The sequence below is a fragment of the Camelina sativa genome, chromosome 2 (assembly GCF_000633955.1).
Source record: "Camelina sativa cultivar DH55 chromosome 2, Cs, whole genome shotgun sequence".
Classification (NCBI taxonomy): Eukaryota; Viridiplantae; Streptophyta; class Magnoliopsida; order Brassicales; family Brassicaceae; genus Camelina; species Camelina sativa.
The window spans coordinates 18,512,186-18,619,086 of record NC_025686.1 but is presented as its reverse complement, the minus strand read 5'-3'; the positions used below and the strand labels follow the sequence as shown (position 1 = coordinate 18,619,086).

The window sequence follows — 106,901 nt, the reverse complement described above, 5'->3', positions numbered from 1 at the left end:
GACGGGCAGCAGCTCGAGCTGGAGGGTCGAGTCGACGGGTGGTGACTCGAGCTGGAGGGTCGAGTCGACGGGTGGCGACTCGAGCTGGATGTATACGCTTCCACTAAAATGATGATAACTTTTGAAGCACACCTCCGATTTGCTTGAAATAAACGGAATTGGAAAGATGACTCAATTCTCTACAACTTTTATGAAGACGTCGAAAGCTGAATCCCCCGACCGGTGGTTCGAAGGACGACTCGAACGGCGACTCGATCGGCACGACAGCGCGACTCGATCGGCATGACAGCGCGACTCGATCGGATATGTGACGATGGAATGATGGCGTGACCCAAGCGGATGTGTGATGATAGAATGATGGCGCGACTCGAAACAGCCTGACTCCAAAGTCTCCAAAATACCTGAAATACTCCAAAATGCACGATGTATGCGAAGATAATGCAAGAACTACCTAAATATGAAAAGTGTACAAACGAGAGTAGAAATTCATGCAAAACAATTAGTTATCCTAACTAGATGCGTGACAAAAACATGCTTAGTAGAGACAAAATATAGACATATCACTCTCTATTAGTGCCTGAATAATCTCAAGAAGATGGATTTGTATGGGTCTCAAAATTTGAAGGAGCTTCCGGATCTTTCAAGTGCTACAAATTTGGAAAGATTGCGTCTGAGTTATTGCGAGAGTTTCGTAGAGATCCCATTCTCTTTTTCTCATCTTCATAAACTAGAGTGCTTGCAGATGTCTAACTGCAAAAACCTACAAGTCATTCCAGCTGACATGAATTTTGCATCCCTTGATTCGGTCTATATGGGTGAATGCCCAAGATTGAGAAAATTTCCAATTATTTCAACGCACATCACATATCTAGATATCTCTAAAACACGGGGATAGAAGATGTGCCTGCATCAATTGCCTCGTGTTGTTGTCTTGTGCAACTCAACATGCATGCAGCAGAATGAAAAGCTCAAGAGAATAACACATCTCCCCACGAGTTTATATCGTCTAGACCTAAGCTTCTCTGATGTTGAAACGATTCCAGATTGCATCAAAGATCTTCATCACCTGTGTTCACTTAATATAACTGGCTGCACAAGACTTGCATCGTTGCCAGAGCTCCCTGGTTCGATGTGTCATCTATTTGCAGAAGATTGTGAATCACTGGAGACAGTAGTATTTAGCCCTTGCAATCAACGAAGTGCGTTCCTCGATTTCACAACTTGCGTCATATTGGGTGGGGAAGCACTAAGAGCAATTATCCAACAAACGAAACTGACTGGGGAAGCTGTGTTACCAGGAAGAAAAGTGCCAGCATAGTTCGATCACAGAACCAAAGGTAACTCCTTGACCATTCCTCGGGATGCTGCTTCCAATGAATTTGCTGAAGTTATGTTCTGCGTCGTGATTTGCCATAAAAACCAAGAAATCACAATACTTCCTCACTGCCATATTGCATCAACGTCAAGGAACATGGGTTCCTCCTATCCTCAGTTTCCAAATGGGGAAGGGAACATCTATTTATATTTTCTTCTAGTTTGCGAACAAATGTCTCTCAAGCAGGAACAGAGTGTGTGATCGAATTCAGCAACAGATACGACCAAAGCTACGACATTATCGAATGCAGTGTCAAGATCTTGACCCCACAAAAAACCATCGAAAGGAATATCATCATAAACTTAAGGAATTGTCCCCGTTTAATTATTCAAATACATTTTTCTACTGATTGTATCCAACTTGAAAGAGTATTCGAATCTCCCTCTTATCGTGGTGGTATATTCATTATTTTATTAGTCCATAAACTTTTTTACTACTTTTAATCCTTGTTGTCTATGCGAATTAATTATATTTTATTGCTTGAAAGCTAGAGCATGTCGTCTTACTTTCCTGCTTCTAAGTCCCGAACTCCCGATTAGTATTTTTTATTTTTACTATTTTTAATCCTTGTTGTACTAGTAATTATGCCTATGCCAATTTTTTTGCTTCAAGGCAAAAGCACGTCGTCTTAGTTTCCTCCATGCAAGTCCAGAGAATAGTCTTATTAACCTACAACATGACCATGAGGGTTATCAGAGGTCACAGGGTGGCTCAGAGCTTCTAAGGAAGCTTGGAGACGATGATAAATGATCTCGTCGCTGCCTTCAGACAGTGACTTCCAAGGGAAGAAGCTCTACAACTACCAAGGATGTTGGTATCAGTACAAGACTCTCCGGGCCAGTCCTAAATTTACAGAGAAACTTTAAGCCGCTTGACACCGACATTATAGTGGCTTCATATCCCAAAGTCCGGTACTACTTGGCTTAAGGCCCTCACAGTTGCTTTACTTGAGAGGTCAAAAGATGGTCCTCTGAGCCACCCTCTGACCTCTGATAACCCTCATGGTCTTGTACCCTTCTTCGAGTTGAATCTTTATCTCAAAAGCTCAACACCGAACTTGTCCAAGCTCTCATCATCTCCGCTCTGCATCTCTGAGGCTGTTATCAACTCACATGCCGTTACATACTCGGCGACAGCCCCTCAAGGACTCTCCTTGCAAGATCGTGTACGTGTGTAGGAACGTAAAAGATGTATTAGTTTCACGTTGGTATTTTTATTAAGAATCGAAAACAAAGAAGCAGGAAGAAGGCATCCTCGAGTTAACTATTAATTATGGACCTTTTTGGCCTTTTGGGACAATGTTTAGAGCTATCGAAAGATAATCTCTCGCACAAACTCATGTTTCTGGTGAAGATTGAATATAAGCATAGAACAAAGGAACTGGCTTTTGCAATGGGAGCTGTGACCAGAACAAGCGGAAAGAAGCATCCTCGAGTCTATGTTCGATTCATACTGAAGGGGAGTTAACCATTATGGACCTTTTTGGGACAATTTTTTGAGCTATTGGAGAGTCTGGAAGATCCGAAGCATGTTCTTTTCATGACGTACGAGGATCTTAAAGCACAGCCTTGTGGGCAAGTCATGAGACTTGCCGAGTTCTTGGAGTTGTCAAAGAGATCTTGGAGTTGTGCTCTCTGCGCAATCTGAGTAATTTGGACGTCAACAAGACCGGAAGAGCGTGTGACAACTTGGATCCCGAAAAAAGATAAAAAATGAAATGGTAGAGACTGTCGGCACATGTATTGTGCTTGTCTTAACTTACCCACCAATCTAATCACTTATTAACCAATACAATATTATTATTTTTAAAAGGTGCTTGTACTACTTCGACGACATTTTTTAATCTTAAATATGTAACTGCATTATATTTGACAATAATATAATATTTTGATATGGGAATTTAAAAGTTTACGTGAAAGTATTGAAATCTGATTATAAAATCTTATAAAATTTGAAAATAGCACCATAATTTGAAAATCTTATATGTCGTGATGTTATCCACCATAATGCATGATTGACATTTGTATCGAGATGCAGAATTCTTCCACTACGGTGCACTCCTTATATGTGAAATTCAAGATCATGATGAGGAATTTAAAAACCGTAAAAGCGTGGGTGGGACAACTTGGATCACAATGTATATTTCGTTGATAATTGGAAGAATTGTTTTACTGCTAATGTCACGAAAAAAAATTTGACATGATAATCCACGAACAAAATTTCAAGGTTCGGGCTTGCAATTTGAGTTATATATTTAAGTTGTGCGCTTGATTAAAAAAAAAAAACAAATATTTAAGGTGTGCTTTCTTTCTTTGATGCATCCGAATAAAATAGGAGAAATTACTTTCCTGTTACGTATGTTCCATTGAGGTATATATGCATATTTTTCACCATATAATGTCTTTCAAGTGGATATGTTTTTAGAGAATAATATTCTTTGTTAAATGTTGATGAAGATGTCTTCAAGATCATACAATGTTGAAGCTAAGCTAACTCAAGAATCAAGATCATCCGTCATTGAGAACAGAGCAAACGAAGTCCATAATTGAAAAGAGACAATAAAGATGTCATTAGGCCAAACTTGAATTTATTTGTTGTTATTGTAGATAACAAAACGTAGATTAACACCATTACATGTGAAGGCTATCTTTATTGGCTGGTTAGAATAAAGAAACTCTTCTTGAATATTGGAACTAAAAGCTATGATTGTCCTAATTTAATTATGCATTCTGATAGAAAAGACCATAGCTACTTTATTACTTATGTGTAGGAGCAGCTGCTTCGATGCGAGAGCAACTATCTTTGAGAAGAGGAGGGAAAAAGGGATTTAGCAGAAACATATGTGGCCAACACTTTGAATCTACGTCCGAAAACGCTTTGCAACACATATGTCCAACATTTCCGTACCTTCCTGTGAATACTGATTTGAATATCTCAGCCACACAACCTTCGACACTAGAGAGTGATGACCAGCATTTTTGTGATATCATCCGGAGAACCAGGTAAAGACAATCCAGGAATAAGAGAGAGTTTAGATGTTGCAAGTGCGGGAGCAACTCAATTGATGCGAGAGCAACCATCCTTGAGAAGAGGAGGGAAGAAAGGATTCAATGGAAACATTTTTGGCCAACACTTTGCATCGATTTCGGTAAACGCTTTGCAGCATGTTTGTCCAACATTTTCAAACTTACCGGTTAAAGTAGATTTTAAAATTTTGATTTTGCAACCTTCAATGTTAAGGAGTGATGACCAGCATTTGGCGAGATCAACTGGTGAGCCAGGAGGCGAAAAGCCAGAAATGGTAGGGATTTGATCAGTTAGCCCTGGCTTCACTAAAGTAGTGGCACACAAAGTTACAGTTAGAAGAATCGTGGAGAGAAGAGTTTTCATCTTACCTTGCATGATTTTTTTTTTTTTCCTTTTTTGTGGAGAATGATTTGCTTGATTGAGATGGTTTGGTGATCGGAAGACACAAACAATTTATAGAGTAACTCAAGCTAAACTTATACGGTAAATTTATTACGAGAGAGTTAAATTTTCATATTCGTTGACTCGTTTGTTATATATAACAAACTTTAAATTAAAACGTGGAAGTGGAACTGTTTACACTTTCGCAAACTGATATCAGTAACTCAAGTGTAGGTTTTTAAACGATTAATCCAAATAAATTTCTATTTGGATACTGAATCAGTTAATTTATTCATTGACTTAAATCTGTTGCATTTTTTCTTTTTGCTAACAGCAAAGTAAAGTGGACTTATTTGTTTCATCATAGATAGAATAAGCCAAGATACAACTACCAGATAAAAGTCTCAATTCTACCCATACAAAAACTAGATAAAAAGCATTCATATACCAACCATTTTAAACTTATCATGGAAGTGTTAAACCTAACAAATAAAATAACTCAAGTGTTAGTATATAATCCATTCTTTCTATTTTTTCTTTAGTGTGGTTTATATATAACTAGAAAAGGACCGATGTGCAGGTTTATAGTTTTGTAAATAAAATTAAATTTAATAAAAATATATTAAAATTTATTGAACATTATTTATAATTTTTTTGGCTATAATACACTGATTTATATCCATATAATAATCTTTTATGTATGTTACCACTAAAAGTGTATTTTTTACACCTAGGTATATTGTATGTTACAAATTTATTATTTACCATCACCTATAAAATGTCTATATGAACAAAATAAGTCAACTATTATATGTCTCTTTACTTTCACTTTTGCATAGTTTCTTTAATCCCTAAAATTGTTTGCTCAAAAAAATTTTGAATAAAAAATAATATATACCACAATAGTGTATGACTAACCATGGAGAGAACTTCGGTTCTGCCCTCTTCGCTTATGGAGAACCTTGTGTCCAACCTCCTCTACCATGGAGAGAACCTTCGCTCCGCCTTCCTCCCTTGGGGAGATAACCTTGCGTCCAACCTCCCCCACTTTCCTCTCTTGGGGAGATAACCTTGCGTCCAACCCCCTCCACCATAGAGAGAACCTTGACTCTGCCCTCCTCCTGTGTGGAGAGAACATGTTCACGTCTTTTAGCTATCTCAAAGTGGCTTGCTCCATCAACCAATGAACTAAAGACCCTTTTCCAACATCACAAAATCTTTTGATAGTAACTAATGTCAAATTTTCCAATATATTTCATGGAGGTTTTTTTGACACACCATAATGTAGCCTCTGTCTCCAAGCTCCTATGGATCTATCAACAACGATTTATATTTTTCCAATCTATCTATGTTGGTTGTACGCTTGTGTTTGATTAGCATATTTTATCCAACCATTAGGTTGATAACTTTCTCCTCTTTATCTCCTTTTGAGATTGAACGAATGGTAACAATTATGTTTGCATTAAAAAAGGTCTATGATCAACTAATCAAGGTTGAGAAATTTGAAAAAAAATAATTTGACATAATTAATGAAATAATAGAAAATTATAAGCACGGTAATATATGAAATTGAAATAATTCAAAGATGAAAATATAAATTAAATAAAAAAACTAAAACTACTTTAATAAATTTAAAAATACAGTATTAGTAAAAGAAGATGCATATATTAATCTTCCATTTTTTTTTGGTCAACATATTAATCTTACCTATTCCAAACAGAAAAAGTAGAAGTAGGAGTATATTTTAGTTTAAAAAATAAGGAAAATTTGTCTTCCCATTAAAAATGTTTGACCAATAGAAAAAAGTTGAAAGCAATATTTTTGAATAAATTATTTTGCTAGATGAATAATATGAAACGATCTATGTTTATATAGAAGTGAGTATTTACATTTTTTAGAATTAATAATTTTCTGTATATTTTCCTTAATCCTTTTTCTATTTTATGAGAAAATTTATTCCAATGATCCTATTGTTTTTTAAAAAATTTATTGTTTCCCACTTTCTTGTAAGACGTACTATCGTTCGGTGATAAGAACACTTTCTGTTTAGTTGATCTAGTGTTATATAACGTCTGTTGTTATCTTGCATTTGTGTATTCATCTTTTTTTTTTTTTAATGCTACCTATCTTTCAAATTAATAGAAATAATAATAATACCGTGAGAAATTTGTTAATCCCAAAAACCTTAGTTATTATGCATAAGAAACTTTGTTAACACTTCAAAGTCAAAGATTGCGTAGTATGCATTATGAAATTGAGAAAACAAAACAAAATTCAAATAAACGACGATGAAAACACATGGTAATATCTAGGAATCTTTTTCTATAGTTGTTTTGATTAGACAACAAATAAATTGCCTTTGAGACTTGTTCAAGAACGATGATGTGTCAAACAAAAGCTTAATAAAAAACAAAGAAAAAAAATTTACCAAGAAAACAAAGCTAGTCGAAATTATTTTGTTCGGTGAAAAATATGTCATCATCTATTTGCTTATATAGAGGGGTGTATTTACAATCCTTTTCCTTTTAGAATTAATATAATAAGATTACAATTATCTTATGCATCGTTTTACCAAGCTTGAAAATTGTGATTTTTGATCGTTAAAATTGACACTTGTCACAATCTGATGAGTTTCTAACTTTCATATGTGATTTTTGATCGTTAAAATTGACACGTGTTACAATGTGATGAGTTATTAACTTGGATATTTAATCATTAAAACTGATATGTGTCACAATCTGGTAAATTTTTAAGTTTGATCTCTGATCGTTAAAACTAACACATGTGACGATTTGGTGAGTTACTAACTTTGGGAACCGAACTTTATTATATAATAAGATAAAATCATTAATGATGGACTTTATTTTAAATGAATAGGCCTAGGTTTTTTGGGACAAACTAGCCCGTTATTTTTTGTTTCTTATTAGTGTTTGGATCCCACATCGAGAAGCTGATGAAGAAACTGAGTTATTTATATATGGTCACAAAGCAACAATGGACACGATCTTGCTTGAACAAGATCTATCCTATAGGACACGATCTTGCTTGAACAAGATCTATCCTATAAGACGTACCTCTGTTTCCATGATATTCCTAAGGAGGCCGGCCCTAAACCCTGGTTAATGAATCACGACCATGCGGCCCGAGCGTGATTGACGGCCACGATCTGTCTTCCGACGCATCTAATGCTGTAGAGGATCGTTACTCGGCTCGGTTCTACCTTGCCGGGGTGGTCTGACATGTTTCTTTTTTTTCTCTTTATAGCCCGAACTTAATTTAATTTTTGCTTCTACATAAAGACTAGAGTGTGATTTGTGAACTTTTGTATTTAAAACCTTGTAGATCATAAAAACCTAGAATTAACACTATAAAATCAACCATTATTCAAAACGCAATCAAGTGTTAACGGAATAAAGAGCTACACTTTTTACAAGAGCTAACAGTATAATCCAGACAACTCTGTACAAGTCCTTTTATATTTTTTGTTTTACTCGATTCTCCCATTTACATCTACATCAATCTTCTTTCCACCCATTGAACCAACGTCAACAAGTAGGTCCTCTGTGTTAAGCTGACATCTCGTACTCCCACTTTGATTATTGTTCATGGAAATGTCAGACTCATGATCTGGTTGTGTTTTTGCAGCCATGGCCATAATTTCTCTAATTATCAGCTGACTTTCCACATCCACCAAGTTATTTTGAGTTTCTTGATCGTGAAGCAACTTCAACTTCTTCACGAATTCAGTTGCTTCGAGCTCTCTCTGTTGTTTCATTTTCCTCTTCCTCACCAGCCTCTCAACAAATCTTTGATCTTTGGCCAACTTTGCAAAGAAGCTTAGCATATGTCTTTGTTCTGTTTCGACTCCGTGTATCTTCTCTTGCACAGTGACCATTTGATCTTGAGACTCTTCCTGTTGTTGTTTCAACTTCAACACCTCCAATCTTATTGGACAGTTCTGATCCTCCTTCAGTGACTCAGCCTCTGTCTCTGTCTTCTTCAACCCCGTGGTGCTCGCTTCCTTGTTACAATTACTTTTGCTTCTCCTCCTTTTGATGTTCTTAAGCAAATGTTTCTTACCTCCTTGAAACCCTTCGTTAGCAAACTCCCACCTATCTGAATCTACCTTCTTAAACCCCTACAAAACCCTAACTTTAATTTACAAAGCTTGCGACACAAGAAACATAGCTAAAAAGTAAAAACCAAGAAAAACTCGTTTTATCCTTACGTAGGTGTTGAGCTGGCGGACGAAACTTGAGAAGTTCTTGTGCTTGAAGTATCTGGGAAGGAGATTCTCAGAGAACTCGTAAGAATCCCAGATGATGAAGCTTTTACGGGTCGGGTTCCATGATACAACCGGGTCTGTTACTTTGTCATCGACGATCTCAAACGTCTTTCTCAGAAACGGCGTTATTAGACCTATCTCGTGCAATTTTGGAAAACTAACTGACAACGACGAGTCGGTTAAGTTAACGGCCTCAGCCTCTTCTTTGGTTGGTGAAACGACGTCGGCAGACGAGCCTCCTCCGCTTCCGGTCTGGCCACCTTTAACGGTGACGGTCTCCGTTGCCGTCTCTTGACCAAGCGAAGCCGAAGATTCAATATCACCGACGTTTGGAATCGCCGTCATAGCTTCCCAACGCCGTTACTATCTTCGTCTCCTTTTGGAAACTTCTTTGCTGTTTATGGAAATATATAAATAGTGTTTACTTTACGGTCTATCAAAAACGTTACAGAAATTTATATTTTTACACCCACTTTTTTGAATTCAACAAATTAACACTCATATTATAATCCCATCTCTAACCGTTGGATCTTCGTGGTTGGTCAAGATGAATCGGTGGTCTAAAAGTGATTATGGGAAAAAGAACCGACCGCATACAATTGAATTCGATTTCATGCATGAATGACAATTGTTGCGTACTAGAAGCACACATCAGTTAAATATGCTACATTACCACTATAGAAACAAATAAAAGGAAAATAAAAATAAAATAAAAAAGAGTTCAAAGCCAATTTATTAAAACTAGAGTATTATATAGAGCTGTGATCGTATTTATGATAAAATTCATATTGTTGTGAACTATATTATAAACTTGGAGGTAACAAGTACTTTATTATAAGAAAAATCAAAGGAAAAGAGATTTAGAAGATGAGTTTATAGATTTGAGGGAGAAAAACTAGAGAGAAGTTAGAGAAAAAGTTAGAGAGATGGTAAGACTTCGTATTGCCCATTTTTCTTTTTTACATAACTTCTATTTATAAAAGAAGGAGACAAAGACAAGCATAAAGAAGTTGATGACAAATGGTAAGTTAAGTAAACAAGTGTCACATGCATGAGAAGAGACACTTATTGTGATGGTTTGCATGAAGAGGAACACTTGTGGTGATGTATACTCAGGCTAATTTTATAACACATATACTATTATAGATGAAGATGATGATAATACATATATAAATTTGGAATAACCGATATTTTTATGATGAATATAATAAAAAAAAGAAGTTTGTACTGTAATCTTTGTGTTATACGCACTAGAAAAATATCAAGGTTAACCTGTTAAAGGAATAAAGCATTAATGTCGATGAAGAAATCTACAACCTGTTATAGCGGCTGCATTGGTTGTGGCCTCAACTGAGCGTTGAGTGAAGGCGATGGGGTGATGAAAAATGAATTAGAAAAAATGGAAGATCCCGGGAGGTGAAACTCGACTATCTATAGCAATAAGGAAACATGAAGCAGACTCTTGACCACCATTGAACCAGTCGAATACCACCTTCTTGGATCTCCCTAACTTTTTCTTCATATACCACGAATTTGCAAGAATCAACATAATATATCAATAATGGAATGTAGTTAAGGTATGGCCTAGACCTCGGCTAGCTAACTTTTGGATTCCTAGCTTCCATTGCACTTACTGTTTTCTTGTTTTAAGAGTGATTGTTTGATTGTGATGGTTTGGTTATCAAAAGAAACAAACAAATTTATAGAGTAACTCAAGTTAAAGGTATACTAACTCATTATTATTTATTACAAGAGTTACATTTTAAGATTTGTCCTCTACGTAAACTTTTAAAATTACAAAAGACATGGAACGGTTTACATATAGAATTGACTATGTTGATTGTTAACATTGTAGTTATTTAAGGTGTATTCAAGGACTAAATGCTGTAACGTTTATGGGTCTGATTGGTTTCACTCAAACGCTGTGGTTGGAAACAAACCGCTCGAGTAGCTACCAATCACAATATCAATTGAAGCAAACGGTTCATAATAGTGGTTGGGTTTGGTGATTAGAATGAGCGTTTAAAATAGTTTTTGAGTGGTTGGAAGAGTGATTGGAAACTCTCCTCTACATGGAACGTTTGTTTTGGGTGGCTGTACAGCAACCTCTTTTGAAATATTTTATTCTTTGTATTTTGATTATTATATCATTAAATATTTAATTTGTCTATAAAATTCAAATTTAAGTGTGAGTTACAATAGATTTAACTGTAAATTTTTCAAACATAAATACAAATACTTGTAATTTTTACTATTTTTAACATTATAGCTACTTGAATAGTTGTATTTTTATTTTACAAAACACACATTTTAATTTAATCATATACTACATAACAAAAATTCAGTCTCAGTATGCTATGCATTCATAATTTATACTTAAAAATTATGTATATGATTTTCATATTGTAACTATATATTTTTAAGTTTCATTATAATTTATTGGTTATTAATTTTTCATGTTATAAAATATTTTATCTTTCATATTTTTCTTATTTAATTAAATTATTTTTTACTTTTTTATAATTTAATATAATTCGTACTATTCAACCGCTATAATGTTACCAATAAAGCTAAATATTCAACCGCTCTCTTTCACCACACCATCTTTTCTATCCACTATTTTAACCGCCTCTTTTACAACCGTTCATAAATTTTCAACCGCCTCGTTTAAACGTGGTCACCAGTCAGACCCTATATATCACAACAGCAAAGTTAATATATATACTCCATTGACTTCAGCAGTTTAGTTAAATTTAATTAAAAAAAATCCCCATTTGACTCGTATATATAACCAATTTAAAAGCTGCAATGTTGTGTATTAAATAAATTGTGTTTGAGCTTTTAAACCATAATGTGAAACGTTTTAAAAGCATTGATTTCATTATATCAGATGATTATTGCTTTGGTAATTAAGACCCTTCTGGTACAATCATCAATAATTAGAAAGGAAAAACCATCTAAAACCAATAGTACTAGTTAGTAGTAGGAGCAGGATTCCAAACAGCCGAATGAACAAGAGAATTGAAAATTTAGTATCTCTTTGATGAGTTTTATGAAAATGTAGCTCTATGACTTTTGGCAAAGATGCAAGTTTCACATTTCAATGTTTCAATAGACACAATCAATATATGTATCAGATACTGATAGCGATAGGGAAGAAAGTCTTTAAAAACATCCCAAAGCCTAACCTACGATGCAAAAACCAAATTTGTTTTTCTGTACATGGTCCTTCTGCAAAATTTGGCACCACTCGTATGAACATAGTCTAGATAAAACGTTATACATATTGAGTTGGTTTATTTTGTGCTAGTTAAATTTTATTGTAAATACTTTTGATCTATCGGAGCTTTCTCTCAATGCAGATAAGGAATAATTTTTTTTTCCATTTTACACAGATTTGGCATATACAGAAATAATACAGCGAGATGTATATAAAGTAGATTGGTCGAAACTCAAAATATATGAGAATTTAAATGGATATTAAAATTTTCATGTTGCATAATTTCCATAAAGCTTTTTTCTCAAGTTACAAAATGGAAATTATCTAGATCAATAATTTTTATGTACTCTGTTTTACAAAATGAAAAATTTATAAATCAAAAATTGGCACAAAATTTTCTTCCATTTCCATATTAAAGAAATACAAGAGTTCGGCACGTTCACTTGCCGTTCACAATATGTATAACGTTTTGTAAACCTTCCAAACCCCATAATCATATAATAGAAATCACGTAAAACCAGACCACATATGGTTCACTTGCCGTTCACGTGTCCACACATACACACATATACATCTTTATAAATTATGTGATATCGGATTATTATCAAGTTTCAGAACCGCAAAGGCCACCAAGATCTGCCTCATCTCTCATCTTCAGCTCCCGAGCAACTTGACTTCTCGAGGACGTGGTGGCAGATACTATACTTGAGCTAAGTAAGAGAGAAGAAGAAGGTGAGATGTGAAACGTGGCAGAGGGCATCTTTCGGGGAAGCTGAGGCAATGGTGACTCAAAGTTCAGTACTTGGATCGCTTGTTTTATAGAAGGCCTTGTTGTAAGCTTGCAATAACTTGAGGATAAAGCCAAGTATATTTAGGAGAATCTAAATATACAAAAGATAAGGATTAGTATGTTTTAGGAGGATCTAAAATATAATTGTAGACTTATCCTATTGTGTTTTGGTTTTGGTGTTTTACCCTCTATATAAGGAGGTGCTAGTTTGTAGCATAACTTATGAGTTTTTGAGGCTTAAGGTTTTGAGTAAGTTTCCTTAAGATTAATAAGAGAGCAATTCTTATTAGATACTTGTGTTCTGTTCTTTGAGTTCTGTTTTGATTCTACACGTGGTATCAGAGCTAAACAATGGCAGGAGAAGACGTGAAATCATTGACAGAAGGTGGTGAAGACAAAGTGTTGGTAACAAGAAAGGATGACAATCTTGGTTCGTCTGAAGGAGGAGGATCTTCATCAATCAAGTGTCCCATGCTGACTTCAAGCAATTACACCGTATGGGCCATGAAGATGAAGATCTGTCTCAGGGTTCACAAAGCTTGGGAAGTAATTGAGAAGGGAAACATTGATGAAGCTAAGAATGACCTGGCGATCGCTCTCATCGTCCAATCTATTCCCGACTCTCTTACTCTTCAAATTGGAGCTCAAGAAACAGCAAAGGAGATGTGGGAAGCTATACGAGCGAGACATGTAGGAGCTGATATGGTAAAAGAGGCGAGACTGCAGACTCTAATGGCAGAATTTGATCGCCTAAAGATGAAAGACACGGAGAAGATTGATGATTTCGCTGAAAAACTCTCTGCAATTTCGACGAAATCAGCTGCTTTAGGCAAGGAGTTTGCAGAACCTGTAATTTTTAAGAAGTTTATGTCAAGTCTTCCTCGAAAGAAGTTCATTCAAATTGTTGCTTCTCTTGAGCAAGTACTTGACTTGAACAAAACAAGCTTCGAAAACATTGTAGGACGCCTAAAAGCATATGAAGAAAGAATCGGAGAAGAAGAGGCGGATCAAGATGATGACCAAGGTAGCTCATGTTTGCTAATGCAAACTCTTTTGGAGGATACAGAGGAAGAGGACGAGGAGGTCGTTCTTCCAGAGGTAGAGGCCGTGGCAGGTTCGGATTTCAACAGAAGGACAAGGAACCTGATCTGTCTCATATTACTTGTTTCAGATGTGATAAACAAGGCCATTACGCCTCTGATTGCCCTGACAGATTACTCAAGCTACAAGAGATAGTCGAAAAGAAAGATGAAGATACTCATACGACTGATGAGTTAATGATGAATGAAGTAGTCTATCTCCAGGAAGATAAGGTGAAACCGAGTAATTTTGAGGTTGGTGTGGATACCGACAACATATGGTATCTTGACAATGGAGCAAGCAACCATATGAGTGGAAATAGAAGCTTCTTCTATGAACTAAGTGAGGATGTTTCGGGAAAGGTTCGTTTTGGAGATGATTCTCGGGTTGACATAAAGGGAAAAGGATCTATAAGGTTCTTGCTTGAGAATGGTGAGAAGAAAGCTCTACACAACATCTACTACATACCAGACTTGAAGAGCAACATAGTGAGTCTAGGACAAGCTACTGAGGCAGGTTGTGAGGTACGAGTGCTAGAAGACAAGTTGATGTTGTATGATCGAGCAGGAAGGCTGATTGTGAGAACATCAAGGTCGAAAAATAGACTTTACAAGGTGGTAATGGAAGTCGAGAGGGTCGAATGTCTTCACTTGGTCTCTACAAGCTCACCTTCGAGTACTTGGCATGCACGACTGGGTCACGTCAACACAGACACAATGAGGTTAATGATAAGCAAAGATTTGGTCACAGGCATACCAAATATCAAAGTCGAAAGACAAACCTGCATGTCTTGCTTGCTCGGTAAACAAACAAGGGATCCGTTCCCAAAGGCAACCGTGTTTAGAGCCAAACAGGCATTGGAGCTCATACACGGTGATCTCTGTGGACCAATCACACCGTCAACAATGGCTCAGAAAAGGTATATCTTCGTGATCATAGATGATTTTTCATGCTATATGTGGACAGTTCTGTTTTAATTGGAAGAGCATATGAAAAAAAAAACTTTTTTAATTTTATCATCCAATCAACATTTATTAGGAGATGGAAGAAAATGGAAGAAAATTTTGTGCCAATTATTGATTTATAATTTTCCATTTTGTAAAACAGAGATAAAAAGTTTACATGTGTTATAACAAGTGTCCCTCCTCATTCAATCCATCACAACAATAGTCTCCCTAAATAAAATGCATGTAACACTTGTTCAGCACTTGTTAACAACCTCTTTATACTTGTCTTTGTCTCCTTCCACTATAAATAGAAGATATGTACAAGAGAAGCATATAGTGATAAATCATACTATTTCTCTAAGTTTCTCTCTAGTCTTATATAATAAAGTAATATTCTCTTTTGACAAGCTCTAAAAAGTTGTTATTTGGCATTCTCTTCTTGCAACATGTATTATTTCCTCTTTAATATTTTTAGTGTATTTTTTCAATTAACTTTATGTGACATACATTATCTTATTTATATTTATATTTAAGACAAAATATAATTTGATATTTTACATTATAAAATGTTTAATTTTTTTTTTTAATTTGTGTAGTATATTGTCCAAAATATGAATTTTCTTTTTCTATAAGAAGTTGCCATTTGACATGCTCTTCTTGCAACATGTGTCATTTTCTCTTTAATATTTTTAGTATATTTTTTCAATTAACTTTATATGCCATATATTATTTTATTTATATTTGTATTTACAACAAAATATAATTTGATATTATACATTACAAGATGTTCAACTTATTCTTTAATTTGTGTAGCATATTGTCTAAAATAATAATTTTCTCTTTTATTTTTTTTCCTTTATTTCTTTATTATAATAGATATATAATATGTTTTGCTTGAAATTCCTATCAGATATTATTAGTTACATTAACAATTTATATTTGAAAAAAAAATGTAAGTATTTATGAACCTTCTCACATATTTTATTAAATTTCATATTCTATCGCATATTTTGTAACTCTCGTATTAATTTGATTACTTTGAAATTCCCATCATATATTTATAGTTATATTAACTAAAAAATTATACTTAATGTAACTAATAAATGTATTTTTGGTGAACCTTCTCAGATATTTTACTAAATTTCAGATTCTATCACATATGTTGTAACTCTCATATTAATAATCATATACATCTTTAAGGTACTAAATTTCATTTTATTGAAATTATTTACTTATGTTATATGTTGACACTTTTGTATCTTCCATAGTATTATTAATATTGTAATAAATGACAAACAAAAATTAGAAACATAATAAATATTAAAATATATTAATATGTATTTATTACATTTTATAACTCTCATATAGCTTATGTAACTCCTTACAAATATAAATTGATATAAGAATCAGTGCATTAACTACCCAATTAAATAATGAATCTATATAGGCTTCTAACTCCAATTTTTAAGGCACACATCTCAATAACCCTCATATCTCAAACCTCACATAATTTTGTAAATTCTATGGTTCTTTTTATTCAACTAACATTTTCTTAGTGTATTTCATTATTTTTTTTAAATAAAGTAACATTTTCTTAATCTCATACTTTAAAAAACTGACAAGAGGCACTCATTCCTCTCAAATTTTATACATAAAAAAAATATCCAAAAAAAATATCTTGATATTTTAATAATGTTCTTTTTGAAATATCTTGACATTTTAGTAAGGTTTTCTTTTGACAAACTCTAAGAAGTTGTCATTTGGCACTCTTTATTGCAACCAGAACCGGCGCTAGAGATTTGGTGGCCACAAGCCAAAAAACAATTGTTGAAACTGAAAAAGTCTTTAGAGGAATCGAACCCATAACCTCAAGGCAAACATACACTTACCAGTAAAACTAAAGACACTTCTTAAATAATTCCGGCCGTTTAACATTATATAGAGCTGAGCGGCCGCAAGCTGGTGCTTGGCTTGCTTGTAGTCATGGCCGGCTCTGATTGCAACATGTGTGATTTTCTCTTTAATATTTTTAGTGTATTTTTTTAATTAACTTTATATGATATATATTATCTTATTTATATTTATATTTTATAATTTAATATTATATGTAAAGTGATTTTAATGTAGTGGCAGGAGGTAAGTCTATTTGTAGAAGGCATTATCACACCAGGGATCGAGTCCCGCTTCCTACAAATGTAAGAATTTGGCTAATGGGCCGGCCAGTTATAGTCTAATGGTTGACAAAATCTTTTTTAATATTATACGTTATAAGATGTTCAATTTATTTTTTTAATTTGTGTAGTCGTATAATCCAAAATAATATAATGATTTTCTCTTTTATTTTATTCCTATATTTCTTTATTATAATAAATATATAATTTATTGTATATGTATTAATTCTTCAAAATATAACTCCGTTGATGCATGTTACGATACCATCACGTGTTGCACAGTTGCACGTACACGGGAGGTTACACTTGCTCGGTCATTTGGTTCCCCAAATAGCGACACACTATTCACCACGAGCCACACTCACCAATCCATTTAACGGGTTTCTGCCTTTTTATACTTCCAAAAGACACATCTCAGAAATCAAACAAAAGAAGAAAAAAGACTATCAAACAATATTTCCGGTAATTAAAGAATAGTACAAGACAGAACCCAAAGAAGAATATGGGTGATTTTGGATCAAATGGTTCGTCAAGCATGAGCATTGTGATGTATCCATGGCTAGCCTTTGGTCATATGACTCCTTTTCTCCACCTCTCCAACAAGCTCGCAGAGAAAGGTCACAAGATTGTTTTCTTGCTTCCGAAGAAAGCACTAACCCAGCTCGAACCTCTTAATCTGTACCCGAATCTCATCACTTTCCACACCATCTCCATCCCTCAGGTCAAAGGGCTCCCTCCCGGTGCAGAAACCAACTCCGACGTCCCCTACTTCTTGACTTATTTGCTTACAGTTGCAATGAACCAAACCCGGCCAGAGGTCGAGACCATTTTCCATACAATCAAGCCTGACTTGGTTTTCTTCGATACTGCCCATTGGGTGCAAAACCGTTTGCTTCAACATTGTGAGTGCTGCGGCAATCGCGCTGTCTCTTGTCCCTGCCGCTGAGCGTGAAGTCATTGACGGGAAGGAACTGTCAGGGGGCGAGTTAGCTAAGATACCTCTAGGTTACCCATCTTCGAAAGTCGTCTTGCGTCCGCATGAAGCAAAATCCCTAAAATTCATGTGGAGGAAGCGTGAGAGGACTGCTTGTTTCTTTGACGTGAAAGTTACCACGATGAGAAACTGCGACGCGATAGCTATAAGGACTTGTCGTGAGACGGAAGGCAAATTCTGCGATTACATCAGTAGCCAATACAGCAAACCGGTTTACCTGGCCGGACCGGTACTCCCTCTGGATCCAAACCTAATCAGCCCTCTCTAGAGTCTCGGTGGGCAGAGTGGCTAGCGAAATTCAAAACCGGTTCGGTTGTGTTCTGCGCTTTCGGTAGCCAACCCGTTGTAGACAAGAACTCTGTTTAGGGCTAGAATCAACCGGTTTACCGTTTCTGATTGCAATTAAGCCTCCTACGGGTGTATCAACCGTTGAGGAAGCGTTACCGGAAGGATTCGAGGAGAGGGTTCAAGGACGTGGGACGTGGCATTGTGTTCGGAGGTTGGATTCAGCAACCGTTGGTGTTCGACCATCCTTCAGTGGGATGTTTTGTTAGCCACTGCGGGTTTGGGTCGATGTGGGAGTCTTTGATGAGTGATTGTCAGATTGTTTTGGTTCCGCAGCACGGAGAACAGATATTGAACGCGAGGCTGATGACGGAGGAGATGGAGGTGGCGGTTGAGGTGGAGAGGGAAGAGAATGGGTGGTTCTCGCGGGGGAGCTTGGAGAATGCTGTGAAGAGTGTGATGGAGGAAGGTAGTGAGGTCGGTGAGAAAGTGAGAAAGAATCATGACAAGTGGAGATGTGTTTTGGCTGAGTCTGGTTTTGCTGATGGTTATATCGATAAGTTTGAACAGAGTTTGATTGAACTTGTGAAGTCATGAATTGATTTCATTATTTGTATGTTTTGTGAAACGTAAAAAAAAATGAAAAAAAATGGATTTGGTTTGGGTTTGATTGAACTTGTGTCGTTCTATCATTAATAACCCTAATCTGTATGCTTTTCACACAACACATGGTAATTATAGAATTTATAAATATGATAGAGGTCAGCTTTAACTATCTTGAGTGTCACATCTTTGCAATTTTCATAAGATTAGGGAATATATTTAGTTTCCGGAAGCTAAATAATGGTATTTTAATTTATTTGCTGGTAACCTTTTTTTAACTATAACATATATTAGGGAATAATTTCCGTAAATTAAATACGAAAAGGAAACTATATATAGATTATAAACAACTTAAATAGATTATTAATCAAACCTAAAGATAAACATATTCGTAACAAACTTGAATCATTCAATTCATACCAGTACTCTCCTAATTCCTAAACTTCAGATCATCTCTCATCTGTAACAAAATCCTCATAACCAGAAGCACAAGAACCACAAGAACAAGATAAGAAGAAAAAACTAAGGAACGTCAACATAAATGGGGTCAAAGTTTCATGCTTTTATGCTCCCATGGTTCGGGTTTGGTCACATGACTGCATTTTTCCATCTGGCTAACAAATTAGCTGAGACACGGCACAAAATCCCTTTCTTGCTCCCCAAGAAAGCTCTAAAGCAGCTTGAACCTCTCAATCTCAGACTGCATTGTCTTTCACACTCTTACCATCCCATCCGTAGATGGCCTCCCTGCTGGCGCTTAGAAAACCTGGGATATACCGATCTCTTCAGGGAGTTTTCTCGCATCGGCTATGGATCGGACACGGAATCAGGTCGAAGAAGCGGTTTCTATAGGTAAACCGGATCTTCTTCGATTTTGCTCACTGGATTCGGGAAATAGCTAGAGAGTGTGAGCTTTATAACGATGTCCGCAGCATGTGTAGCTATCTCGTTTGTCCCTGGTCGTAGTCCAGATGATTTGGCTGTTCCTCTCGCATCCATTTGGAGGGTCAAATGGAAAGAGTCTCTGGTTAGTACTGGGCTAATGAATGGTTATGTTCAATGGCGAACCTAGGAAATTTTTACTGGGGTCAAAAACATAACTAAATTTTTCTTTTAACATAAATATAAAAAATGAATACGAGATATTACTTTATCAAACAAAATGAACCAGAGATTCCAAAAAAAAGGAGAATATTACACGTGAATAGCGAATCCATAGCGAAGAAACAAGCTTCCAGCTCCACAAATAGTATATAACCCATCAACGAAATCAGTAGCGGATTCAGGAATATCCTCAGCTCTCCACCCAGGCCCGGCTCATACCCATGGCGAGAGGGGCGGTGGCCATGGGACAATTTTTTTTTTTCAAAAAACCTTAAGCAAATGGGGTCCAAAAAAATGGAAAAAAAAAAAAATTTATGTTGTTAAGAGTCTAAATAAAATTATAGGCCTAAGGACCAAAAAATTGTTGAGACGGGGCTGTCTCCACCTAAGCTGAGTAGGATTCGTACGACTGTTCGATGAATCAAACTCACTCACAAGCTTCTTATGAGCGGGTACACGTGGCTTGAACGGTTCATGTGTAACCGATGGCTTGATCCGATACAACCAGCTGAATAAATATGGAAAAAGATCAGAACTTTAACGAAAATTTATCAAAAATTACAAAATAAAAAACACCGGAGATACGAAAGAGTAAACGAGCCAACCTTCGTTGATTCATTTATATACCGCAAAATTGGGTTGTTTGGACTTTGAACCACAAAATTAACAACAATATCATTGCAAAAACTGGGAATTTTGCCAATGTCCATTTGTGACATAACGAATTATATTCAACCAAATGAGTAATATGATTTGCTAATAATTTTTAAAAGTGAGTATAACTATCTAGATCCTGTATTTGTAGCTACGTAGAAATAAAAGCCACAGGTACTTGTATTTACATGTGTTAATTTTCATAGACCAGAAATGCAGATAATTTCACAGGCTCCTCCTCTTTATGGTAAAAAAAGTAACACAACCCATCTTCCTCTTTGTGGTCCTAACCAATTAATCTTCCTCTTTACAGACTCTTTATTGACAAAATTTGCAATGTAAAAGGGAATTATTTTGCAATGAGAATGTAGACTCTGCAACAAAATTTGCAATGTAATTATCTGACGAGTAGGTAGATTCTACAAAAAATTTGCAACGTAATTATCTGACGAGTAGGTATAGACTCTTTATGATAGGACATTAGTAGATCTAATCTTGCGGAAGCAACATTTTTATTTTATTTTTTGCTCTGTATTATTAATTTTAGCTTCCCACAACAATAAACGCATTTTCTTATATAACTTAACTTGAAAATTTATGCATATGGCACTTTCCACCAAATGAGCAATATGATTAGCTAATAATTTTTAAAAGTGAATATAACTCTCCATATCCTGTATTTGTAGCTACGTAGAAAAAAAACCACAGGTGATTGTATTTACATGTGTTAATTTTCATAGACCAGAAATACAAATAATTTCACAGGCTTCTCCTCTTTGTGGTGAAAAAAGTAACTCAAACCATCATCCTCTTTGTGGTTCCAAAAGTAACTCAACCAATTAATCTTCCTCTTTACAGACTCTTTATTGACAAAATTTGCAATGTAAAAGGGAATTATTTTGTAATGAGAAGGTAGACTTTGCAACAAAATTTGCAATGTAATTATCTGACGAGTAGGTATAGACTCTTTATGATAGGACATTAGTAGATCTAATTTTCCGCGTTTGCGTGATTACGCGGAAGCAACCTTTTTATTTTATTTTTGCTCTGTATTATTAATTTTAGCTTCCCACAAAAATAAACGCATTTTCTTATATAACTTAACTTGAAAAATTATGCGTATGGCACTTTCAACCAAATGAGCAATATGATTAGCTAATAATTTTTAAAAGTGAGTATAACTCTCCAGATCTTGTATTTGTAACTACGTAGAAATAAAAACCACATGTACTTGTATTTACATGTGTTAATTTTCATAGACCAGAAATACAAATAATTTCATAGGCTTCTCCTCTTTGTGGTGAAAAAAGTAACTCAAGCTATCATCCTCTTTGTGGTCCCAAAAATAACTCAACCAATTAATTTTCCTCTTTATTGACAAAATATGCAATGTAAAAGGGAATTATTTTGCAATGAGAAGGTAGACTCTGCAACAAAATTTGCAATATAATTATCTCACGAATAGGTAGACTCTACAACAAAATTTGCAATATAATTATCTGACAAGTAGGTATAGACTCTTTATGATAGGACATTAGTATATCTAATCTTCCATGTTTCCGTGATTACGCGGAAGCAACCTTTTTATTTTATTTTGCTCTGTATTAATTTTAGCTTCCCACAAAAAACAAAAGCATCTTATTATATAAACCTTAGTTTTCAAAGTTATTAATTCATATAATCGCGACATGTATCAAAGTATATCCATAATATTTTGATATCTGTGAAAAGAATTTTTATTTAATAATTATAGGAAAATTAAAAAATTCTAAAAGTAAATGGATTACTATTAATATTTTTGAAAAGTATATAAAACCAAAAGTAATCTATTATATCACTAATTTTAAAAGAAAATTATATATTAAATTACTAATTTCAGTAGGAAAATATATGCAATTAATAAAGAAAATATTTGAAATTTAATTGCATAAATTATTTCTTATAATCATATAGTAAAAAGAAATTTATACAGAAAAGTGATTAAAGTATAAAATGTTTAATGTGTTAAAATTAGTGATTAACATAATATAAGGAAATAAGATAATCAAAATAAAAAATTCATGTAATATTCTTAAGTTTCAATTGGTGAATAATTTGATAGCGTATTCAATATTATGTTATTTTATAAACCTTGGTTTTCAAAGTTAGTAACTCATGTGATCGCGACACGTATCAATTTTTAACAATTAAAGATTTTGTCATGTGTTATACAAAAATTTTGTTTTAACATATTTATAAATTATTAAAAATTAAAAATTTAAACAATTTAATAAACATAAAAAGATAGTTCATATATGTATAAAAAATAATACTAATTCTAATTTTAAATTACTAATTCTATAAAAAAAAGAATTAAGAAAATTATACAATTAATTACTATAATTAAATAAATTATACTGTCAATTATTAACTATTTAGTTGATGGATATAGATATGGGTATTCCTTTTCAGGTAGCCTATTCGAATGGAAACTGCTAAGAGATCAATTGTTCAGCGTTAGATCAATTTGTTCAATAAAAAGAATGGAAACTACTAAGAAGATATACCCTCATTGTTTTTGTTGAACAATTGATCTAACGCTGTCACCTGCCAAATCAAACTAGCGGATGTATATCTTCAAACATGCTTAAATATATACTTTCGAGGAAATTGATCTTTTAAAAGCACACTCCGATTTGACATTTTTCAGTGTCTACTCTTTTGTCGCTTTGCAATTGTTAGAGCAATTACATCGGTTATACAACCATCTGAGTGACAAAAGAATTAAATTTAATGATTTATTTTTTTATTGTTTACTCAGTTTATGACAGTTGTAGATTCAGTATTTTAATAACTCTCGCAGAGACATTTATTTTTCATCTCTTCACCTTTTTCTCATTTTTTTATTTTTTTTTTTCTTCACATTCTCCATCGAGTATGTGCGATGGGAATGTCCTTATATTATATAACAAAACTTGAAAGTATCTAATTTTACTTACCTTGGACATCTGATTTCCATCTATCCCAGCATATCTCTCATGGCTACGCATCTGATGCTGTAGAGGATCGTTACTCGGCTCGGTTCTACCTTGCCGGGGTGGTCACACGGTGGTCTGACAGGTTCCCTTTTTTCCTCTTTATTGTGTTGCCCGAACTTAATTTACTTTTGCTTCTACTACATAAAGACTAGAGTGTGATATGTGAACTTTTCTATTCAAAACCTTGTAGATCATAATAACCTATAAATAAAAGAACCAGCCTACCATGTAAAAAGTTGTAAACTAAAAGGCTATACACACTATAAAATCAACCATTATTCAAAACGCAGTCAAGTGTTAGCGGAATAAAGAGCTACACTTTTTACAAGAGCTAACAGTATAATCCAGACAACTCTGTACAAGTTCTTTTATATTTTTTTTTTTTTGTTTTACTCGATTCTCCAATTTACATCTACATCAATCTTCTTTTCACCCATTGAACCAACGTCAACAAGTATGTCCTCTGTATTAAGCTGGCATCTCGTACTCCCACTTTGATTATTGTTCATGGAAATGTCAGACTCATGATCTGGTTGTGTTGTTGCAGCCATGGCCATAAATTCTCTAATTATCAGCTGACTTTCCACATCCACCAAGTTTTTTTGAGTTTCTTGATCGTGAAGCAACTTCAACTTCTTCACGAATTCAGTTGCTTCGAGCTCTCTCTGTTGTTTCATTTTCCTCTTCCTCACCAGCCTTTCAACAAATCTTTGATCTTTGGCCAACTTTGCAAAGAAGCTTAGCATATGTCTTTGTTCTGTTTCGACTCCGTGTATCTTCTCTTGCACAGTGACCATTTGATCTTGAGACTCTTCCTGTTGTTGTTTCAACTTCAACACCTCCAATCTTATTGGACAGTTCTGATCCTCCTTCAGTAACTCAGCCTCTGTCTCTGTCTTCTTCAACCCCGTGGTGCTCGCTTCCTTGTTACAATTACTTTTGCTTCTCCTCCTCTTGATGTTCTTCAGCAAATGTTTCTTACCTCCTTGAAAACCTTCGTTAGCAAACTCCCACCTATCTGAATCTACCTTCTTAAACCCCTACAAAACCCTAGCTTTAAGTTACAAAGCTTGCGACACAAGAAACATAGCTAAAAAGTAAAAACCAATAAAAACTCGTTTTATCCTTACGTAGGTGTTGAGCTGACGGACGAAACTTGAGAAGTTCTTGTGTTTGAAGTATTTGGGAAGGAGATTCTCAGAGAACTCGTAAGAATCCCAGATGATGAAGCTTTTACGGGTCGGGTTCCATGATACAACCGGGTCTGTTACTTTGTCATCGACGATCTCAAACGTCTTTCTCAGAAACGGCGTTATTACACCTATCTCGTGCAATTTTGAAAAACTAACTGACGACGAGGAGTCGGTTAAGTTAACGGCATCAGCCTCTTCTTTGGTTGGTGAAACGACGTCGTCGTCAGACGAGCCTCCTCCGCTTCCGATCTCGCCACCTTTAACGGTGACAGTCTCCATTGCCGTCTCTTGACCAAGCGAAGCCGAAGATTCAATCGCCGACGTTTGGAATCGCCGTCACAGCTTCCCAACGCCGTTACTATCTTCGTCTCCTTTTGGAAACTTCTTTGCTGTTTATGGAAATATATAAATAGTGTTTACTTTACGGTCTATCAAAAAAGTTAACAAAAAAATATATTTTTACACTCACTTTTCTGAATTCAACAAATCAACACCCATATTATAGTCCCATCTCTAACCGTTGGATCTTCGTGGTTGGTGAAGATGAATCGGTGGTCTAAGTATGGGAAAAAGAACCGACCGTATACAATTGAATTCGATTTCATGCATGAATGACAATTGTTGCGGACTAGAAGCACACAGCAGTTAAATATGCTACTTTACTACTATAGAAACAAATGAAAGAAAATAAAATAAAAGAGAGTTAAAAGCCAGTTTATTAAAGCTAGAGTATTATATAGAGCTGTGATCGTACTTTGATGATAAAGTTCATATACTATTGTAGATGAAGATGATGACAAATTGACAATACATATATAAAATTAGAATAACCGATATTTTTGTGATGGAAATATAATTAAAAAAAAAGTTTGTATTGTAACCTCTGTATTATACGCACTAGAAAAATATCAACGTTAATCTGTTAAAAGAATAAAGCATTAATGTCGATGAAGAAATCTACAACCTGTTATAGCGTCTGCATTGGTTGTGGCCTCAACTGAGCGTTGAGTAAAGGCGATGGAGTGATGAAAAATTAATTAAGAAGAATGGAAGATCCCGGGAGGTGAAACTCGACTATCTATAGCAATAAGAAAACATGAAGCAGAGTCTTGACCACCATTGAACCAGTCGAATACCACCTTCCTGGATCTCCCTAACTTTTTCTTCATATACCACGATTTTGCAAGAATCAACACAATATACCAAGAATGGAATGTAGTTAAGGTATGGCCTGAATCTAGGCTAGCTAACCTTTGGATTCCTTGCTTTCATTCCACTTACTGTTTTCTTGTTTTAAGAGTGGATTGTTTGATTGTGATGGTTTGGTTATCAAAAGAAACAAACAAATTTATAGAGTAACTCAAGTTAAATGTATACTAACTCATTATTATTTATTACAAGAGTTACACTAAGATTTGTCCGCTATGTCAACTTTTGAAATTACAAAAGACATGGAACGGTTTATATATAGAATTTTACTATATTGACTGTTAACATTGTAGTTATTTAAGGTGTGTATTCAAGGACTATGTAACGTTTATATATCACAACAGCAAAGTTTATATATATACTCCATTGACTTCAGCATTTTAGGTAAATTTCATTAAAAAAAAACCCATTTGACTGGTATATATAACCAATTTAAAAGCTGGAATGTTGTGTATTAAATTGTGTTTGAGCTTTTGAACCATAGTGTGAAACGTTTTAAAAGCACTGATTTAATAATATCAGATGATTATTGTTTCGGTAATTAAGACTCTTTTGGTACAATCTATATTATGAAAGTTGGCCAACTCTCTCCATTCTTTTGCCACATCAGTAATTGAGAGAGTGCCATATGTCCATCCTTCTTTATGTTAGTTGTTGACTGATCCTCTTCGTCTTCCCTTGTTTGATTTTCGTAGTAACTGCTACTTCAACCTTTTCCGTCTTTCCTTGCTTTAATTTTGGTAGTAACTGCTCTTTTATAATATCTCTCACATCCTGCAGTTTTTTTTATAGTGAACGAAGATGTGGAAAATGAAAGTCAACTATAGAGAAATGAGAATTTGAAGATCCACGCATGAACGAATTTATATTGATTGTAACTGGTTCTTTTTTGTAGCTTACCTATACTATGTTAATGCATTAGTAATGGTTTATTTCTTTTGCTCAAAATAGATTGTAAGTTAGTTTCTTCATCATGAGAATTGCATGCTATGTTTTGCTTACTGTTTTCTTTAATTATTTCTATATTTCTGGCTTTGGTAAGGTGTAGCAGGTTCGAAAAAAACTAATCTTTACATGGCAGGAGTCGTGAATATATAAAGAAATATGTTTAATTAGTTCTTCTAATTATAGTTTGTAAGTAATTATATACATTCTCATTCGATAACAAACAAGAAAAATCAAAATTACTCTATCTGCAAACGGTGTTGTTTTCCTTCTCTGCAAACCTTTTTTCTGTGACTCTATCTGCTCAACTATACATATGATTGTAAGTTCATTCTCACTATAGTGAACCTTAAGAATTTTGTCTTTGAGTGGTGTTGTTTCTAAATTTTTGTTTTATGTATTTAGGACCGGTATGTGTTTTGTTAAATGTAATCTTACTATAGTATAAGAAGAAACTGGTCATTTTGTGTTTTGATTCTTAATAAGTAGAATAGATTATGAGACTTGGGAATTGGTCAAGTTTACTACAGTTTTTTTCCTGACTGCTACAATGCCAGAGAAAAAGAAAATTCAGTCATGTGTGGTGGCTAATCCAAATTTCAGTCACATGATATGATATTAATCACCATGGTTTGTGCTTTCGTTTTTGACTACTCAATATACGAAATAATATTGACAGTGAAAATGTAATTGTTCGTATCATCAAAAGATAACCAGCGTAATGCGCGGGTACTTATCTAGTCATCAATAATTAGAAAGGAAAAACCATCTAAAACCAATAGTACTAGTTAGTAGTAGGAGCAGGACCCCAAACAGCCGAATGAACAAGAGAATTGAAAATATAGTATTTCTTTGATGGGTTTTGTGAAAATGTAGCTCTATGACTTTTAGCAAAGATTCATGTTTCACATTTCAATGTTTCGATAGATACAAGCAATATATGTATCAGATACTGATAGGGAAGAAAGTCTTTAAAAATATCCAAAAGCCTAACCTACACGATGCAAAAACCAAATTTGTCCTTCTGCAAAATTTGGCACCACTCGTATGATCTAGATAAAACGTTAATACATATATTGAGTTGGTTTATTTTGTGCTAGTTAAATTTTATGGTAAATACTTTTGACCTATCGGAGCTTTCTCTCAATGCAGATAAGGAATAATTAATTTTTTTCCATTTTACACAGATTTGGCATATACAGAAATAATACAGCGAGATGTATATAAAGTAGAATGGTCGAAACTCAAAATATATGAGAATTTAAATGGAAATTAAAATTTTCATGTTGCATAATTTCCATAAAGCTTTCTTCTCAAGTTACAAAATGGAAATTATCTAGATCAATAATTTGCATGTAAACTTTTTATCTCTGTTTTACAAAAATGGGAAATTTATAAATCAATAATTGGCACAAAATTTTCTTCCATTTCCATATTAAAGAAATACAAGAGTTCGGCTTCACTTGCCGTTCACAATATGTATAACGTTTTGTAAACCTTCCAAACCCCATAATCATATAATAGAAATCATGTAAAACCAGACCACATGGTTCACTTGCCGTTCACATGTCCACACATACACACATATACAACTATATAAATGATGTGATATCGGATTACAATCAAGTTTCAGAACCGCAAAGGCCACCAAGATCTGCCTCATCTCTCATCTTCAGCTCCCGAGCAACTTGACTTCTCGAGGACGTGGTGGCAGATACTATACTTGAGCTAAGTAAGAGAGAAGAAGAAGGTGAGATGTGAAACGTGGCAGAGGGCATCTTTCGGGGAAGCTGAGGCAATGGTGACTCCAAGTTCAGTACTTGGATCGCTTGTTTTATAGAAGGCCTCGAGTTTCTATCAGGATGGCCACACCATAACCCCACGACCAACAAACATTCGGTTTGTTCCTTATCGAAATCCTCACCAAGTTTCTTATCAATGGCTGACACAAGTTCTTGTCTTCCATATAAATCCCACACTCTCTCCACAAGACTCATCTCACTCTCAGTGCTTTCTTGTGAATGATCAACAGACTTTCTCCCCGTGAGAATCTCTAGTATACCAATGCCAAAGCTATATATATCAGATTCCTTGCTCGCCCTTCCATCCATCACGTATTCTGGAGCCATGTACCCAAATGTTCCTGCTAGCCCTGTTGTATGGGAGCCTAGTTCATGGTCCATCAATCGAGCCAGCCCAAAGTCACCTAATTTTACATTGAAATTAATGTCCAACATGATATTGCTTGCCTTGATGTCCCTATGCAATACACACCTGTCTCCCTCCTCGTGAAGATAAAGAAGCGCAGAGGCTAGACCGAGAGCTATCTTGTATCTTATGTCCCAGGAGAGATGGGGTCTTTTCCCAAAGAGGTGGGTGTCCAAGCTACCATTTGGCATGAACTCATATATCAGCAAATACTCATCTTTTTCATTACACCAACCGATGAGTTGCACCAGGTTCCGATGTCGCAGTTTGCTAATGATCTTAACTTCAGTTACAAACTCTTTTTTCCCCTGCTTGGAGCCACCAGACAATTTCTTCACTGCAACCATCATATCTAATTCGTTCAAGTACCCTCTATAAACTGCTCCAAAGCCTCCTTCACCCAGCTTTCTCTGGGCTGAGAACCTGTTGGTTGCTAAAACAAGATCCTTAAAAACAAACCTCCGTGGTCCTGCATCTCGTTCAAGGTCTTCGTTTAACAATACCAAGTCTTTTACCTCTTTTGCTTTTCTCTTTCTTTGCTTCTGCAACCAAACCACAAGAACAATGACCAAAGAGGTCAAGACAACAAATCCAGAAACCGAAACGCCAGCTATCAGTCCTTTCTTGATAGAGGCTTTCTCAATATCCAAACTTGAGCTAAACTCCCATGATAAAAGTCTATGTCCCTCTGTGTTTGCTCCAGTAGCCGCTGAGAAACCAACCATAACATGTGGTGGCAAAACCTTTGCAAGATCAATGATGTAAGAAATGCCAACACTCTCCCGAGGATCAGAGGTTAATTCATAAGCCCAAGACACACTCAAGTTCTTAGTAACAGAGTCATAAGAGATCTTTGCATGACCAATATCTTGGCTGTGTGAGCTTACATTCCAAGATGTGTAGTTAGACGAAACAAGCGAGTTATTATTGATCCCCACATGAGATCCAACAGTGGTAGGATCCCATTCCTGATTACTGAACGAGTCAAATTCGATATGAACCAGCGGAAACGGAGATGTATAATCATTGATTCGAGTAAAAAGACCTAAGAAACCACCAGCTGAGTTTACACGGAGTTGAGTTCCCACGGGAGCAAGAAAGAAGCAGATCCCATGACCATAACTCGTAAGGTTACGGGTATCAATCCTAAAAGAGAAACTAGTATTAAAATCTGTAGTAGTACCAGTTCTAGGATTCCATAAAGGCACCTTCTCAGCATAAGTAACCCAACCAACACGAGCTATATATTCCACGTCGTTGAAATTTACAGCCCCATCGGGCATTGCATCTCCATGGTATACCACATTCTCAGGATCACCTGGACGAAAACTAGTGAACTTAAAGTAAAGTGAATCAACAACGAAAGGGAGACTCATGACACATGAAAAAAACATGATTGAGTTGGCCATTTAAGGAGAAAGAAAGAAGATTTCTACAAAACAACAAAGAGCAAAACTGACTTGATCAACATATAAATCAATTCAAGAATTTGATACACAACAAGTCGTCAATAGAAAATTAAAACCCTTTATTGAAGCTACGAAGTAAACAAAGAAATAGTCCTATATACCATTTCAAGACACCAAGTCTGCTTTAAAACAAGAAAGCTTCTTTTTTTTATATACCTTTCAGAGGAAAATGCTAAAGAAAAGGTCATATGCGACGAGATCAACTTACATTTTATACGTTTTATTACTTGACCAGTGCTCCAACAAAACTACTCATAGCCATAGAAACATAATTAACAACAATTAAAACGTCTAAGAACCATTATTTAGCAAGTCTTGTAAAAACTAAAAAAAAAAAGTCAGTCATGGATTCAACGAAGACATTTTCATTACCTTGATTACGAAATATCACCCACGAATAGATAAATGGGATTCAACGAGCAATTAATCCCCATCTTAACTATAATGTTTATTATTTTATTTTTAATAAGATGTTAAAAAAATGTTTCCTGTGAAAGAGAATTTTGTTTGCAAATATATACCTAAATACCTCATTAGTTTTTGGTAGTTGTACGTATAAGCTTGGTAGAGTTTCTTTTTTTTTTGTTTTGGTCGCGACCTTGCTTGAATAGGATATACAGAATAAGATCGTGCTCTTTTATCATTGGTCGCCAAGGCAACATAGCCGTAATATATATAGAGTTTTAAAATTATAGATTAAAGTTGTGAGATTAAGCCAGAAAACTTAAATTTGTTATTATTATAGAAAATAAAACTAACAACCAACAAGGCAACATTTGGAATAGGGAAAATTTATGAATTTTGGAAATATCTTATATAATATAAAGTTCTCTTTTGACAAGCTCTAAAAAGTTGTCCATGCAAACAAACTACACTCGAATCATTATTTGCAATACATTGTACTGAAAATTGAGAACAATGAATTCCTGTTCAAATTGATCCCAGTAGAGCTTCAGAAAACGGCCTTCTCCGAGATCTAACGAATGCTTCATATCACTCCAACCAGACCCGAAATAATATCTAGGGTTATCAATCTCTGTGACTTTTAGAGTAACCGTGTACAATTTGTATTTCATTAGGTCATGGACTTTCACTTGAACACCGCTTTGCAAATCTTCAGCTGTAATATTTTTTTCCACTAGAACACCGTTATGCAAAACATTTTTTTTCATCCTCGTGAGGACAGACTTCACTTCTGCTTTCGGTAATACCACATTACCAACAGCATCGGTCTTTGATAACTTCTTTGTTATGATCATAGCCGGATCTAATGGATCTCTGCTGTAATTCATCTTGATAAAAATTTTATAATAAGTAGAAGAATAGCTTGTATATTTTTGTGTTTTCGATGCAATATATATAACAAGAGAAACCACTCCTAAACTCTCTTCCTTAAAATGCCTTAATTGAATACCCCACTCCTAAATTCCTTAATTGAATAACCCACTCCTAAAAGCTCTTGTATTTCTCTAATATGAAAATGGAAGAAATTTTTGTGCCAATTATTGATTTATAAATTTTCCATTTTGTAAAACAGAGATAAAAAGTTTACATTTGTTATAAAATTAGTGTGAGTATCCATCACAACAAGTGTCCCTCCTCTTTCAATCCATTACAACAATAGTCCCCCTAAATGAAATGCATGTAACACTTGTTCACCACTTATTACCAATCTCTCTATACTTATCTTTGTCTCCTCCCACTATAAATAGGAGTTATGTACAAGAGAAGCATATAGTGATAAATCTTACTATTTCTCTAAGTTTCTCTCTAGTCTTATATAATAAAGTAATGTTATCTTTTGACAAGCTCTAAGAAGTTGCCATTTGGCATTCTCTTCTTGCAACATGTGTTATTTTCTCTTTAATATTTTTAGTGTATTTTTTCAATTAACTTTATATGACATACATTATCTTATTTATATTTATATTTAAGACAAAATATATTTTGATATTATACATTATAAGATGTTTAATTTATTTTTTTAATTTGTGTAGTATATTTTCCAAAATAATGAATTTTCTTTTTTTCTTAGAAGTTGCCATTTCACACTCTCTTCTTGTAACATGTGTCATTTTCTCTTTGATATTTTTAGTATATTTTTTTCGGTTAACTTTATATGAAATATATTATTTTATTTATATTTGTATTTACAACAAAATATAATTTGATATTATACATTACAAGATGTTCAACTTATTCTTTAATTTGTGTAGCATATTATCTAAAATAATAATTTTCTCTTTTATTTCCTTTTCCTTTATTTCTTTATTATAATAGATATATAATATGTTTTGCTTGAAATTTCTATCAGATATTATTAGTTACATTAACAATTTATATTTAAAAAAAATAATAATAAATGTAAGTATTTATGAACCTTCGCACATATTTTATTAAATTTCATATTCTATCACATATTTTGTAACTCTCGTGTTAATTTGATTACTTTGAAATTCCTATCATATATTTATAGTTATATTAACTAAAAAAAATTATACTTAATGCAACTAATAAATGTATTTTTGGTGAACCTTCTCACATATTTTACTAAATTTCAAATTCTATCACATATATTGTAACTCTCATATTAATAATCATATACATCTTTAAGGTACTAAATTTCAATTTATTGAAATTATTTACTTATGTTATATGTTGACACTTTTGTATCTTCCATAGTACTATTAATATTGTAATAAATGACAAATAACAATTAGAAACATAATAAATATGAAAATATATTAATATGTATTTATTACATTTTATAACTCTCATATAGCTTATGTAACTCCTTACAAATATAAATTGATATAAGGATTAGTGCATTAACTACCCAATTAAATAATGAATTTATAATAGGCTTCTAACTCCAATTTTCCTTATAAGAAGAAAAATACACATCTCAATAACCCTCATATCTCAAACCTCACATAAATTTGTAAATTCTATAATTCTATATTTTCTTAGTGTATTTCATTATTTTTATATAATAAAGTAAAGTTTTCTTAGTCTCATACTTTTAAGAACTGACAAGAGACACTCATTCCTCTCAAATTATATACATAAAAAAATATCCAAAAAAATATCTTGACATTTTAGCAATATCCTTTCTGAAATATCTTGAGATTTTAGTAATGTCCTTTTTGACATATCTTGATATTTTAGTAAGGTTTGTTTGACAAGCTCTAAAAGGTTGTCATTTGGCACTCTTTTTTTGCAACATGTGTCATTTTTTCTTAAATATTTTAGTGTATTTTTTCAATTAACTTTATATGATATACATGATCTTATTTATATTTAAAGACAAACTATAATTTAATATTATACATTATAAGATGTTCAATTTATTCTTTAATTTGTGTAGCATATTGTCCAAAATAATGATTTTCTCTTTTATTTTTTCTATATTTCTTTATTATAATAGATATATAATTTATTGTATATGTATTAATTATTTAAAATATAATTCCCACAATGTTTGCCAGAAAAAAAAAAAACTTATTAATGTAAAAAAGAGGACAATACTATTGGGTCCACCCCTAGGGGTGAACCTCTTTATTCATCCCCTTATAGAATAAGGAAACAAAATTGGTATACATCATTGTAAAATAAAAAAACCTAAACCGCTCTTTTATAAACTAAACCGATATATAATTTTGTTCTAATTGTAAAATCTAAACCTTAACCACTTCATTTGTAAACCCAAACCGACATATAATTTTGTTCTAATCGTAAAATCTAAACCATAATCATCTTATTTGTAAACTCAAACCGACAAATAATTTTGTTCCAATTGTAAAATCTAAATACTAACCACTTCATTTGTAAACCCCAAACCGACATATAATTTTGTTTTAATTATAAAATCTAAACCCTAATTCTCATTTACAAACTCAAACCGATATATAACCTCGTTTAATTGTAAAATCTAAACCAAGCCAATATTTAACTTTCTTTAAATAAAAGTATATAGAATTTGTTTCCTTAATTTGTTTTGCTTTTTAATTTAATTTTGATTTACTTTTAAAAAGAAATATAGATAGAATATTCTGATTGTTGAGAAGGGAAGGGTGAATAAAAAAAGTTCACCTCTAGAGGTGAACCTAAGTAATTTTCAAAAAAAAAAAAAAAAATAGATAGATAGATAAAAGAGGAGGAAGCTATTGGTGTCTTCTTCCAATGAATGAAAGGTCCTTTATATAGAAGTACAAAGAGAGGGTTTTGCTTGATGACAAAGTAAACCTAGTTTACAAGTAATTCTAGAAACTTTTAGAAGATAGGCCTTATAATGGACATCCATCTATTATTCATAACACTCCCCTTTGGATGTCCATTATAATAATGTAACTCAGAATGCGCCGGAAATGCTGCCTCATTAAAAACCTTACCAGGAAAACCCAATGGGAAAAAACCATGGTTAAGGGAAAAAGAGTGCAGAGCGCAACTACTCCTCTTGATGAGTACACATGTTGAGATTTTTGAGACGACGTAATCCGAGATGATAAACCAACTTCATGAAAGTAGCAGTAGTTAGCGCCTTGGTAAATAAGTCCGCCAAATTTTCACTCGAATGAATCTCTAAAACACGTACATCTCCATTTTTCTGCAGGTCGTGTGTATAGAAGAACTTTGGTAGAATATGCTTTGTTCTATCGCCTTTGATGTATCCATCATTAAGTTGTGTGATGCATGCAGCATTGTCTTCATCCATAATTGTCGGAGCATCTTTTCCTGCACATATACCACAATCTTCTCGTATATGATGAATTATGGATCTTAACCATACACACTCGCGACTAGCTTCATGAATGGCTAAAATTTCTGTGTGATTAGAAGAAGTGGTTGTTATAGTTTCCTTCATAGAACGCCAATGGCAGTACCTCCGCATGTGAATACGTATCAAGTTTGCGATCTATCAGTATGGGGATCAGATAAGTATCCTGCATCTGCAAAACTAATTAAATCTTTCTTGAATAAATTGCAAACAAATAAACTCATGTCTTTCGTAACGAAGTATATGTTTAATCACATTCCAGTGCCTTCGAATTGAGCATGAGCTAAACCTTGCTAATAAATTCACCGCAAATGATATATCAGGTCTTGTATGACTAGCAAGATACATTAATGCCCCTGTTTCACTTAAGAATGGTACTTCAGGACCAAGAACTTCTTCATCATTTTCCCGAGGGCGGAATTGATCTTTTTCACATCAAGTGTTCTTACAACCATTAGACTACTTAAGGGGTGTGCTCCATCCATATAGAACCTTTTAAGCACATTTTCCGTGTATGTCTCTTGATGCACCAAAATACCATTTTTAGGTGTTCAATTTGTAGTCCCAAACAAAAAAAAAATTCCCGAGATCTTTCATCTCGAATTCTCTCTTCAAATATTCGACTGTGAAAGAAATCTCTACAAGAGTTCCCATGATATTTAAATCATCGACATACACTGCGACTATAACATATCCTTTCTTAAATATTATAACATATCCTTTCTTAAATCTCTTTATAAATATGCATGGACTAACAGGGTCATTCTTGTAGCCTACTTTTAGTAAGTACTCACTAAGGCGATTATACCACATATGCCCTGAATGTTTTAATCCATAAAGAGATCAATTTAATTTTATGCATTATTAATCTCGAGAATCAGGTTTCACTGCTTCAGGCAGTTAAAATCCTTCTCGAGCTTTCATATAAATATCATTTTTCCAATGATCCATATAAATAGGTTGTGACTACATCCATTAATCGTAAATCAAGTCCTTCTTTTATTGCCAGACTAATAAGGAACCTTAAAGTAGTTTCATCTACCACATGAGAGTATGTCTCTTCATAATCAATTCCAGGTCTTTGTGAAAAATCTTGTGCAACTAAACATGCTTTATACCTCACAATTTTACCAATTTCATTCTTCTTTCGTACAATAACTCATTTATGTCCCACTGATTTTACACCTTTAGGTATACAGACTACTGGTCCACAAACTTCTCTCTTTGCAAGAGATTTTAATTCTGCATCTATTGCTTCATTCCATTTTGGCCAATCACTTCTTTGTGTACACTCTTCAATAGATGTTGGTTCATGATCCTCATCCATAACATCAACTTCTACATTGTATGCAAACATATCATCGACGTCGATTTGCTTTCAGTTCCATTTTATTCCAGACAAGACATAATTAATTGAGATCTCTTCATTATCGGGTACATGAATTTCTTTTTTTTTGTCATATCTAAGGTCTCTTCTAGAGATTTTTCTTTCATAATTATTTCCTCTGTTTCACCATTACTAATTTCTGCTCCTTTTCTTTTTCGATGATTTTTATCTTTGGAACCAACGGGTCTACCACGTTTAAAACGTGTCTTAGACTTATTAGCAGTTTGATTTTGTCCTTCTGTGATATATATTCATATTGGAGCATTTACAGCTGGCATATATGATTTGATTACACTTTTTTGGTCAGTAAACGTGTCTGGCAATTGATTTGCTAAACTCTGTAAATGAATTATCTTTTGGACTTCTAATTCACACTCTTTAGTCTGAGGATCAAGATAAGCCTTTGACAATTGATTCCAATTTATATCTTTTTCCAGCTGTTTATTTTCTCCCCCCTAATTTTGGGAAAATAGACTCATTAAAATGACAGTTCTGCGAATCGAGCCTTGAATAAATCCCATGTGGATGGCTCAAGATACTTTATTATTGATGAAAAATCAAATCCAACATATATTTCCAACCTCTTTTGAGGTCCCATCTTAGTTCGCTGTGGTGGAGCAATTAGAACATATACAACACATCCAAAAATTTTAAGGTGGGAAATATTTGGTTCTTGACCCAGAACTAATTGTGATGGGGAGAACTTATGATGACTTGTTGGTCTGATGCGAATCAGTTCTGCCACATGTAATATAGCATGTCCCCAAGCAGATATAGGGAGTTTTTATTTCATTAGTAATGGTCTAGCAATCAGCTGAAGACGCTTGATTAGTGATTCTGCTAAGGCATTCTATGTGTGAACATGTGGTACAGGATGTTCAACACTTATCCCAATAGACATTCAATAGTCATTAAAAGCTTGAGATGTGAATTCACCAGCATTATCAAGACGGATTGTCTTCAAAGGAAAATTTGGAAAGTGTGCTCGTAGTCTAACCAACTGGGCACGTAATCTTGCAAATGCTAGGTTTCAAGTTGATAACAAGGATACATGTGACCATCGACTAGATGCGTCAATTAAGACCATAAAGTACCTAAAGGTTCCACATGATGGGTAAATCGACCCACATATATCTCCTTGTATGCGTTCCGAAAAATTAATATGTTCTAAATTTATGTTTGCTGGCGAAGGTCGTATAATCAACTTGCCTTTTGAACAAGCAACACATGAAAAATCATTAGGAAGAATCTTTGGGTTCTTCAATGAATGACCACATGAATTCGTTATTATCTTTTGCATCATTGTTGTGCTGGGGTGACCTAACCGGTCATGCCAAACTTTTAAATTTTCTATGGACTTCTGGTTTACTATAGCTTTTGCTTCAATTATATTTATTGTAGTATAGTAAAGCCCTATGGAAAATGCAGGCAGTCTTTCGACAGTATTTTTAGAGCCTTGGGTATTATTTGTGATTTGATGGTATTCAACGCTACCTTTGCTCATTGTCTCAATATGGTATCCATTTCTGCGGATATCTTTAAAACTTAATAAGTTTCTTTGAGACTTAGGGGAGTATAATGCATCAACAATTTCTAATTGTGTTCCCATAGGCAATGATATATTAGCTCTTCCAGAGCCTTCAATTATCTTTGCACTATCAGTTACGGTACTTACACTTGCTTCTTTCATTGTTAAAGAAGAGAAATAACTCCTATTTTAAAAATGGTATGACTAGTTGCACTGTCGGCCTAGCATAAATCTCCACCATTCATTGTTCTTCAAATAAATAAACAAAAATAAATTAATCTCATATAGGTAGTACTTAATTAAATATAAATAGAAATTCATAAATAAATAAATATCTTAATAAATCAACTTTAACCATGTCTCAAAATACATAAACGCATAGAATATAAAAATAGAATAAAAATAAATCTAAAATCCAAATAACTAAAAGTCAAAGACAATAAAATAAGAGACAAGGTTAAATAAATCTAGCTCAGTTTTTCTCTTCTTCAGGAGGAAAGAAATCGAGAATGTCTAGGTGAGTGAAATCACCAAAGTCAAAATCATCTTCTCCATCTTCAAACACCATATTGTTTCCACTTTCTTTCCCTTTTCCTTCATTGATTGTTGGTAGAGCTCAACAAGATGTTTTGGGGTACAACACATACGAGACCAATGGTCTTTTCCTCCACAACGGTAACATATATTTGGCTATGTTGATTTCTCTTGTTTGTTACCACATTTGTTTTCCCACTTCTGGTGAAAGTGGTTCTTAAACTGAACCCCACGGCCACGGCCTCGACTGTATCCACGTCCACGACCACGACCACGACCACTACCACGGCCACAATCTTGACCATTATTATTGATCTTATCATAGGATGTCACATTTGATTCAGAGAATGGAGCAGAACCAGATGGGCGTAGTCCTTGATTTTTCAACAACAGCTCGTTTTGTTTCTCAGCCACAAGGAGACAAGAAATGAGTTGGGAATACTTCACGAATCCCTTCTCACGGTCCTGTAAGAATCCCTTCTCACGTTCTTGTGTCTGCAGGACAATGTCATTAGCATGAAAAGTGGAGAATGTTTTCTCCAACTTGTCTGCATCTGTGACTTTCTCTCCACATAATTCCAATTTGGAAGTTATTTTGAACAAAGCTGAGTTGTTCTCACTTACAGACTTGAAGTCTTGTAATCTCAGGTGATTCCAATCATAGCGAGCCTTAGGTAAAATCATAGTCTTTTGATGATCATACCTTTCCTTTAGATCATTCCAAAGGATTTGTTGGTCTTTCACGCTCAAGTATTCATTCTTGAGATCCTCATGGAGGTGATGACGAAGGAAAATCATAGCTTTGGACTTGTCTTTACATTGAGTTTGATTTCTTTCTTTGATGGTGTCAAGGAGATCCTTTGAATCTAGATGAATTTCAGCATCTAGTGCCCATGCCAAGTAGTGTCTCCACTGATGTCAAGAGCTTCAAATTCAAGGCTCGTAAGTTTTGACATGACTTTTAGCTTTAAATAACATGTTGATAACGTGTTATAGATAGATAAAAGAGGAGGAAGCTAATGGTGTCTTATTCCAATGAATCAAAGATCCTTTATATAGGAGTACAAAGAGAGGGTTTTGCTTGATGACAAAGTAAATCTAGTTTACAAGTAATTCTAGAAATTTCTACAAGAGAGGCCTTTTAATGGGCATCCGTCTATTATTCATAACACACTCATCATTTTAATACACTTTGATGTATTAATTGCAATATAATTTATGTTTTATTGGTGAAATAACACGACCTGTTTTTTTTTTTGTATCAATCAAGCATCCCATACTACTTAATTAAACCAACTACATAAACATTACTAACCAACCATAATACCAATAATAAACCAATATCCAATAACATGCACAACGGAAACATAACTCATAACCAACTCCGATAAAATATCAACACGATATCATTCCTAACCATTCTATCCAACAACCTAGCATACTTCTATATAAGGTTCCAACAATATATAAACATAACAACAACACAATAACCGAGACCCTAGATCATCCTCCTCCTCATCGCCATGATTCCACGTCACATACCTGCACACCACAAATAAGAATTGAGATGCATGAGTATTATTACAAATATTTAGTGAGGCGATCCTCCAATCGACTAGGCTATACACACAAGCGAGAAGACAAACACAACCAATGCATAAAAACAAGCAAACGAGACAATTTTGAACATATGCATAACTTTGCGACCTTGCCTCGACCAATGGACTCTTTGCGTTGACCGATGCAACATCTTTGCATCGAGTGACGCACCCCTTGTGTCGACCGATGCAACCTCCAAATCTCTAGCTGCATCAACCGATGCACTCCTCGTATCGATCGATGCAACCTTGCGTCTCCTCCAATTTCCTAACTGCATCGATCGACGCTTTCTTTACATCGATCGACGTAGTCGCGCAGAGCTTCGCCGAACACGATCTCCTCCGACTCCTCTCGGCTCCATGACACCGGATCCGACCTCAACAGGCCACAACCTCCACGAAAACCACGCACAAACAGGCAAACAAGCAATCAAACACCAAAAACACACACAAAACACACATCCAATCGCTTAGATAAGCCATGGTCAAGCACTCACCTTGATTTAGAAAGAAAATAACAAAGAACATCAAGATCCAAACGTCACTCCACGTTCAGATCTCCCTTCTGGCGCTCTGAACACATCAAAACAAGCCTAGAAACCTTCAGAAAAACGTCCAGGAAATCTCAAGAATCTTTCAGGGACTTTCTCCTTTTCTCTCATATTCTCTCTGGAACGATAAGGAGGCTAAACAAACCCCCAAAGTTGACATTCTCCTTAAATACCACGATTTAGGGCTTTCCCAAATCCCAAACTGTTTCAAACTGGCGATTTAAACTGAACCAACCGAACCAGAAATTGTTGGTCTCGACCAACACACCTATGGTGTTAATCGACATCCACCCCACAACTGTCTATTTGGTTTGCGGGCATTACAATTGGACAGCATATTTTGTAAGTAAATATATTACTTATGAGGTATCATTTATCAATATTGTATATAATTACTATAACACTATAATTTTCAATATTTTCAGTAATTCAAAAATAAAATATTTGTTTTATAATTTTAAAAATAAAGACAATTTTATTCTTATATAATTTCAAGATATGAAACAATAATTCTATTTTGTTTCTCATTAATAATAATAATGATCACAATTTATTTCATATTAATTCTTTAAAATGTAACTCCCATGATGTTTGAAAAAAAAATTAAAAAAACTTTCAACATATTAATATACTTTAATGTATTAATTCCATACAATTTCTACTTTACAAAAAATGAGAAAAAAAAACAAAAAAAAAATGTATGACATATTTATTCTTTGAAATGTAACCATAACTAGCTCCCATGATGTTTGACCAAAAATAAAAACTGAAAACCTCTCATGACACTAATGATATATTGTTGATACCACAAATTTCTCTACAAATAGGAAGACAAATTCTTCATCAAACATCATATTCTACCTCTCACATAAATTTTAAAATTTTGTAATATCAATTTTTATTTAACTAAAATATCTTAATTTTTTTTTCTTTTATGTGACTTTTGTAGGTTTTGAAATGAATAAGTAAAGTCAAAGTTTTAGAGCATATGTGAAAAGACTAGATGAATAAGGTTTAAGGTACATGACATGACACATTCTCACTTTTAGAAGAGACACAAGGTATTTTGTATCTTCTTTACGTTTTAAAATTAGTAAATGTGTGCAAAAGTAAATGTTGTTTAGAATGCTTATTTTGTGTATCAATACTGTACTTTGTTTCTTTTGATATACTTGATAAATTTTAATATAAAAATTTAATTATAGATGATAATTCATAAAATTGTTTCTTTTGTTTACAGTTAATATATTTTATTCATAATATTAATGTTAATTATTATTGAATGTATTTTAAAATAACTAAACATATTTTATTACGTTCATTTTAACCATGCATCACGTGAAACTTTTTCTAATAAACTATATAATGAGCTTAATTTTTTTTTTATTGCGAATGATGGTCCCATAGCTACTTCACTTGTGTGTAGGAGCAGCTGCTTCGATGTGAGAGCAACTATCTTTGAGAAGAGGAGGGAAGAACGGATTTAGCGGAAACATATGTGGCCAACACTTTGAATCTACGTCCGAAAATGCTTTGCAACACATATGTCCAACACTACCAAACTTTCCTGTGAATACTGATTTGAATATCTCAGCTACACAACCTTCGACACTAGAGAGTGATGACCAGCATTTTGTGATATCAACCGGAGGACCAGGAAGAGAAAATCCAGGAACAATTGAGAGTTTATTAGATGTTGCAAGTGTTGGAGCAGCTGCATTGATGCGAGAGCAACCATCTTTAAGAAGAGGAGGGAAGAAAGGATTCAATGGAAACATTTTGGGCCAACACTTTGCATCGATTTCGGTAAACACCTTGCAGCATATCCGTCCAACATTTTCAAATTTACTAGTTAAAGCCGATTTGAAGATTTCGATTTCGCAACCTTGAATGCTAAGGATCGACGACCAACATTTTGTGAGATCAATTGGAGAGCCGGGAGAAGAAGATCCAGGAATAATAGGGAGTTGAGCAAGGCCCGGCCTCACTAAAATAGTGACACACAAAGTCACTACAAGAATCGTGGAGAGAAGAGCTTTGATCTTACCTTCCATGGTAACTATTGTGATATTTTATGTTTATGTTTTTAATAAAAAAAAAGAGTCGATTGTTTAATTGGGATGGTTTGAGTATCATTACAAACAAACTATTTTATATGGAAAGAAAACGTTAAATTTATTCCAAGAGTTACACTCTTAGAATTAATTGTCCGTTTAAAACACCTGAAGTGTTATACTTTGCAAATGTAACTCAAGTTCTGACGTTGACTGTGGGATTAGTAAAGGAAACGAATTTAAATATGATCTATCAATAATTGGTGGCCGATTCATGCAGGCCCATGACTGACCACATGATGTCCGGTTTTGTCTATTACTCTTTTTGTTGATGCATGTTACGATACCATCACGTGTTGCACAGTTGCACTTACACGGGAGGTTACACTTGCCCGGTCATTTGGTTCCCCAAATAGCGACACACTATTCACCACGAGCCACACTCACCAATCCGTTTAGCGGGTTTGTGCCTTTTTATACTTTGAAAAGACAAATCTCAGAAATCAAACAAAAGAAGGAAAAAGTATATAAAACAATATTTCCGGTAATTGAAGGTACAAGACAGAACCCAAAGAAGAACATGGGTGATTTTGGATCAAATGGTTCGTCAAGAATGAGCATTGATGTATCCATGGCTAGCCTTTGGTCACATGACTCCTTTTCTCCACCTCTCCAACAAACTCGCAGAGAAAGGTCACAAGATTGTTTTCTTGCTTCCCAAGAAAGCACTAACCCAGCTCGAACCTCTTAATCTGTACCCGAATCTCATCACTTTCCACACCATCTCCATTCCTCAGGTCAAAGGGCTCCCTCCCGGTGCCGAAACCAACTCCGACGTCCCCTACTTCTTGACTTATTTGCTTAGAGTTGCAATGAACCAAACCCGGCCAGAGGTCGAGACCATTTTCCATACAATCAAGCCTGACTTGGTTTTCTTCGATACTGCCGATTGGATACCGGAAGTTGCTAAATCAGTGGGTGCTAAAACCGTTTGCTTCAACATTGTGAGTGCTGCGGCAATCGCGTTGTCTCTTGTCCCTGCCGCTGAGCGTGAAGTCATTGACGGGAAGGAACTGTCAGGGGAGGAGTTAGCTAAGACACCTCTAGGTTACCCATCTTCGAAAGTCGTCTTGCGTGCGCATGAAGCAAAAGCCTTAAACTTTATGTGGAGGAAGCGTGAGGGGACTGCTTGTTTCTTTGACGTGAAAGTTACCACGATGAGAAACTGCGACGCGATAGCTATAAGGACTTGTCGTGAGACAGAAGGCAAATTCTGCGATTACATCAGTAGCCAATACAGCAAACCGGTTTACCTGACCGGACCAGTACTCCCTGGATCCAAACCTAATCAGCCCTCTCTAGAGTCTCGGTGGGCAGAGTGGCTAGCCAAATTCAAACCCGGTTCGGTTGTGTTCTGCGCTTTCGGTAGCCAACCCGTTGTAGACAAGGTGGATCAGTTTCAAGAACTCTGTTTAGGGCTAGAATCAACCGGTTTACCGTTTCTGGTTGCAATTAAGCCTCCTTCGGGTGTATCAACCGTCGAGGAAGCGTTACCGGAAGGATTCGAGGAGAGGGTTCAAGGGCGTGGCATTGTGTTCGGAGGTTGGATTCAGCAACCGTTGGTGTTAGACCATCCTTCTGTGGGATGTTTTGTTAGCCACTGCGGGTTTGGTTTGATGTGGGAGTCTTTGATGAGTGATTGTCAGATTGTTTTGGTTCCGCAGCACGGAGAACAGATATTGAACGCAAGGCTGATGACGGAGGAGATGGAGATGGCGGTTGAGGTGGAGAGGGAAGAGAATGGGTGGTTCTCGCGGGGGAGCTTGGAGAATGCTGTGAAGAGTGTGATGGAGGAAGGTAGTGAGGTCGGTGAGAAAGTGAGGAAGAATCATGACAAGTGGAGATGTGTTTTGGCTGAGTCTGGTTTTGCTGATGGTTATATCGATAAGTTTGAACAGAGTTTGATTGAACTTGTGAAGAAGTCATGAATTCACTTCATTATTGTCCAAGTGTTATAAATTTTAAGACATTATGAAGTCACGTTTAATGTTGTAATCATATTACATTATTGTCCAAGTGTTATACATATGATTACAGCACACCAACATAATTAAGCCAACTTCATAACGTCATGGATATTTTTGCAATCATATTTAACGTTGTGTTTGTGGACACAGTTGCAAAATTATCCATAAACTTTTTGAAAAAAAAGCGATAGAAAGTTGGGTTTTAGTGATATTTGAAAGTTGGATATTGCCTACTCCTAATGTTTAAAATATGAAAATCAAAAGGCAAACTAGAGTTAGCAAGGGAGATTCATTGCTACGGGAGTATCCACTATCCATATAGATCTACCAAAATGTCAAGAATCTTACGTGAGACAAAATTAACATATTCTGAAGAAGGCGAAGATTTTGGAATCTGAAGTTGTAGGCACATGTTAACCACCACGGTGGCTTAATCGTAACTTGTGTATCATTATTTTACTGTTTTTTTGTTTCACATGTTAACCACCACGGTGCATTAATGCATATCTAAATCCGCCCATGTGTTCTTGTTCTTTTATGATATACTAATAAACCCAAAAGTCAGTAATCTTACATGAATCGTTGGCTGACCATCGGCGGATTACCATTAAATGTTAATAATCTATGCCGAAAGTCCAATAGACTAATGGGAGGAAGAAAAGAAAACCAAACAAATATGTATAAAAACATGTAGTAGAATAATCTTATACTAAATAAAAGTAGAAGCTATAAGCTCCTAAAGCTATTCACCTAGGATTTAAAACAACTAATCGGAATTCAATATATCACTAGTTAATATTTTTTAAATTTTCAGAATTTCTATATTAAGATATTTTTTAAACGACAAATTAGGATTTGACATGTCATTCATTACCATTTTTTAAATTTCCAGAATTTTTCAGAAAAAGTAAAATTTTAAATTTATGAAAATAATAAAAAATTATATACAATATTCCACATCGGGTAGAAAAGTTTTAGATGATGGTTCGGAACCAATATAGCTTGATTTATCATGCTTCCAAGTTTAAAAGTTTTATTCGGTTTGATCCGGTTTTTAGTTGATCAAACTAAAACTTTAAAAACTTTCAAAAAAGTATTATAATATTTTAAATTTTTAAAAGTTTAAATATTATAAATATTAAAACTTTTAAAAGTTCTTAGCTTTTAAAAAGTTTTTAAATATTATAATTTTTAAATTTTAAATGTTTAAAGTATTATAATTATTGAATTTTTTAAAAGGTTCAAATATTATAAATATTTAAACTTTATAGAATTTTTAAAAATATTATAAATATCCCCATAGAAAGTTTAAAATATTATAAATATTTAAACTCTATCAAAAGTTTAAGTATCATTAATATTTAACTCTAAAAATATTTAAACTACTCTAAATTTTTAAACTCTATTAGAAATAAAAATTTAAGTATTATTAAATATTATATATTTGATTTTTTAATAACTTAAAAATATCTTATTTATCTCTCTTTGTGTTTTACATCTCTTATGTTGTAAAACATGTTTTTGTGTATGACTTTATAGGTGATTTGATATTGTTTCAGTAATTTTTTTATTTTTGGATCTAAGGAAGAAGGATTGACCATGTATGACCTTGATTTGATGTTGTATGAGTTAATTTTTGAGGTTTGAAGAAAAAGTATCGATGACAAACACATTTTTATTAGCTATACATATGTTCATATTACTTTCTCTACAAGTAATTTGCAATTTTGTAGTATCAAAGATTTTGGTTCGAGAAATTTCAATACATGTGGATTTAAAACCGAGTAAGTATACGGGTGAAAATATCAATAATTGAGTACATGTAGTAACTATGGTGATCCATGAAATTTACGAGAAAAGAGGCAATGATTTTGGTCTTGGAGTTTGATGGATTAACAAGTTACGTGGTATTCTAAAAAAAAAGATTTTAAATGTTCTACTGTGAGGAAGCTGACGAAAAATATGAAGAAGAAGAGTATAACGACGAACCGGACGGTAAAAGTAATAATGATAATTATCATGAAATTTGACGATGAAAATGAAGAGAAAAAATACGAAGAGTAAGAAAATAGTGGAAAAAAAAAACGCAAAGACATAAATGGTGGCTGTCAATTAAATATGAGAAAACGAGATTAATTCATTATTCTAAAAATGTTTCGTTTGTCTGGTGGTCAAAGAAATGATTTAGTATATTCAAGATCACCAGTTCGAATGTTTGATCTGCCTCACTTAGATGTCCAGTTAAATTCATGATTATTTTGATCAGATTTGATTTTTTTAGCACAACTAATTTTTATATTTTTAAAAAATTGTATATCTGAAATAAAAGTTTTGACTTAATAGTAATTTAAAGTTTTCTAAAAGATAATTTTTCATAACTGTCATCAATAGTATATAATTTTCACCAAATTATATCAAATAAACCCACGCTAAAGTTGGTTCAAAATCTAGTTACTTTTAAAAGGTTTAACCAATCATAAATAAAACTACACTAGGTAAACAACCCGCACATAGTGCGGATGAATCAATTCAAATAAAATTATTTTGAGTAAAATTATTATTTGAGATCTAAGATTCGTTTGTATAAAACAAAATCTGTAGCTAATTTTTTATTATTATTCAAATTTATGACTATTTTGTGTAAAAATACATTTCACCCGTGAAATATTTGAATGTAGAAAAAATTTTAACGTGGTGGAAAAATATGTATGACTTTATTTTAATAGAATATGAATAATTATCAGTTAAAAAAAATTGTTTTTTTCTAAAGAATAGTAATATAGATTTAAATCAAATGGCTACAAATAGTTTTAATTTATTTAATGAATTTTGATTTAAATATATAGTGGCATAGATGTAATTAGTATAATTAATGAGGGTTATTGACTAAAATATGCTTCGAGCTCTCTGGCGACACACATCATCATTCTTAAAAAAAATGTTTCTCTATTAATATATAAGAAATAATATAAAATATAAAATTAATCTAAAAATTATATAGAAACTTAAAAACATCTAACTTTTTTTTTGTCAACTAAAAACATCTTACCTGTGAAACGAAAATAGTATATCTATATATATAAAGTTACATTTTCTCACTCTTGGTGCTGCCACGTCAGCTGCCACGTCAGCCACTTCTTCTATAATTTTGTGGGCCTTACAGATTTTAATAAGCCCTTTAAACAATCATACAAATGAAAAACTGATCAACTAAATTTCATCCAAAATCTGTAGGTCCAACACTATTTCATTCAATGTCTCTAGACTCATCACTATTTTTAAATCCTATGAATTCAATTTTTTTATTTTAAAATAAATTTTAATATTCATTTAGTGCATATTTATGTTAATTATAATTAATCAAAAGTTTAAATAAAAAATAATTATGTAAAATAAATTAAATGTTAAAATAAGAAAACAATACTATAATTTTTTATTAGTGGTAATAATATAGTTAAAATTTTCTATTAAACTAATCATAATTTAAAATTTCAAATATCAAAACAAGGCAACCCAAGCAACACTTTCAAAGAATCAAGGAAACACAACTAGCTAGAAATCAATTAAAATTATTTGGCAGCACTTCACAAATCCATCACCAAAGACAAAGACGCAAAAAGATGAACACACATTTAATAAACTAAAAAGATTCAAATATATGAATGCCACAATCAGATAACCGTAACACAAAATTCTATGAAAAAGCAACCGAGAAAACAAAAAAACAACCCGGACTTTATAAAATTACAGCAAGATAAGCAAGAAAATTATTTTTTTCCAAAACACAACTCACACCGAATCGAAAAAATCACTCACAGGACAAACGGGGAAAAAATTACAACCAAGAACACAAAACAACTCACAACTTAATTAGAAAACCTAAAGAAGCTAACATATTTTCATATAAACAAATTTGCAACCTAATTGACATTCACCTTTAACAAAATCAACAGGGGATAACCAAATATCCCCAACAGGTGCGAAGCGAGCAAAGAATAAACCAAATACGCAAACCCCAAAAAAAAATCAAGGGAAAACGATTATGACAGGAATGACTGAAAAAATGATTACGAGCATCAAAGACATAAGTTCAATCCTCAAACAGACCTCTAGATCGGAAAATTGCTCTTCTCCTATCCGTTCACAAGTACATCGGATTTTGAAAAAGAACAAATCAATTTTAACTCAATAACATACAAATAATGGCCTAATAAACCCACAAATTATAAGCCTTACAGAGAAATTGGGCCTGAATGAAACAAACAAAAATAGTCTAGAAAAGATGAATGTAAGTTATTGATTTTATTTATTTTTCTTAATAAAATCCACAATCTATTTCACTCCAAACACTAAACATTGACAAAAAAAATTACTCCAACAGTTTACAAAATACATATGAAAATATTAAATAACAATTCAACCACAAAATGGAAAATAATAATAAATTAATGACAACTAACAACTACAACAAAACAACAACTTCAACTAAACAATGTTAACTTCTAATAATATTTTTTTTTTTAAGTATTATAAACACACAAGATGATCTCAATTTTTCTTTTAAAAACAGCAAACTAAATTATACTTATTGCAAAACATATTTTTATTAAAATATCTAACAAAACAACATAAGCAAGCAAAATTAAATACAAAAATAAACGTAAAGATGAATTTACAAAAACAAAAAAAATATACACAACAAAATTTAGAATACACTTTAGTCTAACTACCGCGCAGCGCGGATCGATTGCTAGTTTTTTTATATAAAACAGATTTGAAGAAGGCGACGGCGACACATAACCACGTTGTCTTTGATTAAATGACTGGAACGTTGTATTATTATTTATTATTTTTATTAGTTGGCTTAGTTATGTTGTTTTTATTTCATTAGCTGGCAGTGTGAGCCGATCGATATGATAACCATTAAACGAGTTCTAAAGAAATCAAGTATACATGAAGAAGAGGAGCTCTCAGAAAAATATTGAAACTCAACTTCTGCTTTCTTTCTTTCCTTTGATTTTTTTTTTTTGTTTTTTCCTTTTGTGAAAAATGTATCCTATGGATTTCGAAATAGTCACCTCTCCGTTTCATGATCATCCTTTATCATGTAGTGCTTCTGGTTTTGCCAATCTTCGGTGCCTCTTTTCTTGCCTCCCTTTATCGCGAAGAGGTTACATCAACTATCATTGCACGTCCACGGAGTGCGGCTTGATGATGCACAAGGAATGCGTCGACCGCTTTCTCAATCAGCCATTTATGTGTAATCACATTCTTAAGATCTTCTCTAGTACTGCTATCCCACCGCTTGACAGTAGTGTAGCTAACGACCGTTGCCATTTTTGTCGATATATGCTTCCGAGTATGTTTGCTCGTTGCACGATATGCAACATTAGCATGGATATAAGTTGTATGGTAAAACCACCACCACTCACAATTTATGTACCAAAGCACCACAAGCATAGGCTCACCCTCTTGTTAAGGCTAGTCACCTTTACTTGTAATGCATGTGGTGTGGAAGACGACCGCAATCCTTATGTATGTCTTGAATGCAATCTGATGGTCTACAAAGATTGTATTGAGAGTCTACCGCGAGTCATAAGCATAAATCGTCATAACCATCGCATCTCTCATACTTTTCATCTTGGTCAAGGAGAAGGAGATAAAGAGTGTGGCGTTTGTCGGAAAAAGATTAATTGGGTCTACGGAGGTTATGAATGCTCTCGTTGTCCTAGTTATGTCGTCCATTCAAAATGTGCAACAAGAAAAGAAGTGTGGGATGAGTTAGAACTCGAAGATGTGCCTGAAGAAGTAGAAGATATCGAAGATCCATTCAATGTAATTAATGAAAAGGGAGATATCGTTCATTTTAGTCATGAAGAACATGTTCTCATCAGGTTGGATGAGAATTATGTTACAGATAATGTTTACATGCGTTGTCGGTGTTGCATTCTTGCCATCAACGGTGATCCATGCTACAAATGCGTGGAATGTGATTTCATCCTTCACGAAACGTGTGCTAATCTTCCTCGAAAGAAGCGACATTTATTGCACAACCATAAACTCTCTCTAGAACTTTCACCGCCACGGATTGATAGAGACGTGGATGATCTTACGTGTCGATCTTGTAAAACCTTAACTGATGGTTTCATGTACGAGTGTCATCATGCAGGTTGCAAACGTCATGTTAGGTATGATGTTCGGTGTAGTTCTGTATCGGAACCGTTTCAACATGATCTGCACGAACATCCCTTATATTTTACCTTGCAAAGTTCGAGACGATGTCAGGCTTGTGACACAGATATAGAAGATAATCCCTTGAATTGTACGGTCTGTGATGAGTACTCATTATGCATGAGATGCGCTACTTTACCAAGAAAGGTAAAACACAGGTGTGACGATCATTTTCTGTCACTATGTCAAGGTTCTTCTGTAAACGATTCCGGTGACTTGTGGTGTGATATTTGTGAGACAAAGACAGATCCGCGTGTGTGTTACTATACTTGTGTTGAGTGTGGACTCAGTCTCCATATTGATTGTGTACTTGGAGATTTATATTATATGAAGCTAGGACACACATTCCCTACTGTTGAAATACTTCCCAACAATGGTGCTACTCGACCTCTTTGCATCAGTTGTGAATTTCGTTGCAAGTTTCCCTTCTTCCTGAGGGTTACAAAAGAAGAATATTCTGTATACTTGTGTTCAATAAAATGCCCAAGTACGCACTAGTTTCTTATTCAAATTCATGTTTTACATTCTCTGTCTAAATTGTAAAACAGTGTGCTTTAAAAGTCTTTCAACATAACTTTCTGTTAAGAATGACAGTATATTTGCATGGTATTTTTTTTAGTGGAGAATATAATGGGGTTTTTAAGAATATTATTAGACGCCGATACTTATTGATTTTCCATGACTGACTTAATTAAAACACATACTGATTAGGAATAAATCTCTTAATCCTACTATATTAATTGAGAAGTACAATTATGAAACTAACCTTAAAATGTGTAAAACAATTATATTCAATTGCCCTTAGAAAATTTTAATTAAGATTAACTAAATAAATATAATTAATTAAAAATAAAAAATGCCGACATATAAAAAATTAAAAAATTTAGAAAAGTAAAAAAAATCTATTCAAATCAAAACTAATTTACACTTAAAAATTTTTAAAAATAAAAATTAACAGCTAAGATTTTTTTAAAATACAGATAATTATTAGTTTTAAAAAAATTATTTTCTCCCTCTAATAAAATTATGGACGAAAATTACTAAATACCTTTTTAAAAAATATAAACCAATCAGAATTTCAAAAACTACGATTTTATATCCAAGTAGACAATCAAATTATTTTTAATAACTAGATTTCGAAGATTTTATTAAGATTTCAAATTATGATTTTCCTATCATCTTTTTTTATTTTATTTACAAATTGGTTAGAATTTTCATATAATGCTTATGATTAATAAATATGCAGATTTTTTTCTGCATGTGTTGTGATTTGAATTTTTAAAAACGAAGATATATTACTCTTTTTAATGTAATAGATATATTACTTAATCTATGGAAAAAGAATGTTTGTTTTAATTTCCATATTGGCGGATTGGTAAAACTAAATTTATATAGTTGATAAATTAATAAATTTTATTTGCTCACAATTATAATATTAAAATTACTACTTCATATTTACAAAATATTGATGCATATATAACAAACAAACAATATAAAACTATAATATACATCAAAAAATAAAATACTATAATACTCATAATTAGTATTTAAAAAGACATATAAAAATTTATAGAACAATTAAAAATAAATATTATCTCAAACAAAATAATATTTTAAAAATATATAACAATAATTTTTATTATTATATTATAATTTTTAAAAAATGTTGATCCGTGCTTAAAGCACAGGATATCTTCTAGTTAATATGTAAACGATTGGACGCAACCTCAGATTGCGCATTTGTCATCCTTAGAGTTAGAGTTAATGATGGGATCGGAGCTGAATGTGGTCTTTCTAACAACCTCAGATTGCGCATTTGTCATCTTTAAAAATATATAACAATAATTTTTATTATTATATTATAATTTTTAAAAAATGTTGATCCGTGCTTAAAGCACAGGATATCTTCTAGTTAATATGTAAACGATTGGACGCAACCTCAGATTGCGCATTTGTCATCCTTAGAGTTAGAATCCTTAGAGTTAGAGTTAACGATGGGATCGGAGCTGAATGTGGTCTTTCTACAAGTAAAGATATACTCCAGATTCACATATCTGATTAGCTCTTACAAATAACATATGCAATCATAATTGAATGTCATGCATGATCTTTACAATTTCCCGTAAGTTGGGGAATAGATTCCGGAAGCTAAATAATATAGTATTTTTTACATTTGCCGTTAAATTGTATGATTATACCATAGATGAGGGAGTAATTTCCGAAATTAATTAACAAAAACTCCATACAGATTATAAAAATCTTAAATACAGTAGATATTAATTAAAAACTAAAGATTTATTCGTAACTAAAGATATTAATCATTCAATTCATACCAGTACTCTCCTAAACTTCAGGTCTTCTCTGTAACTGAATTCTCTCACAAAACAGAAACATAAGAACCTTAAGAACAATATTAAAAGAAAACAAAAAATTAAGTAACATAAACTGAAATGATGTCAAAGTTTCATGCTTTTATGTTCCCTTGGTTCGGTTTCGGTCACATGACTGCATTTTTGCATCTGGCTAACAAATTAGCTGAGAAAGGGCACAAGATCACTTTCTTGCTTCCCAAGAAAGCGCTGAAGCAACTTGAACCTCTCAATCTCTTCCCAGACTACATATTCTTTCACACTCTTACCATCCCATCCGTAGATGGCCTCCCTGCTGGCGCCGAGACAACCTCGGATATACAGATATCTTCAGGGAGTTTTCTCGCCTCGGCTATGGATCGGACACGCAATCAGGTCCAAGAAGCGGTTTCTATAGGTAAACCGGATCTTATTTTCTTCGATTTTGCTCACTGGATTCCGGAAATAGCTGGAGAGTATGGAGCCAGGAGTGTGAACTTTATAACCATATCTGCAGCATGTGTAGCTATCTCGTTTGTCCCTGGTCGTAGTCCAGATGATTTGGCTGTTCCTCCACCTGGATATCCTTCGTCTAAGGTTTTGCTTCGGGGACAAGAAACGAACTGCTTCTCCTTCCTCTCACATCCGTTTGGAGATAATACTACGTTTTACGAACGGATCATGATAGGACTTACAAACTGCGATGTCATTTCTATAAGGACTTGCCAAGAGATGGAAGGAAAATTCTGCGATTTCATCGAAAGCCAATTTCAAAGAGAGGTTCTCTTGACAGGTCCAATGCTTCCTGAGCCGGACAATAGTAAACCACTTGAAGATCAATGGATGCAGTGGTTGAGCCGGTTTGAACCAGGATCAGTTGTATATTGTGCATTGGGCAGCCAAATCATTCTTGAAAAGGATCAATTCCAAGAACTCTGTTTAGGAATGGAGCTGACTGGTTTACCATTTCTTGTAGCGGTAAAGCCACCAAAAGGCTCCTCGACAATCCAAGAAGCCTTACCAAACGGGTTCGAAGAGAGGGTTAAGGGGCGTGGAGTGGTTTGGGGAAGATGGGTACAGCAACCATTGATATTGGCTCATCCATCAATAGGCTGCTTTGTGAGTCATTGCGGTTTTGGTTCAATGTGGGAGGGTCTAGTGAATGACTGTCAAATAGTGTTTATTCCACATTTGGGTGAACAAATATTTAACACTAGATTGATGAGCGAGGAACTCGAGGTCTCGGTAGAGGTGGAAAGAGAGGATACAGGATGGTTTTCAAAGGAGAGCTTGAGCGGTTCGATTAGGTCTGTGATGGATAAAGACAGTGAGCTAGGGAACCTAGTGAGGAGAAACCACGCCAAATGGAAAGACTCTCTGGTTAGTACTGGACTAATGAATGGTTATGTCAATAAGTTTATAGAAGCATTACAGAAACTAGTCTAGAAGAGAAAGAACATGAATAAAACACTTTTTAAAGAAACTTGGTTTGCCAAAATGACGTTATATGCATGGACTTTCGAAGCTCTAATCTCTCAAATTTCAGTTTCTATGCTAATTCTACACTCTGTATATTCCGCACACGTAAACCAAATATGTATAATTTTATATGGTCGTTTCTCACATGCATTGTCATGTATAATTCACATCGTCGTTTCTCACTTGCATTGTTGATATTGGTTCGTCTAAACCCACGTAACACGCTAATACCTAATACTAAAGCATGTGCTTGTACCCCGGAAACGTATATGTATTTTATCTTTGATCCACTAAAAATCGGTCTTAATATTGTTTTGGGCTTCTGGCCCCAATATATTGTGGAACGGCTCTGATCATAGTACATATATCAAAGCATAGATGAAGAGATATTTCACTAATGACTAAACATACAAATCTTTCGATGGAATTAGTCCTACCATGAATCAAACTTAACGAAACATTTAATTAAATTTATCTCTACACACTGCGAACAAGGAAGGAGACATTTGATAAAGCTAGAAGTCAGTGAGGCAGAATCTATATTATTAAAAGGGAAGCATTTTTAATAAGTAATATAGACTAAAAAATTATTATATGAAATGCCAAACATATATTAAATGGATTACGGTTAGCCAAAAAATCAGAGCCAAACAGGTATTAATTGATATTTTAGTGTAGATGAACTTAAAGAGAACAAATAAAAATTGTAGCCAAACAATATGATTGCACGATATTAAAGTGTATATTTCCTAAAGTTAAACAAATCTTCCCACAAATCTACCCACGTATTTAGCATGTCAACCTTTAATGTAACATATAACAATTCAAATTATATTGTTACGATTAGGAGATTACAATATTATAATATCTTTCCTTTAAAAAATTATTCCTTTAATAAAATATCATCTTTGACAATTTACACATAAATTTCGGATAATTACCATATTCTAAACGATTTCGAAATATTCTTATATATAAAATTTTAGCAACTTACCAATTATAATTATAGACGATATGATTAAATCTTAAATACTAGAAAATAATTTTTTAAACATGCCCTACAACTATAAATACAGTAGACGTAATGAAGGTGTAACTCATCTCGAATACTGCAAACCATCTAAAATTACAAATTTTTCCAAAAAAAAAAAAAAAAAAATGGCTGCAAACAATGATTTGGAATATACAAGTGAAGATTGTACCCAGTTTGAGGCAATATACAACTTTCTTAGAAGAAACCTTGAAGATGATACTCGATGATGATGATGTGAGAATACATCATTTATGTGTAAGAAAACTAAGTTAAAAAAAACAGCATAATAGATGAAACAAATTTTATTTTAAATGTTTTTTGTTTTAATCTTCTATATGTCTGTTCACAACTTCTCAATTTTAGGATGGAGTGAAGAAAAAAATGTCAAAGAATTAGAGAGATTTGTGATTAAACTCGATTGGAAAATAATTGAGAAGAATTATGTTTCTGATTTGCAAGTTTCTCTTTGATTACAGATTTAAGAGGCAATGGCAGATGCATGCTATCATGATCATAGTTGGAACTTGGAAGCTATTTTCAATCAATTCTCTATGTTGAAAAGGATACCATCTACAGTGTACATATAACTATAAGGTTCACAAGGTTTACATGTAGGAGTTATATTTTCAAAAATTACTTTGTCTAAGTTTATTTAGTATTAATTCAAATCTATTCTGATTAGTTTTCAAATGAGAAGTTACGAGGATTAAATTACTAACCTCTTATTTCTATGGAATGGCAGGTGCTTGCATATGCTTCTCTTGCCTAGATCCATATTGCTTAGCTTTTTGTCTAACTTATTAACATGACAAAAAAGAAACTGATTTTGTCTTTCTTTCCAATGTAAGAGAGTATATTTGACGGCAAAAAAAAAGTGTATTAGAAAGGTCATTCAAATCATCTATTATCAGAATAGTTTTAACAAAATCGAGCATCACTTTAATATTATGCCTAGAACCCATAATCGGATTTGCAAGAAAAAGTTTATATTTAATTTTAATCATTTACTAGACTTGGTATTCTAGATCAATAATCGTAGAAAATAAGAGTTGTGATGGTGACAATGATATTCTGCGAAAACAATAAAAATCAAGATGTTGAAGTCACTGAGTCATTCAGTTTCTCATAGTTATAGTTTGAGAACAATTTACAGAAAAATTTTTTTTTTCTTTTTTTTTGTTGGACAAACAATTTACAGAAAACTAAACAATTAAAAACACACTTCGATTCAAAACTTTAATAACATACACAAAACAAGAGAATAATAAAATTGTAAGAACCTGATCAACGTTGATGACTGATGAGCCTTGCTTTGACTGATAGAGGAAGGATGAAGAACCGCATGCGTCTTCACCAATTGCTTTCAGAGAAACTTTCTCTTTCTAATTTTTGGTTCTCGACATTGACGGAAAAAAAAAAGTAAAGTTCTTGACAGAATTTTTTTCCTTGGGCCGTTTAAAACCCAACAGTAATTTCAGTAATATAAATTACTGAAATGTTTAGAAGAATTGTTCTTAAGAAAAAAAACTCTAAATTATGCTTTTTTTCTTTTTCCAAACTCATTTTTATATTACCTATTTGGCACAAAATTAATTCAAAGCATGCATACTTACATCACTAATTAAGGTTGGACAACTAAAATTCGAAATAAAATTTTGGGAGAAAGAAAACAGGACGAGATTTATTTAATTTTCCAGTGAACCCGCAGCTTTTCAGGTTACTTGCGAGCTTACAATGATAAACCAAATAAGTAAATATAATCTATAAATTTTCAGGTATATATTATCTAATCTATAGTATTAAAATCTTATAATAATTTGTAATAGATATGAAATAATTTGTACCAAATGCCCAACTGATATACGTTCGGGTTATAAATGTTATACCAAATCTTTTAGTTATTTTTTAATCTGTTGGAATAAAATATAATATTTTAAATCAGTAAATTATTATTTAAACTATAGTTATGAATGAGAAAACATGATATATATGGGATGAGACGAATCTGAGATCTCGAAATAGACATACCACCTTTCTCTTTTTTTTTTGTCTTTACTTATAACAAAAACGAATTTAATTATTCTGTTTGTATAAACTGAACTAAAAACAAATCTATTACTAAACAGGTACAAGTTTGGATTATGAATGTTGATTCCTAAAAAATATGTTTACAAGTATTACCTCACATGTATATAATATAATGCATACAGGATAATAAACTTAGTTTTTGAAATCAATTCCGCACGTACATACGGATTCGAATCTAGAAGATTTACAACAACCATTAGCTTTGCCAAACGTAATTGTAATATGTATGAAGGACTAAGAAAAACTTTATGTTAAAATTGATCCGAAAATTTATCCCCGGAAGCTATTTTACAACTATGCATACTATTTTTTATTATTTTACAATTATGCATAATATTTGTAATACAATATTTTTACAAAAAAACTCTCAACAAACCCACAAAACAAATTTGTAATTAACAACAACATAACAAATTCTTTTAGAAATAAAAAAAACTTATGAAAATATCCCCGCACGTATGTGCGGGTCCGTATCTAGTGAGATTTTAATAAACTTTGACAACGAATAGACTAAATTATTCTCTAAATTAGACGGGAAAAAATGCCTATTACCATCTCACGGCCGACAAAAAAATAATGGATATTTCTATAAACTGTTATACAGTTTTGTCATATATTATTGCTGTTATTAGTTGTGGCCACGGGAGCTCTACTGTCTATTGAGGCACGTGTCATATTATTGCCTTTGACACTGAAACGTTGAAAAACATACAACGCAACTTCTGACACTCGGAACTACCTTTCATTTTCTCATAAATATTGGTGTTCAGTCTTTAGCCGGCCTCACATATTATATCCCGATAACTAGTAAAGGGACCAACGCTTCATCGCACTAAAATTCAAAGACAATTGAAAAAAAAAAAAAAAAAAAAAAAAAAAAAAATCTTGATCAGACTTTTTTTGATATATATATAGGAGTTATCTCAATCGCATAAACTATATAGCAAGAAAAGAAACAGAAAAACAAAAAAAAAAAGTATATCATTTGAAAGTTCAAACGCAACAAAAATTATTCTGGCTCTTTTTGAAATCTTTCTTTTTTGTTTGTTTTTCGGTGTTCTGCTTGTTTCGAAAATTTAGGAAAGAAAAATGGGTGAAAAGTTTCACGCTTTTATGTTCCCGTGGTTCGCTTTTGGTCATATGATTCCGTTCTTGCATCTAGCCAACAAGTTAGCACAGAATGGTCATAAAGTCACTTTCTTGCTGCCTAAGAAAGCTCAAAAACAATTGGAACATCACAATCTGTTCCCAGACAGCATCGTCTTTCACACTCTTACTATTCCTCATGTTGATGGCCTCCCTGCTGGCGCCGAGACCGCGTCGGATGTCCCACTCTCACTGGAGAAGTTTCTGACCGCAGCCATAAATCTCACACGCGATCAGGCCGAAGCAGCCGTTCGTGCTTTGAGACCAGACCTGATATTTTTCGATTTTTCTCATTGGGTTCCGGAAATGGCGAAAGAACATGGAGTCAAGAGTGTGATGTACTTTGTGGCAGGGGCTGTCTCCATGGCTCATTCACTTGTCCCCGGTGGTGAATTTGGAGTACCTCCACCGGGTTATCCTTCATCGAAAGTGTTGTTCCGTGAGCAAGATGCTCATGCCTTATTGTCCTTTTCCATATACTATGAGAGCCTGTATCACCGGTTAACCACAGGTCTTATGAATTGTGATTTCATCTCACTTAGGACTTGCAAAGAAGTTGAAGGTAAATTCTGTGACTATATTGAGAGTCAATACCAGAGAAAGGTTCTTTTGACAGGTCCAATGCATCCAGAGCCAGACAACAGTAAAACACTTGAAGCTAGATGGAGTCACTGGCTGAGTCGGTTCGAACCGGGATCGGTAATATATTGTGCATTGGGAAGTCAAATCAGTCTTGAGAAGGATCAATTCCAAGAACTCTGTTTAGGAATGGAGCTCACTGGTTTACCATTTCTTGTAGCGGTCAGGCCACCAAAAGGTGCAAAGACAATACAAGAAGCGTTACCGGAAGGGTTCGAGGAAAGAGTGAAGAATCGTGGAGTAGTCTGGGGAGAATGGGTACAGCAACCATTGATATTGGCTCATCCATCAATAGGCTGCTTTGTGAGTCATTGTGGTTTAGGGTCAATGTGGGAGGCTCTAGTGAGTGATTGCCAAATAGTCTTGCTTCCATATTTGTCTGATCAAGTTCTCAACACGAGATTGATGTCTGAGGAACTCGAGGTTTCGGTGGAAGTGCAAAGAGAAAAAACAGGATGGTTCTCCAAGGAGAGCTTAAGTGTTGCAATCACCTCGGTCATGGACAAAGATAGTGAGGTGGGGAATCGAGTGAGGAGGAACCACGCCAGAATAAAGGAGATTTTGGTTAGTCCTGGATTACTAATCGGTTACATTGATGAATTTATCGAAACTTTGCAGAATCTAGTCAACGATCCAAATCTCGAATGAACTAATTTCATCATAAAGCAAGTACGTAGCAGGTGTCACAAATAAGGAAATAAGAAACGACGCCATGATGTCGTTGTTAGTGTTTTGTCTTTTTTCTCAAAGTTGTAATAATAGATGATCATTTACCACACAAAAAAAAGTTGTAATATATAAAAGATTTTTCTTTAGTCAAAGTTTGTCTTTTTCTATAGAAAAAGCAAGAATGCGAGTTTACTTTCATGACCAAGATATGCTAGTGCCAAAACATAATTTCTAGTAACAATCCTCTAGTAAATCTTGGAACAAGTTTTTAAAATGAAAAAAATGGATAAGTCTCTATAAATAAACTAAACAGCTTATTTCTATTTTTCCAGTACAAAAGTTCAAACATTATGAACTTATGATACAAGTGCAACTATGGTCCTGTTTGTTTGACCATTTGTGTGATTCATTCAAATGATCCATTCAAAAGCTTCACCCAAATGAGTCATTTGAATGTCAAATGACTCAACAAACAAAAATAAAAAAGGTTCATTTGAATGATGCATTTTAATGGAGATATGTTTGTTTGCTTCATTTACATTCTCATCTAAATGGATTTGATTAGAATAATGACTAAAATACCCATGTTTTGATCTAACAATTTTTTAATCTTAATTTTAACCATATTAATTTTAAATATTGATCTAAAGTATATATTCATATATTTTCATTCAAAACCAAACAAAAATATGATTTTACGTTTTTGGCGGGAAAAGTGATTTTGTGTATTGTTTTTTTTGCGGAAAAAGTGAATTTACGTTATTGCCGGGAAAATGTGAATTTACGTTTTTGGCGGGAAAATGTGATTTTGTGTGTTTGGCGGGAAATTGTGAATTTACGTTTTTGGCGGGAAAAGGTGAATTTACGGTTTTGCCGGGAAAATGTGATTTTACGTTTTTGGCGGGAAAATATGATTTTGCGTCTTTGGCGGGAAATTGTGAATTTACGTTTTTGGCGGGAAAATATGATTTTGCGTTTTTGGCGGGAAATTGTGAATTTACGTTTTTGGCGGGAAAATGAGATTTTACGTTTTTTGGCCGGAAAATGTGATTTTATGTTTTTGACGGGAAAATGTGATATTGTAGGTTTAGCGGAAAAATTAGTTTATGCATTTTTGGCGGGAAAATGTGATTTCAGGTTTTTTGGTGGGAAAATATGATTTTATGTTTTTGGCGGGAAAATGTGATTTTACGTTTTTGGCGAGAAAATGTGATTTTGTGTTTTTTTTTGCGGAAAAGTGAAATTTTTTTTGTTGGCAAATTTTTTTGACTTTATGATTTTGGTGGAAAAACGTGATTTTAGTTTCAGCGGGAAATTTATCATGTGTTTTTGACATTTTGTAAGAATTGTAAAAATATTATTTATAATTTTGTAGATAAATAGATTTTTCGTATAATAAGGATACATTTGTAATTTGTTATTTTTGGATGAAGCATCTCCATCCAAATGGTTCAACTAGAATCATTCAAATGAGTTTCAAATTTTTGCCTAAAATTTTAAAACTCATTCAAATGATCCATGTGAATGATTTTGGATAATGTTATTTTCTTGACACAAACGAACAACATTTGGATGGACCATTAAGATGGTCCATCCAAATGAACAAACGAACAGGGCTTATGTCGATTGTCAATTCCATTTGAACCCCAGTGTCAGAGTGTGTGATATATATCATTCACTAGAAAACCTACTCACTCTCGACAAGGATCAACTTTAAGAACTCTGTATAGGGACGGAGCTTACAGGTTTAACCTCTGTTGTACGATTGTATCGGTAATTACTTAAGGGTTGAAAGAGCAGGTAAAGGTGGATTAGGTCTGCTTTGTGAACCATTGATATGTGCTCATCCATCAATAGGCCTGCTTTGTTAATCGTAGTCATGAACATGTTCAACAGTTATACCAATATGGTGATAAATTGAATTTTAAAATCTTGAACGAAAGTTATCAACTTTCTCATGAACAAGATTGAGAGAGATAAAACAGAATCTCGGAAAAGATAATGTCTTCGTTAAGTGAGATATAAATTTAGATTAAATACAAGTGAAACTAAACCACTATGCTAACCAAACTATACAAGAGATTAAACCAATATAAACCGACTATATACTCTACACTACAAAAAAATATATACATTGATAGCACCTCGTAATAGCACGATTTTTAAAATTGCTATCGAAGTTGAGTTTATAATTTGGTTACCATATGATAGCATTGTATAAACGCTATAATAGCTTTTTTTAAAAACGGGAACTAAAATCACTTATTCCACCAAACACTTAGTAAATTTTGCCAAAAAATAAAAAAACTAAACACTTTATCGCACTCTCTCTCCTTCACTTTACCCCTTTTCTCTTTTGGTTGCTGAAACCCTAAAATCTCGAGAGGCAATTCCGTTATTAAACTCGCCGTTGCCGCCCTCTGAAGCACCGCCGGACTTAATCTCGGTTGAAGGTTGGTATGTTCGAGTCTCTCTCCTGCACTTCACCCAGTTACCCGTAAATCTCTTACACAAACCAATTGGTTCGCCAATCGCCGTCGCCGTCACCGCCCTCTGAAGTACCGCCGGAGTTAAGTTCTGGATTTGAGCTCCACTCGAAGGTTATTTTCTTCCTCATATGATTGTTTTATATAAGTTTTGACTTTTGGACATGCAATAGATTTGTTCAACTGATTCAGAGCACATTATNATGAGGCTTATAAGTGGCGGTCAGATTGGTATCATCATGGAGAGTTAAATTCTGGGANATGCAATAGATTTGTTCAACTGATTCAGAGCACATTATTATCCGATTAGTTATGAAATTGATTCACAGTTATGAAATTGGAACAATGCACAGTTATTTTTCGACATGCAATAGATTTGTTCAATTGTATTAGAGCTCATTAGTATCCGATTAGTTATGTATCCAATTAGTCTCTTCGATTTTGTTTAAGTATCCGATTTTGTTATANGAGTTTCTTGCAAAGCTTGCAGATGTTGTAACACCCTTATATCCAAGTTATGTAAATCATAGTAAACTCTTGGCAATTGTGTCCCTATTCAGACTTAAGACACAAAATGGCTGGTCTGACAAGAGTTTCAATGATCTTCTGGAGACATTGCCGAAAATGTTACCAGAGGACAATGTGATACACACATCACTATATGAGGTGAAGAAATTTCTTAAGTCATTTGATATGGGCTACCAGAAGATTCATGCATGTGTTAATGATTGCTGCTTATTCAGAAAGAAGTACAAGAAGCTCGATAATTCTCCTAAATGCAAGGCTTCTAGATGGAAGACGAACATGGTTACTGGTGAAGTAAAGAAAGGTGTTCCACAGAAAGTGTTACGCTACTTTCCCATAGTCCCACGGCTAAAGATAATGTTTAGGTCCAAAGAGATGGCTAAATACTTAAGGTGGCATCAAACTAACAAGAGCAATGATGGTAAACTCCGCCACCCTGTGGATTCAGTAACATGGGATCAGATGAATGCCAAATATCCTTCCTTTGTAGCTGAAGAAAGGAATGTGTGGCTTGGTCTTTCCACAGATGGATTTAATCCATTCAACATGAAGAACAACAACTACAGTTGCTGGCCTGTTTTGCTAGTAAACTACAATTTGCCACCTGACTTATGCATGAAGAAGGAGAACATCATGCTTACATTGTTGGTACCTGGACCACAACAGCCTAGTAATAGCATTGATGTATACTTAGAGCCGCTCATAGAGGATCTTAACCATGTCTGGAACAATGGAGAGACAACATATGATGCATTCAGTAAATCAACTTTTAATCTGAAAGCAATGCTGCTTTGGACGATTAGTGACTTTCCGGCTTATGAGAATCTTGCAGGCTGCAAAGTAAAGGGTTAGATGGCCTGTCCATTATGTCGAAAAAATACAAACAGTTTGTGGTTGAAGTTCAGCTGAAAACATGTCTATATGTGCCATCGAAAGAGACTGCCACCAAAGCATAGTTTCAGATTAAAGAAGTTGTGGTTTGATGGAAAAACTGAACATGGGAGAAAAGGAAGGATATTGTCTGGGCAAGAAATTTCTCAAAACCTGAAAATTTTCAAAAATGACTTCGGAAATTGGAAACGATCTGCGCGCAAGAGGAAAAAGACTGAGTGTACTAGTATGGAGTCTGATAAAGAGGAGTTATCAAGTAAGTCAGAAGAGGATGAAGAAAATGATGTAAATGTAGATGAGGGAGAGTTATCAAGATGGAAGAAAATGTCTATATTTTTCAAGTTACCGTATTGGGAGGTATAATTTTATTTTCAAATTTTATAGTTATTTTTCATTAAACTTTGTGTAACCTTATAGTTATTTATTGTATTTGTTCTGTGTATTTCTTAGGATCTTCCTCTGAGGCATAACTTAGATGTAATGCATGTAGAAAGGAATGTGGCTGCAAGTATTCTCTCTACTTTGTTACATTGTGGGAAATCAAAGGATGGTCTAAATACCCGTAAAGATTTGGAGTATCTTGGTATTAGGAAGGATTTGCACCCTAGGACTCAAGGGAAAAGAACATATCTACCTGCAGCTCCTTGGTCTTTATCGAAGAAAGAGAAAAAAATATTATGTACTCGTCTTGTTGATTTCAAAGGACCATATGGCTACTGTTCAAACATAGCGAGAGGCATATCTTTAGACGACTGCAAAGTAACATGTCTAAAATCACACGACTATCACGTGTTAATGCAGCAACTCCTTCCGATTGCACTTAAAGGTTTGTTGCCAAAAGGTCCTAGGCTAGCAATTGCACGCTTATGTGCATTCTACAACCACTTGTGTCAGCGAGTAATTGATAGAGAGAAGATTTTGGTAATGGAAGCTGAGATTGTTGAAACGATAAGCATGTTTGAAAGTTTTTTTCCGCCAAGTTTCTTCGATATCATGGTGCACTTGACGGTTCATCTAGGAAGGGAAGCTCGGTTAGGTGGACCAGTCCATTTTAGATGGACGTACCCTTTTGAGAGGTATAAATTGTCCCTTTTTTGCTATTGTTAATATTTTCATTTTGTTCATTTCTAACCTATAAGTCTTCAAACATTTCACAGGTACATGAAAGTTCTCAAAGACTTTGTGAGAAATCCTGCGAGACCAGAGGGGTGTATTGCTGAGTGTTATCTAGCCGAAGAATGCATTCAGTTTTGTAGTGAATTCTTAAAAAAGTCTACAAACGTACTGGAAAAGTTAGATAGAAACACTGACTATGATAATAGTTCTATTCTAGAGGGTCGTCCTATATCCGCTGGAACTTCCATAACTCTTTCATAAATGGATAAGAAAATAGCTCATCTTGCTGCAAGGGTAAGTGATTAATAATCCATTATATTGATTTCTTTATAACTATACACTCTGATTTTGTTTTTAATAATCTAAGTTTGCGTAGAGTGTGAACAAAAAATCACAACCAAAGTGTATTTTGATTGACTGGGCTGGTGATGCTGCGAATGTTGCTGAGGGACGTATTATATCGACAGATCCAGATGATGTTTTGAATGGGATTCGATTAGGTCCTTTAGATTATAAAGTATTGGTTGACACTGCCACTGTACCCGAAGCATTCCTTTGGAGACCTGCTACTGAAATGTTCACGATTGAAGAATTTGTTGGGCACATGATTGCATGGCCTGCCACGAAGTGTGTTAGTCTAGAACAGGGGGACCACGAAGAAGATATGGCACCACTTGTAAAGTTTCTATCTTGTTTATTAATTAATAAGTTTGTACAGATTATAGATCATCTAGAATACTTAAGTGATTTATTAATGTTTTTTACAGGGCACAAGAACCAATTCTACAAACAAATACAAACTACTTGATATGTCTGACGATGATGTAGTTGTTGTTGAAGGCCGTTGGAACACACAAGATAAAAAAGCTTTGGTGAATGGACTTCCACTCGGACCAAAGGGTGTAAAAGTTTTTGTTGATGTGGTACACGAGCCCAACACATTTATTTGGAGGCCTACAAAAGATGTGATATACATAGAGGACTGTTTACTATCTTTTGTAGCATGGCCTGTCACCAAAGTTGTCTTTGAAAACAACCTAGATGCAACAGGTCAGTTATCTCCTACTCAAAATTCTGCATCTAAATCGCATAAGACACAAACCTCAGCATCATGCGAGAAATCTCCAAGAACAGTTCCAAAATCTAATGCAATGGAAACTCAAACAGTTGCACAGTCACCTCTTCGAAGATCTCCGGTAACTTATATTTATATGTTCAGGACCGGTCCTAAGATTACCTAGGCCTAAAGCATTTATTATACAAGGTATTTTATAAAATATATTAACAAAAACTGCTGTTTCGAGGCATCGGACCCACGACCTGGGGTATATTTTCGTACAACAGAACCAACTTAGCTAGGAACTTGTTTCATTAATCAACCCAAATTTTTTATATATATTATGCGGCCTAAAGCACATGCTTTGGCTGCTTTAGGGGTGGGCCGGGCCTGTATATGTTCTTAGAAGTTAATTATGGTTATGTCTCATTCTTGTAGTAATTGGTTGATATTGTCAAATTGTCAGCGAAAAATTGGAGCTATCAAGGAAAATCAGAAGTATAAGTTAAAGGATATTAGCGGAAGGAAGCGGGTTGTTTCTGAAGGACGGGTGCATTCAACTGATCCAGAGCAAAAGGTACATTGTTTTCGCTTGGGTCCTAACGTTGTGCGAGTTTGGATAGATATAGTCAAGGTAGATGACGCAGCGGTTTGGAGGCCATCAGATGAGATTGAGTATATGAGAGATGCACTTGGTTCATCTATTGCATGGCCAATTGATCAGTTGGTCATCTATTGACTGTTGTAAACTGATGCTTGTGCTTTTGGTAAGTATTATTTACTGTGATGCTTGTGCTTTTAGTATTTCATGTGCAAAACTGATATAAGACAATGTCCATTATTGCAGGGGATGAAGCAACTTTGGTCCAGCTAGTTTAAGACTAGTCTTATGTATTTTGGATTTGGAATGTTTTATGTTTTGCATTTTGGATTTGGAATTGTGATTCGGAATGTTTTGGAATTGTGTTTGAGATGTTATTCATAATGATTTTGAGATGTTATATAAATGGTTTCTTTCTCTGAAATTACAGATTATATATATTACATATGATAGCAGGTTCTATTTTTAAAGATAGCACTAAGTCATCTATATAATAGCAAGAGAAAAATCTTATATGCAACTATAATAGCAAAAAAAAAAAGACGTTATAATATACATCATAGCGAATAAATTTAGTTATGTAATAAGGTAATACAACACGAAAAAGAGTTATGAAAACATAAATTACGGCAAAAAATATTTGCTATTGTACAGTGATATATCATAGCACCCAATTTGAGTTGTTAGAAAAAATTGAAAATTTTCATAAATTGTTATGAAAAAATAAATAACAGCATTCAAATATTGCTACGAAAAAACTAAATTAAAACATTTAACTAACGCTATCGTATATGAACTTATTATAACTTAGAAAAATAACTCTATCGTAGATGGGATATCTACCATAGCTGCCGATATCATAGTATTTATGAAATCGCTATCTATTACATATGATAGCATATTTTCCGAACTAACAATGTACGTCTTTCTTGTAGTGCTAATAAAAGTTGAATCTAGTGAATGACAGCTAAATAGTGTTTATTCCACATTTGGGTGAAAAAATATTTAACACTAGATTGATGAGCAAGGAACTCGAGGTCTCGGTGGAGGTGAAAAGAGAGGAAACAGGGGATTGTTTTCGAAGGAGAGTTTGAGCGGTTCGATTAGGTCTGTGATAGATAAAGACAGTGAGCTTGGCAACCTAGTGAAGAGAAACCAAGCCAAACGGAAAGAGTCTCTAGTTAGTATTGGGCTAATGAATGGTTATGTCAATAAGTCTTGAAGAGAAAGAACATGAATAAAACACTTTTTAAAGAAACTTGGTTTGCATGGACATTTGAAGCTCTACTCTCTCAATCTCAAATTTCAGTTTCTAAGCTAATTAATTCTACACTCTATATATTTCCGCATACCTAAACCAAATATGTATAATTTCACATGGTCGTTTCTCACTTGCATGGTTATGTATTTCTCACTGGCATTGTTGATATTGGTTATGTATTTCCGCATATCTAAACCCACGTAATACACTAATACCGAAGCATGTGCTTGCGGCCGGGAAACGTATATGTATTTTATCAGCCCTTTAACTACTGTAAATGTCAACAAAAATGTTCCTGACATATCGTGGTCGACCCTTTACACCACCAGTTATATCAAAAAATAAATTCTTTGGTCCACTAAAAGTTGGTCTTAATATTGTTTTGGGCTTCTGGCCCCAATATATATATTGTGGAACGGCTCTGATCACAGAACACATATCAAAGCATAGATTGATGATAACGAAATGTGCTTCTTTGTATAACAGATAGAACCTCCAACTATATGTTTCACTAATGAGTAAACATATAAATCTTTCCACGGAATTAGTTCCACCATTAATCAAACTTAACGAAACAATTGTTAAATTTATCTCTACACACTGCGCACAAGGAAGGATACATTCGATAAAGCTAGAAGTCAGTTATGTAAGTAACTAAACTACGAGGAGATTTTAATAAACCTTGACAATGACTTTTTAGTAAAATGCTAAATGTAGACGGGAAAAATGCATATTTCCATCTCACGGCCGACAAAAAAGAAATAGATATTTCTTTAAACTGTTATACAATTTTCTCATATATTATTGCTGTTATTAGTTGTGGCCACGGGGAGCTCTATTGTCTATTGAGGCACGTTTCACATATTATTGCCTTTGACACTGAAACGTTGAAAAAGATACAACGCTACTTCTGACACTCGGAGCTACCTTTCATTTAATTTTCTCATAAATTTATTGGTGTTTTCTCTTTAGCCTCACACTAAAATTGAAAAAAAAAAAAAAAAAAATTTCATTATTGTATCTCTCTCTTTGAAGGCTTAAAATTTTTTGGTTTTCCAATTATCACATTTCGATAACTCGGAAGAGGAAAGGTAGAAAAGAAATAGAAATGGAGCCAAAGTTTCATGCTTTCATGTTCCCTTGGTTCGCATTTGGTCATATGATTCCCTTTCTGCATCTTGCTAACAAACTAGCTGAGAAAGGTCATAGGATTACATTCTTGCTGCCCAAGAAAGCTCAGAAGCAACTTGAACATCTCAATCTGTTCCCAGACAACATCGTCTTTCACCCTCTTACTGTCTCTCCTGTCGATGGTCTCCCTGTTGGTGCTGAGACAACCTCGGATATCCAGACCTCGTTATCAAGTTCATTGGCCTCGGCTATGGATCGGACACGTGATCAGGTCGAAGATGCAGTTCGTGTTGGGAAACCGGATATGATATTTTTCGATTTTGCTCAGTGGGTTACTGAAATTGCTAAAAATAATGGAGCAAAGAGTGTGTATTTCATAGCATTTTCTGCGGCATCTGCATCTACCTTACTTGTCCCTGGTCTTCGACCAGATAACTTAGATGTTCTTCCACCAGGATATCCTTCTTCGAAGGTGTTGCTTCGCGGTCAAGAAACTAATGCCATGTCATTCCTCTTTTATCCGTTTGGAGAGGGACATACGATTTACGCACGTAACACAGAGGGACTTACAAACTGCGATGTCATTTTGATAAGGACATGCCTAGAAGTAGAAGAGAAATTTTGCGATTTATTGGGGAGCCAATTTCAGAGAAAAGTTCTTTTGACAGGTCCAATCCTCCCTGAACCGGACAAGATCATAGCACTAGAAGATCGATGGATCTTTGGCTGAACAGGTTTGAACCTGGCTCAGTGGTGTTTTGTGCTCTAGGAAGCCAAATCATTTTGGAGAAGGATCAATTTCAAGAACTCTGCTTAGGAATGGAGCTGACAGGTTTACCATTTCTTGTAGCGGTAAAGCCACCAAGAGGATCATCGACAATCCAAGAAGGGCTACCAGAAGGGTTTGAGGAGCGGGTGAAGGGGCGTGGAGTGGTATGGGGAGGATGGGTGCAGCAACCGTTGATATTAGCTCACCCATCGGTAGGCTGCTTTGTGAACCATTGCGGGTTTGGATCAATGTGGGAGTCTCTGGTGAGTGATTGCCAAATAGTATTGCTTCCATATTTGCCTGATCAAATCCTCAACACAAGATTGTTGACTGAGGAACTAGAGCTCTCAGTGGAAGTGGAAAGAAAGGCAGGATTGTTCACAAAAGAAAGCTTGAGCGTTGCGGTCAGATCAGTGATGGACAAAGACAGCAAGCTCGGGAACCGGGTGAGGAAGAACCACGCAAAGTGGAAGGAGACTTTGCTTCGTCATGGACTAATGAGTGGTTATGTCAATAAGTTAGTAGAAGCACTGGAGAAACTAGTCCAAAATATAAATCTTGAATGAAAAACTTTGTAACCAAATAAAAAAAGAGTAGCTATGATCAGTAAGACCGTAAGAACGTAGACCACCAAGTACTTTAATTTGTTCGTTTCTGTCTATGTTCTGCTTAAGTTTCACTTACTATATCAAATATAACTTGATTTTGAACTCATCTTGATACGTTATAATTATTTAATAATAAAGAGATGAAAATTAAGTAGATAGCCTTACGCCCTTACCCTTACAAATAAGAAAAATACTAAACAAACCTTGGGGAGTAATGTTGAGTTTTTGCATAGCCGTACTTAGCTTTGATGGCATCAAAACTTTTTAAACCCTTAAACTCAAATCTTTAAACTCTAATTCGAATACCTAAATTTTCAAACTTCAGAAACTAAACTTTAAACCCAAGCATAGTGTATATTTCTTTTTTTAGAAGCTTTATTTTCTCTTATTTACTTCAAACCTTGTCCAAAACAAAATTCTGGACCAAAAAAAAAAAAGAAGCTAGATAACTATTAGTTTTGCCAATTTTCTCTTGAGATAATGTTAAGATTTACGAAACGGCAATTTTTGTCCTAGTCAACTTTGCCTGCGTATTAAAAATAGTGAAAAGTCAAGAATTCAAGATTGTCTTCGTTTACTATAAAAGTTACTTTGTTTCTCTCCTAAAAGATCATCAAACAAAAAATCCTCCGAAAAATGGAGAAGCCAAAACCCAAAACTGTCCAAGAGGTGGTTGCAGCCGGCGAAAGACTACCGGAAAGATATCTCTACACACCCACCGGCGATGGCGAACGGGATCAACCTTTCAACGGTTCGTCGCAGGAGATGGAAATCACGACCATCGATCTTAGTCTTCTCCTCTCTTCTTATGATGTCGGTCGAGAAGAGTTGAGTAAACTTCACTCGGCGCTAGCTACATGGGGCGTTGTTCAGGTTTTAGTTTTAAACTTCTAACGCTCTTATAGGCCATGATCAGAGCCATCTAATTCTGTAAATGTTTCTAGTGTAATCATGAAAAATTTGATATCTTGTTGAAGCAGGTGATGAATCATGGAATCACAGAAGCGTTACTCGACAAGATTTATGAGCTAACGAAGCAGTTCTTTGCGCTTCCGACAGAAGAAAAACAGAAGTACGCGAGAGAGATTGGTAGTTTTCAAGGATATGGAAACGACATGATACTGTCGGATGATCAAGTTCTTGATTGGGTCGACCGCTTGTACCTCATTACTTACCCTGAAGATCAACGACAGCTTAAGTTCTGGCCTAAAATCCCAATCGGATTCAGGTAAAAATCCATAGGACCAGGGCCGGTCTAGAAGACAAGCGGGTTAAGCATCAGTTGAAGTGTTGAACGACACTAATTTTTTAAAAAAAAGTTTAGAGCCACTTGAGTTATCTTTATTTTATAATAATAAGAATTTGGTGTTTTGAAGATATTTTAATACTGTTTTAAACATTTTAGGAATCAAATAGGAGGACAAAATGTTCTTAAACCGGGTTACCATTTTTATTGGACCGGCCTTGCATAGGACCATAGCTTTCATGCTTTCCTTTAGATTTTGGTGATTTTGACTAGCGTTTCTTCAGGGAAACTTTACAAGAATACACAATGAAGCAACAGCTAGTGGTTGAGCAGTTCTTCAAGGCATTGGCTAGATCTTTGGAGTTGGAAGATAATTGCTTTCTAGAGATGCATGGAGAAAATGCTACTATGGAGACGAGATTCAACGTGTATCCTCCATGTCTGAGGCCGGACAAGGTTCTTGGGCTTAAACCGCATTCTGATGGCTCAGCCTTTACTCTTCTCCTACCCGACAAAAATGTCGAAGGACTTCAGTTCCTCAAAGATGGGAAGTGGTATAAAGCTTCAATACTCCCTCATACAATTATGATCAATGTAGGGGATACTATGGAGGTAATCAAGTAATCAATCAATTAATCATGATTCACTTTTATATGCAAGTATGAAAAGAATAAGAATATATTTAAAAATGCATCTATGATAGTTGAAGATTGTTCGGTGTGTTTGAAAGAATCTCTCATGCATTTTCAGATAATGAGCAATGGAATATACAAGAGCCCGGTTCATAGAGTAGTGCTTAACGGGGAAAAGGAAAGGATATCTGTGGCAACGTTTTGCAATGCTGATGAGGACAAAGAGATTCAACCTGTATATGGGCTAGTGTCTGAGGCAAGACCAAGGTTGTACAAAGCGGTTAAGAAGTCTGAGAAGACCTTCTTCGATTACTATCAACAAGGTCGTAGACCGATCGAAGATGCATTGATCTGAAAAACATTCAGTCTTCTTTTAGCATCAACAAATGCATATGTTTCTTTAGCTACTTGACCTTTGTAAACAAGAATGTTTTCTTTTTTTTGTTGGAACGTGAGATTGCAATAATATCATTAGAGTTTGGAGTTCATCTTCCCAAAACAAATTAAGCCTAAAGATTTTCTAACTTGATATTTTGGGTCTATCGAAAGTGTTGTTATATATACCGTGCTTATAAAGATGATGAATCTACTAGTGACGAAGGTAGTACTCCTGAACAGAAGTCATCAGATCCAAAGAGAATTGGGAAAGATGGAGTGATAAAGATTAAAGAACAACATGACCTTGACTCTAGGGGATTTTTTGGTCTTTGTTTCATGAAGTTCTTTTTAGGCGCTCGAGCTCAAATTAACATATATTTGGGCTTTTACGGACTCGAATCAAAGAGGGCCAAGCTAACCTGGTGCAGACTAATACTCGTAGTCATCAATTACTTTTCGACTTCTTGACATGCAACATTGTATTCTCTCAAGAGGCATTACATGATTTACTTTAAAATAATGTTTAGATATAAACAATAATACAATAATGTTTAGATATACACAATATCTAGATCATACTTTTCTAATAAAGGCAAAGTATATTTTAACACATGTAACAACTAGGGGCACTACTTCACACCAACTAAGCCACCAACCCGCAGTAATAAAAAAACCTAAAACACCATTCACGCTATCACAAGCACATTCTCCAAGCTAAAATATTCGGGTTATCTCAATCGCAGAAATTTTTGAGAAAGAAAACAAGAATAAACAAAGTTGCTTAATTATCATCTGAAACGCTACAAAATTTTCTTCTTTTGGCTCTCTTTGAAATCTTTATTTATTTTTGTCTTCTACTTGTTTCGACAATTTAGGAAAGCAAAATGGGCAAAAAGTTTCACGCTGTTATGTTTCCATGGTTCGCTTTTGGTCATATGACTCCGTACTTGCATCTAGCCAACAAGTTAGCTGAAAATGGTCATAGGGTTACTTTCTTGCTACCTAAGAAAGCTCAGAAACAGTTGGAACATCAAAATATGTTTCCAGACAGCATCGTCTTTCACCCTCTTACTATTCCTCATGTTGATGGCCTTCCTGCTGGCGCCGAGACAGCCTCCGATATCCCCATCTCGTTGGGGAAGTTTCTGACCGCAGCCATGGATCTCACACGCGATCAAGTCGAAGCTGCTGTACGTGATTTGAGACCTGACCTGATCTTTTTCGATTATGCTTATTGGGTTGCGGAAATGGCTAAAGAACATAGAGTCAAGAGTGTGATGTACTTTGTGATATCGGCTAACTCCATAGCTCATGAACATGTCCCAGGTGGTAAATTAGGAGTACCTCCACCTGGTTATCCTTCGTCAAAAGTGTTGTACCGTGAGCACGATGCTCACGCCTTGTTGTCTTATTCCATCTACTACGAGAGGATGTATCACCGGATAACCACAGGTCTTATGAATTGTGATTTCATCTCAATTAGGACTTGCAAAGAAGTTGAAGGTAAATTCTGTGACTATATCGAGAGTCAATACCAGAGGAAGGTTTTCTTGACAGGTCCAATGCTTCCAGATCCAGACAACAGTAAAGAACTTGAAGATAGATGGAGTCATTGGCTGAGTCGGTTCGAAACGGGCTCGGTAATATATTGTGCATTGGGAAGTCAAATATATCTTGAGAAGAATCAGTTCCAAGAACTCTGTTTAGGAATGGAGCTCACTGGTTTACCGTTTCTTGTAGCGGTAAAACCACCAAAAGGCGTAGAGACAATCCAAGAAGCGTTGCCAGAAGGGTTTGAGGAGAGAGTGAAGAACCGTGGAGTGGTTTGGGGAGAATGGGTGCAACAACCATTGATATTGGCTCATCCGTCAGTAGGTTGCTTTGTGAACCATTGTGGGTTTGGATCAATGTGGGAGTCTCTAGTGAGTGATTGCCAAATAGTCTTGCTTCCATATTTGTGTGATCAAGTTCTCAACACGAGATTGATGACTGAGGAACTAGAGGTTTCGGTGGAAGTGCAAAGAGAAGAAACAGGATGGTTCGCGAAGGAGAGCTTAAGTGTCGCGATCACCTCGGTGATGGACAAAGATAGCGAGGTAGGGAATCGAGTGAGGAGGAACCATGCCAAAAAGAAGGAGATTTTGGTTAGTCCTGGATTATTAACTGGTTACACTGATAAGTTTGTTGAAACTTTGCAGAATCTAGCCAACGATCCAAATCTAGAATGAAATAATTCCATTATAAAGAAAGTACGTAACAGCTGTCACAAATAAGGAAATTAGACCATGAAGTCGTGTTGTTAGTGTTTTGTCTCTTTCTCAAAGTTTGTAATAGATTTGTCTTTGTTCACCGTTTGTATTTTTCTATAGAAAAAGCAAGAATGTGATTTCATGAACGAGATATGTTATAGTCTCTATAGTTATTTTACTTTAGTGCCAAGAAATTATTTCTAGTATTAGTAATTTCTAATAATAATGCTCTTGTAAATTTGGAACAAGTTTTTATAACCAAAAAAAAGGAAAAAAAAAAAAATAGAGTCTCTATAAATAAACTAAACCACTTATCTCATACCAAATTAAAGGAGCATCTGCTTAGTCCTGAATTATTGACCTGTGAAGTTTGTAAAATCCAGTACATGATACAAAATCTTGAATGAAAAGACTTGATGTGATCAGTAAGGTAATATGAAACTAGACCAAGTAGTTGTTTAACATTGCAGTTCTTGATTACAATTCTCTTTTATATTCTTATAACCATAACAAGAAATGAAGAAAAATCAACTATTTGTATTAGTGAATGTCTCAATGACTTCAATTACAGATTGCAATTCTATATTCAGACCGCATGAAAGCGAACAAAGGAAAAAAAAAAAAAAACAGAAACAAGACTATATATTGGAATCTTGTCTGTGTTGAAACAGAATCAAACCCATGAGGTTGATGAAGATCCATGTCCATTGCTAACAAAACAAGCGTAAAGCTCGTCGAAGACCACCACTTCATCATCATGACGTTCTTCACAAGAACCTAGATTAGAATTACACACAGGAGAATCATGATTTGTGAACAGAGCAAGCTGGTTCCTCGATCTTTTCAGCTCATCTTGGAGAAACTGCACTTGATGCTCTAACTTTGCCTTGTCGGAGAGAGCTGCTTCGAGCTTGGACTGAAGAGCGCAGTGTTGGAGCTCGAGAGACTGAGTCTTGGACCTGGCTCGTTTGTTTTGGAACCAAACTGCGACTTGTCTCTGAGGTAGACCTAGCTTGTTCGACAGTTGAATCTTGAGATCTGGCTCGAGTTTCTTGTTCACAGTGAAGCACTTCTCCAGTTGTCTTAGTTGCTCTTGCGTTAGCCTCTTTTTCTTGTTTCTACTTTGACTCTGAGAATTCTCCATCTTTCTTTATTCTTTGTTGTGCTATGTCCAACGTTGTGGCTACGCATGCATATATATACACACACTCACACATACAGCCACATATGTAAACATTGAAGCGTCCGATGTAAAGATACAAAATTACTAAGATTAGATTGTTGGGTTATAAAGCTTGACATAAACTATAGTATGTATATTAACTTAGCTAGTAGAGATTTTAATCTTAGTTTGACAGCTAAGTTACAAAGACATAACTTATGTTGTCAAAGTTACTATTGCATTGATAGAAAAGAAATTCATGTTAATATGAGAAATCGCTACATGCATTGCATATTTAGAACAAAATTATAGTCACTAGTAAACAAATATTTTTACAAAATGGATAGAAAGAATAAGTATTAACACAAGTCACAACTCACAAGTTGACAAGATATAGTAGTGATATAGGAGTCGGTTTATGTAGAAGGGGGTCATTTGGGAATCAAAGCTATGGGGTACAAAGGCCCATTTCACTGTTCCTTAAGGACCCACTGTACTATTCAAAATAATGAATTGGGACTATGAGAAAATAACTATCCAGATTAATTAATTAAAATGAGTTAGCTGATTAACAAGTGTTCTTCTCAAATACATGCATGTATTCACGTGGGCTGGTCGTATCGTACCTACTTAAATTTAATAGCATTATCATCTAAACAAAATGTTTATTAAATAAAAAGTACGAACACTTTTTTGTTCTCTTTGGGACAATGCATCTTGTTTTAGAGTTCTTTCTTAGCATATCAGAATCGTTAAGCACTTTATACCCTTTCTGAAATATGCCCTGTTTTGTTAATTTGTATCGTAGACAACGATTTTACGAATTATGACCAAATATGTTGGGATCGTTAAGCACTTTATACCCTTTCTGAAATATGCCCTGTTTTGTTAATTTGTATCGTAGACAACGATTTTACGAATTATGACCAAATATGTTGGGCCTTGTCTGATTCTTTAACTATTCCAATAACAAAGTAACGTAAAAGTATAGAGGACAACAAATCACTCAAACCGCTTGGAAACACGCCAAGCAAACGCTTTTATTCAAACTTATAAAAACTTTCTTTACAAGTTATGAATCTAAACCTACTCTCTTGTCTATCTATCACAACACCCTGTGTAGATCTAAAAGAGTAAAATGAACACACTCACCTTCAAAGCCTTTTTTCGATTGCTTGAAGGTTTACAAAACTCACAAACTTTTCCCCACGAGTGCTAACTTTTTTTGCGGCTAGCCCTCGTCCTTTTATACCTTACACAAATGATTTTTAACCTAGATCTTTGTGAATCCCTAACTAAAAGGAAATATTCCTTATCCTAAGAAATATCCTCCCTTAATCTCTCGATCAAATATACTCTCAATATCCTCGTGTATATTTTGATCTTCTTCTTCCTTCCTTCTCACGTTCTCTGTCACGACATCCCATAAACTTCCTCCACGTCAGCTCATCTGCCACGTCAGCATATCAGCACTCTGAGACACTTCGCAAGCTCCTGTCACCTTCAGAGCTCTGATGCACTTTCAATCTCCCCCTTTTTGACTGAATCTTGCCACACAAGCAACCGCAGCATCAACCCTGAAAAAACACAGACAACACAGCCAAGACAAGACACAACCGTACTAACAAAAATAAAATTCCAGCAATCAACACAAGACGGTTAACCGATAAGGACTTGTTAAAATAAATTGTTCAAAAACCGAAACATAACTAATAAAAACAAGTCTCAAGTTTTAACGGGGGAGAAACACATTTAAAATCAACAAAAACTGTGAGCAACAAAAACAACTGCTCCCCCATAGCTTAATCTCCCCCTCAGGCCTCTGAATCAGACTCATCTCCCCCTGCTTGTTTGGCACAGTTTAGTCACAAAAATACCAAGAAACTAAACCAGAAATTTGAGCGAACATCAAAGTGAGAAACTACTTACCAGCTTCCAAGGCATCTTGCAGGATCTTGATTGCCAACCGGATGGCTTTGCGTTCTGCAGAGGACCCTTTTGGAGAAACAGGTTCAACAGGGACGGATGCTGTCTTCTTCCCCTTTGCCTTCTTTGCATCTTTTGATGACAAACTAGGGACAGGTCTCTGAGCAGTCAGCAACTGATAGATGAGACTGGGAAACGGCAACCGGAAGCCAGACTGAGCTTGCAACCCCAGTTGAATGATCTGGTCGTAGATCATCCGTCCAGAATCGAATGAAATCCCATGCATGATCATGTAGATCACCAGAGCGCTATTCGTCGAGATGTACCCCGTATTCACCGTGGGAGACCAGTTGCTACAGCAGATCCGATGCAGATCCTTGATCACTGGGTTCTTGATTGCAGTGGACACCAGCTGCTTGCAGGATTTGACCTTTCCATCCGAGAGAAACAGAGCCAGATCCTCCTCTAGAATTGCAGCCGTCTGCAGTCGCTGTTCACGCACATCCACAGACCTCAGACCAAACAGGGCATTGATACGGCTGGGAGAGAACTCATAGACACAATCTCAGATAAGCACGTCGACAGACTCCCCTCAATCTTAACCGTTGGGATATTTGCCCAGAATTCATAGACCACCTCCGAGTCATACGAGCCAATTTGAGTAACAGTTTTAAGCAGCCCCGCCTTATCTATGAACTCCCTGGTCTTGTTTGCACCATCTAGTGGATAACAGACCTCTGGAGTGAGCGTTCGAGAAGCAAAGAACCCGTACCGTCGTACTGCTTCTGAGGAGATGAACCGTTTGGCATCGAAGTCCTTTGACGAAGCTCCTCGAGATGCTGTGGACGTACCCTTATCTCTGTGGAGAGATGGTCGCTTGGAGTCACGACTGTCGAGATCAACAGGCGATTGTCTTTTGCGTAGACGCGACGAGACTCCCTGAGATGGCAAGACAGGTACAGGCACATCACCGGTAAGATCTACCACCAGAAATCGAGAAGTCACCTCTCTCGGTGGAGAAGACGAGGAGTCGCAGGTCTTTTGATTCCCGTGAGAAGGCGAGGGAATCTGATCCACCCGAGTCGGAGATGCAGTGACAGACTCATCGCGAGGCTGGTAAACCACCATGGCAGTTGCGGGATCGATTGGAACTTGTGGAGTTGGCGGAGGTAACGAAGACGGTGGTGTGTGGAGCTCCTCATCTGAGCTGGAGTCATAGTGGAAACCACTAAAGATGGATTTCATGATGATTAGAGAGTTGATTGACAAGAGAAGAGAAAGATTTGAGCAGAAGTTTAATCGACACAGGATTGAAATCGCAGAGGTGATGAGGAAAACGCCAAAACCCTAGCCGCTCCTTTTTATACACATCCGTGAGTCTCAATGGACTGCCCAAACTCGGCCCAAAGCATTAAAGACTTCCTGAAACCACTCAATTAAACATCAGTGTACACCGCATCTATTTCCTCATTTGACAGCATTCAATCGTTAATTCAGTCAATCACAATTAATATCAGTGCATTAATAAATCTCATTCTTTCTCTTTTACAATCCAATGTAACAGATTCATGAATCAAACACAAATATACACACAGCCACTAATGATAGATTCTGGGGGACCCAGATCGAGAATTAAACACACATGAGCATCAATATTTATTATTTTTTTTTTTTTTTTAAATTAAACAGTGCAGAAATCAGAACACTAACCATACCTTTGTCGTATCAGCCACTTGTTCAGAACCTTCACTAGAAACTATCACAACCTCTTGAATTTTCTAAGATCAGCGGACTGTTGCATGTGGGTAGTCTTTCACACTGGCATGCCTTTAGCCTTCAGTCCATCCCAACATGTTAAGGCAGCTGGAGTTCATCTCTTTGAAGAGCACACAAATTTTTTTTTTTTTTTTTTATTTTATTTCTCCAAACAGCCTTATGATGACTGCTTCAGCATCTTGAGCTTCAGTGACATCATTTGATTGTGTCAGCCACTGATTCTAACCTCATCATTCCTTAGGTTATTAAACCTTAGAATGAATGTGCATGTCTCTTCACAGCTCTTTGACCTCCTTAAATCATGACAACGTTTAACAGGATGGACAGACGGGCATGACAGGCAGCTATTTCCCACACTCTCTCAGATGTTGATCTTCTATATATTCCAAGATTTCTATGATCTGTTCTAGCTCCAGTTCATGCCTTAGACCAACACAACTCAAAGACATAGTTAGAGTTCACAAACACCAATATACTTCCTCAGATTTATGAATCTATATAAGTCCAAAGGCTTAGTAAACAAATCAGCCAGCTGAAAATCAGTGCTCACATGGTCTATCTCAATCAGTTTCGCCTCAACAAGTTCACGAACAAAGTGGTGTCTAATATCTATGTGTTTTGTTCTAGAATGCTGGACAGGATTCTTAGAGATATTTATTGCACTCAAATTATCACAATGAATTAACAGAGTATCAGAATCCATACCATAGTCGGAGGACATTTGACGCATCCACATAAGCTGTGTACAACAGCTGCCCAAGGCAATGTATTCAGCCTCAGCGGTTGATAGTGAGACACTGTTATGCTTCTTGCTGTGTCATGAAATTAGGTTGTTGCCCATAAAGAAGCATCCCCCACTTGTACTTCGACGATCATCCACAGAACCTGCCCAATCAGTATCGCAGTATCCGCTCAAACTGGTGTTGGTATCCTTGGTGAACGAAATACCAAAGTTCACTATCCCCTTGACGTATTTGATGATCTTCTTGACTGCCAGTAAGTGGGACACCTTGGGCTTGGCCTGGTACCGTGCGCATATCCCCACTGACAGACAAATGTCAGGCCTACTCGCTGTCAATTAGAGCAAACTTCCAATCATACCTCTATATAGTCGTTCATCCACATCCTCTCCTTCCTCATCTTTTGAAAGCTTGTCATTGACTCCCATAGGTACCTTAGCTTCTTTACTCTTTCCCAAACCAAACCGCTGTACCAATTCTTTGGCATAGGTGCTTTGAGATACAAAGATCCCATCAGCTGATTATTCTACTTGCAAACCCAGAAATTATTTCAGCTCTCCCACCATACTCATCTCAAACTCCAATGTTTGAGATGAGTATACCGAACATGAACCTGATGCTCTCACAAACCTTTGCACCAGCGATTGACAGGTAGAACCAAAAATGATGTCGTCCACATAGATCTGAACAAACATCAATGCATTGTTGCTGTTGAGAACAAACAGTGTCTTGTCTACACTTCCACGAACATATCCTTGATCCAGAAGAAACGTAGTTAACCTCTCATACCATGCTCTCAGAGCCTGCTTGAGACCATATAGCGCTTTCTTCAGACGGTACACATGCTCAGGATGTTGTGGATTCTCAAAGCCTTTTGGTTGTTCTACAAACACTTCTTCTTGTAAAATCCCATTCAGGAATGAACTTTTAACATCCATCTGATGTAATGTTAACTTGAGAGCACATGACATACCGAACATGAACCTGATGGATTCTAGCCTTGCTACTGGAGCAAAGGTCTCATCAAAGTCAACTCCTTCGACTTGAGAGTAACCTTGAGCCACAAGCCTCGCTTTGTTTCTCACAATGCATCCACTGGCATCACTCTTGTTCTTGAAGATCCACTTCGTTCCCACTACATTGACATTAGCCGGCCGTTTAGTGAGTTCCCACACATTGCTGCGCTCAAATTGTTCTAGCTCATCTTGCATTGCAGCAACCGAGAACTCATCCCGAATAGCCTCTTTGTGATTCTTTGGTTCCATAGTGGAAACAAAACAGGCAAATTGAGCGATCTCAGAGTCCTGAGAGACAGTGTCTGGGACTACAGACTTCTGTTTCTTTCCAGCCAGTTGAGCAAAGTCAATCTGTTTGCCCCTGGTAACTCTACCCCCTGAATCGCATCGATAACATCGCCTGAGGAGTGATTCGATGAACTTGAGAAGATGGAGGAAGCTCGTCTGTTGACAGTCCAGCGTGGGCATGATCACTAAGACTCCCAGAGGCTTGCTCAGACTTCTCATCATCAGTTACCAGATCCTTGTCAGAGAGAACAGGCACCATATCAACTCGTTGAAACGAGGTATCATCAAAAACAACATTTACCGTTTCCTGAACTGATCTTGTGCGTTTGTTGTACACACGGAAGGCAGTGTTGTGTCCTGAGTAACCAAGAAAGATCCCTTCACTACTCTTTGAGTCAAATTTACCCAACTAATCCTTGTCATTCAGGATGTAGCATAGACAGCCAAACTCATGAAAGTAGCTTACAGTTGGAGACTTTCCTTTCCATAACTCATAGGGAGTCTTGCTGGTCCCTGGTCGGACATACACACGGTTGATAATGTAACAAGCAGTGTTGACAGCTTCATCCCAAAACCGATGTGGCACTTGATTCCCATGCATCATAGCTCGCGCCATCTCTTGCAGTGTTCTGTTCTTTCGTTCGACAACACCATTCTGCTCTAGGGTTCTTGGAGCAGAGTACTGATGAACAATGCCCTGATGCCCGCAGAATTGATCAAACTTGTCATTCTGAAACTCTCCTCCATGATCACTCCTAATAGCTTGGATGGAACATTTTTCACTTTTAATCTGCAGGGCAAGAATGTGAAAGCATTCAAGGGCATCAGCTTTTTCACGAAGAAATCGCACCCAGATGTAGCGAGTGAAATCGTCCACCATGACAAAGATGAACCGTCGCCCAGAGATGCTCTGAACTTGAAATGGACCCATCATATCCATATGTACCAACTGGAGTGCATGACTAGTGCGAATATCTGTCACTAGCCCATGAGACGTCTTGACTTGCTTGCCTTTGTTGCAAGGACCACATATGAAATGTGGATCACCTTTCAGCTTAGCCATTCCACGCACAACCTCTTGATTAGCCAATTTGGAACTGATAACACTGGGCTTTGTAGTGAGTTAGATGTCCATAGTACCAACATCCTCTCCTTCTACTATGCTGAACAGATCTTTGAGCCATCTGCCGAAACCCACTCGAGGCATATGGCGGCCTAGTATTTACCTCAGGAAACACCACCATCCTTGGGTTTCTTGAATTCTGCTTCACAGGAACCTGATCATACATTCTAGTAGTTCGAGGGAACTTCCTCTCCTTCAGCTCGGGCTCAGCCTCCACTTCTTTGACAAATTGAGTGGTTGGGTTGGTGTTTGTTCCTTGATAACCCAGACCCCATTTCAGATTACTGGCTCTTCCAGTGCTAAGCAGTGTATCCAGATCTTTGGTTCCTTTATTCAGCATTCTGATAATCTTCAGCTGTTCTTCTAATTGTTTTTCAAGTCGTAGAGTCTTTGCCTGTTCTTCACTTAACTCTTTAGAGATCATTGCAACATGAAGCTGTAATGTATCTCTCTCAGAAGTTAACTATGTGTTGTCTTGAGTCTTCTGTACCACCGTTTTGATGAGAAGCTCTATCTGATCTTCTACTGACAAATCAGCCTCTTCTCCATCTGAATCAGAATTCACTTTCCCATCTACGTCCTTGGTTTCCAGCACCACATCATCTTCTTCATCTTCCTCAATGACACCCAGCAATGCAAGGAAGCTGTTAAGAACCTCTCCTTTGCTGACTTCTTCATCTGAGTCACTTTCGCTCCAAGTGATGTAGGACTTCTGCTTGTTTTCTCGTAAAGGACAATCAAACTTAGTGTGATCGTAGCCCTTACACCCATAGCACTACAAAGAATTCTTTCGTTTGTTGTTTGGACACTCAGACTTGTAATGCCCAAAACCCTCACATTCAGCACACTGTCGTTCTTGCTTGTCACTCTTCCTGATCTCCTTATCAGTATCAGATTTTAAGAGCGATGATGTTCCCTTCCGTGACCTCCTTCCATCTTGCGAAAGTACTTCTTAACCAACAAACCCACATTTTCTTCATCTGCAACCTCCTGAGACTCAGCAAGCTTCTGGTCTTCTATGGCTTTAAGGGCAAAAGATTTCTCATTCACTTTTTCTTTCTTCTTCAGCTGTATCTCAAATGCCTGCATCATCTCAACCACTTGATTGTACTTGAGCTCATCAGAATCCAGTGAAACATCTATAGCAGACCTGTGTGATTGAAACTTATCTAGCAGACTCCTGAGGAATTTCTTCACCAGCTTCTTATCCTTATAGCGTTTACCCAAAACTACAGCTTCTTGTGCAATACCACTCAGACGACTGCTGTAATCAGCAACTGACTCAGTTTCAGTCATGTGCAAATTCTCAAAATCTGAAGCAAGATTTTCCAGCCTTGTACATTTGACCCTACTTGTGCCTTCAAACGTGACTACCAGAATGTCCCATGCTTCCTTGGCAGCTTCACATCCTTGAACTTGATTGAAAATATCCCTAGGCAGCGACTTGAAGATAACTGACAGAGCCTGTGAGTTATGTTTGGACTCCGCTTTTTCTTCGGCTGTCCATTTCTTCCTGTGCTTAGGCACCATTTCTCCCTTCTCATTCTTTCCGTCAGATGTGACCAACCATCTTCCACCGCAAACCAAGCTTCCATGTCGATGCTTGAGATGGCCTGCTTGATTGACACTTTCCAAAAACCAAAGCACTCAGGATCGAGTTTCAATGGTGATTGAACTGCAACAAAATCCAGTGATTTCTCCATACCCTTGCCGCAAGATATCACCTGTTGAAAAAGGATATCAGAACTTTTTATCAGGTTCTTGCTCTGATACCAATTGTAAAGGTATAGAGGACAGCAAATCACTCAAACCGCTTGGAAACGCGCCAAGCAAATGCTTTTATTCAAACTTATAAAAACTCCCTTTTACAAGTTATGAATCTAAGCCTACTCTCTTGTCTATCTATCACAACATCCTGTGTAGATCTAAAAGAGTAATGAACAGACTCACCTTCAAAGCCTTTTTTCGATTGCTTGAAGGTTTACAAAACTCACAAACTTTTCCCCACGAGTGCTAACTTTTTTTGCGGCTAGCCCTCAGTCCTTTTATACCTTACACAAATGATCTCTAACCTAGATCTTTGTAAATCTCTAACTAAAAGGAAATATTCCTTATCCTAAGAAATATCCTCCCTTAATCTCTCGATCAAATATACTCTCAATATCCTCGTGTATATCTTGATCTTCTTCTTCCTTCCTTCTCACGTTCCCTGTCACGACATCCCATAAACTTCCTCCACGTCAGCTCATCTGCCACGTCAGCATATCAGCACTCTGAGATACTTCGCAAGCTCCTGTCACCTTCAAAGCTCTGATGCACTTTCAAGTAACGCTTTGATGCCCCTTTGATATGTGTTAATAGACTTGAGCATATTGAGGAACAGATATTGGACATATTGTACGAAACTACTATATAGTTTTGATAAATTATTTATTTTCAACAAGTATGTATATATATTTTAAAACTAAGAGTTGATTTTATTACAGTAAAGCTAATTTTATATCAAAATCTATAAATAAATAGAACACTATACTGTGTGTATCTGTGTGTTTTAAAGCACACTTTAATCTTGCATATAGTTCAACTATGAGGTTGGATCTTGAGCCTTGGCATGTCTGAGATAGAAACATTTGATCCTTTTGAAAGCTTCTTCGATCGAAGTTGCATCGGCCGCAAACGTTATCCTCAGCCAGTTCTTCAGCCCCACGGCAGTCCCTGTTCACACACAAGTAAATATATCAAAAAACAAAAAGGACTACTCTTAAACTTTGCAATAAGAGACAAATAATATCTTTACCAGGAAGAAGGATGACTGATTCTTCTCTAGCTAACTTGAAACAGAAGTCGATATCGTCGCTTACATCTTCGAGTAACGAGAGATTCAACTTAACCTGAACCAAGTACACAAATCAAATATTTAAAAGACCATAGATGTGTAACAACAATTTGTGAACATTTTTTTGTCACAGTTTTTGTATATAGATTGCTCACCATCATTGCCATGGATCCTTCTGGTCGATGCGAGGAATCAATGCAAGGAATCTCCTTGATCCAGTCGCAACAAATATCCGAAGAGTTCTTCAACGAGTTCAATGTTTTCTTGAAGAATGTTTCATCCGTCTGTTCTAAAATCGTGGGAACCGCAGCCTGATGCACAACACAATCAAGAACGAAATTAATTACTCAAGATCAGCAACAATAGGGATTGCCTTGGAAATCTAAGAAATATTTCTATGTACCTGAATAAATGTAGCTGGTCCACCAAGAATGTCAAAGTATTTCTTAAACCGCTCGATGATCTGATCCAAAATGAACAATATTTTCAGTAAGTAAACAACTTATTTTGCACTCTCTGCATCATCAATTTTTTTAAAAGATTGACGCCATCTATTACTAACCTTAGGGTCCTTAAAGGAGCCAGAAGGATCAGTGGTCACAAACCACCCGAGCCTCCAACCAGGAACTATCCATCTCTTTGATAAAGAGCCAAGAGTAAGTACTGGAACAGTAGATCCAAACACACCCATTGGCACAAACGGTTTGCTCCCAAAAGCAAGATGACCATAAACTTCATCAGCAATCACAAGAAACCCTAGTCTTTTCGCTGTTTCCGCAATCTACAACACAAAAATAAAATAAACACACAAGTTCGTAAACATCAAATCTCAAACAAGAAACAACAACAATGGTTACAGTAAATCTCAAGCTAACCTTCATCAAATGGTGGTAACTATAGACATTCCCACAAGGGTTACCAGGGTTTATAACAACCAAAGCAACCGTGTTTTCGTCTGCAAGAGACTCAACAGCGTCAAGATCAATCTCCCATCCGTTTTCTGGAAGAAGATCTACATAGCGAACCTCAAGGTGTCTAAACTTAGCACAGAGCTCATAGATTGGGAAACCAGGTCTTGGTAGCAAAATATTGGCCCTAGGACGAGCCAACATTGCCAATGCTACATCGATCGCTTGTGTGCAACCCGATGTAATGAACACATCGTCCTGTGACAGTTTGTATGGAAGATCACGTGATAGATACTCTGCTATTGCTCTGTTTTATTACAACAACAACAAAAAATTAAAAATGTTTTAAAACCCAACCGAAGTACCGAACCAATAATATAAAGCAACTTTAAATAATAATAAAAAATAGAAAATTAGTGTAGCAACTATTTTCTAGTAAATTTCATTATTAATTTGATTATTCAGAAACAAAAAAAAAAAATCGATTATTAATTTGATTTGTCATATATTTCATATTATTTTGATTTTTCATAAACAAGAAAAAAAAGCAAAAGTTGGTATTTCTACAAAAACTGTAAGAAATTATCAAATAAAATGAAATAAATACAAAAAGAAATTGTAAATTCATCACATCAGCCAAAATCAAGATTCGGTTCAATTTCTGGTTCAATTAATTATTCGGTTTACAGTTAAACGAACCGAAATTGACATCCCTACCTACTACCCTAATAACATCAGCACCACAAGTATAGGGAAAGACAAAAACAGAGAGAGAGAGATGTTGAAAAGACAAAACTAACCTTCGGGATTGGGGAAGACCGACGGTGGGAGCATAACCATGGAACTTGTTGGAGAGAAGAGAATCAGAAACAGCTTGAAGAGAGACTTGCGTTGTACGAAAACACGAGTACAGAGTTGGGTCTCCCATTCCAAGTGATATAACTTTCTTTCCTTCTTCTTCTGAGATGCTTTCCATTAGCAAACTTAGAATCCCTTTGATTGTGATTGTGCTCGTCGTCGTCGTTGCTCCTCCATTCTCCATCTCTTCTTTGTTCACCCAATTTGGATTATTTGTTCTTTATTTGAGTGTTTCGGTGCAACTCGTAAGAAGAAGAAGAAGAAGAAGAAGAAGAAGAAGAAGAAGGAGGTTTTGATTTGGTGTGTGTGTTTGAGAGTGAGAGATTTTGCCAGATTGGAGAAGAAAGAAAAATAAGAAAAAAAAATATGTGGTTTATCTTTTACAACCAGTTATTTTGTCTCCTTCATATAAAACCATTATCATATAGGACTTGGAGATGGTTGAAATTAGGATTTAACCCAAAGTCTTTGTTTTCATTATCGAATCGCACTTAAAATATTCTGTAAATAATATCCCAATTGAATTAGGATAGGGCTGTAATATTGGTTTAATTATCCAGTTGCACCAAATATTTTTTAAAATTTCTCAAGTACTGTAGTACTTTCTAGTTACCCGGTTAATACAAAAACGATACACATATTAATTACAATATGCGATTTAATATTCAAAAAGAAAAAAAAAATTTCTTACTGACGATGTCATGTTTTAACTGATTAATTACATAATTGACTGAAGAGTTTTTAGAGAAAAAAAAACTAAAGGTGGCTAGTAGCTATGTTAGTAATGCGATCCATGGTTTAACTGATTAACAAGTAATGACGGTGATTTTTGAATTTACCCTGTTGTTATGTTTGAATTTACCTGTTATTAATTACTTTGGTAATAGCTATGTTTGAATTTACCTGTTGTTAATTTCTTTGGTAAATTCAAAAAAAAAAAAAGAGAGGGTAGAACGAGAACTCGAGAAGGTAGTAATGAAGGTGATTTTTTTTTTTTTTAATTTATCTTCCACCTAAATCAGAAATGATAAGCACACACGCTTAATTCGTAACTTCTGTGAGGTTTCTCTTTCGGGTTTCAGATAAATATGCAACAAACAATAACAAACAATATAAATATGCAACAACCAAAATTGTTCATTGTTTCTTGTATATATCAGGCTAATGTTATTCTGAATAACCTACCAAACAAACGACACAAATATCCCATGTTCCTTTTCAAAAAGAAAAAAAAAAAACAAATATCCCATGTTCGAATAACAAAAAAAAAAGAATACATTAAACATGGTCTAATCACCGATTCGAAAAGATTATGGACTTCGGCCTAGAATATTACGGTAATCTAAGANTACAACCAGTTATTTTGTCTCCTTCATATAAAACCATTATCATATAGGACTTGGAGATGGTTGAAATTAGGATTTAACCCAAAGTCTTTGTTTTCATTATCGAATCGCACTTAAAATATTCTGTAAATAATATCCCAATTGAATTAGGATAGGGCTGTAATATTGGTTTAATTATCCAGTTGCACCAAATATTTTTTAAAATTTCTCAAGTACTGTAGTACTTTCTAGTTACCCGGTTAATACAAAAACGATACACATATTAATTACAATATGCGATTTAATATTCAAAAAGAAAAAAAAAATTTCTTACTGACGATGTCATGTTTTAACTGATTAATTACATAATTGACTGAAGAGTTTTTAGAGAAAAAAAAACTAAAGGTGGCTAGTAGCTATGTTAGTAATGCGATCCATGGTTTAACTGATTAACAAGTAATGACGGTGATTTTTGAATTTACCCTGTTGTTATGTTTGAATTTACCTGTTATTAATTACTTTGGTAATAGCTATGTTTGAATTTACCTGTTGTTAATTTCTTTGGTAAATTCAAAAAAAAAAAAAGAGAGGGTAGAACGAGAACTCGAGAAGGTAGTAATGAAGGTGATTTTTTTTTTTTTTAATTTATCTTCCACCTAAATCAGAAATGATAAGCACACACGCTTAATTCGTAACTTCTGTGAGGTTTCTCTTTCGGGTTTCAGATAAATATGCAACAAACAATAACAAACAATATAAATATGCAACAACCAAAATTGTTCATTGTTTCTTGTATATATCAGGCTAATGTTATTCTGAATAACCTACCAAACAAACGACACAAATATCCCATGTTCCTTTTCAAAAAGAAAAAAAAAAAACAAATATCCCATGTTCGAATAACAAAAAAAAAAGAATACATTAAACATGGTCTAATCACCGATTCGAAAAGATTATGGACTTCGGCCTAGAATATTACGGTAATCTAAGAAAAAATATCCCTCTGGCCATTGAGGATCATTTCAAACCAAAAACCTTAAAAGAGAAACGGACCACACCGGACTTTATGGTTGGTAAGATATTATACGATTATTTGAGTTTATTATTGTGGCTTTGACGAACGGAGCGATGAAATGGCCACGTCTGATACGACAAGGCATAAGATAATACCAAAACATATTTTGTGAAGATGAGATTGAATTACCCCATACGTTTCTTCCAAATCTTTACGTGTCGTGCTTTTGGTACGCAAGCTTCCATTTGTCCTCTCTTCTTCCCTCTCCTAAACAGCTAAACTAACTAAACGAAAACAACTTTATGACAAACAAAAAAAACATAGTCCAAAACTACACCTAAAAGAAGAAAACATATGGGTAATATACAAAAATGACAAGAGTAAGAACTCAGTAGATGCTGCTTATACATACATACACGTACAGGAGTTATTCGACAACTAATCAGGTATTTATATTTTAGGGGTAGCAGTAGTGTACTAACTTATATTATATATACATCCAAGTTTTAGCTTTGGCTAAAGTTGGCCTCATAGGTCTTAAATTTTGGCCATCCTTTTAAATTTGTCATAAGCAAGTTTACAACCCTAGATGACTGATCATTTTTTGAGTTTTTAGGTGGTGATAGCGTAAATACCATTGTACCTGTAAGTTTGCCATTGTAAAGATTTTGCAAGAAAAAAAAAACAAAGGGTGATTTTGCAATAACATTTCCTCTTTTTCTCTCTCCTCTTTTTCATTGAATATATATAAACATATCTCTAACTGGACACTCAAACCAGTCAATGGGCTACTGAGTCTGATGATAGGGATAATATGGCCTTTAAAGCCCATTATGTATAAAACCATAGTCATTAAACCATTTCGGTACGTAATATAGAGAAGCTAGATCATTGAGTTTTTTTTTTGGTTTACTGGTTTTTTTCATTGTTAAAACTTTGAAAGAGTTTTTAAACTACCACCTAACGATAAAATGTTACTATCAAAAAAAAAAAAAAACACAAGCGGTTTTGTGATTCTGCAAATTAACGATATTGCTCAACATATTTTTCTAAAATAGATAAACAAACCAGTTTTTTATAATAGAAATGCATGCAATCTTTTAATCATATAAATAAACCAAACGAAAGAAGCACGAACTCAATCAGAGTAACTTCGATCCTGCTACATTACTTCTTGAGATAAAGAGACTTGCAATTCAAGAAAATAAAAGTTAAAGAAAACAAAAGAAAATAATTATACTTACGTAAAACAAATTTATCTTATACAGGTTAAAATGCATATATGGGGTTGTACTATGGTCTTGAAGAGTGAAGACGCGTTGCATCAAGTTGCAAAACAAAAGAAAAGGAAAAAAAAAATAAGAGAGACGTTGCATCAACAGCTAGGTTTTAGGTGTAAGGCTATCAAAGGGGACCAAGAAAAAAAACACACCGAAGAAGTGTATAGTAAGAAACTAGAGGGTAAAAAGAAGTGAAAATTCCAAATATCTCTATACTTTTTGTTTACAAAATAATAAATAAACATGTAAATTTATGGATTTAATTGCGAAATGATAATGAACTTGGGAAATATTTAGGTAAAGAACTAAAAGTAGGCATGTAATTGTTCTTAATATAAACGAAAAGCCTCTCTCACCATTATGATATCATATAAAACTAGCATACGATTTTATCATTCATTTGGCACATTTTTGTGTGTGTTATGTGATAAACCGTGCTATCATTTTTGCGCATGTGAAATGATGTGATTTTTTATATAAAATATTGTGGCGTTTCTTCAAATAATAGTTTATGCCGTAGGATTAAAACAGTAACATCATATATATTCGGAAAACAGCAAGCAAGAGAATGGGAAAAGGGCACTTTATAAACGAATTATTCTCTTCTTTTTTCTTTACTTCTTTTTTTGTTTGTGCCTAAAACTCTAAAAGGCTTGTAAACGTACTATTTCAATGTGATGATTTTTGACCGAACTATATATGATCATGCCAAAAGCTACATAATCTACATATATAGTTGTTTCGTGAGATGACATGAATAAAAATGATTTTGGTTGATCTTTGCATTGATCTAAACGACGTGAATCAATATATTAGTGCGTATAACTCCGCGGCCACATAAAACATCAATTAATGAGTATATTTCTCTACATCGTTGTGTATTTTAACGAGTTTAACAAAGGTCGCTCTATTGGTATAGAAGAAAAAATGTTGTTTGGCGGAGTAAAAGTTAGAAAGAAAAAAAACATAGATTATGGATTATTTGATGAGTTGAGATACTATGTAGTAGGAAAGGGCCGGGAGCCATGATTTCAGTACAAGTGAAGGTGCAAAGTTGTACTGACGATTTTCTCCCCAAATTAACAAAAGAATATATGAACATGCAAAGTAAACGTACGAGTTTAAGTTGTAGACGCGAAAATTAGGCAATATAACAAATTTACGGTATTTGTGAACGTTAGATTGAGTAATATGTGTACTTCTCTATTGAAAAAAAAAACAAAAAAAAAGTGTAATTGAAATAAATTGACCAAATTAAACTAAAAATTAAAGATTTGATGCATGCACTACACACTTTGATGATACTAATCCGAATGAAATTAGGTCTGACAAAGATTTAATTTGTAAATATAAAGGTTAAAGAAGTTATAAATTCATTTGTAATTTGGAGTGGTTCATCAACTGTAACTCGTTAACCAATATAAATACTAACGCATAGATTATGCGGCATACTAGTGTATGTTTACAAATGCTGAATACTTGTTTAGGAGATCAAATTATCTTGCAATGAATACTAAATTGAGACCATCCTTTAGTTACTACTGTGCCATCAGATTTATTTGTTAAAGACGTTCAATTTAACTAGTTGATGCCTGGTACCATTGCCTTCAATCTATTAGAAAATAATATCATATACTAATATTAAATGACATATCATTTATAATTACAGGAAACTGAGTTCGTGTAGCTAGTGATGTAGTTCTATCTCACCTGCTACTTTCCTCACCTACTCTTCGACTGCTTCAAGCTTGACCATCGAGAAAACAGATAATTTGATTATTTTGTTCAGGGAAGACTATCTGAAGTAAGATCCTCTTTCGAAACATTTTTTTTTTTTACAATATGTATTATTATTTTTTAACATGTTGACCTGACGACAACAAATGTTAAAACATAGATTGGGCTATTAGTTTACTCAATTGAGTAGGTCACAAGTGAACTATTTGTTAATACTGTGTTAACCCCCCTGCATTTATTTTGCTATCATTATTTATTATCGGCCTTTGTGTTCATTTGCTTTTGCAGTTATTAACATTTAACATTATCACCATACCCTTAGTGTCACCTCTTTAAAAATCAATAACAGTTTGGTAATAAATGATAGACACAACAAATTTCATGGTAACCAGATCTTTTTCTGTGGAGAAAACCAAATCCATTTTGGTGTTTTGAACACTCGAAAGCAACAAGTGACACCCATTAATCTCAAATTTGGCGCACGATGCATATTTACAACGTCATATATTCAACTTACAATTTGTATACTGTTATTGCTTCTGCTCGTAGGTTTGTAATATTCTATTTCTCCAAATATATATCTGTAGCAATTTACTTACAATAATCTTTAGACAGGAATGGATCTTTTTAATTAGATTTAGTTACTGTCATTTGCTGATATGTCTAAACCACTGGTCTAAACAGACATATAGACCTAGATAGTAATAAATATTAGCAAACAGTAGTGGCAGGTGTAATAGTCTTAGTAGCATGTATCTGATAATCATTTAAATGTACGATTATTACTTTTACACACTTCACAAACTTCTTTTTTTTCTTAAATTAGTTTACACATGATAAACTCTGCGCCCTACTATATGCTGTTTAAATTGCATTTTAGTGTTACTTTTTTGAGTGTGTTTTTCTTTCACTCAAATTAAAGTTCAAATCAAGATTTGAAATTTTTTAGTTTCTTAAATGTCTGATTTATAACAATTAATATTGAAACAATGTATGGGATATAGTATAGTGAAATATTGCGATAAGAAATTTTATGACGATATAAAACCTATCTGTATGATTAGTAACCGTAAAAGAAGATGGTACAATAGTTAACAAAAGTTTACAAATAACTTCTATGAGTAACGTTATAATAATTTGAATAGTAGATTTTCCTTAATCCAAATTACAGTTACCAGAAAAATATACTTAGACATAGAAATATAGTAAACTAACCTTATTTTCTTTTCTAAACGGCTAATGTACCTTCTATATCTATTTGGTTCTATCACTGCTTACAACCTTTCTTTTGTGTTGACGATTGTTTAAATGCACCCGATAAACAGAGAGTAATAAACCTGGATAGTTTACCGCAATGGTAACAAGTTATAACTTATATAACCTTATTAATGTACTAGTATATGTTTACAGCAGAACTTTAATTTAATCACACACTATATTTAATATGCTAACATCCTGGTTAACGACTAGACCTGTCAAGTAGGCCTAAGCCTAACACTTGAAGTTAGATATGTAAGGTAACAGTTGAAGTTCTACTTAAAATAAAAACTTTGTTTAAATTACAGAAATAAAAATGTTTCACAGTAACAGAACTAGAATTTAATAATAGTACATGATATTTACTTGTATTCATGTCTTTTTTGGTAGATTTGTAATAATCAAGAAAATAGGATATTAACAAATAGTAACACAACTTGTTATTTGACGAGCAACTTGCCAGAAAACATAATTTTTGAGATCATCAAGAAAACTGAAAAACCAAGCCGCATCAATATCTTCTCTGGTATATCTTGTAACTTTGTTGATTCAATTATTGTTCAATCTCTCGTTGCGTGAAAAATAATGACAAACAAAATGATTTTTGGAATTCTATTTTATTTGCTGAAGCAATGAAAAGTAATTAAAAATCATCTCAAGGGGTAAAAAAAATGTAAAACCTAAACAAAATTAAAAAGAAAAAAGGAGAGGAGAAGGTGGTGGCGTGTAGTAACGAAGTCTCTGTCAATTTTTTTGATAAATTAATCATGTACTGTGCTGACACTCCAAGATTTGAAACAGCCTTATCGATATAATATCTATTTTTTATTAAAAAAGAAATTGGAACTCTTCACTTTCCAAATAACTAGTGTATATGTCTAATAATGTCTCCTTTACTATATTATTACTATTGTTTCGATTAGTCATTGTATGTACAATAAATAATAATGTACCCCCCAAACACATAATACAAAAAAAAAAAAAATCAAGTGTGTAGAGACATAAAAGAAAGAAGAGTAATTGTAAAATTAAAAGATACAATCTGAATCCTCTCTTTTATTTTCATCTCTGACAGAGAATACCACTGCACTTTTTCTCATGCACGCACGCATACTCAGATAGAAACAAGAGCCCATTCCTCGTTTCTTTAATTATTTATTTTTTAAAAAATATAGAACTTCATGATTAAGTTTGTATATTACCTTCAATAAAAAGAACTCTCGAGTTTATAAAAAAAAATATCGGTAAACTCAAAATATGATGTAATAATCTGCTTTGGCTTTGCTCTCTTTACTACAAGACAAGGCAGAGAAAACCACAGATTTCTATGAAAGAGTAGACGTACCTGTCTTTATTATTATTTCTACGACTTTTTTTTATCTTTCAGATTTATTTACTTCACTACCAAAACCAAAAAAAAAAACCTTCCCTCTATTTCGCCGTTTTTGATTTACCAAATCCCAATGTATAAAAGAGAAATAAAGAAAACTAATTAAACAAAATAAAACGAGATATCCATTCACATTATAACCACGTCCCTTACTCAAGAACCATCCATTTATCCTCTTATGTAAAAACATTTGAGTCTCCCTTAGGGTTTCTCTCTCTCTCTCAAACAAAAGCTTTAGATCTTTTCTCTCAATGGACATTCCTTCCTACCACTACGACCACGGCGGAGACAGCCAATATCTTCCGCCGGGTTTCAGGTTTCATCCCACGGACGAAGAGCTCATCACTCATTACCTCCTCCGCAAGGTCCTCGACAGTTGCTTCTCAAGCCGTGCCATCGCTGAAGTTGACCTCAACAAGTGCGAGCCTTGGCAACTTCCCGGTAAGAAAGCACAAAAACAAACTTAACTAACTTTCTTTTAGTTTTCTTGATTAATTAAGGTTCTTGAAGTATTTACTTACTCTCAATGTTTTTTAGGGAGAGCTAAGATGGGAGAGAAAGAATGGTACTTCTTTAGCCTCCGTGACCGGAAGTATCCGACGGGACTGAGAACGAACAGAGCTACTGAGGCTGGTTACTGGAAAGCTACCGGAAAAGACAGAGAGATTTACAGTTCCAAGACTTGTGCACTTGTTGGGATGAAGAAGACTCTTGTCTTCTACAAAGGAAGAGCTCCTAAAGGAGAGAAGAGTAATTGGGTTATGCATGAGTATCGTCTTGAAGGCAAATTCTCTTACCATTTCATCTCAAGAAGCTCCAAGGTACTTCAATTAAACCCGTTATTTCTTTATTCTTGTTAGATAAAATAAAAGTAAACCCCTAATTTCTTTGATTAATTTATATAAAAATTTTAATATGTTTTTTTTTACCTTTCAAGAGTGTGACATAGTCGGTGACGTTGATTTTTTTTTTTTCTGTCTTGCATTTAATATTGATGGCTGAAAACTGAAAAGGCATGGCTATTTACTATGGTTATAGTGAGAGCATCATAGATCATAAAATAGAAAAGATCTGCTGTTTTTATGATGTGTTGGGATTTCAATCATAATGGTGTTTTCCCTAAAGCAAGAAAATATTAGATTGTTCTGATAAAATAAAATATTAATAGAAACCTACTTTTGGAAAGCTCAATGCAAAACCCAGAACCAATGCATATATCTTCAGGATTCTTCTGACCATTTAATTAATTTTACTTAACCAGTAGTTAATTCAACATTCTTCTCTCTTGCAAGCTTTTTTACTCCATGCGGTTTTTTAAAGCTTCACTCTCTTTTATTTCCAAGATCTAATATTGACTTTTTCATGAACATGTTATATAAATATTTTGACTTTCTCAGGATGAGTGGGTGATCTCTAGGGTTTTCCAGAAGACCGGTTTAGCCAGTACCGGACCCGGAGGAGGAGGAGGAGCACCGAGTGTTAGCGTAAGCAGCGGTGGAGGTGCGGCTAAAAAGACGAAAGTGTCCTCAACGATTTCAAGAAACTACCAAGAACAACCAAGTTCTCCTTCCTCGGTCTCACTCCCTCCTCTCCTAGATCCCACCGCAACTCTCGGCTACACCGATAGCAGCTGCTCCTACGACAGCCGTAGCACCAACACAACCGTCACAGCCAGTGCAATAACCGAGCACGTGTCCTGTTTCTCCACTGCCACTACTACTACTACTAAGGCCTTGGGCGTAGATGTTAACTCGTTCAACCATCTTCCACCGCCGCCAGGGTTTGACTTTGACCCTTTTCCTCGTTTTGTCTCTAGAAACGTCTCGGCTCTATCTAACTTTAGGTCCTCGTTCCAAGAAAACTTCAATCACTTTCCTTACTTTGGATCGTCTTCTGCATCGACCATGACCTCCTCCGGTAACCTGCCTTATTCCCATGGCGGAGGTGGCCTCTCCGGGATGAATTACTGGCTACCGACGAATGCGGAAGAGAATGACACTAAGGCCGGTCTGCTTCATGCTGGACTTGACTGTATTTGGAACTGCTGATCACCAAAGAGGCGTTATTAACTAATAATTGTGTTCCCGTAGGGTTTATAATTTATCTCTAGGATGATTATGGTATTATGAAATATGTATCAAGGAGCTTAATGTTGCACCTAGCTTGATGTTCCGTTTTGATTATGTAGGTTTAAGTGTAGCGCCGGTTGTGCGGAAGGAAGATGTTTTATGGACTATGTGTAACGTGCATATGTTATAAGCTATGCTCGTTTTTGTAATGTTTGACATTATGTTAATTTCATGGCTTTTACATATACGATATTTCTCATGATATTTGATAGTGGATACGTTGTGTCCGTGGTTATTACTATCAATTATATATTACCCGACAATATGATTTGATCGGTCGCTTCTACATACGTTAGTTTTCTTCATCAATTGATATGCTCAAATGTAAAACACGCATCTAGTTTTTGTTTATATCCTCATAGCTAATGTTGACTTATAAGTTATAACTGCCAAATATTACTTCTCTCGGTTGACTATCACTTACAAAGTTTCCAAGTTTTATAAACTGAAGTACTTTTGCTTGAGTGGATTATTAGTCTATAAATCTAATCTGAAAATCAGTTTCAATGACAGGTGTATCTTCGTGCTGCAATCGTATTCAGCTGACGTACGTATCTAAACAAAACTACAGTTTGCGTTTGGCTTAATTGATTAAAATACTTTGGTAATTACTGCCAATAGACAATTTTCGATCACCTTCATGCGTTGTTGAACTAAAAAAACATTATATAACGACAAAGAAGTAATTACATTGAGATTAAGGATTTTAAAACGGGGATGATGATGATGATGACTATATATGATGCGCATGCTGACGAACGGACCACTCCCAAATTCAGATCTCGTACAACAGTCCACCTCACTTTCAGAAGGAGGGCTTTCAGATTTCTATTTTTAGTAAGAGACATAATTAATAACACCTCTGTTTATTACTACCATTATATATATGCGTTTTCATTTCACATGTGTATAGTATATATATATACATAATAGTATATTATATGTATGTGTTTAACACCACCATCATTACCATCATCAATTATTGCTATCGTTGCATCAGCAAACCTATACTACCTAGCCTTAAGACAAAATGCACAGACTCACATATACGTCTCGCTAAATGGCAAATTTTCATGATGTGTTAGCCAAAGGAATATATGTACAAACATATGTATGCTTATCATTTTGGGATTTCATTGGTTACATTTGCAAAAACAAATTAATTTGTTTAATACGTAGATCAGTCAATTTTTTTTGCTCCAAACAAGAAAAAAACGTAAGGCATATATGACTTTGGCTGGAAAACATTGACCAACATACTGTAAGAAAAAAATCAGCTAATTTACACAAAAATATTAGCTGAGTGATCTGATGATGGAACTGACTAATTTTTATCTATCGTGTATAAAAAGAGCAAAAAAAAACGTTTTCACTTTTAAACCAAAAATTAAACAGTACTTAGAATTTTACTTTGCTTTTTTTTTTTTTCGAAAAAGACGTCTGATTTTTTACGTCATTACGCCCACACCGATTACGCACAACCATTGAGTTATCATGTGATTAAAACAGCTGAAACCTTTTGTAAAGAAAGAGAAAAAAAATTATGCCAACTAACTCTAAAATTCTGTCAAATAAATCAATTACAATCACAATATATGTGCCAACGAAAATTTTGTAATATTAAAGTAACATGATTTGGCGGACATCCACTAGATAACTTAATTATGACCACCATTTTTTATATGCACACATTCAAATGAATATAAAAAAAAATTCATGAGTACATATATCTATTTGCACTGATTAAAGAAGAATTTGCAATGTGCAATGTGTTATATATATGGTATCTGCAAATTTGCAGAAATGCTGCTTTAGCTACATAAAGAGGTAAAAATAAGGGTTGTTTTCTTTGTCGGACTAAAACTAATTTCAAGTATTTGTAATCTTCCCCAGCAAGAATATTCTCTAAATTTCTATTTATATCAAGCAATTATTACAAGAACCCTAAGCATTCATACACAAAGTACATGGCAATATGCATGTTTCGCAGCAAATGACAAAACCTGAAGAGTGAAAAATATATACTATTTAAAAAAACATCATCGAACTCCGACGATGGTGATGATGGTCGTGGTCCCAACTATATTGGAAGCTCCAGATTACGCCAATTGATGGATTCACAACCGTTGATAGACTTGGCCGGCGAAGTAACGGCACGTGATACGAGCATGCATGCAATGTGGTTATACGTACTAATGAGTGGAGAGAGTGGGCTTTAGACCTTCGGTGCATAGAAATGGTAATCCACGCGTCGTACGGGGTTGGAACTTTGTCTTGGACGATATATCATTCATGTATTTAACGTTTCTTGGTAAAAAACAGAAGAAACGATAGAAAATTTTAATTTTGGAAAAGAGTAAAATGAAAATTGAAATTAAATTGGGGAGAGGGAAAGAGGAAAAAGCTAGGGCTTGGACGTTTTCAGGAAGAAAGACAGCTGTGTGTGAGTGAGCATAGGGATGTGAGTCGTTTTGATGAATTGAATGTGTGTATCACTTATGGATTAGCTAATGGCATATTATATAGTAGCCTATTGTATTAGATAAAAGTTACTAGACGTCAAGAAAAAGAAAACGATAAGGTTTACACAACCCAACATGATCAGTTTCTTTAAATTTTTATGGTAAGAGATGATTCTTACGGTATACAAATATCATTCACTTCATTCTTGTTTACAAAATTATACATCAACTAGATACGGACCTGCACGTACGTGCGGGGATATTTTCATAAGTTTTTTTTTATTTCTAAAAGAATTTATTATATTGTTGTTAATTACAAATTTGTTTTGTGGGTTTGTTGAGAGTTTTTTTTGTAAAAATATTGTATTACAAATATTATGCATAGTTGTAAAATAAAAAAAAAATAGTATGCATAGTTGTAAAATAGCTTCCGGGGATAAATTTTTGGATCAATTTTAACATAAAGTTTTTCTTAGTCCTTCATACATATTACAATTACGTTTGGCAAAGCTAATGGTTGTTGTAAGTCTTCTAGATTCGGACCCGCACGTACGTGCAGAATTGATTTCAAAAACTAAGTTTACTATTCTGTATGCATTATATTATATACATGTGAGGTAATACTTGTAAACATATTTTTTAGGAATCAACATTCATAATCCAAACTTATACCTGTTTAGTAATAGATTTGTTTTTAGTTCAGTTTATACAAACATAATAATTAAATTCGTTTTTGTTATAAGTAAACGACAAAAAAAAAGAGAAAGGTGGTATGTCTATTTCGAGATCTCAGATTCGTCTCATCCCATATATATCATGTTTTCTCATTCATAACTATAGTTTAAATAATAATTTACTGATTTAAAATATTATATTTTATTCCAACAGATTAAAAAATAACTAAAAGATTTGGTATAACATTTATAACCCGAACGTATATCAGTTGGGCATTTGGTACAAATTATTTCATATCTATTACAAATTATTATAAGATTTTAATACTATAGATTAGATAATATATACCTGAAAATTTATAGATTATATTTACTTATTTGGTTTATCATTGTAAGCTCGCAAGTAACCTGAAAAGCTGCGGGTTCACTGGAAAATTAAATAAATCTCGTCCTGTTTTCTTTCTCCCAAAATTTTATTTCGAATTTTAGTTGTCCAACCTTAATTAGTGATGTAAGTATGCATGCTTTGAATTAATTTTGTGCCAAATAGGTAATATAAAAATGAGTTTGGAAAAAGAAAAAAAGCATAATTTAGAGTTTTTTTTTTAAAGAACAATTCTTCTAAACATTTCAGTAATTTATATTACTGAAATTACTGTTGGGTTTTAAACGGCCCAAGGAAAAAAAATTTTGTCAAGAACTTTACTTTTTTTTTTCCGTCAAAGACGCATGCGGTTCTTCATCCTTCCTCTATCAGTCAAAGCAAGGCTCATCAGTCATCAACGTTAATCAGGTTCTTACAATTTTATTATTCTCTTGTTTTGTGTATGTTATTAAAGTTTTGAATCGAAGTGTGTTTTTAATTGTTTAGTTTTCTGTAAATTGTTTGTCCAACAAAAAAAAAGAAAAAAAAAAGTTTTCTGTAAATTGTTCTCAAACTATAACTATGAGAAACTGAATGACTCAGTGACTTCAACATCTTAATTTTTATTGTTTTCGCAGAATATCATTGTCACCATCACAACTCTTATTTTCTACGATTATTGATCTAGAATACCAAGTCTAGTAAATGATTAAAATTAAATATAAACTTTTTCTTGCAAATCCGATTATGGGTTCTAGGCATAATATTAAAGTGATGCTCGATTTTGTTAAAACTATTCTGATAATAGATGATTTGAATGACCTTTCTAATACACTTTTTTTTTGCCGTCAAATATACTCTCTTACATTGGAAAGAAAGACAAAATCAGTTTCTTTTTTGTCATGTTAATAAGTTAGACAAAAAGCTAAGCAATATGGATCTAGGCAAGAGAAGCATATGCAAGCACCTGCCATTCCATAGAAATAAGAGGTTAGTAATTTAATCCTCGTAACTTCTCATTTGAAAACTAATCAGAATAGATTTGAATTAATACTAAATAAACTTAGACAAAGTAATTTTTGAAAATATAACTCCTACATGTAAACCTTGTGAACCTTATAGTTATATGTACACTGTAGATGGTATCCTTTTCAACATAGAGAATTGATTGAAAATAGCTTCCAAGTTCCAACTATGATCATGATAGCATGCATCTGCCATTGCCTCTTAAATCTGTAATCAAAGAGAAACTTGCAAATCAGAAACATAATTCTTCTCAATTATTTTCCAATCGAGTTTAATCACAAATCTCTCTAATTCTTTGACATTTTTTTCTTCACTCCATCCTAAAATTGAGAAGTTGTGAACAGACATATAGAAGATTAAAACAAAAAACATTTAAAATAAAATTTGTTTCATCTATTATGCTGTTTTTTTTAACTTAGTTTTCTTACACATAAATGATGTATTCTCACATCATCATCATCGAGTATCATCTTCAAGGTTTCTTCTAAGAAAGTTGTATATTGCCTCAAACTGGGTACAATCTTCACTTGTATATTCCAAATCATTGTTTGCAGCCATTTTTTTTGTTTTTTTTTGGAAAAAATTTGTAATTTTAGATGGTTTGCAGTATTCGAGATGAGTTACACCTTCATTACGTCTACTGTATTTATAGTTGTAGGGCATGTTTAAAAAATTATTTTCTAGTATTTAAGATTTAATCATATCGTCTATAATTATAATTGGTAAGTTGCTAAAATTTTATATATAAGAATATTTCGAAATCGTTTAGAATATGGTAATTATCCGAAATTTATGTGTAAATTGTCAAAGATGATATTTTATTAAAGGAATAATTTTTTAAAGGAAAGATATTATAATATTGTAATCTCCTAATCGTAACAATATAATTTGAATTGTTATATGTTACATTAAAGGTTGACATGCTAAATACGTGGGTAGATTTGTGGGAAGATTTGTTTAACTTTAGGAAATATACACTTTAATATCGTGCAATCATATTGTTTGGCTACAATTTTTATTTGTTCTCTTTAAGTTCATCTACACTAAAATATCAATTAATACCTGTTTGGCTCTGATTTTTTGGCTAACCGTAATCCATTTAATATATGTTTGGCATTTCATGTAATAATTTTTTAGTCTATGTTACTTATTAAAAATGCTTCCCTTTTAATAATATAGATAACAAGAAAAGTCTTTGTTGACTTTTTCTTGGGAGACCAGAGTTTTGAGATGGGCCCAAAAAAGGCCCAATGGGTCACTTATGTGGCCTTTTATTAGATTTGTAAATGACTGAGCAAAAAAGGAAAGAAACAGAGAGGAGAGAGAGAGAGAGAGAGAGAGGAAGAGAAGGAAATGGGAAGGATATTCACGGTGGAGCTTGAGGGAAGATCTTACAGATGCAGGTTCTGCAGAACCCATCTCGCTCTTCCTGATGATCTTGTTTCTCGGGTACTTACTTCTACTCTTTAAAAAAAAAACTTGATATAATATTCTCATCTTTCTTCACAATTCTAAATTCATTCTCTCTTGAGTTTGGTTTGTTAGTTCCATTCATATTTTGTAGTGGTTAGCTCCTCGAGTTGTTTTGTTTGGAGAACACTCTATAGGTTGCTTCGTTTAGCAAATTTTCTCCTCATTTCTTCTCAATTATATGAAAATTGAAAATTATGCTGCTGATGTCGAGGCTGCAGGGTAAGTTTTGGGGAATTGATAGCTTTAGTAAAAATTCTCAAGTTTAGTGCTTTACTTATGGGTTTAAGGTATAGAGATTAGAGAATTATGTACCTGATTAAAGGGTTTAAGAGAAACTTATATTTTAAGCTGGATTTATTTATACTCAAAGAGTTACTTCTGCTTTAACTCTTGTGTTATCAGATGAAGGCTTATCAATGAGGAATATAAGAAATTGAGGGGTAGTTTTAGCTTATGGTAACAATGTTTTGTTCTTAATCATTCCATTAAGAGTGTAAACTTTATTCTGACTGATCTTTTTTTCGCAGTCGTTCCATTGCCGCAGAGGAAAAGCTTACCTCTTTAATCGTTCGTAAGTATAAACCTTATAGGCTTGTTCTGTTTCATCAATGTTAAGCTGTAGACAATTTCTCCTTTTCTATATAAAAATGTAGACTCTACTTTTGTATTCAGTTGCTATAAGTTTATATATATATATATATATTATTGGCTAAAAGTGTATGCATTTCAAAAACATATATGCCCTTATAGATGAAACTGCCTTTTAGCTTCTAAATCTTTTGAATCTTGTGCTGACTACTCAAAAACTAGTCTTTGTTTCGGTCTATCTGCATCAATACCCTTTTCTTATCTCTCTAACTCAAAAGTTATTACAATGGGGTTGGATATATGTAGAGCTGATTCCAGTGTTAAAATTTATAGGGTGAACATAAGTATGGGTCCTCTAGAGGAAAGGATGATGCTTTCGGGTATGCACACAGTAGCTGATATTTTCTGCTGTTGTTGTGGACAGAACGTTGGCTGGAAATACGTAAACTCTCACTTAACCCTGTCTCTCTCCCTGCAGTCTCACTTCCTTGTTTCTTGGAAGGGCGTTCTCATCTCTCATTGTTGCTTTCTTGTCTATAGGAATCAGCGCATGAGAAAGCTCAGAAGTATAAAGAAGGGAAATTTGTTCTGGAAAGGTAACTTGTTAACTTCTATAAGTTCTCTGGTCTACGGTTTTGAGCCATAAACTCGGGTTTATTGCAATCCTTTTTACAGAGGAAGGATCGTCGATGAAATCGATTTATCAACTGAGGTTTATATCGATACTCACGGTAGCACAAGCGACACCGAAGATTCTTGAAATGTTACCTTTTAGATTCTTACCTTGGTGGAATAATGTTTGGTCAAGATCAGAGTTTGTTAGTGTATATTTTATGTACCATGATGTTCATAGAATGTGTATGGAACTTGTTGTGTTGTTGTTTAGTCTCTCGGAGACCCTCTTGAGTTTGAATAAATTGTTCTGATTCAGTTCAACAAATAAATAAAAATTGTATTTGTTCAACAATTGTAACGTGTACATGTGCTAACCAAAAACCAAACTATAGATCACTGATCGATCATCTATTGAATCTGGTTCAAATTGTAGGTTGTCAGAATTGTATCTAGAAACTTACTTAACAGTTAACATTCAGATTCCAGACTATTGATTAGTGGGTTGTAAACTTGTAATTGATTTAAATAAATTACAGTTACTTTTGAAATTAAAGATGTGGATTTTAAAGTAGATAAAAGATTTTGGCCATGATTGGTAACAGACTTTTAAGACTTTAAAATTATTTAAAGCATTGACAGTCATATTTTTGCCACTCAGACTTTTATTGCTTTTAATTTTTTAAAAGTTTTGAAAGTCACTTATATTTTTTCCTACCTTGTTTTCTCAAAAATTTTAAAGCGTCAAAATCATGCTTTAAAACTAAATAAATTTAAAAACATCCTTTTTTTCTCCCTCATTATATTTAAAAGCTTTCCAAAAGTTTATGTATATTTTTTACATATTATATTTTTTACAAATTAATTATTCTCATTTTTTTCTCTTTCTTTTAAGATCCATTTCAATAATAATTTTTATTTTCATCATCATCATCATTAC

General features: G+C 34.6%; 16 protein-coding genes and 4 pseudogenes across 17 annotated transcripts; 11 read left to right on the top strand and 9 right to left on the bottom strand.

Annotated features, from left to right (window-relative positions):
* LOC104753887 overlaps nt 1-1,576 on the top strand; it is a 16,139-nt pseudogene extending 14,563 nt beyond the window's left edge.
* On the bottom strand, nt 4,123-4,779 carry LOC104729182 (annotated as a pseudogene).
* LOC104729163 (heat stress transcription factor A-9-like) lies at nt 8,138-10,011 on the bottom strand. Of its 2 annotated transcripts, XM_010448075.2 has the most exons (3): nt 9,542-10,011; nt 9,012-9,462; nt 8,138-8,921 (listed from the first exon to the last, which is right to left on the bottom strand). In XM_010448075.2, exons 2-3 carry the CDS (start codon nt 9,411-9,413, stop codon nt 8,271-8,273), a joined length of 1,053 nt encoding a protein of 350 aa, XP_010446377.1. In that variant the 5' UTR covers nt 9,414-9,462; nt 9,542-10,011; the 3' UTR covers nt 8,138-8,270. The 2 variants fall into 2 exon arrangements, with proteins under 2 accessions (XP_010446377.1, XP_010446368.1); XM_010448066.2 differs by having other exon boundaries at nt 9,012-10,011.
* LOC104753867 lies at nt 17,742-19,152 on the top strand (annotated as a pseudogene).
* On the bottom strand, nt 24,188-25,567 carry LOC104753860 (heat stress transcription factor A-9-like). The gene is made up of 2 exons (XM_019235968.1): nt 25,064-25,567; nt 24,188-24,973 (listed from the first exon to the last, which is right to left on the bottom strand). The coding sequence occupies exons 1-2, from the start codon at nt 25,403-25,405 to the stop codon at nt 24,323-24,325; spliced, it is 993 nt and encodes a 330-aa protein (XP_019091513.1). The 5' UTR covers nt 25,406-25,567; the 3' UTR covers nt 24,188-24,322.
* Nucleotides 28,903-30,925, bottom strand: LOC104753852 (L-type lectin-domain containing receptor kinase IX.2-like). The gene has a single exon (XM_010476046.2). The coding sequence runs from the start codon at nt 30,895-30,897 to the stop codon at nt 28,903-28,905; it is 1,995 nt and encodes a 664-aa protein (XP_010474348.1). The 5' UTR covers nt 30,898-30,925.
* Nucleotides 31,827-32,249, bottom strand: LOC104753841 (B3 domain-containing protein At5g54067-like). The gene has a single exon (XM_010476038.1). The coding sequence runs from the start codon at nt 32,247-32,249 to the stop codon at nt 31,827-31,829; it is 423 nt and encodes a 140-aa protein (XP_010474340.1).
* On the bottom strand, nt 42,680-43,434 carry LOC104729153. Its single transcript, XM_010448055.1, has one exon. It carries the CDS (start codon nt 43,384-43,386, stop codon nt 42,745-42,747), a length of 642 nt encoding a protein of 213 aa, XP_010446357.1. The 5' UTR covers nt 43,387-43,434; the 3' UTR covers nt 42,680-42,744.
* Nucleotides 43,967-45,374, top strand: LOC104753830 (anthocyanidin 3-O-glucoside 2'''-O-xylosyltransferase). The gene is given in 2 exon segments (XM_010476026.2): nt 43,967-44,007; nt 44,009-45,374. Coding segments are annotated over 2 exon segments (1,407 nt in total).
* LOC109128875 lies at nt 51,178-51,520 on the bottom strand. Its single transcript, XM_019236048.1, has one exon. The coding sequence runs from the start codon at nt 51,453-51,455 to the stop codon at nt 51,195-51,197; it is 261 nt and encodes an 86-aa protein (XP_019091593.1). The 5' UTR covers nt 51,456-51,520; the 3' UTR covers nt 51,178-51,194.
* Nucleotides 54,095-55,438, top strand: LOC104729139 (UDP-glycosyltransferase 79B6-like). The gene has a single exon (XM_010448036.1). The coding sequence runs from the start codon at nt 54,095-54,097 to the stop codon at nt 55,436-55,438; it is 1,344 nt and encodes a 447-aa protein (XP_010446338.1).
* Nucleotides 59,529-61,242, top strand: LOC104729132 (UDP-glycosyltransferase 79B9-like). Its single transcript, XM_010448025.2, has one exon. The coding sequence runs from the start codon at nt 59,682-59,684 to the stop codon at nt 61,023-61,025; it is 1,344 nt and encodes a 447-aa protein (XP_010446327.1). The 5' UTR covers nt 59,529-59,681; the 3' UTR covers nt 61,026-61,242.
* Nucleotides 64,157-66,325, top strand: LOC104753810. The gene is made up of 4 exons (XM_010476009.1): nt 64,157-64,897; nt 64,994-65,305; nt 65,399-66,024; nt 66,106-66,325. Exons 1-4 carry the CDS (start codon nt 64,157-64,159, stop codon nt 66,323-66,325), a joined length of 1,899 nt encoding a protein of 632 aa, XP_010474311.1.
* LOC104729126 lies at nt 69,984-71,597 on the top strand (annotated as a pseudogene).
* LOC104729125 (codeine O-demethylase-like) lies at nt 72,071-73,857 on the top strand. The gene is made up of 4 exons (XM_010448017.2): nt 72,071-72,364; nt 72,472-72,719; nt 73,022-73,349; nt 73,488-73,857. The coding sequence occupies exons 1-4, from the start codon at nt 72,128-72,130 to the stop codon at nt 73,722-73,724; spliced, it is 1,050 nt and encodes a 349-aa protein (XP_010446319.1). The 5' UTR covers nt 72,071-72,127; the 3' UTR covers nt 73,725-73,857.
* On the top strand, nt 74,547-76,116 carry LOC104729124 (UDP-glycosyltransferase 79B9-like). The gene has a single exon (XM_010448015.2). It carries the CDS (start codon nt 74,632-74,634, stop codon nt 75,973-75,975), a length of 1,344 nt encoding a protein of 447 aa, XP_010446317.1. The 5' UTR covers nt 74,547-74,631; the 3' UTR covers nt 75,976-76,116.
* On the bottom strand, nt 76,514-77,325 carry LOC104729123 (homeobox-leucine zipper protein ATHB-52-like). The gene has a single exon (XM_010448014.2). It carries the CDS (start codon nt 77,138-77,140, stop codon nt 76,670-76,672), a length of 471 nt encoding a protein of 156 aa, XP_010446316.1. The 5' UTR covers nt 77,141-77,325; the 3' UTR covers nt 76,514-76,669.
* Nucleotides 86,441-89,023, bottom strand: LOC104729122 (probable aminotransferase TAT2). The gene is made up of 7 exons (XM_010448013.1): nt 88,572-89,023; nt 87,739-88,078; nt 87,426-87,644; nt 87,267-87,326; nt 87,019-87,174; nt 86,825-86,918; nt 86,441-86,742 (listed from the first exon to the last, which is right to left on the bottom strand). The coding sequence occupies exons 1-7, from the start codon at nt 88,811-88,813 to the stop codon at nt 86,612-86,614; spliced, it is 1,242 nt and encodes a 413-aa protein (XP_010446315.1). The 5' UTR covers nt 88,814-89,023; the 3' UTR covers nt 86,441-86,611.
* On the top strand, nt 96,823-98,855 carry LOC104729120 (protein CUP-SHAPED COTYLEDON 2-like). The gene is made up of 3 exons (XM_010448012.1): nt 96,823-97,074; nt 97,171-97,454; nt 98,031-98,855. The coding sequence occupies exons 1-3, from the start codon at nt 96,885-96,887 to the stop codon at nt 98,679-98,681; spliced, it is 1,125 nt and encodes a 374-aa protein (XP_010446314.1). The 5' UTR covers nt 96,823-96,884; the 3' UTR covers nt 98,682-98,855.
* LOC104729119 (protein yippee-like At5g53940) lies at nt 104,590-106,316 on the top strand. Its single transcript, XM_010448011.2, has 5 exons — nt 104,590-104,737; nt 105,289-105,332; nt 105,683-105,791; nt 105,890-105,945; nt 106,025-106,316. Exons 1-5 carry the CDS (start codon nt 104,642-104,644, stop codon nt 106,107-106,109), a joined length of 390 nt encoding a protein of 129 aa, XP_010446313.1. The 5' UTR covers nt 104,590-104,641; the 3' UTR covers nt 106,110-106,316.

Bases quoted from the DNA above. Each gene is read 5' to 3' on its own strand.
- LOC104729124 (XM_010448015.2), top strand. From the start codon at position 74,632: ATGGGCAAAAAGTTTCACGCTGTTATGTTTCCATGGTTCGCTTTTGGT.
- LOC104729153 (XM_010448055.1), bottom strand. From the start codon at position 43,386: ATGGAAGGTAAGATCAAAGCTCTTCTCTCCACGATTCTTGTAGTGACT.
- LOC104729122 (XM_010448013.1), bottom strand. From the start codon at position 88,813: ATGGAGAATGGAGGAGCAACGACGACGACGAGCACAATCACAATCAAA. The intron at 87,327-87,425 runs GTTAGTAATAGA...ATTTTGGATCAG, and splicing joins GCTCCTTTAAGGACCCTAAG to ATCATCGAGCGGTTTAAGAA. The intron at 86,919-87,018 runs GTGAGCAATCTA...TACTTGGTTCAG, and splicing joins AAGGATCCATGGCAATGATG to GTTAAGTTGAATCTCTCGTT.
- LOC104753810 (XM_010476009.1), top strand. From the start codon at position 64,157: ATGTTACCAGAGGACAATGTGATACACACATCACTATATGAGGTGAAG. The intron at 65,306-65,398 runs GTATAATTTTAT...TGTATTTCTTAG, and splicing joins TCAAGTTACCGTATTGGGAG to GATCTTCCTCTGAGGCATAA. The intron at 66,025-66,105 runs GTATAAATTGTC...AACATTTCACAG, and splicing joins TGGACGTACCCTTTTGAGAG to GTACATGAAAGTTCTCAAAG.
- LOC104753860 (XM_019235968.1), bottom strand. From the start codon at position 25,405: ATGGAGACTGTCACCGTTAAAGGTGGCGAGATCGGAAGCGGAGGAGGC. The intron at 24,974-25,063 runs GTAAGGATAAAA...AGGGTTTTGTAG, and splicing joins TCCGTCAGCTCAACACCTAC to GGGTTTAAGAAGGTAGATTC.
- LOC104729139 (XM_010448036.1), top strand. From the start codon at position 54,095: ATGATGTCAAAGTTTCATGCTTTTATGTTCCCTTGGTTCGGTTTCGGT.
- LOC109128875 (XM_019236048.1), bottom strand. From the start codon at position 51,455: ATGTCGCTTCTTTCGAGGAAGATTAGCACACGTTTCGTGAAGGATGAA.
- LOC104729132 (XM_010448025.2), top strand. From the start codon at position 59,682: ATGGGTGAAAAGTTTCACGCTTTTATGTTCCCGTGGTTCGCTTTTGGT.
- LOC104753852 (XM_010476046.2), bottom strand. From the start codon at position 30,897: ATGGCCAACTCAATCATGTTTTTTTCATGTGTCATGAGTCTCCCTTTC.
- LOC104729125 (XM_010448017.2), top strand. From the start codon at position 72,128: ATGGAGAAGCCAAAACCCAAAACTGTCCAAGAGGTGGTTGCAGCCGGC. The intron at 72,365-72,471 runs GTTTTAGTTTTA...TTGTTGAAGCAG, and splicing joins CTACATGGGGCGTTGTTCAG to GTGATGAATCATGGAATCAC. The intron at 72,720-73,021 runs GTAAAAATCCAT...GCGTTTCTTCAG, and splicing joins AAAATCCCAATCGGATTCAG to GGAAACTTTACAAGAATACA.
- LOC104753841 (XM_010476038.1), bottom strand. From the start codon at position 32,249: ATGAATTACAGCAGAGATCCATTAGATCCGGCTATGATCATAACAAAG.
- LOC104729123 (XM_010448014.2), bottom strand. From the start codon at position 77,140: ATGGAGAATTCTCAGAGTCAAAGTAGAAACAAGAAAAAGAGGCTAACG.
- LOC104729163 (XM_010448066.2), bottom strand. From the start codon at position 9,413: ATGACGGCGATTCCAAACGTCGGTGATATTGAATCTTCGGCTTCGCTT. The intron at 8,922-9,011 runs GTAAGGATAAAA...AGGGTTTTGTAG, and splicing joins TCCGCCAGCTCAACACCTAC to GGGTTTAAGAAGGTAGATTC.
- LOC104729120 (XM_010448012.1), top strand. From the start codon at position 96,885: ATGGACATTCCTTCCTACCACTACGACCACGGCGGAGACAGCCAATAT. The intron at 97,075-97,170 runs GTAAGAAAGCAC...AATGTTTTTTAG, and splicing joins CGAGCCTTGGCAACTTCCCG to GGAGAGCTAAGATGGGAGAG. The intron at 97,455-98,030 runs GTACTTCAATTA...TGACTTTCTCAG, and splicing joins TCATCTCAAGAAGCTCCAAG to GATGAGTGGGTGATCTCTAG.
- LOC104729119 (XM_010448011.2), top strand. From the start codon at position 104,642: ATGGGAAGGATATTCACGGTGGAGCTTGAGGGAAGATCTTACAGATGC. The intron at 104,738-105,288 runs GTACTTACTTCT...TTTTTTTCGCAG, and splicing joins CTGATGATCTTGTTTCTCGG to TCGTTCCATTGCCGCAGAGG. The intron at 105,946-106,024 runs GTAACTTGTTAA...TCCTTTTTACAG, and splicing joins GGGAAATTTGTTCTGGAAAG to AGGAAGGATCGTCGATGAAA.